The following is a 144,179-nucleotide window of genomic DNA, read 5'->3' as shown; positions in this document are numbered from 1 at the left end:
TTGATGGGACATAGGAAATTTAAAAGTCGTGGGTAAAATGAACACTGGTATGGCTCCTTGCTTATCTTTTTTAGCGTTCACTTACCTGTTTTGGCTGTGCTGGGTCTTGGTTGTGCACGCAGGCTTTCTCTAGGCGCTGCTCTCTCGCTGTGGCGCACGGCCTTACGTGGCTTCTCCTGTTGTGGCGCTCAGGCTGTAGGGAGCGAGGGCGTCAGTAGTTCCAGCGTGCAGGCTCAGTAGTTGTGGCTCACTGGCTTAGTCTGGTGTGCAGCACGTGGGAACTTCCCAGCACAGGGATGGAACTTGTGTCCCCTGTATTGGCAGGCCAATTTTCTTTACCACTGAGCCATCAGGGAAGTCCTGATGTAGCTGCTCTCTATCTGCCAGATACTGTTCAAGCAACTTGCAGATATTAACCTGTTTCAGTGAGTAGACTCTGTGGAATATGGGGTGAGATAGTCTCTGCCAAAAAAAATGAAAAGAGTTATTAATGGTTTTAAAAGAGAATTCTGGAATACAGTGACTTACATAACTTTTCTACCAGTTTGAAATGTAACAACACTATAATTTTGGGAGAATACAGAAGAATTAAAAATGAAACAAACTCACTGCCTCTGAGAAATAGCCAGCTTTAACATTTTATTTTTGACCTTTAAAAAAAGTTGTACACCTGTTAGCATGCTTGAGATAATGTAGGTGTGATTTTTTGATTTAAAAAAGTTTATATCATTTTCTCCTGTTCTCAAATTTTTTTCACTAACATCATTTTAATGAAATGATAATCCATCCCACGGCTAGTCCCTTGTTACTGGATGTTTGGGTTTAAAATTTTTTCTCTTATGTTAGTTAAATAGTCCTCCAATGAACATCTAGGATTTTTTTTTTTTTTGTAGCTTTTATCTTCATTTATGATTGTTTATTTTGTAACTATTAGGTTTAAGAGATTTCAGTAGTTTGTTATCATTTGATTAACATTTTCTGCTAGCCTCATTTCTGAGAGGCTGATTAAGTATTTGGGGTTCTATGTCATTTTCTACTGTGTGTATAGTTTGTGCCATTCAGCTTCTAGGTCTTTCATTTATTTTCTCAAATTCACATAGCCCTCTTACAGTATCATAAATTTGTTGTTGTTCTACATGCTTGACACCTCCATGAAATGTTCACTTTGAGGGCAGGGACTTAATCTTTCTCTCTCTTACCTCTGGCACAGTGCCTTTTACCTGCGATGTTCTTAATGACTCTGGAACGAGCATCTTGTGACATCGAACTTCTGGGAAATGCTTGTTTTGTCTTTCTTTAGAAACTGTTACACTTGCAGTGAGAATTTATCACAAGGCACTCATTGTAAGCTGAATAATATGACAGCTGAATCATACTATTGAAGATGAGAAATAGCTTGTCGTAACTGCTGTATAGGTTTAATTCTTTCTGAAATCGTTCACCCTCCCTACTTTTTTTTAGAGTAACATAGACTTTACTAAGAGGAGTAGAATATTAAGAAGCCCACAGAAATGGATGTTACCTTTATTATTTATTTCATAATGCTGATAAAGTTTTCCTAGAATACTTCTTACAGATTAATATATCTTTTTTTTAAAACAGAGGAGGAAATCCTACAAAAGTTTGGCATTAAGCTTTCAAGTGCAAGTATATGCTGAGTTAATCCAAAAAAGTGGAGGGTCTACATTTGCATGTGAAATAAAACTTTAATAAAGGTTTAGAAAGGTGTCTTGGCAGGTTCTTCCTGTGACATCATGGCTGATTTCTTTTTTTTTTTTTTTAATGCTCAGTCTTTGAGTGGAAAACTTAAGATTTTGCATAAATAATTTCCTTCAAAAAAGAGATACCTGATCACTGTGCTAAAGAGTAACAGCTGTGACCTGCCAAGAAAGAGAGGCAGTTGGGCACAGCTTGTGGTCCGTCGCACTTGGTGTGTCCAGTGTCCTTCTCGGTTTCTTTTTTGGTGCGGTGATTCATCAGGTGCCGTATGCGTCCACGGAAACCAGCGTTAAGTGTATGCACACGTCCCTTTCCTAGTCTGATCTCTTCCTATAATGAATAGGAATATATTGTTCCCAGCTATTCTAGAAGAGAGACATTTTGAAGTCAGCTGTCCAACCGTCATCTCAGTAGTTTTGCTACCATCGTTTCCTGTTCTTGGAACTCTTGATGGTGATCTCTCTCCTGTCACTACTACTCTTAAAGGATTTTTTTTTTTTTTTAAGTTGCAGTGAGCTCTGCTTGTATTCTGCCCACAACCACGGTAGAGAGCCAGCCTGTCAGTTCGGAGTTGCATCGTAATCTTGGACTTGCCCCTGTAGTCAGTCTCCTTTTTTGATGTGTACCATAGATTCAAACTGAATGTTTCTCCAAGCCCAGGCTGTGTTGGTGAAGGTCTTTGTGCCAAAAAAAGGGAAAACTCCTTTAAGGAGCTTCTTTGGCTCCGTCCCTCCAGTGTATTCAGTGCCTAGTAGCCCCAAAAGGCTGGTCTGCAGGGAGTTAAAAGTAACAAATTTTGAGTGGTTTTGGGGATCTAGAGAGATTATAGTTTAACTTAAAGCAGAGAGATTAGAGTCATCAGAAGTGACTACATTATAGCATTGTTGAGGACTTTAGACAGCTACAGAAGTGAGATATGACCAGAGGAAAAATAGGACAGATTATGTAGTTAACTGAATGTAACTAAAAAAGTGAGCACATTTAGTTAGTAGACAGACATCATATATATTTGAATATTCAAAGCAGGCTTTTTTCCTCTTAAGTCCTGCCTCTTAATTACTTAGAAAAGTTAAAGGTGTAAAGGAATTAAACTGTAATGACATAGCTCTGATGTTGATGTCCATAAATAATGGTGGTCTTGTGGAGCGCTATTTAGTAGACTGATTGCCATCTGAAATACCTCTGAAAGGGAGAGGATGAAAGAGGAAAGAGACTAGAAGAATAGAGGTGTGGGATAGTTTCTCTGCTAGCCTGAAGGCTGTTGTTTATCTAACTTCCTGAACCATGTAAAACATGTAGAAAACCAGGACATTGACAGATAGGTCCTCTTAGAAGCCAGAAGTCCAGGCATCAAATCTCTCAGTACCTCATTCCACTTTAGGTATTTACTTGGTGTTTTTACTAGTACTTTAAATACATTTCCGTAGCATTTTGCTCACTGGTTTTCCACCACACTACAAATGAGAGCAGATTTAGAGAAACTGGAAAGGTTGTCCAGAAGAAGGCAGAAATATTACCGCCCAGGTTGAAAATGGACATCTTGATAATTTGTGTTTTAATTTTGTCTTTAACGTGACTCTGAGTGTTAATGCATAAAAAGGAACTGCTGCCCTCTCTTAGTTTGATAATTTTGTGTTTTTTTCTGAGAGGTGGCAAATTTTGTTTCCTTTCATTACTTTGCATAAAAACAAAGAATCTGTATAAACTAGCTTTGGGTTTCAGTGTTGCTTCTTAATTATAAACTTCTAAAAGACATTTTAAGTGAAAATTTGGATTCAAATTCTCATCAACTCGGCAAGGGTGGAATTTCCTATTTTATGGGCTTAAAATGCTGGGAAGTGGAGAGAATGACTTCTGAAATATATTTAAGCTGGAGAAATATGGCATTTCTAAAATATCTTTTATTATCTTCTGTTTATCTGTCAAGTTCATACTCCTAGATAAGCAGAGTTCTTCAAGGGCAAGGTTTAAGTTGGTGATTGTCTTTGTCTCCAGGACCTAGAATAATACCTAGCACATTGTAGGTTTGTTTTTTTTTTTTTTTTTTTCCCCGAAGTAATGATCTTCAGTGATTACTTGCTGGTTTAATTATGTTTGAATTTTTCAAATTGTCCAAGATAATTTTGTGGTATGTTGTTGAAAGATTTTTGTGTAAAAATATTTGAGATAAACTTTTCTTTCTAAGGATAAGCTTCAGTTTATGGCAAATAATCTCACAACCCGATTCTGCTGCATTTTAAGTGCTTTTATCATAAAGAATTTGAATATTATACTGGAAACAATCACAGACTTCAGACCATTGCTTTAGTTAAAGAAAATAGATTTGACTTACTGGCTTTAGTACTCGAGGTCACGAGGATAAAGAATCTGATTTTCTTTGATAGAAGAGGATTGATCGTGTCGGAAGCTTGTTGCAACGGTATCATTTATTCTGCATGGCAGCCCTCCAGATACGAAGATGGAATGATGGTTCCCTTCTCTGGAGATAGAGAAACGAGTCTGTTCACCTGTCTAGATCCTCGGTGGCAGAGAAGATCTGTGGACCCAGCCCTCTAATTCCCTACCCTGTTCCTCTTTCTGCTCTGCACTCTTGAGCCTCTGACATGTCACCAGAAGTTTAAAGTAATGCCAAGGGTTGGATTTTTTTCCTTTTTCTTTTCTTCGAATTAAAACTTTTTTTTTTGATGATTTTTGGCATGCTTTCCTGTTTCCCTAAGGTTTGACAAAAAATGTACAGGAGGCTAGAGATTTGCAGTATTCTGATTAACTCTAAATATCATCTGTGAAAAACTAAATTTAAATCTAGTTCTGCTTAGGTTGTAGGAAGTTTTTTCAAAACTTTTTTAAAAAGTTTAAAGTGACAACAAAGATTTGATAGTATCTTGATCTTAAGAGGAGACTTTATGTTACCAGAGATATTAGGAAGTAGTAGTTGTTAATGAAATGTGGTATGTCTGACAATAAGACCTATAATAGAAAAACATACCACTGGAGATTCAAGAAACCATTCATGTCAAAATTAATAAGTGATAAGTAGTAAATGGTAAAACAGATGTTTGTTAATTTTAAAAACCATAATTCTGTTGAATTCATTCCACAAGGTTGAAAAAGTCATTTGGGTTTAGGATGTTGACATTCTGAATTGATTGAAGTGATTCTGTGTTATGAAACTCTGCCTTTCATAGACATTTAGCTCTGATAAACAACAGTTTCTGTGATATAATTTTTTTAAACCATGTCCCTATAACTTACAGTGTGTGAGCAATTCACTTGTTAATGAAACTAATCTATAAAATTATTTCTAATGATATATCCTTCAAAAATAATGAAGATTGCCTGTTACTGAGAGTATTTTCTTTTAAAAGTGCCCCAGATTGTAAAAGAAATTTTAAAATAGGAGTGCTCGAAATGTTTTTAGCAATGACAGCCTTACTAGGATGAACTAAGGTATTAATAATTCTTAATGTAAAAATAGATATTTCTGGCTATATATTTTGATATATGAGCTATTTTTTTATAGTCATGCTAACCAGTCATAATAAGCATCTAGGACAGAATCTAGATTTATTAGATACTTAGTAAATGCTTACGGGCTTCCCTTGCGGCTCAGCTAGTTGGTAAAGAATCTGCCTGCAATGCGGGGGACCTGGGTTCGTTCCCTGGGTTGGGAAGATCCCCTGGAGAAGGGAAAGGCTACCCACTCCAGTATTCTGGCATAGAGAATTCCATGGGCTATACAGTCCTTGGGGTCTCAAAGAGGCAGACACGACTGAGCAACTTTCACAGTTCACACAAATGCTTATTGGAAAGAATCCAGCTCTCCAGAAAGTTCATAATTGGAATTTCTGTACATTTTATTTTTAAACTACTGAGTCAAGCAGTCCATGTAAATTTAATTCAAAAAGTGAGTTCCAGGTTTGTCGTGGTATCAATACACAGTCAGTACTGACAGTTGCAGTTTTTGTGTCTATACTATTCAACCATGTTTCAATATATAGAAAAGACTTGCTAAACTTCATGTATGTAATGTTGTGTGTACTGTGTGTATGGTGTAGGATAAGAGATGAAGGTTTGGATTCAACAGAAGTGTCTCCCTAATTGGTTTATGATATATTGGGTTTATAGATGAGTATAAGTATTTATAATTGCAAATTAGAGAATAAATGAGGATTAAGAAGCCATATTGATGATTTATATAAAATGTAGCATGCATTTATACACAATGGAATGTTATCCAGCTATAAAAAAGGATATCTTACCTTTTATGATAGCATGGATAAACTTCAAGGTCATTATGCTGAATAAGTCAGACGAGGAAGACAGATACTATATGGTCTCACTTATGTTATGGAATCTAAAAAAATAAAACTTGTTGAATTGTGGGCAAGAGAAGACTCCTGAGAATGCTTTGGATTGCAAAGAAATCAAACCAGTCAATCCTAAAGGAAATCAACTCAGAATATTCATTGGAAGGACTGATGCTGAAGCTCCAATACTTTGGTCACCTGATGCAAAGCGCTGACTCGTTGGAAAAGACCCTGGTGCTGGGAAAGATTGAGGGCAGGAGGAGAAGGCGACAGCAGAGGATGAGATGGGGCTGGCTAGTGAGAGTTCAGGGCTTCCCTGGTGGCTCAGTGGTAAAGAATCCGCCTGCCAATAAAGGAGACTCAGGTTCGATTCCTGGATCAGGAAGACCCCTTGGAATAGGAAATGGCAAGCCACTCCAGTATTCTTATCTGGAGAATCCCATGGACAGAGGAGCCTGGCAGACAACTGTGTGTGGGGTCGCAAAGAGTCGGAGACTGACCACACGCAATACTGTCAGTATTATTTAAGTGGGGAGGGGACCAGAGGGCTAGATTGGCCACTTTTTTGACCTTACTGTCTGGTAAGTTGGCCGTGGCTAATCATTTATGGGTGGTAGGGTCAGGATCATATTTATATCTGGCTTAATACCCAGTTTTCAAGCAAGTTCCGGGAGTTGGTGATGAACAGGCAAACCTGGCGTGCTGCAGTCCATGGGGTCGCAAGGTTGGACACAACCTAGCGACTGAACTGAACCCAGTTTTCTCTTAGTGTCTATGCATGCACACACACACCACTTGAAATATGAAACTGTTCCCAGTCATGTAGTTTCATGGTGAGATTGAGCAGGAGTATGTTGTGCCCTGAAGTACACATGGTGGAAGTGCCTGTGCCTGGAGAGCACTCTTAGGCTGGTTAGGCTGTTGATGAATCTGGTTGGTTGGCTGATGTTCATTTGTATAACATGTATAAGAAATGCATGTTTATATTTCTTAATGAAGCGTGCACTCAGTGTAGTATTATTTTTGCTAAAATTTCCTGTTAGGATTTATGGAAGGTTTCATGGTGTGCTCCACATCACATTTTATTCAAGGTAAACTGGATAAAATGGGAAATGCAGTTGTGAGTTTTAAAATCCTTAACTGCAAACTGAAATAAAAGTGGGTGTGCTCAAAAGCATATTCCTTATCTGATATTCTTGTAGTGAGGGGAAGATAGGGGGTGAGAATTCAAGAAAGGGCTCTAGTCTTTGCTTAGACAAGTAAAGAGTAGACCAAAGTCAAATTAGTATGGATTGCAGATAATTGGAGCAGCACCATTTTGTATTTGGAAACAGATTTCCAGCAGATTAAACTGCCTATGCTTCTGATCTTCCCAGGAAAGTGGGGTATAAGGTAACCCTTCCTTTATCATCTAAAGAGGGTGAAAGAGTGACTGGAAGAATGAGTTTTACAGATGCCTAAGGAGACTTCAGACAGTTTCCTTTTAACAATGGCCAGTGTTTTCAGTTCATATCTAAAGAAAAAGAGCATCAAATATTGCGTGAGGTAAAATGGAATGTAAGAGTCTGCTTGAGCTACCATGACAAAATAACCACAGACTGTGTGGATTAAACAACAGAAATTAATGTTTCTCACAGTTGTAGATACTGGAAGTCTCACAGGAGGATGTGTCGGCAAGTTGCATTTCCTCCTGAGGCCTCTCCGCGAGGCTTGTAAGTGGCTGTCTTGCTGTGCCCTTATCTGGCCTTTTCTCCCTGTGTACTTCTCTGACTTCTCTTCGAATAAGAGCAGCCAATCTGTTGGATTGGGCCCCACCTTCATGACGGCAGGGCTTCCCTCGTGGCTCAGACAGTAAAGAATCCACCTGCAGTGCAGGAGACCAGGGTTTGATCCCTGGATTGGAAAGATTGTGGAGAAAGAAATGGCTATGCCGGGAGAAATATCAATAACCTCAGATACACAGATGACACCACCCTTATGGCAGAAAGCAAAGAACTAAAGAGTCTCTTGATGAAAGTGAAAGAGGAGAATGAAAAAGTCGGCTTAAAGCTCAACTTTCAGAAAACTAAGATCATGGCATCTGGTCCCATCACTTCCTGGCAAATAGATGGGGAAACAGTGGAAACAGTGGTAAACTTATTTTGGCGGGGCTCCAAAATCACTGCAGATGGTAACTGCAACCATGAAATTAAAAGACATTTGCTCCTTGGAAGAAAAGTTATGCCCAACCTAGATAGCATATTAAAAAGCAAGACATTACTTTGCCCACAAAGGTCCGACTAGTCAAAGCTCTGGTTTTTCCAGTACTCATGTATAGATGTGAGAGTTGGACTATAAAGAAATGTGAATGCCGAAAAATTGATGCTTTTGAACTGTGGTGTTGGAGAAGACGCTTGAGAGTCCCTTGGATGGCAAGGAGACCCAACCAGTCCAACTAAAGGAAATCAGTCTTGAATATTCATTGGAAGGACTGATGTTGAAGCTGAAACTCCCCGTACTTTGGCCACCTGATGCAAAGAACTGACTCATTTGAAAAGACCCTGATGCTGGGAAAGATTGAGGGCAGGAAGAGAAGGGGACGACACAGGGTGAGAAGGTTGGATGGCATCACCGACTCAACGGACCTGAGTTTGAGTAAACTCCGGGAGTTGGTGATGGACAGGGAGGCCTAGCGTGCTGCGGTCCATGGGGTCACAGAGTCAGACAACTGAGCAATTGAACTGAGCTGATGCACTCCAGTACTCTTGCCTGGAGAATTCCATGGACAGAGGAGCCTGGAGCGCTACAGTCCATGGGGTCACCAAAAGTGGGACATGACTAATCGACTTTCACTTACTTTATGACCGCATTTAACACTAATTACCTCTTTAAAAAGCCCTGTCTCCAAAGACAGTCCCCTTTTGGGTTAGGGCTTACACGTAAGAATTTTGAGGAGATGCAGTCCAGTGGTAACAGGAAAAACAAAGAAGCTCACTCTTTGAAGTATGATTTTAGTCAGTTAGAAAATGGTTCTCAAATTGTAGCGTGCATCAAAATCACTCAGATGCTTGTCAGAACTCATTCTTGGGTCCCACCCATTGACTTAATGGTTCTGGAGTGGGTCTGAGAATTTGCATTTACAGTGAGCTCCAGGGTATGCTGATGCTACTGGTCTGCACACCTTGCTTTGAGATCTCTGAGGTGGTTATATCTCTCATTTGAATTGGGAGAAGTTGGAGAAGAATACCTCTGAGAGTTCCTGGAGTGAGAGTGAGAGATGGACTGCAGTGTAAAATAGAAGGCTTGGTGGGAATGTGGAAGAAATACTGCTCACTGGCCATCAGGCTTACTCTCAGTAAGTTAAAGAGACATTTGATTGGGTGTTGAAAGCAAGCACTTACTTATGTTGTCTGTTCCAGGAGGAGAGTGGACTCTAGACTTGGTTGGCTATTATGGAGTTTAATTCCTAGAATATTTATCACATCCTTGAAATCTTTCCTGAAATGTCCCCGCTCTTGGGTCAGGGATTCCCTGACCATCCTATTAAATTGTATCTGTGAAGATACAGACTTTATCCCAAGAAAAGAGGGCAGAGGTAGGTGCTAAAGTAAAGAATACAAATTAGAAAGAGTGGTCTCTGATGCTTTAGCATTTAATATTTGCTAGTTTAAACAGACTTTTGGGTTGAAATACAGGCAGTGACTAAAATTGGGTTGTGCTTCAGAAGTTCAATTTTGTTGATTGAGATCTTGAAACAAAATTTTCTCATAGAAACAGAACTGTAACAGTATGTCAGGAAGATCCCAAAACGAAGCTAAGTCCCTAGTGCTGTACTGGCCCGAGATCTGGGAGTCCCCATTTCGTTAACTGAGTGGCAGGTAAGAGGGAGAAAGGCCGTGTCCCCTTTTCTCACCCAGCCTCAGATGGACCGAGAGGACAGTGAGTTTTACAGTGTGACCGCAAAGCTCTGTATTAGATACTCCAAAATAACCTAGCTTTTCTTTTAAAACATGACTCTTGGTGCGGCTGATTTTGGCTGGGTATTGAAATAGCCTTAAATCACTTTTTTCCTCGTCCTTAGAAGTTCTTATGTTTTAAGACATGTATATGTGTGTATGTATGTTTCATATTCATATACATGTATACATATATATACACACACATATGTATACATACATATATATATATATATATGAAATAGCGAATTCATACTGATAGCTTCCATACCAGTCCAGCCCACAGGGCTCTTCTTTGCCTTCCCGTTCCATCTTTTTTTCTCTCTCTACTTCTAGAGTGAGAAATATAGCTCCTCACATGAACACTTCTTTTAGGAACATCTGCATCCATGCTGCTATGCCAGACAGAGGTACTAAGATATTTAAGACTTGTTTATAGTTCCCTTTCTTTTAGACAAGAGCTATGAAGTAAAAATACTGTGTCTAAAAGTTAACTTGCATTGTGTCCTCAAACACACTTTCAGAGTTGTTTTATTCATTTGAAATACAGTTGGGCTCATTTATTTATGTTGTATCCTCTTTCAACTCCTCCAACCATTTTCATTTCAATTTTATATTCTGAGTATGTAGAACACTAATGTGCTTCCAAAACTACACATGAAAAATGTGTACTCAAGATGAAAGTCACTCAATTCTGTCCGACTCTTTACAACCCCATGGACTATATAGTCCATGGAATTCTCCAGGCCAGAATACTGGAATGTGTAGCCTTTCCCTTCTCCAGGGGATCTTCCCAACCCAAAGTCTCTAGCATTGCAGGCAGATTTTTTACCAGCTGAGCCACAGGGAAGCCCCAGAATACTGGAGGGATTGCTATCCCTTCTCCAGGGGATCTTCCAGACTCAGGATTCAAACTGGGGTCTCCTGCATTGCAGGCGGATTCTTTACCAACTGAGCTGTCAGGAAAGCGTACTCAGAGTAAGTAGTTGGTTCTTTTCCTTTTCCCTTGTATTCCTGCTCTTTTTGCAGGTAACCAGTTTTTTTGTTTTCTGCTTTATTCTTTCTGTTTCTTCTCTGAAAAATAAACAGACTTATATATCATTTGTTATTTCTGTTTCCTTACACAAAAAGTGCTGTACAGAGTCTGCTTTTTTCCCCTACGCTACATTCTCTGCACATCCCTTCATATAAGCTTGTAGAAGGCTTGTTTGGTTTTTTGTTTTTTTATAGCTTCCTAGTATTTTGCCGTATATCTTCTGCAACCACTCTCCTGTGTTTGGACATTTTAGGTAGTTTCTAGCATTTTGAAGTTATAAATAATGCTGTAATGAGTGTGCATGCGTGTTTTTATATTGTTAAGATATACTTCAAAGTAAAATTTCTGTGCTGATGTGAAGCATCAATAATAGTAATTCTATTAGCTATTGTCTAGTTAAGGACATGCCATGCTCTGGTTATCTCTCTGCTTAAGATACTACCCCAAACTTAATTGTGTAACATTCCTTTGTTAAGCTTCTAGATTCTAGGTCAGAAATACGGGTAGGAGACTTTATAGTGGCTCATCTCTGCTCCACAGTGTCTGGAGCTTCCACCAGGAAGTCTCAGCTGATGGGAGGTGACTAGAACTGTTAGGGACCATAGTTCTTTACCCACATCTGGTGCCTGGACTGAAATTGGGCTCAGTTCAGATGGTCAACCAGAATATCCACCCATGCTCTCAAAGTGACCCTGGACTTCTTCACAGAGTTGGCAGCCTGGACTCTGAGAAGGCATGGATATGAGGAGACGGAGCATTCCAAGACAGCCAGACAGAAGCAGCGCAGTGGCCGTTTATGGCCAAGCCTCAGGCCTCCTAATCTGCTCCTCAGTACTCTGTTGAGCGGACTGTCCAGATGCAAGGGTGGGGCCTCGAACTTCACCTCTCCGTGGGAGTCGTGTCCAAAAATTTGCACCTCTGTTTTACAGCTGCTGCCTGATGCATTGCATACATTGCTGGTACATAGTTTGTTTCCTCAAAGCCTTACTAAACAGTGCAGTTTCCAGCTTTTGAAGTTTTATCAGCACACATGGTGAGAGATGGTGTTTCACTGTAGATTTAATTTACATTTCTCTTATAAATGACATTGAGCATCTTTGCCTGTTTTTAAGGTCTGCTTTTATATTTTAGTGAATTGTCTGACTTTTTTATAGGATATTTGGTCTTTTTCCCAGCAACCTAAAAAATACCTTGAGTGTTGAAGGAAAATTAGCACTGGGACTCTGGCCTGCAACGTGTTGGTAGAATTTCTCTGTGAACCCTTCGAACCTGCTGCTCTTCTGTAGAGGTTTTTCTTTGGTAGTGTTTTCTCTTTATCTTTGCTGTGGTCAGTTTTGATAAGCTGTATTTTCTTAAGAAGTTACCCATTTCATCTAGGTTTTAAGATTTATTTTTATAGAGGTCTTTAACCTGTGTTTTGAAATTTCCTATGCATAGTTTTTTCCTGTTGTCACTTTATTTTAGTATATTTGTGCATTCTTTCTAGTTTGTCAGCCTGTATAACCTGTTCACTCTCTTCTCTTAACCACGTTCTCGTCTTTATCTTGGATCTGTTGTTAAGCGTGTTAAAATGCTCACCCTTGAACTTCTCACTGAAAATTCCCCAAGGATCCTTTGATTTGATGAAGTTCATCATCTAGTAAATTCTTCAGGAAGGGCACGTGTGTATTAGTATTTCTGAGTTTTTGTGAATCCACAACTGTTCTCTTTGGTAGACTGAATATTTGAAGGGAGGCTTGGCTCCCACATTCTTACATGTCTCAAAAATGCTTCTCCGCTCCACTATTGTTTCTTAGTGTTTGGGGTTTTTGTTGGTAGTGTTTGTTTTTGCCATTTTGCTAAGAAATATTTTGAAGTAGGTTGTTCTAGATCACCTCTCTCAGGTATACAGTGGACCCTTTCAAGGTTCAAGTTTAGATTTTCTCTTATTTCTGGAAAGATTTCTTGAACAATAGTTTTAAATATTCTGTTCCCTTTTTCTTTTCGTAAAGGACTCCAGTTATACAGTGTTGGATCGCTGGCATGTCTTATATTTCATACATTCTTTTCTGACCCTTTTTATTCCTTTTTTATTCTCATTCTCTTATTTTCCTGCCTTTTCTTCAAACGTCTCTTCTTGGATTTTCACTCAAATCCATTCTCTCCGGAGCACTTTATAATTTATTCTTAATTTCAGAAACGGTTTTTTCTTTTCTTCTTTAAGACCGATCAATTCCGGTTGCATTTCTTCCTAGAATTTTGTTCATTTCTGCTTTTAGTTTTTGAATGTTTTATTCTAGGTGATTTTTAATGTTGTTTTCAGTGTCTTCAGGTACTTGCTTGAGGGTCTTTAATTCAATTTGGAACATCACTTTATAATTTCCTAATGTTTTGTGGGTTTGTTGTATGTTGTCATGTTTTGTGGGGAGCATGTTCATTGGCTAGAATGTAATTTGCATTTTCTGCTTCTTTCAGTAGCTCTTGATGGAATCGATGTGATTTCCCCCATCTAGTCATAGACATTTTTTTGGACAAGATTCTTGGTTTATAAGTGCCTACCATCAAAATAGTAAAGGACTTTGTTTTTAATGAATCATGGCAATGGTAAAGAGGATTCGGCAGGAATTTGTTTTTTTTTCTCTTTGGTATCCCCAGGCTCCTCACAGTTCCTTTCTTCACTGTTTGCTCTCTAAGGGGCGCCTCTCTCCTCTTTTCATCTGCTCCTTCCTCAGAAGTGCTGCTTGTTTGAGCTTGCATGTTTTGTTGCTGTTGTCTTTATGTGTCACCAGCGATGCAGACTACAAAATCGCAGTGTTACTTCAGCATTTGATGTGGCCTCCTTCTCCAGTGGGTGATGTGGTCTGTGCTTCATCTGTGTCCTTAGGTCCCGTCTGTTTTTGCAGAATCTCAGGTGCCTGTGCCCATAGGTTTGCCAGGGCAGTGGGAGCTCTCTCGGATTTTGAGGTAATTTGAAGTTTGTGGTGTTCTGTCTCCTTGTTAATACTAGAGGTCATGTGTGGTCTTATTTGCGCTCTTCATGTTTTTATGTATTTTGGGAAGAGAGAGATTGGGATTCAGGCTGTTACCATTATCCTCCTGACGCGGCAGTCCCAGAGGTGGTGGTGCTTGTTGAGTCGCTCAGTGGTGGCTGACTCTTTGTGACCCATGGGCTGCAACACGCCAGGCTTTCCTGTCCTTCACTGTCTCCTGGGGCTTGCTCAAACTCATGTCCATCAAGTCGGTGATGTCATCCAACCTTCCCATCCTCTGTCATCCCCTTCCCCTCAGGCCTTCAGTCTTTCCCAGCATCAGGGTCTTTTCCAGTGAGTCAGCTCTTCACATCAGGTAGCCAAAGTATTGGGGCTTCATCATCAGTCCTTCTAATGAATATTCAGGATTGATTTCCTTTAGGATTGACTGATTTGATCTCCTTGCAGTCCAAGGGACTTTCGAGAGTCTTCTCCAACACTACAGTAAGCTTTTTAAAATGAAGATTCTCAGATCCTCGTCCTGGGGACTTGGATTCTGTTGGTGCAGGGTGAAGCGAAAGCTGTCTAGATTAGATACAAAGCTAGTTTGGGGAACTGCTTGCCTGAGACCAAAGATTAGCAAGTTCTGTAAGGGACAGATATTAATATCTTAGGTGTTCAAGAGCCTCTTCAGTCTTTGCTGCATAATCTGTTTTTTTTTTTTTTTTTTTTTTAACCTTTTCAAAGTCATTCTTATTTTTAGGCCTTAGAAAAACAGGGTAAAAGCAGGTTTGGCTGATAACCTGCCACAGAACATCTTCAGCTGCCTTTTTATGAGTTTGGCCTGAGAGCTAGCGTTTACTGACTGATGTTTACTGTTTTCTGAGAGCCTGCAACAGTGAATGTTTTCAGGGCCCTTCAGTGCCTTAAGCAGCTTTGGATCTCCTCGGGTGTGTAAGCCAAGAGATGGGCTGAGCGACAAGCCAGAAAGCACGGAAGGAACGATGTGAAACGGAAAAGGGAAATGTAGGTGTTGCTGGCTAACTGCTTCAAGAACGAAAGCACTGTATGTGACTCCCGTAAACCACCTCGTTTCACAGAATACTGCGCTTGGATGGGTGCCTAGCACGTCGACCGGCACAGTGTGTATTACTGTGGGATCAGGAGCCTCAGAGTCACAGTTATCCCTCAAGAGTTATTTGTTTAAATTTTAAGGATTTATACCAAATTTACTTTGACTTTTTGCACAGCTGACAATGAACTTTTCTGACCACGTACAGATTCAGTTGCTTCTTAAGGCAATTTTTGATTTCTGTTAGTAAGGCAGGCACAAAATAGCTTTCTATTTCCCAGGACCAGAGGGCACGTTTTTAGTCTTAAAGCTGTTATTCTATCGTCTGTAAATGTATTGGAGAAAGTGCGTGAACTAGTACCGTGTCGACAACCACCCTTACCACTTCTGATTCTCCAGCACTAGTTTTAAACAGGCTTTTACAGCACAATTTTAACGCGAGGAGCAGAGATCATTCTGGAAGGTGAAGTAACATGAATAACAGTATTGTGGAGATACAGAGGTAAGAAAGAATAAGGCTTAATTAGCAGGCTCGTTATTATTAGTCTTTAGCCATCTCTGAAAGCCATTTACTGACAGGTTCTCTTACCCCTACTGTAAGAAAACATGAAAGAAAAGTGAAAGTGTTAGGCGCTCAGTTGTGTCTGACTCTTTGCGACCCCGTGGACTGCAGCCCGCCAGGCTCCTGTGTCCCTGGGATTCTCCAGGCAAGGATACTGGAGTGGGTTGCTTCCGTTCTCCAGGGGATCTTCCCAACCCAGGGTTTGAACCCAGGTCTCCTGCATCGCAGGTGATCCTTTACTGACTGAGCCACCAGGGAAGCCCAAGAAATCATGAAATGGGGGTCAGAGTGGCCCCAAAAAAGGAAGGTCATTTTAAACTTCAGGAGTCATGTAGCTTTCTGGAATCCATGAGGAGATGGATTTCTATTGTGAAATCTCTGTGATTTGAAGCATGGGCTTAAAAAAAAAGGCACTATGTTAGTCACCTGTATTTTTGGTGACAAGTCATCCTGTTTCTCTTCATTATTCACTGCTGCAGTTAGTGTGTAAAAGTCTTTCACACAGATTCTTCCTTTGTGTAGGAGGAAGGGACAGTTGGTAGGTTAGTGATTTTGCTTGATGCATTGTCCTTGACTCCTCCACTTTTGGGGAGAGATTATGATTTTCATTTCCTTGCCAAACAAGAAAAATGGACAAAAGCAGTTGGATACCCTGATGCTGTGGTCCATTTTTCATGGGAGCCAGCATAATCGTAAAGCACAAATCAGATCACATCACCTTGTAGTTAATGTTCAAACGCCTTGCCATGGCCCACCAGGCCCTCCATATCTGGCCCGCTCCATCTCTCCCGGTTACTCCCAGCCAGCCTCTGCCTCCTCACACACTGTGCGCTGGCCCGTTGGGCTTCCTCCTGTCTCTTTGGGATGACATTTCAGCTTTGTTTCTACCTTAGGACCTTCCTGTTTCCTCCACAGGAGTGCTTCTTCCCTCACATGCTCTTGAGGCTTCTTCCTTGTTACTGTTGAAAGTGAAAGTCACTCTTTGTGAAAGAGTTGCGAAAGTCCAACTCTTTGCGACCCCATGGACTGTAGCCTGCCAGGCTCCTCCGTTCATGGAATTCTCCAGGGCAGAATACTGGAGTGTGAGTAGCCTTTCCCTCCTCCAGGGAATCTTCCCAGCTGAGGGATCGAACCCAGGTCTCCCGCATTGCAGGTGGATTCTTTACCAGCTGAGCCACCAGGGAAGTCCAAGAATACTGGAGTGGGTAGCCTATCCCTTCTCCAGGGAATCTTCCAGACCCAGGGATTGGTACCGTCAAGTCTTACACTCAGCACCACCCTTACCCCATTCCCCATGATATGTAATCAAGTGCTTTTAAAACTAACTGGCCAAGTGTCCTCAGTATCTAAGACTTATTCAGGGAAATGCTCAGGAGACTTTGAAGATTACTGCTGCCCTCCCTGCTTATGTGAAAGTGGTAGTCACTCAGTCGTGTCAGTCGCTTTGAAATCCCATGGACTGTAATCTGCCAGGCTTCTCTGTCCATGGAATTCTCCAGGCAAGCATACTGGAACGGGTTGCTGTTTCCTTCTCTGGGAATCTTCCTGACCCGGGGACTGAACCTGGGTCTCCCACATTGCAGGCAGATTCTTTATCAACTGAGCCATCAGCAAAGCCCCCAAGAGCGTTAGTCAGTGTGTTAAGTCACTCAGTCATGTCTGACTCTTGATGACCTCATGGACTGCAACCCACCAGGCTCCTCTGTCCATGGGATTTCCTAGGCAACAATACTGAAGTAGGTAGCCATTCCCTTCTCCAGGGGATTTTCCCAACCAGAGATCAAACACTGGTCTCCCGTGTTGCATTATACCCTTCTTTTGTAGTGTGATGTTAATGCAGGCAGGCTTTGGGTGTAGCAAACTAAAACTCCTAATAGTTTTTGAAGATTTCTCCATTCTGTACTTAAGGCTCCCCCCCACCTTAGAAAATCTAAATGCAGGGTTTAGTATTTATAATATTTCGTGTTTTTCCTTTTCTGTCCCTTTTATTGAACATGTAGCCTGCCATCTGGTATACGAGATCTCCCCTGGTTGTAACATTTGAAAATCGTGCATCTTTTATGTCTGCCTTTAGGTTTTTGATTAAAAGCATTGGACAGAATGAACATATAATTTAATTGATGTGATAGACTACTACTGGTAAGCTTAGGAACAGCCACACCTGATTTTCTGGTACTATAGAGAAGGAGAAATGAACACTGGTGGTGTCTAATACCAGGAGAAATCAGCAAGAGCAGAAAGTGGTGAAGGAACCTGGTGATGTATTTTCAAGGAAGTGTAAGTGGTATTTGTCCCAGTTCACTTTTCTTTTGAAGATAGTAGGGGAGGACACACAAGAGAGTATACTTGTTCTGTGTCATGTTAAGTCTTCAAATGAAGAAAGCATCAGTTTCATTAGAAACTTGGTCCTGTGTTCTTCCATTTAAAGGATGGTGAATCAGATAGTGCCATTAGTGAGTTAGGAGGAGAGTATTTGAAGGACAAATTAATCTCAGTTGGAAACTATTCCTTAAAATGTTCATTAGTGTGCCAGAAAGGTTTGGGGAAGGTATAATCACTGCCTCCCACTTACTAGCACACAATTGAAATTAAACTCCTGTGGATAAATCACTCAAAACAGCTGGGCTTTGCATAGGAGTATCACAGAAGCTGGGCCCTGTATCCCTGAGAAATAAAAGGTGTTTAATATCCTGCAGGGTGTGTATTCAGTATCATTTGGCAGTGATAGAGAAGGGATCTGTCTGCTGGTCCTTGTGTTGCTTTTCGGGCACTACTGCTTATATGCAGTATTGTTGATAGTCAGAATTGTGAAGTCCTTTTCGGACTAGGACTGTGATTGTTTTTTTGGAGCAATAGTGGTTATTTTTTGTTTTTGAGAGAGACTTACGGAAAAATTTTTGATCCATAATGGATACTGTTTCTTACAGAGTTTTCTTCTAAGGAGAGAAGATGGTTTGAAACTGTAAAAAAAAAGGGATACCTTTTTCTTTTGTTTGTGTTCTGTAGTAATAGTAGTAATAATAAAAATGACTGCTTTGTGAATCTGGGAATTATAATTGTTTTTAAAATGTGAATTTAGAATGATACTTATCTTGTAAGACTGTGGGAGCCAGAAAATTTTATTTTGTGTTATGAGAAGTGGCCACAGCTGTAAAAGCTGCATCTATTGGCAAGTTTTATACCCTTGTATAAGTATCAGTGGTGTCTTCATATAGTAGAGTAGTCCCCAATCTTTGCATACAAACTTTGTTGTCCTTTTAATGTAAATAATACCTACAAAAAGAGCAGCAGTAGAAACACTCCTTTCACTTAAAAACTGAAGTCTAGGAAATGCTTATTTTTCAGATCTTTTCTAGGAGAACGTTACAGTTTTTAAATGCAGTTCTAGCTGGCGCTGCCACACAAAGTCTTAACAGAATCTGTTGTCAGTAATTCTGCCGGCCATCAGCTGGAGAAACCGTGTGGGTAACTCTGGTGCAGCGCCTTACGTGGCTCTGTGCATTCAAGGGGAAATACTGTTGAAGATAAATCGAAGACCTTTGGGTTTTTCCCTTGAATTTGTCCTTTAGAACCTGCGGTGGAGGGGGAGCTTGGAAGGTTTCTCTCCATGCCTGCACGTCTGTCTTCTCACAGTGCCCAGCCCCAGCTTGGAGTTCGTGTTTTACATTCTGGTCACCCACAGACAACAGGTTTTCAACTGCTTTCAAAGCAGACTCCTCTTTTCTCCTTGCCCTCTCTCTCCACTGAGGAAACATTTTGATAACAACAAGTCTCTGAGGTTGTAAAAACGGATCTCTGGCCTAAGTAGATCTGTTAGGTATTCCTTAAGCAGTACTGTTTTCTGAGAGCCTTTTATCATTGTGAAGGGAAATAATTATACATAAAAATAAGTTCTAGGTAGTTAGGGTGTTAAGGTAAAAAAGCAGTAGTGGAACCCAATCAGATTCTGGGGCAGCCTAGGAAGGCCTTTTTTCTTACCTGTTTTATTATAGTGGTAACTAATGGTTGAATCAGGGGCTTCCCTGGTGGCTCAGCTAGTAAAGAATCCGCCTGCAGTGCAGGAGACTTGGATTCAATCCCTGGGTTGGGAAGATCCCCTGGAGAAGGGAAAGGCTACCCACTCCAGTATTCTGGCCTGGAGAATTCCATGGACTGTATAGACCATACAGTTGCAAAGAGTCGGACACAACTGAGCGACTTTCACTCACTCAGGTTGAATCAGGTGAAATATTTTCATAGTTATGATCTTGAGTTGTGAGGGCCACCTTTTTGGAATGTAGTACACACTTCATTGCTTCAGTTTTAAGTTACATAAAAGTAATATTGGGACGGGTACACATTTTATATTTGCATGGCTTTTCTACCATTATAATTAAATAGTGCCGTTTGTTCATTTAGCAAACATTCACATGCCTACCTTGTCCCAGACCACATACTCCTCTCTGCGGGTAAAAGATGTACCCCTTAGGCTCATTGTTAATAAAGGAAGAACACAAATATTCTCAGAGTTCAGAATAATATATGTAAAAGGATGAATATTAATGCTGCCTTCAGATACAAGTTTGCCATGGTTCATAATGGATGAGTATTTGGGCTCTGAAAGAGATTTGTTGACGTTTATGTAATATGATTCCCTGTATACAGTTACATGTACTTCAGTATTCCTGCCTGGAGAATCCCATGGACAGGGGAGCCTGGTGGGCCACAGTCCACGGGGTCGCAAAGAGTCGGACACGACTGAGCGACTTCACTCATACTGTTACACGCATGTCTTAACTGTAAAAAGCATTGAGCATAAGCTTATCTGTAGAATAAGTTGAGGTTTTCCTGTCTGTTTTTAATGAAGAATTCTCTTCTTGGTTTGTATAGATAACACCTTTTCCTTTTTTTTTTTTTAGCTTCTTTGTTTTTTCATAATGTAGTGTAATTCTTTTCACATAATGAGCTTCAGGAAATATTGATGATAATGAAAATTCCTGGAGAATTTTAGTGATGTGCTGAACTTCCAAACAGATGAACATCTCAGGTCTCTACCATGCCTCAGTATATTTGTGAGTGCATATGCAAAAGAGGGCAGAGTGGGGAGGAGCAAACCACACTGCTGGGGTGGGAATCCCAGCTCTCCATAACAGCTCTGTGACCTTGGACAAATTATTTAACCTGTTTTGCTTCAGTTTCCTCAGCTGTGAAATGGAAAGTAATGCTGCCAATCCCATAGGGCCATAGTGTCCGTACAGCACTATGGAAATGTTAAGTATTGTTGTTACCATCATCATCATCATCATTCAATTTCATGTAAAACTGTAGCAGTGCTCTCTGTGTAGTAAACACTCAAGATTGGGTGGTTTTTCTCTTACTGCTTTTGCTGTCACAGGGAACCTGCTTTTCATTTTACCTCGTGGCCAAAGCTTTCCCCCTTAGCCACCCCTGTGTTCCCTGGAATATCCCAGGTTCCTTTTTTGTTTTCTGGCAGGTTTTAAAAGGTTCTAACGAGGCATACTATTCTGAACCCCGTTAGAGCTTAATTCCCACTTTTTTCTCCTTCCCGAACTATTAATAACTAGAGGTTAAAAACAAATCAACTGAGGCGTCCGTATCACAGTTGTCGTTAAATAGCTGCATGTAGGTTAATACATACAGCTAGTCATTGTAGTAGTTTCATATGTGTGTCCTCTCCGAAGAATGTGAGATCTGTGGATGGAGATGATTCTGTTTTGTTTCCCCCTGTGGCCTCAGCACCTAGCACTCAAATGCACCTTGGATGAGGGGACACATTTGCCAGCCTGTTCTCTTCATGCTGATGTCACTGAGGGACAAGTCAGTGTAGGTGAGTGAAGGCCTTCACCTCCCCTGAAACCTGAGAGGGTAGTGGAGGAGGCACGCGGTCTAGAGAGTTAGAAAAGCCCAGCTGCAAACGCTTGAATGAATGAGAGAACTAGCTGTAAGCTGTCACCTCTCTGTGCCTCCTGACGACAGTGTTGGGTGTGACATTCACTCCGCCGCTGGTGTTACTCAGGCCGTATTCATACTATGCACATTTCTCATTTACCCGTTGAAAAGTTTCTAGTCCTGGCTGGTAGGTATAAGGCCAGTGCGGCCTTTTTTATGGAGATGGTATCCTTGAGCTTCGAGTTAAAATTTGTCGTCATAAAGCACAAATTCTGCCTGAGTCTCAGGGAGAAATGATGAGTGCTTATGAAAGACACATTATTCAAGATGTCACTTTCATTCTCTTTTTAATCCTCATGACAGCCTTGAGGGGTTGAGAGCCACATATCTAATATTTATTTTGTAGACATGATCTATCACTTTTATGACAGGGTCTGGAATTCAGTGTTTAGGAGGGAATAGAAAGGATGGAAATGATTAGGTTGAGAAGGCAAAGGAATTTAGCTACTGACTGGATATTGGGGAGAAAGTGCGAGATCGGAGGCACTTCTGAACCTAAGTGGTGGATACTCCGACTGAACTAGGAAAGGACAGAACACCGTTTCCTAAAATATTCTGTGAAACACTGGTTCCGGGAGATATTAATAGGTGCTCCATGGAGAGGGAGGGGGGAATAGTAGTTAAAAATAAGTTCAGGAAATGCTACATACATTATTCCCCTCTTGTAGATCCACAAAATCGCAAGGTTGTTCGAAGTCTGACTAAAGAAGCCTGTTTGCTGTGCTGACCTTTTCATGTCATAGCTGTTAACGTATTGTGAATTGGCCTTCTCTAGGACACCAGTTCGGAAGTCTGGTCTAGAGGAATTTGGGGACTGGTAATAGGAATGGGTTGTGAGGTTTGAGCTTGAGGTTAGGACTAAACCTTCAGTTACTATGAGGATTTTGGAGATGAGTGAGAAATGAGGTCTGAAATAGAGTCTTGTAGGTAAATGAAGTGAAACCAAGAGACAATACTTGGAAAAGCAAATACTAATATCCAGTTGAAATCCTGAACCTAGGACTGTTGAATTGCATGTGGGTCTTTCAGATAAAGGCACAGCTTTTCAGTACCACAAGTATATACAGATACCATGCTAGGCCCGGTATAATGGGGAGCATAGGTAGTGTTGATGAGTACCGATCTAGAGTCGTGACTGAGTGTTGCTGGGGTGGGAATAGAGGACCCAGACTTTGCTGGGATAGGTGGAGGGACAGAAAGTGGATGGGGGAGCCAGTCAGAGAAACAGGGCAATGCTAAGAGGAAGAAATGTAAAACTGGAAAGCGCTTGGGGAGGGTGAGGGAGGCGTGCTGAACAGGATAGACAGCCAGTGGTGTAGATGAGAAAGGGATATCAGATCACTGAGCCCAGCTCCTCCGTTTTATCCATGAAGAACTGGGAATGAGGAAGGAGAGTGGCTCCAGTTATGTTAGCACAGCACAGGCAGGATTAGAATCCGGTCACTTCTGTTATCTCTTAGTCCCCTAGAGATGTCAAAAGGGAAGGAAATGCTAATGATGATGTTGATGTATCTCGTCTTTTGGGAGAATGAGGACTGGCTGTCCCCCCCCTCACTGGATAGGGTTTATTATATCCCTTAGTAGGTTTGCCATGATAAAGAGGCTGAAACTTGCAGGTTCTGCAACCCAGTTGATTGGTACTCTTAATAATCTATTTTTGGGGATCAGGCTCATGTTATCAAAGCCTCATAAGATTCATATAAAATATTAGAATGTCAATTTATTAATTTACAGTAGGGGAAAAAAAAATAACTGCCTTGGGAAACAGATTCTCAAGTTCTGGCTAGCACATTCTCTTTCCCATAGATGCTGCCACATGGGAATCCACATTATAATTAGAAGGTTGCTCAGTGAGTATGTAGGCAGAACAAGTGGTACAATCTTTGGAATGTGTAATGGAGTCAGGCTTCTCTTACGCTCTCAAAGACCAGTTACCTCATCTGGCAGTTGGGGTAATAATAATAGTACCTTGTTCGTAGGGTGTTGAAAGGATTAGGCCGGATATACGGTCATTGCTTAGCATAGTTCCTGCCACGTGCATACCATCAATGTTACAGTTCTTCCCAGGTGGTGGTGTTCAGTCACTAAGTTGTGTCCGACTCTTTGGGACCTCAGGGACTGCAGCACGCCAGGCTTCCCTGTCTCACCATCTCCCAACTAGGGTACAGCTACTACTGGAACCTCATTGTGGCTTAGTATACTCCCCTACGTGCGTGCCAAGTTGCTTCAGTTGTGCCCAACTCTTTGCAACCCTGTGGACCATAGTCCTTCAGGCTTCTCTGTCCTGAGGGGTTCTCCAGGTAAGAGTACTGGAGTGGGTTGCCATGCCCTCCTCCAGAGAATACTCGCCTAAACCCTGCCTAAATGATAAAGACCAAGTTTTCTTTTGATGTTTTGACAGCTATTCTTCCCTTGTTCTCTTCCGGCTGACCAACCCATTTCTGACTCTTGCTCTCTGCCCCTCCCACCCATTAAATTAACTCATTCAATTTAGGTGATGTCTGATCTTCAGTCCTGGGATCCATTTTAACCTTTTTAGTATGCTTGATACGGATACTCTGTTCAATCGATCATATTAGGTTGAACCATATGAAATTGCAGATTTTTTGTTGCTTTTCATATACAAAAATGTCAGTGTCGTATGGCTTAATAGAATACCTTGATTTTTAAAGTTAATTCCTTCCAAGTGGTCCCAGTAGTTTCTTTCATGAGAAGCTAAGTCTGTTGATGAATTCAGAAGTCTTTCCTTTAAATACAGAGAGGTGTGTGTATACCGGCATACTTCTCTTCCTGTCACTAGGTTCTGAGGTTCTTCTGTTGTGTGTCTGCTTGTATCCTTTGTGTTGTAATAGAATTTTTCCTCTTCTTTTTCATTTACTCTTTTACCTCCTCAGGCCAGCATCAAACATGTGAATGATTATTTGTAATCCCTTGACTGATCATGGTGCATTTTCTGTTTATTAAGCCACTGTTTGCTGCCCATTGTACATTCCATATGTTGTTGTTCAGTTGCTCTGACTCGTCAACTCTTTGTGACCCCATGGACTGCAGCACTCCAGGCTTCCCTGTCCTTCGCCATCTCCTGGAGCTTGCCCAAACTCATGTCCATTGAGTCGGTGATGCCATCCAACCATCTCATCCTCTGGAGTCCCCTTCTCCTCCTGCCTTCAGTCTTTCCCAGCATCAGAGTCTTTTCCAGTGAGTTGGCTCTTCACATCAGGTGGCCAAAGTATTGGAGCTTCAGCTTCAGCGTCAGTCCTTCCAATGAATATTCAGGACTGATTTCCTTTAGGATGGACTGGTTGGATCTCCTTGCAGTCCAAGGGACTCTCAAGAGTCGTCTTCAATTCTTCAGCAGGCAGCTTTTTTTATGGTCCAGCTCTCACATCTGTACATGACTACTGGTTTTATATCCTAGATTGTGGCCATTAAGTTTAAAATGTTGACAGTTCCAGTGAGGATACTGTGGATCAGTACCAAAGTTGGCAGATACCTTCACTGCACTAGAATTTCAGCATAATGCTGACTAGATCAAGTCAGAAGGCCTGATCATTGAAGGCAAATACATCACTTTTATAATGCTCAACTAACATCCACTGGCTTTTAGGTAAAGAAAATGATCTAAAGGCTGCTCTGACAAATTGGCTCTTTCTTCCTTGTGGTTTCTGGTTCTTACCCATTTACAATATGTGAATTCTAAATGGTGGTAATCATCGTACAGAGAGATCTGTGTTTATTCCCTGAATATTGTGTCACAGAGAGTTTTCCAAGTTGGTATTTAGATTTCCTAATCATTATTTTTAAGTGTTGAAGAATCTCAGTGGTTAATTGTCTAATTTTAATTGTGGCAAGAAAACCTTTTTCTCCCTCTAGGTGTAACTACTGTTTTTCTAAAGTAGATCAACTATTAGAAAATTCTGAATGTGATCCAGGCCTCTCACTTTTTAATTTTTAAATGCTATTATATGTCATTATATATGAGGACATCACATTCAGATATTGAATTTAATGTCTTCATTTATTTAACAAGTATATATTATGTGCCTTCTATATTGGTAGACTGACTTAAGTATTATACAGTGAATGCTGCATGTGACAGTTTATTGGAAACTAAAAATGTGTTATAGTGTCAGTGTCACTGCTAATTATTAATTTAACAATTAAGTAGGTATGGCTTCCCAGGTGGCGCTAGTGGCAGAGAACCCACCTGCCAGTGCAGGAGACTTAAGGGATGAGGGTTCCATCCCTGAGTGGGGAGGATCCCCTGGAAGAGGGCAATCAGATACTGGCAATCCACTCCAGTATTCTCGCCTGGAGAATCCATGGACAGAGGAGCCTGGTGGGCTACAGTCCGTGGGGTCGAAAAAGTCGGGCATGTTAACTTTACCTTGAAGGAGAGGTTACGAGAAAGGTGAAGGAAATAGGCCAGTTTTCATTAGGAAAGATGATGCTCGGAGACTTATTTGAAACATGTGCAAAGACAAAGGAGCTAGGGAGTCTGAGAGCAGTACCAAAACAAATGGATGAGAGAAGGGATGTTGGTTGGATACATGATCCTACGCTGAGGCCCTCAGCATCTGCGTTTCTCCTTTTGAAGACCTCTGCACAGGGGAGATGCCCATAGGCTGAATGCTGCCCAGTGTCTTACCACCATCTTAAAAGACCCGCTTCCTTCTGATCGCCTTCTTGGTTCCTTCATTTTACTTTTTGCTAGTGCTAAGAAAGGAAGTTTCCCACATGGCTCAGTGATAAAGAATCTGCCTGCCAATGCAGGAGACACAGGAGATGTGGCTTCCGTCCCTGTGTCTGGGATCCCCCAGAGGAAGAAATGGCAACCCGCTCCAGTATTCTTGCCTGGAAAATACCATGGACAGAGGAGCCTGGTGGGCTGCAGTCCACGAGATGACAAAGAGTCCGGAGACGACTTAGCAACTGAATACACAAAGGAAATTAAACATGTTCCGACCTTCTCAAAAGCGATTAAAAGTCTCTCATTATTTTATAAGATGATTTAAAATCATTTGTATTAAGAAATTATCATAAAGAAACAAAAAGCCAAGAGCTTTTGAAATCTGTATGTTTTTTCCCCCTGAGTACTATAATAATCTGAAGTTTTGGTTATTATGTGTATTCTTGTTTGTTTAAACACTCTGTTAGGGGAGTTTGAAGATTCTAATTGCATTGATCGTCCACAATTCAGATTGACTCTTAACCATTTTTATTCTAGTGAATAGTTAAGCAATTTATTAGCCTCTGTAAGAACCGTAAAAAGAACAGTAGTTGGGGTTCCCTCAGAAAGCTTTAGTTGTATTTAAGAAGAAGAGGTTTCTTTCAAGAAACCTTCCAAAGATACAAGTAGATATTATTGTTGTTGTTGTTGTTTTTATCATGCTAACAACTCTTTACTGAGCTACCTCCTTATTCTCCTTTGCTCAGATGTATCCACCCCTCTGTGTTTAACCGCTTCATCCACTTTGCCCCGTCCCACCTCAGTCCAGGGTGTTCCTGACAGTGAAGCCTTTCTCTGATCCACATCCCCGGTAACACTCAACGCTTTGTGTGCTCACCAAACCATTCCTGATGCTCTCTACAGCAATTCATCGTGTTTGCTTGTTGTTGTTTAGTCACTGAGTCATATCTGACTGCAACTCCATACACTGCAGCACACCAGGCTTCCCGTCCTTCACCACCTCCCAGGGTTTGCTCAAAGCCTTACCCATTGAATCAGTGGTGCCATCCAACCAGCTCATCCGCCGCTGCCCCTTCTTCTCTTGCCCTCAGTTTTCCCCAGCATCAGGCTCTTTTCTAGTGAGTCAGCTCTTCTCATCAAGTGGCCAGAGTATTGGAGCTTCAGTTTCAGTATCGGTCCTTCCAGTGAATATTCAGGGTTGATATCCTTTAGCATTGACTGGCTTGTTCTCCTTGCAGTGCAAGGAACTCTGAAGTGTCTTCTTCTGCACCACAGTTCAAAAGCATCAATTCTTCGGCTCTCAGCCTTCTTCATGGTCCCACTCTCACATCCATACATGACTGCTGGAAAAACCCATACCTTTGCCTAGACGGACCTTTGTCAGCAAAGTGATATCTTTGTCTCTCAAACACTGTCTAGGTTTGTCATAGCTTTTCTTCTAAGGAGCAAGCATCTTTCAACTTCATGGTTGCAGTCACTCTCTGCAGTGGTTTTGGAGCCCAAGAAAGTAAAATCTGTCACTGTTTCCACTCTTTCCCCATATATTTGCCGTGAAGTGATGGGACTGGATACCAAGATCTTAATTTTTTGAATGTTGAATTTTAAGCCAGCTTTCTGACTCTCCTCTTTCACCTTCATCAAGAGGCTCTTTAGTTCCTCTTCACTTTCTGCCATTGAAGTGGTATCATCTGCATGTCTGAGATTGTTGATATTTCTCCTGGCAGTCTTGAGTCCAGCTTGTTTACTTGTCTTTCTCCCTCATTTAGGTTGTAAACTTGAAGAAATTGCCGTGGATGTAGGGCTTTACTCAGGTATCAGTTCACTTCAGTTGCTCAGTTGTCCAGCTCTTTGAGACCCCATGTACTACAGCACACCAGGCCTCCCTGTCCATCACCAACTCCCAGAGTTTACTCAAACTCATGTCCATTGAGTCGGTGATGCCATCCAACCACCTCATCCTCTGTCATCCCCTTCTCCCGCCTTCAATCTTTCCCAGCATCAGGGTCTTTTCAAATGAGTCAGCTCTTTGCAGCAGGTGGCCAGAGTATTGAAGTTTCATCTTCAGCATCAGGCCTTCCAGTGAATATTCAGGACTGATTTCCTTCAGGATGGACTGGTTGGATCTCCTTGCAGTCCAAGGGACTCTCAAGAGCCTTCTCTAGCACCACAGTTCAAAAGCATCAATTCTTCACCACTCAGCTTTCTTTATAGTCCAACTCTCACATCCATACATGACCACTGGAAAAACCATAACTTTGACTAGACAGACCTTTGTTGGCAGAGTAATGTCTCTGCTTTTTAATATGCTGTCAAGGTTGGTCATGACTTTTCTTCCAAGGAGTAAGCGTCTTTTAATTTCATGGCTGCAATCACCATCTGCAGTGATTTTGGAGCCCACAAAAATAAAATCTGTCACTGTTTCCCCATCTACTTGCCATGAAGTGATGGGACCAGATGCCATGATCTTAGTTTTCTGAATGTTGAGCTTTAAGGCAACTTTTTCACTCTCCTCTTTCACTTTCATCAAGAGGCTTTTTAGTTCCTCTTCATTTTCTGCCATAAGGGTGATGTCGTCTGCATATCTGAGGTTATTGATATTTCTCCCGGCAATCTTGATTCCAGCCTGTGCTTCATCCAGCCCACTTTTCTCATGATGTACTCTGCATATAAATTAAAGAAGCAGGGTGACAGTATTCAGCCTTGACGTACTCCTTTCCTGATTTGGAACCAGTCTGTTGTTCCATGTCCAGTTCTAACTGTTGCTTCCTGACCTGTATACAGATTTCTCAAGAGGCAGGTCAGATGGTCTGGTATTCCCAGCTCTTTAAGAATTTTCCACAGTGTGTTGTGATCCACACAGTCAAAGGCTTTGGCATAGTCAATTAAGCAAAAATAGATGTTTTTCTGGAACTGTCTTGCTTTTTCTATGATCCAACTGATGTTGGCAAATTGATCTCTTGTTTCTCTGCCTTTCTAAAATCCAGCTTGAATGTCTGGAAGTTCATGGTTCACATACTATTGAAGCCTGGCTTGGAGAATTTTGAGCATTACTTTACTAGCATGTGCTGCTGCTGCTGCTAAGTCGCTTCAGTCATGTCTGACTCTGCAACCCCATGGATGGCAGCCCACCAGGCTCCTCCATCTCTGGGATTCTCCAGGCAAGAACACTGGAGTGGGTTGCCATTTCCTTTTCCAATGTATGAAAGTGAAAATGGAAAGTGAAGTCACTCAGTCATGTCTGACTCTTCGTGACCCCATGGACTGCAGCCTACCAGGCTTTTCCTCCCTTGGGATTTTCCAGGCAAGAGTACTGGAGTGCGTTGCCACTGCCTTCTCCAACTAGCGTGTGAGATGAGTCCAATTGTGCAATAGTTTGAGGATTCTTTGGCATTGCTTTTCTTTGGGATCGACCCCGGGTTTGATCCTCCAATCTGCATTGGAGACAGATTCTTTACCATCTGAGCCACCAGGGAAGCCCCTACTCAGGAACTTTAGGAACTTGTTTGGGACTAATAGGAACTTCAGAGAAAACAGATTCAGGAAGATAAGGATAATATTGGTGATTGAGTTTGATTTGCTGCAAGACATTCAGATGTTGAAACAGTTGAAAACATTGGCCTGGGGCTTGATCAAATGCTGTGATATAGGTTATGATGTGGTATTTGCTGTTCTGAGAGGCCTATGGAGATATCCTTGGGTGAGAACCTCATTTAAGATATGGTAAAAATGTAAAAAGCCAGGAAATATGTGGGCTGAGAATTGCCTAGAGACCTGGGAGTGCTAAGCAAGATAATGGAGAGGGGGGAAGAATACTGTCAAACGACACAAAAATAAATAGGAGGATGAGGACTGAGAAGAAGCCCGAGATTGTTAATCAACACAAGCAGCCAACTCAGGAGTGAGGATGGATCCAGGTTGCTCATCACAGTGAGTGGTGATCCAGGAAGAGCTGAAGAGCGACCTCATTCAGAGCTAAAGGATGGACTTACCAGCTGGCACTTCCGGTAAAGAAAGTGAAGGTCGCTCAGTCACGTCCAGCTCTGTGTGACCCCATGGACTGTAGCCTGCCAGGGTCCTCTTCCTCTGTCCATGGAATGCTCCAGGCCAGAATACTAGACTGGGTAGCTGTTTCCTTCTCCAGGGCATCTTCGGCGGATTGAATTCAGGTCGCCCACATTGCAGGTGGATTCTTTACCAGCTGAGCCACCAGGGTAAAGAACCCACCTGCCAGTGCAGGAGATGCAAGAGGCACGGGTTCAATCCAGGGTCTGGAAGATTCCCGGGGGTAGGAAATGGCAACCCGCTCTATCCAGTATTCTTGCCTGTAGACTCCCATGGACAGGGGAGCCTGGCAGGCTGCAGTCTATGGGGCCACAGAGAGTCAGATATAACTGAGCAGAGCGGAGATCTAGTTTGGCTAGTGAATTCCAGGAGGGGCTTGTTTTGGGAAGAGGAGGAGAGAACAGTCTTACGGGGTAGCGTGTATCTGGATATGGAAGTTGAAGGAACCAGTATAAAGTGGTGGTTGGGGCTTGCAGTGGCAGTTCAGGAAATAAGGTCTGGGAGTAGACTTGAGAAGCCCGGAGAGGCAGGAGCAGGAGGAAATTTAGGAGAATCTGAATAGAAAAATGAACAAGCTCGGATGCTGGAGATGTGTCAGGGGATCGTATGTGACGGAGAAAAACAAGTTTCTACTGGAACTAAGAACTCAATTTTTAAAATTTCTCCCACCGTTGCTCAGCCAGTTGATATGTCTTTTCAGGGGTAGCTAAGTAACCAGATGGGTGTAGGATGAGAATGAAAGAGCACAGAGGACAGACGAGCAAAACTGCAGTCACTGGCCGTTGGGAAGCTAGCCTTTTTTAGGAAGGCAGGTATGATCAGAAAGGGTCTTGATTGCCTTTGAGCCTGAAGGTCAGAATGTCTACATAAGATTCCATTCTGTATAAGAGAAATAAAGAGAAGTTGTACCAGAGAGGAAGTCTTGAATATAGAACAGTTCCCAGTGAGCGTGACTTGTAATATGCAGCTCTCCCCTTGAATAGCAGTCACAGAGTACAAATCAGAGTCTTGGAAGGAAGGTCAGGAATTGTGTGAAGCCAGAGTTTAAAGGATCATCAGTGTGATGTGTTGGGGTGGTTATGATTCAACACGTCCACTAATGTCCTTATTCTTTGCATTTTGGCAAGTGAACTATAAGTCAGCTTCTTGCCTCACATCGTCTTAAAATCAACTTAGCTTATATTTTAGCCAGATGCTTTGAATGCGTTGCAGAAGTGAGTATTGATATACTGGACCATTCTTTACTATCTATGGCTGGAAAATGCAAAAGACTGTCAAGGTACTATCACACGGTTTAAAGGAAAAAAGGAGAGCAAGGAATGTGTTCCGTTGTTTAAATATTGGAATAAATAGTCCTTGAAATCTAGAAGTTTTAATTAAGAAAACAGACAGCTCATGTTAAATTTACAGATGAGAGTTATGCTTCCTTAAATATTGCCAACTTTATTTTTGTGAGTTTGTTCTGTGACATAATGAGCATCCTGCCTCCTTAAGCAGTTAAGTGTAGGTTCTTGTGAACTGACAGGAGAGAAGCTCTTAAGAACTGAGTAGGCTGGTAGAGCAGCTGGTGTGACATTCAAGTGTTCATGTTGCCTTCGAGCTCCTGAACAGAAGGGGAAAAACACTGTTTTAATTTAGAAATCGCTTTCTTGACTATAGCTGAAATGCTCCAAGCCAGGGAGGCTAGAAAAATGATAGAACATTTCGTTCTCATATTTAACTGTAGATATAATATGTTCTTATATTTGTTAGTAAGCAGCGCTGGATTATGTAAATTACTTACTTCTGAGCTTTTCAGAGGCTCAGAGGGGTGGGGGCAGGTAGGAGAAGGTAGATCTCTGAATTGTAGTTACCTGTTAAATTCGTTAAAGTTTGATATATTTAGTTTAAAATCATTTTATGTAAATTCAGAATAAAGCAGTACGTCTTCATGTTTCTTTGAAGGAAATTATTTGCAGCATTTGTGTAATACATCAGTATATTTGGTTAGTTTAAAATCACTTTATGTAAATTCAGAATAAAGCAGTACGTCTTCATGTTTCTTTGAAGGAAATTATTTGCAGCATTTGTGTAATACATCAGTATATTTGGTATTAAAAATCAAAGTAACGGCTATTTTTAGAGTATGGTCTACTTTCAAATATTCATGCAGATTAAGAATAGGATAATAAAGAACTGTGAGTAATTTGTTTCTATTGTTGTTGGGAAATTTGGGGTTAAGGTGGTAATCCAACAGTTTGTTCCTTAATCCAGTTTCAGGGATTACTTAGTATCTCTAATAGTGGTTGTCCAGACCAGTAGCGTCTCCATTGCCAGAGAAGTTTTTTGAAACGCAAATTCTTCTTACGTCCTATCCTAGATCTACTGAACTGGAGTCAGAGATCGCCAGCAGTCTGTGGATTAAGGAGCCCCTCAGGTGATTCTGATGCAGGCTGAGGTTTGGGAAGCACTCATCGGTGCTCAGGACAATCTTTCCAGAGACACAGGCATCATCGGTGTTTGGGGCAAGATGGTTCCTTGACCCTAAAGCAAAAATATCTATAGTGAACTTGAAGATCTCTGTGTTGGGGATCATTCACATTACAATTTTATCATATATTCTGCTTAATTAAGGACTTTGATGTCATAAATAAATCATCCATGCTGGAAATGACAGATATCAAAAGAGTGATTGTCTTGCAGCCCCAGGGACGACAGTGAAGCCCCAGTTTAACAGGAACTGTTCTGCTTTGGGCTGAGAAAGTTATTTCTTCATAAAGTAAAGACTAAGAGGAATGGGAGCTGTAGTGGGAACTATGATAAGGAAACTGGGTGTTTTTTTTCACACTTTCACTAAGCCAGAGTGCTATAGTGTGGGTTCATCATTTTAATTGAACAGTGAGATTCTGAGCCGTGCAAGGAAAAAAATGAGTCTTGTAAATGCACATACAGATAAATTTTTGTTGTTACCTACAAACTGATCTCACGCTTGCTAACTGCAAATAGATGGAAACAATCATGGTCAGGATTGCAGTGCCAGCCAGTCTCTCTCCACTGATTCCCTTGACAGTTAATTCAAGAAGGGGAACAAGCAGTGAAAAAAAGAACTGGCCACCAGAGATGGCACCATGGTGGGAACGGGAGTCAAACATCAGAGAAATGAAGGCAATAGAACATTTCAGGAGCGAAGTGGTTGGTAATAACAGAGGTTGCCACCAGGTCAGATAAAAGGGACTAAATGTGTCCATTAGATTCAGGAACAAGAGAGGTCAGTGATCACCTTGAAGAGTTGTTTCAGTGTGGCATAGGAGCAGCATCTAGATAGAAATGGGGTGATCTGTGAGTTGGAGATGAAACAGAAATGGCAGATTTAAGAGGACGGTAGCTGGATGTGGGATTGAGGATCATTTTTCCAATGGACTTTTATGGGTGAGATTATTTCTTTATTATTTAGATCTAATCACTAACTTTCTTACATATTGATTTGGCATCATTTTAGCATGAGTAATCCTAACAAATTATTTCTCAAATAAATGCATCCTTTTTGCTAGGCTTTGTGAAGTTTTGAAACTCAGCATTATTACTTGGCATAGAGTCTAGCACCTGGTTAAGAACCACTGCCTTGTAGCAGTCATTGTATAATTTACTTGGAAATCTTAACTTACATTGTCTGAAAGAATTTAAAGGAAAGTTTGTGTATTTGCATACCAAACTGGTTTGAAAACTCTTTGAATCTTATGACTTTCTCTTAACAAACTAAACACCTAGCGTATTATTTTAAACAGAAGTTTAGAAGATTTTGTTTTGCTCTGCTGTTTTAATTGGCATTGATTACTTTTCAAATAGATTTTTGGCTAAGGTTCAAAAAAGAATGTCTCTATTCAGTAGACATTGAGCAGCTACTATATTCCTGAGAGTGCTGGGGGTTAAAATTAAATGTAATGAATCCTGCCTTGAGTTCACAGATCATTGGGGAAGACAGAGTGGTAAACAAATCATTGCAGCCGTGTGTTAAAAGCTGTGCTAGAAGAACAAATTAGCGCCTCCACTATTCTAATCGACTTGCTTCCCACACTGAGAGATTTGCTAAAGCGGTCATGCTGAATTTATCACTGGCAGCATCTGTAACTTGCCCTTCCAAGTATTGTATTTAGTCTGTCTCTCAAAGACTCTGGTGGATAAGTAACTTGCTGGGAGGAGTAGGGCTAGTTTTTTTGTCAGCACAGACACAGCCATGATATTCATGAATCTGGGACTTATAAATCAGGCCTTGTAGATAGTGCTTATTTTCTGCTTGTCAGTTCTTATGAAGCAAATCCTGTTCGGTGGATTTTATGCTGTATATGCGTATCGTTCTTTACACACCTGAGGTAAATTACTTTTCTAAACAAGCTTAATATTTTATGCAAGTGTGTATGTTTTCTTTAAGCCCCTTAAAATGCGATTAAAGTCAGTTCAGAGTAATATTAAAAGCAAACAGTCCCTTGGTTCTTCACAGTGTTTTAATGAAATAATTTGAATATAACAAAATCCTGTGAAAGAAACTTCCCGCCACTAATGGTCTTGTGATGTCTGTTCCTTCGTATGTATGATATTGTATCGTCTGCTCTTTCCTCCATTCATTTCCTCCATATAGTCATATGTTACAATAGGTACTTAACCTGTTCAACAATTTATGTAAATTTTTATCATTTCTTATTAAAATTGTTTTAAGTTTTTAAAAACTTCATTTTAGGATATGAGTCAGGCAGGTGTAATGTTTTTTTCTGCAGAAGGTGACTATATAAGGAACTTGAAGGAGGGTAGTACCTCTTGTTTAAGATATGAAGATCAAAGGTAAATAAATGTTCAGTGTGTAGAAAGGATGCTTAGTCACCCGGCCGTGTCTGACACTTTGCCACCCCGTGGTCTGAAGCCTGCCTGGCTCCTCTGTCTATGGGTTTTTTCACGCAAGACTTCTGGAATGGATTACCATTTCCTCTTAAGTTTAATCATAGGTATACAGTCTGCCTCCCTTAGGGAACATTTAAGGTGGGGAGTTTCAGGTTGCTCACCCTGGCTGAGAGTTACTGCTAGTATCTGATGGGGTGGGGCAGGGAGGGGTTGGGTGAGGCTGGATTTCTGAATTTATGAAATAGTGCTCACAGTCAATAAAATGCCAATAGGAGCCACAGTGAGAAACAGCTATAAAGATACTGGCCCTCTTCTCATAGCTACCTGTCTACAAAGGAATTTGAATCAATTTTTATGTTTTAAAAAAAAAACTATGACAAGCAATAAATGCTGGGGAGGGTGTGGAGAAAAGGGGACCCTCTTACACTGTTGGTGGGAATGCAAACTAGTACAGCCACTATGGAGAACAGTGTGGAGATTCCTTAAAAAACTGGAAATAGAACTGCCTTATGACCCAGCAATCCCACTGCTGGGCATACACACCAAGGAAATCAGAATTGAAAGAGACACGTGTACCCCAGTGTTCATCGCAGCACTGTTTACAATAGCCAGGACATGGAAGCAACCTAGATGTCCATCAGCAGATGAATGGATAAGAAAGCTGTGGTACATATACACAATGGAGTATTACTCAGCCATTAAAAAGAATACATTTGAATCAGTTCTAATGAGGTGGATGAAACTGGAGCCGATTATACAGAGTGAAGTAAGCCAGAAAGAAAAACACCAATACAGTATACTAATGCATATATATGGAATTTAGAAAGATGGTAACGATAACCCTGTATGCGAGATAGCAAAAGAAACACAGATGTATAGGACAGTCTTTTGGACTCAGAGGGAGAGGGAGAGGGTGGGATGATTTGGGAGAATGGCATTGAAACATGTATAATATCATATAGGAAACGAATTGCCAGTCTAGGTTTGATACAGGATACAGGATGCTTGGGGCTGGTGCACTGGGATGACCCAGAGGGATGGTACAGGGAGGGAGGAGGGAGCGGGGTTCAGGATGGGGAGCACGTGTCCACCCGTGGCGGATTCATGTTGATGTATGGCAAAACCAATACAATATTGTAAAGTAATTAGCCTCCAATTAAAATAAATAAATTTAAAATTTAAAAAATATATATGAAAATGGAGATAGCTTGAGTCTTCTTTTTTGAAAGGCTGCAATCAAAAACTTTTGTCAGTCAGGTGGTGTGTAACAGCTTAGGTAGTAGTACCCATTTGAGGTACACTGCCAAGCTATTTTCTTGATAGTAGCTTCTGTAGAACTTATATGTTATGATTTATCCCATGTTTTAAATTTTGATCTTTCTACCCTTCTTTTAATGGTTTTGTGAGCATTTAATGCTTGCTTTCTTTCGTTCTTTTTGGCAGTAGATGATGATGAGTATTTGGTTTCATTGCTATAAAATGAACCAATGGATTTGACCCTTCAACATGCCTTTCAGATGTTACATTCTGATTCTTTGTTATGTAATAATTTTTTTAGCAGAATACTGGCTTTTTAAATTTTGTTCATTGTTGGTGTATTGATTTAGAAACTTACAACTTTTATCATTAAGTAAATGAAAATAAGCTGTCTTTATCTTTAGAGGGTCCCCTGCCAAACCCCAGATCCGTAATTTGTGTTCCTATAGAGGGAGTTGTGGCTTTCCCTGGTGGCTCAGAGGGTAAAGCGTCTGCCTGCAATGCAGGAGACCTGGGTTCAATCCCTGGGTCAGGAAGGTCCCCTGGAGAAGGAAATGGCAACCCACTCCAGTAAAATCGCATGGACAGAGAAGCCTGGTAGACTACAGTCCATGGGATCGCAAAGAGTCAGACACGACTGAGTGACTTCACTTCATTTCTTCAGAAGGAGTCATGGACTAAGAATCTTTGTAAATACTTTTTTTTTTTTTAACTTTCATGTTTACTGAGATATATGATAGATCTAGTAAATAGAAATTTGACCTAACACTGAAGTTACTTTGGTATATGAATGAAAATTTGAAGACTTTGAGTTATTTCAGTGTAGATACCTTAAGAGAAATGTTGGAATTTCCTTGGGAAAGAATATATGAAATCAGAAGTAACTTAATGTACTGAATTAATTACAGAATCTGTAAGCATTAAAAAATTAAAGATTAAGATTTAGGACTGTAGCTTTTTCTGTTAGTTCTGGAATTTTATCCTGAGTTGGGAGTGATTTGGAAAAATCAGAATTACTTGGGAATCTTTAGTTGACTTGAAGGACACATTAAGAGATCAATGAAAGTTTAAATGAAAAGATTAGTTTCTAACAAATTTTGATTTATAACCAGTTTGCATAAATCTAAAGTTGAAATTAATGAAATGCCTTTCCTAAGCTGATGACCACAATTAGCAGGTCTTCAAATTAGATGTTATGTTTCATACACTGTATACAAAAAAGAGTAAGTTTTCCCATCTGGGTTATGTTGTCTTTGACTTAATCTTGTCTAAAAGGAATCTTGATTTTTAAAAGCTAAGCAGTTTAGGATCATAGGAATGGAGTGCTGAATAGAAGTTGTATACATGTATAAAGCGTACTTACTGCATCAGGACTGATGGTGTTATTTTTTAAAACAGGGATGGACTTTCATGACGTGTGTGTGTGTGCTTAGTCACTCAGCTATGTCCAACTCTTTGCAACTGCATGGACTGTATAGCCCACCAGGCTCCTCTATCCATGGGGATTCTCCAGGCAAGAATACTGGAGTGGGTTGCCATGCCCTCGTCCAGGGGATCTTCCCAACCCAGAGATAAACCCAGGTCTCCCGCGTTGCAGGCGGATTCTTTACCGAGTGAGCCACCAGGGAAAGCCCGTCAGGACTTGAGTCATCACCAGAACAGTTGGGCTGTCTTCAAGTTTTGAACCGTCCTCCATACATTCTTTCAGTATAGCTTCATCAACTCCAAGGGTAGAGAGTCTAACTGACCAAGGGACCATTTATTGGTCAGAGTTCTCCCTCTCCAGAGAAAAGAAAGAACCAATGGGAAATCTATCTGTATAGTGATTTATCATCTACCCATATAGTGATTTATCAGGAGGAATTTGCTCAGGCAGTTACGGGGACTGAGAAGTCCCACAATCTGCCGTCTACAAAGTAAAGACTCGGGGAAGCTTGTGGTTTCATTCAGATTGAAGGCCTGAGAGCCAAGGAAATCGATGGGTAATTCCCAGTCTGAGGGCCAAAGACTGGACAGTCAGGCGGGAAGTGGGGTACGATTTACCATTTTTTGTTTTGTTTGGGTGGATTGGATGATGCCCACCTACATCACAAAGAGCGGTCTGTTTACTTAGTCTGTTCATTCACGTGCTAATCTCATCCAGAAACACCGTTGTAGGCATACCCATAAATAATGTTTGGCCAAATATCTGAGCTCCATGGGATCTAGTCAAATTGACATAAAATTAATAACTGTTACAGATCCATTCCAGTATGGCATGACTTGTTACTAATAAGTGCTGCCTCAGCCAAAAATCTACCTCTCTGTAACTTTCTTTTCATACTAGTTGTGCCCTCCGCTACAGAATATATCTAGTCACTATTCTACACTACAAATTTTCAAATGTTTTATGCTGTCACTTATATGAGAAATCTACAGTTCAACACAAATGAACACATCTATGAAACCGATAGACCCACAGACAAAGCAAACAGACTTGTGGTTGCCTGCATACAAGTAGAAGAGTGGAGAGGGAGGGAGAAGGGGTCGGAGTCTGGGATTAGCCAATGTAAACTGTTATACACAGGATGGATAAGCAGCAAGGTCCTACTGTGTAGGACAGGGAACTTTATTCAGTATCCTGTGATAAAACAGAATGGAAATGAATATGAAAAAGAATGTATATATGTATATGCATAACTGATTCCCTTTGCTATATAGCAGAAATTAACACAACACTGTAAATCAGCAATACTTCAGTGAAAATTTTTTAAAAATTTCAAATGTTTGAAAATAGACATCTTGAGATATTCGTCTCCTAAATTCTTTCCGCATCTGTAATGGGCTGGTTTTCTGACGTCTCCAGCATTCTCTTTATTATTTTTCACACTGTGCATCTCATGGTAATTCAATGACCAGTGCAAAGTCTAGTTGGCCTGTTTCTGTAATACACATAAAAGTTGGCGCCCCTCTTTTGTTCGTTAGTCTTTTTGATGTATTCCGTCATCATATGCTTTATCTGTATAGCAGAGCCTCACCTATATTAGACTTAGCAGAATTCTGTTTATTTAGGTTTAGACATCTTAACAATAGAAATTTGTTTGTTGTTGTTTAGTTGCTAAGTCATGGCCAGCTCTTTTGTGGCTGTATGGACAGTAGCCCACCAGGCTCCTCTGTCCGTGGGATTTCTCAGGCAGGAATACTGGAGTGGGCTACCATTTCCTTCTCCAGGGGATCTTTCTGACTCAGGGGTTGGACTGCATCTCATACATTGGTAGGCAGATTCTTTACCACTCAGGCACCAGGAAGCCCAACAATAAAACTAGCTCACATGCATTTACAGTTTACTGTGTGCCGGGCTAAGTTCACATTGTCTTATGTACAGTCACACATTGAGGGAGGCGTGTTATGTTGTGTCTGTGTTGCGTGATCCTGTAACATTATAAGTGTGTTTGTGCAAGGCAAAGTAGGAAGGGTTTGTTAACTCCCTTTGTTAGTTTTTACTACTCCTGTCATTGCTGCCTAAGACAGCTTGGGAATGGGAGGGGAAAGCACTTACATCATGTTAATGAACATCAAGCCAGTGCTTTGAGTAAACTGAACCTTTGTCTTTGAATGTACACTGTTGGGTTTCTTGTATGTCATATTTGTACAGTTGTGTTTTTGAAATTAAATGTAAGAGATCATACCTTTGTACTAATTATAGTTAACTTCCCATTCCCACCTGTCTTTCCAGATTCTAATTCTGTCATCTGGTACACTTGCTGAGTTAGCTAGCTTCAAGTCATCTATAGATTGGAGAAATATAACTTCTGTGTTTTCACATCACTAATAGAAGTTTAGAACAGTCGGGAATTTGGAACCCAATAATGCATTAAATAACACCTTTCAGGTTGTTCCTCTCATGCTAGTACACTTAGTTACAGTAGCATATGTTTTCTTGCCTGCAGGAATCATCATGTTACTGCATAATATAATAATCACTTTAGAGTTCAGTGTTTCATCCAACTCCATATTTCATCGCCAAATTTATTTAGCTGTCCAGCTATTTCTTTCAGTTTTTCTAATGTGTGGTATTTTTGTTGTCCTCATCATTGTTGAGTCTAAATAATATCATACAGCCATTCTGTGATCCAGAGTCAGGTGACCTTGTGAAAGAAAGCATTGATTTGTAACATTAACAAAACTGTCTTTTTATGAGCTTCACTCAGTGCTAAGACTTCATAGGCATCCTTTTGTTTTCTCTTGGGGTCCTGGCTGCCCATTCACAGTAAAGCTTATGTGTCATTTGGAATCCATCTCATTCTTTTTGAAGACTCTAGCTATTTTTGCCCAACTCTAGTCTTAAACCATCTGTCTTTTTATGTAATAACTCAAAGATTACCAACAGTTCTTGGATCAGAGACGTTATCTAGGGATTCTGGGATAAATTATGTACGGAGATAGGTGTTTTCTTTAAAACCCCCCTCTTGTGGAGCCTCAGCTTCCAAGATTTCTTCTTAAACTTTTCAAATGGAAGATCAGAATCTCTTCATGAACAATGAGAAGCAAAGGAAATGTTCTACTTTCTGTTGTATCTCAGTTCTAAATAGTGTCTCTCTCTCCTGATTGTCATGGTGTAGTTAACAATAAAGAGCAAAGCTCTTTTGTTGTCCTTGGCATTTTGGCAGTTTACTGGTTAGGTGATTAGAAGCGTGAATAATAGTAGGGAAGAGAGGAAAACAGAAGAGGTGTTAGACAGTCTAGAAATAGACAGCAGTTCGATTTATCATTTGTGGGTTAATTAGTGGTTCAGATAGTCCACTTTGGGAAGGTGGTTCATTTGCGTTGGGTAGTTTTCTCTGGACTTCTCTTTCTTTACACAGTAGGGGGAACTGAACGTGATGATCGTGTACTTACCAAAGCCCTGCGAGTTGCAAAGTGATAGAAAAACCTCCAAAAGGAGTTTATTGACAAAGAACAAAACAATCACGGTTAGGACAGACTTTAGGTGTTGGTTGACACAGGAGCCCAAATGATCCAGCACCGACAACTGTATTTTCTCCCTCCCTTCCTTTTAGACGCGTTCTCAGAGGCTTTCTACATCTCAGTTTTAAGTTCAGTAAGAAGAAACAAGTCTGTATTCCAGAGTCACAGCAGAAGCCCCGTTGCCCCCTGTTGGCCTTCGTTGAGTCACATGCACGTGACCGAACCCATCATCCTTATGGACAGGGCAGTATCCGGATATGGGGATGGACCACTGAGAGTTGGGGAAGGGCAGAGGTAGCAGATAACAAATACCACTCTAATACCTAGTGAATTCTTGTCTTATCATATAAATTGGTACATTTTGTATTGTTTGACTGTTTAACCTACCAAAATTTCCATTTCAGCCTGATAAACGTGAAGACTTCAAGCAGAGACAGATAGTATAAGAAACATGACTTTAGATTTGCAAATAGAGGTTTCAGATTCTAGCTCTATTATGTATCCTTATTGTTGAGAAATTTAAGGGCCACCCAGTAAATAACACCCTTCTCTCTGGCGTGAATTTTGTCAAGAGAAAAGGCAAATATTGGCACGTAGGAATAAAAATACTACTTTTATTACTGACAAAAGCTGAAATGAATGACTTAGGTTTTGTGTGATAGCTGAGATTCTAGTATTGAACCCAGAACTAAACAGTTACTTACCTCCACCCCAGGCATTTTGAAGGATGCTAGGATATTTTACTTGGGGGTCTGCCCCTACTAATTCAGACCAGATTGTGTGAGTCTTACGGACATGCTGTTTACAAGGAAGGCAAGGAGGTGAGGAAGCTCCTTGTTCTCGGAAAATCAGTCAAGCAGTTCATTTCGGCTCGATGATGATGGGTAGGAGGCCAGAACTTGTTGAGGAAAATTTCTCTTTCTGGAAACCGGAGGAATGGTGACATACATGCTTCCAACATGTAGACTGATGAATCTTAATTGTTTTATTTCTTAAATAAATAATAATGATTTACTCTAGGATTGGTGTGATGCTCAGATACCAAGAAATTTTAGGTAGGAAAACACAGAGATCGTAAAAATAACCACCCTCTCCAGCTTTTGAAGTTGAGTTATTATAATAATTGTTGTGTGAGTATGAACCCACTTTGCCAAGGGGATGAGTAACATTAGTAATAATTGGGCAAGCATAAGGATTTGTGAAGTGGGTGGAAGCAGGCAACAAAAGAAAATGTTTTACAGAATTCACAACTACCACATCCCTGTAAACTTAAGCCAAGGCCAGCGAGCTTTTCCTTCCCCGGCCGTCTTTAAGCAGCGGGCAGAGAATCAGCACTTTGTCTGTTCTCCTGTCCAGGGGTCCTCACGTTGCACTCCCTGAACTACTAGCGTGTCACCTGATAGTTTGTTAGAAGCAGAGATTGTGGAGCCCGCCCTAGCCGTGCTGAAACTCTGCAACTGGCATCTGTAGTCTTAACAAGTCCTCTAGCCACTTCTGATGGATATTGAACTGGGAGAAACACACACCACGATTTTGCGAACATCCCTGTAACAATTCCATAGCTGAAGACCAATTGCACTTGCAAGTAATCTTTTCTAGCTCCTCATCATTCATGAAAGTGAAAGTCGCTCAGTTGTGTCCGACTCTTTGCGACCCCATGGACTATACAGTCTGTGGAATTCTCCAGGCCAGAACACTGGAGTGGGTAGCCACTCTTTGTGACCCCATGGACAGCAGCCCACCAGGCTCCTCTGTCCATGAGATTTTCCAGGCAAGGATACTGGAGTGGGTAGTCATTTCCTTCTCCAGGGGATCTTCCCAACCCAGGGATCGAACCCTGGTTTCCTGCATTGCAGGTGGATTCTTTACCAGCTGAGCCACAAGGGAAGCCCAGTCATTAAGCATTTATTAAATATGGGCTTCTCTTGTAGCTTAGTTGGTAAAGAATCTGCCTGCACTGCAGGAAACCCAGGTTTGATCCCTGGGTCAGGAAGATCCCCTGGAGAAGGAAATGACTACCCACTCCAGTATCCTTGCCTGGAAAATCTCATGGACAGAGGAGCCTGGTGGGCTGCTGTCCATGGGGTCGCAAAGAGTTGGACATGACTGAGCGACTAACGCTTACTTACTTAAATATGGGGCATTCCTACTCAAAGAAATTGAGTAGGTAAAATTGAGCCTAGTCTTGAATGCCCAACAGATATTAACATTAAGACTGTATTTTCATCGTATAGGTTTAGATAGAGTAGCACGGTGGTTATTTAAAAGACTAAATAGAGCCTCAAAATGTAGAAGGGATTGGTTAAAGGAGATAATGGAATGAGAAAGAAACTAGAGGGTATTGATTGTAATCTGTGTAGGGCACTTGAAGATAGGGGAGAAAAGGGGATGTGCAGAAGAGGCTTTTCAAAGGAACGATTACCTGAGCTCAGTTAACTCACTGAAGCTGAGGTGGACAGAATCAAAGATGATTGAAGAGCTGAAGCCCACATGATTAGGATAATGATAGTTGGGAAGGAGCTTTCCAATTAGGGAATAAAATGAATCCATTGTCAGGCGTGTTAAGTTTGTGGTCCTAGTTGAAAAGGACATATATTGAAAGGGAAAAGTTGAGAGCTCATTTTTAGTTGGTTTAGAGTAAGAGGAGAACTTGAAAGCACACTTGTCCCTTGGTATTGGCAGGAGATTGGTTCTAGGCCAAAACAGCCCCCCAACCCCCCAGTACTAAAATCTGCAGATACTCATGTGGGCCGTCTATCTATGGGTTCCACATTTGCCCATTCAGCCAACCGGTTGTTGTGAAGAAAATCACAGTAATGCATTCACTCATTCTTGAAATGCTTACTGAATATCTACCACGGGTCCGGCACAGTTCTAGGTTCTCAGAATATAAACATGGACCAACCCGTGCCCAGACTTTGGAACTAATGTTGTGGGTGGAGGGAGACAACAAATAAGTAAATAAGTGAGCAAGATAATTTCAGGTAATACTAAGGGCCAGCAAAGAAAATAGAGTAACAGTGAAGAGTGGCTAAGGGTAGAGGATTTCTTCAGATAGCTAGTCGGTGAAGACCCGAGCTGGCAGCATGTGACAGAAACCAGCTGAAAAATGTGAAACAGGTGAAGGATAGTTTTAGGAAGCCAAGAGGTGCTGGCATCACAGAGTGGCCCAGGAGAACTGCAAGAAAGCAGGTGAGAAGGGTCCTGGTGCGTTTCGCCTTTTCAGGCACTCTTCTATATGAAAGGTTTGGAGAGAGGGGATAGTGTGTATTTGAAGGAACATGAGCTTAGAGGCATTCTAGGTCATTCATGTCAGGCATTTGTTGGCTGTGTAGAAACTCCTCAATTTATCTGAGGCCTATTCTTCTCAGTAGAGTAAGGAGTAATAACACCTCATGGGATTAAATTGTGATGATTAAGTGAGAATGAATTTAAAGCAGCTAACGTATTTCTTGTAACATGTGCTTAATGATAATTATCTCGATCGGTCATGTGAAATACAGTTTTATTTAATAATGGTGAAATAATCATGTCTCTTGATACCCAGTTTTATTTAGAAGTTATACTTTGAACTTTTATCATGCAAAACATTTTAAGGGGTGCTAGACTGTTATTTTTGCAGTTAAATGGTATATTTTGATAAGGTATCTGATGACAAAGTATGCTTATATGCATAACACTCTAAGATGGATTTTACTCACTTTAAATATTTTCTTCTTACAGATATGTACCTCTCATGACTGATAGGAAGAAACTAGTCATGGGCCAAAGGTCAAGATACTTCCCTGGGAAATGCTGCTGATGCTTCTTTACAAAGTCATATGATGAATGTTTGGTTTAAGAAAGATTTTCCTATTTAAGAGATTTTCATCTTGGAAATACATCAAGTGAAAATTATAGAGTCTTTTGGGAAACATTTTCCTCCTAATAAATTATACCTGTAATGGGCGACATGGCAAACAACTCAGTTGCATATGGTGGAGTAAAAAACTCTTTGAAGGAAGCTAATCACGATGGAGACTTTGGAATTACACTCGCAGAGCTGCGGGCCCTCATGGAGCTCAGGTCCACAGACGCATTACGGAAAATACAGGAAAGCTATGGAGACGTCTCTGGAATCTGCGCCAGGTTAAAAACATCTCCCAATGAAGGTGAGCTGTGTTACATCCCTCTTTGTTCAGTAAGTCCTGTGATTGGCTCATAAAGAAGCATGCTTAAATTGTCTTAGCTGTTGTCTGATGATGCCATACTTTTTTAACATTTAAGGTGGTTTAGCTATCAGATTCGGAGAAGGCAATGGCACCCCACTCTACTCTTTCCTGGAAAATCCCATGGACAGAGGAACCTGGTGGGCTGCAGTCCATGGGGTCTCAAAGAGTCGGACACGACTGAGCGACTTCACTTTCACTTTTCACTTTCACGCATTGGAGAAGGAAATGGCAACCCACTCCAGTGTTCTTGCCTGGAGAATCCCAGAACAGGGGAGCCTGGTGGGCTGCTGTCTATGGGGTCGCACAGAGTCGTACACGACTGAAGCTACTTAGCAGCAGCAGCAGCAGCTATCAGATTGGTGTAAAGTAACTTTAGATCAAAAAATAGTATTGCACAGTAATTTATTTTAAGTTGGTGGGAGGAAGGATTTTGTACTGTCACACATGTTGCTGCTTGTTTATTAAAGAGCATGGTTGTCTTTCCACTTGAGCTTTGGAGGGTGGAACCAGGCTTGGTAGTTCCCAGGAGATTCTGTAGAAATAAACCCTGCTCACTATCCTTCATTTTGCCAGGCAGCTTAAAATAGTTTTCACTGCCTGTAGCTGACTGAGTTGTTTTTTGTTTTTTTAAAAAAAAAAACCTAAAACTTTAGCAATTTGTTCAGAAGGTACCAGAGCAAATGGAGTAGATTAGATGGCAATTTTTTATTTAGCAGACATTTCCTTTGATTAAAAATAGTTTCCAATCTTAGAATTATATTCAATTTCCGTGTTCAAAGAAGTCTTCGGTTTTATAATCCTTGATTTGTAGTAAATTTCTTTTTGAGAAGCAGCAGAATTCATTATAACTTCATTACATTATAGTCTTTGAAGGGTTTTCAAAGGATGACCTTTTTTTTATACACTGATCATGTTAAACGTGAAATTAAGGTTAGGGATTTTCAGGGAGGCATTTCTACACACTGCAAAGGAAGCGACAGGCAAATACATGAAGGTGAGTGTTTGGTGGTTACAGTTTATTTTAGTAAGAATAGGTGGTTAGTAGTGTTAAAAGTTTAAAGGATATTAGTATATATCCTTTATATCTTTATGTAGAAAGGAGTATCTGTCTAAAGCCAGTTCTAGAGAAATCATTTTTCCGGAAGCATCTTATGCCGTGCCACTACTTGTGATAAATTTTGGGGTAATAGCAAAAAGTCATTTCCAAAATTGTCAAAGAATTTTAAATCATACCAAAAGATTCTTTGAAACCCTTATATAAGTCTGTGTGAATTGCTCATTGTTTTAATGATGGGTAGTTACTTTAATTTTTCTGAGGAAGCTGATGTCAATATTCCCATTTCCTTAAAGGGCTTCCTCAGGTCACTTGGAGTATGTTCTTTTTTCTGTAAAGTCTTCCAGATGGTCTGGATCTTTTCCTCAAGTCAGAACCACTGGAGACATGGACTTCTCAGTTACACCTTAAATATGCTGCACCATTTTAAGAGCTGCTTCAAGGAATCGGGAACAGACACATGGGCTTGAAGCAATGTAATATGACAAAATTGTAGCTTGTTCATTATGCAAGTCTTACTTTAAAGTTTCAGCTAACTTCATATGACTTTAGAGATTTGTACATTACTTACACTATTCTCAGTTGGTTGATTCGGTAATTTAACCATCTGTGCTTAACTACATTTAATCTAAAACCTAATCATTGGATGTTTTGGTATCACCAAATTGATCAAAAGCATTAACATTTTTTAAAAACCCTCAATATAACTGAAAGTGATACTGAACTTTACTTTGAAACCTGCCCTTAACTGTGCTTTCCCCAACCATAGCTCTGTGTTTCCCTACTATTAGTTACTCAGAACTTTTGTCTTCTCATAACTAAAAATCCCTCCATGGTGTGTTATTTTTAATAGACTTAGTTTCTGTTTAGTTTGCACTGCAATTTCTTTTCTTCTCTTATTTCAGACAGTGCTCCTTCCGTTGATTTTGGTTTAATTAGTGAAGTTTCTTAAATTAACTGAAAAGTTACACCTAATACGTTAGTTTCTAAATTTAGGGGAAGGGAATGATTATGTACCTCTGTTATGACGTCGTGAAAGTCGTGGATAGTCTGTAGAAATATTCAACACTCAGAATTGTGTATGTTTTATTGCTGTTTTGTGCTATTAAACGAGTGAATGCCGTTTCCCCCTCATTTACTAGAACACTCTTGCTCACCTTTCTCCTAGTATAGTGAATGTCATTTTTGTCAAAATTTGTATAGACTTTTGTCTCCTACTCTTTATATATAGCTTGTCATTGTAAAGTATTCTTTTAAAGAATTTTATAAGCATTATATTTGTACTTACACTCCTTATAAGAATAAATATAAACAACAACAGCTTTCACAAGAATGTCATTTCCAAAGGAATAGTTCTAGTTTAATTTAGAAATAGTTCACTCAGAAAGCTAATGAATATTTTGTCACTGATCAACTAGGCAAATGATAACAAGTGACTCATCATTGGGGAGGTTTTATGCCCGAGTAAAATGATCTAGACAATAAGTAGCCTTTTGTTAGTATGATCATGGAAAGTGAGATAGAAATACGATTCTTCAGCATACAGGAATTTTGTTTAGGTAAAACTGATGTTTATGTGTCCCCTTAGTTGTTTGATTCATTAATTTCTTCATTGATACATACAGTCTTTCATCAGATCTAGGTCATTGTTGTATATTTTATATAATCCCTAAAAAAAGAATTAGTGTTGGGAGTTGCAAATGTATAATTAAATTACATCCCAGTTTCAGAGATGTTAATACAAGGTAAGAATATGTGATCAGGCTTCCCTGGTGGCTCAGAGGGTAAAGCGTCTGCCTACAATGCGGGAGACCGGGGTTCGATTGTGTTTATTGGGTATCTTCTATCTGATTGTCACTTTTCTAGGCTCTGGGCATATGCATGCATGCTAAGTCGCTTCAGTCTTGTCAAACTCTTTGTGACACTGTGGACTGTAGCTGGCCAGCCTCCTCTGTCCATGGGATTCTCCAGGCAAGAATACTGGAGTGGGTTGCTGTTTCCTTCTCCAGGAGATCTTCCCAACTCAGGGATCAAACCTGTATGGTTCTTTACCACTGGCACTACCTGGGAAGCCCTCTGGGCATACATCAATGAATAAAACAAAACTGGGTGCCTTATTTTTCCACCCGGGAGACAAGTTCACAGGACAAATAAATGAGATGTGGGAAGAAAAAAAGATGAGATGTGTGTTATGTTAGTGACAATATGCCTAAGAGAAAACTGGAGAAGAAAAATCAAAAATATTAGGGGTGTAGATCTCAGATTGCTCTAAAGTCTGGAGGAACAGTTGAAGATGTTGAGAACAACACAGTGATTTTTGTGCCAGCTTGGTAGTTAGCACTAAGAAATATTAACTTATCCTCACAATGACTCTATCCAATCTACAGCCCAAGAACCCACAGCACAGAAAGGTTAAGCAGCTTTGCTGAAATCTTACAGCCTATAAGCCCAGAGGAAGGACTCAAACCTAGACATTCTAGCTGCAGAGAACATGGTTTTAACTGCTATAGTGTACTGCTTGTTGTAAAAGCTCACCTCATTCAGTGTGCAAGAGTTGAGATACTGAGAATGGAGTATCTGTGTTCTCTCTTCACAGTAGTTTTTTTTTTTTTTTTTAATGACAAGAATTACATAATGGAAAAAAAAGTGGGGGTTTATCAGTCAGTGTTTAAAATATGCCCTACTAAGGAAGTTGTGTTTCTGTGCCTTCTCATTTGGCCTGCTAACTCACTGCTTGTTTTCTAGCAGACTAGTACTTGACTGAGTTTGAACCTTACTGTTCATGTACTGATCAATAGGAAGTGTTTGAAGCCAGATGTGATTTTCGTATTAAAAACTTCCTCAGTTCAGTTCTGTCGCTCAGTTGTGTCCGACTCTGTGCAACCCCATGGACTAGTGGTTCTGATTGATCATCTTCACTCTTAAAAGAATTAGAACTATAAATTTCAGGGTAAACTGGAAATGTGAGTTATTCATATTTTTAGTTTTATCTGTTATCAAGCACCTGGCTTACAGTCTCCCCAGACTCCAAGAAAGAACTTTTATGCCAAAACAACCTTGTAACAAAATAACCTCACTGTATAAAGTTGTCATTGCAGTTTTGTTCTTCTGTATCATTACTGTTTCCTTACATTAAGTTTCTCATTTCCTGTTCTAAACCTTCTCTCGCGATCTTTTTATTTTTACCCTAGCTTTTGCTATCTCTTCCATTTTAATGTGTTCCTTGTGTTATCTATAGTATATTATTTATTGGATGGTAGAATAGACTCTAGTAGTAAGATTTACAGAGTGCAGATCTCAGCGCTTGGTATCATTTTGTATTTGTAGCACTATATTAAGCAAAGGATAAAAATCAGACAGTTACTGAATGGTCTTCTGTAAGAGGCATGGCTCTGTGGATTTATAAAGGATAGGAAAGCAAAAAGAGACACCAGGCTTTCTAAGGTGGGAGTTGCTAAAATTAGAAGAGAACAGAGGGGGGGAAAAAAAGGAAATGAGGAAACAGTGGTAGAGAGAAACAAAAGTAGGTAAGGTAGGAAGCAGGATAGCCAACAGCAGTTGTCCCTGGCTGACTGATGTCTCCGTCATGTTTCAGATGGCAGCTTCTGTTTGCACTTGCTGGCGATGAGGCTGTTGGTCACGTGCTTTGACCATGTCTTCATGATGTGATATAACAAAACGGGCATTCACACCTGGAAATGTATTTTAGCTCCCTAAAGAAGCCAGCCTTTGCCCAGGATAAATCCTTATTGACTTAGAGGCTGCTGCAGGAGCGCAGTGATTCCCTGATGTACGTGTTTGGTCATGCCAGTCGGCACAGCCATTGTAGGCACTCGACAAGGATTTGCATGGTGGTGGTATGCCAGCCACGTATGTTCTAACACTTGTGTACAGTTACCAATGAGGGTGTTCTGTTGATGATGCTGTGTGACCTAGTCCTAGAAATTTACTCCTGCTATGATAATTAGCGTACCCCAGTTTTAAAATATAGAGAATTATACATTTAATACTTGCTCTGGTTACCAGTTTTCATTGCTTATGAGTCTGTTGAAGATAATTGCAATGCTGACTCCTCCTCAAATCTTGTAGCATATATATTATTTTGTAAGGCTGTACTCGATAGAGTCTGAAGCGGCATCGCGTTGTTCGTTTTTCCAGGTTCAGTTTTTTGAATATAATATTTCCTTCTCAGAGCCTTCTCTTCTGCTTTCATAACACTGTCCTCTCAAGGTTTGCTTTTTCCTGTCTGACCGGTTTCATCCGCCTCCTGTGCTTTCCTTTCCATGTCGGCAGGCCTTGGGTTTCTGATCACGGGGCGCTCGCCTCTTCATCTCTGCCTTCTCCCTGGGTGATGCTCTCCGCTTCTAAGACTTCCCATCTGACTCCGACATCCGTGGCACCAGTCCAGGCTTTTCTCGCAGGCTTTGGGGCCAAAAGCTCAGTTGCTAGTAGACATCTTCATTTCCCCAGCCTCTCCAAACTTTCCCTTCGGAAGGGATACTTCCCCATTCCCCCCCTCTCTGATGAAACTGTCACCCACCTTGCTAGGTAGACTCAACTTTGATAGGAGTCTTTCACCTGTTCTTACTCACTGGGTCGACAAGACATGGAAATTCCGTGACTCCTGCCTCTTAACTCAAGGCGTCTGCTTCTCTAGCTCCCCACCACCCTGGTTGAGGCTGCTGTCTTTCTCTTGCATAATTCAGGTAACAACATACTAACGGGTGTTTTTTCCTGTCTCCCTTCGCACTGCCTGTCACTTTCCTGCTGAAAGCTGGTAGAGGTGTTGCACTTGCTCTTAGAATGAAGTTCAGACTTCTCACTTAGATTAACAGATGTCTTTGGGGTCTGGCTCCTGCTTACTTCATCTCATCTCTTGTCTCCTCAGTGTTTGAGGCATAGCAAACTTTTCAGTTTTCTGAAATACTGTTGTGCCAAGCTCATTCTTATTCCCAGTCTTGTGATCTCTTCACTTTAAACATGCTACCTCACCCTTCCTGTGACTGTCTCTTAATCATTCCTGAGATCTCAGGTTTGGTATCTTATATTTCCCTTACCCACCCCAACTCCCTAAATTTGGATTCCAGTTCCTTTTGCTGGCTTCCGGTAACATCCTCACCACCCCCATCATTACTGCTTTTAACACTCTGGGTTGTGATTAACTGATTGCTTGTCGGTCTGCCCCACCAAACTACGAGTTCCTTGAAGGCAAGTGCCGGAGAAAGGCATCCCATCTGACTCATTTCCCTTTGTATGTTTTTGCCTCTCCTTATCTGGCCTGCGGTTGGCGTTCAGAAACAAAGCCTGAGTTTGACTTCAGATAGTGATTCACTTAAATTTGAGGGGAGTCTCCTTTTTTGAAATTGAGAATATGATGAGAGTATTGATCTGTTTTTCAAAAAGAATCGGCACAGTTCTGCACATACTTTCTTGGTCTGCATCTTTTCCTGTGTTGCTGCTGTTGAGTCACTAAGTTGTGCCCAACTCTTTGCAACGCTGTGAACTGTAGCCCACCAGGCTTCTATGTCCATGGGATTTCCCAGGCAAGAATACCAGAGTGGGTTGCCGTTTCCTCCTCTAGGGGATCTTCCCAACTCAGGGCTCAAACCCGTGTCTCTTGCATTGGCAGGCGGATTCTTGACCTCTGTGCCACTTGGGAAGCTATGTTTTCCTGTGACCCTAACTCAAAAAAGGCATCGCTGTTCCACATACAGAACATACTCAGAAATGCTGACATAATCTCAAGCAGAAAATTTGAGATTAGGATGTGCTGTGTATTAGCCATGATTCTCGGTTAAATCCATCTGCTTTCTCCATTTCAGTGCTTTTTCCTCTTCATTTTCTAAATTGAGACATGGTTATATTAGCCTCAGCAGTTGGAATGCTACATTTTCTGGTAAAACATCAGTATCTTGATAGCGTTTGCATTTTTTCCCATAATATGTCTCTTTCAGATATACAGGCAGTATTCTTGAGCCATTATCTATTCATAGATTGGTGGATCCAGACCCCGAAAGCATAAATTCTGAGGCTACTTTTGATGGGTTTTTAATCTGTTTTCAAATCTGTTTCCTCTTTGTGAAGCTAACTAGGCCATTGAAAGATCAATGCCTTGGCCTCATCGCTGCTCCACTACAATCTGTGGAGCCAATAGGTCTAGTCAGAAGAGTTCTCATTCTATCTATCTGTTATTTTTTCTAAATGATTTGATACCATACCATCTATTTTTAAAGCTAGGACCGTATAGTCTCATTACCAATTTCAACAGGGCTTACCTTTCTCTTCCCGACACAGTTTGCTTTTCTCCCTCCTCACAGTGGAAACGTCTTCCTATACGTGTAGCAGCCTGACACCCATGCCCTGGGTTCCATTCCCAACCCTGGCTTCTTCAGAGGTTTGCTCTAGATTAACTAGTCTGTGTCACCAGTGTGGTCAGTCATTTCCATTGCTAAATAACTTGCCTTAATATCTGTCAGTTCAGTTCAGTTGCTCATACGTGTCCGACACTGAGACCCCATGAATCGCAGCACGCCAGGCCTCCCTGTCCCATCACCAACTCCCGGAGTTCACTCAGACTCACGTCCATCGAGTCGGTGATGCCATCCAGCCATCTCATCCTCTGTCGTCCCCTTCTCCTCCTGCCCCCAATCCCTCCCAGCATCCGAGTCTTTTCCAATGAGTCAACTTTTCTCATGAGGTGGCCAAAGTACTGGAGTTTCAGCTTTAACATCAGTCCTTCCAAAGAACACCTGGGACCGATCTCCTTTAGAATGGACTGGTTGGATCTCCTTGCAGTCCAAGGGACTCTCAAGAGTCTTCTCCAACACCACAGTTCAAAAGCATCAATTCTTCGGCGCACAGGTTATATCTGTCACTCATCTTTTAAAAAGCAGAATGGTTTTATTTATCCATTTGGTAGTAAAGAGCAAAATAAAGCAGTAAAGCATTAAGGTAAAATGTGGCACTGAGGGCAGCAGCGCTGTGGTTCACCTCTGTGTGCATGTGTGTTCAGTCGTGTCCAGCTCTCCGCGACGCCATGAACTGCAGCCCGCCAGGCTCCTCTGCCGGTGGGATTTTCCAGGCAAGACTGCAGAGGTGGGTTGCCTTTTTTTTTCCCCTTTACTCTGTTTCCTTGACTGCTCTATTTCTTGTCATTGTATCACATGCCTGGCAGTTACCTGTGCTCATTGTTTCCACTTAACTCATTCCCAGACTAGCTCCCATGCCGCCTCTTGGAGGTTCCTTATCCCTCATCAGCCCCCATCTAGTGAAGGCCAGTTGTCCAGTCTGTCTTCATTTTATTCCACCTTTGCAACACCATTTGATATGATGAGCCACATCATCCTTTTTAAAAACTGGCTTTCTGTGGTACTCCATGAACGTGTGTCTCTGTGTGTGTGTCCCCATTTCTTCACGGTTGCCTTTGGTGTTTTGAGACCCCTCTCTGACCATCAAATGTTGGAGTGCTCCAAGGCTCCCACCTCAGTCTGGCTTCCTTCTTGTCAGCGGACTCTAGCTTTCCAGGGGCTGCCATGAGGCTCATGGCTCCAGAATCATCTGTATAGTGAGACTGTCTGGCTCAGATCTCTCCCTGAGTTCTGAATATGGATAACCAGCCAGCTACTAGACATTTCCACCTGTTTGTCTAATAGGCATATCCTGTTTAACCCTGTAAAGCAGAATCATGAACTCCTGCCTCCCTTTTTCCACCCAGTTCTGCTGTTCCCAAAGCCTGCCGTATCTTGATAAATGTCTCTATCTTCCATCCATTTAGGTGCATGGGCAAAAAAGAATCTAGGTATTGTGCTTTATCCTTCTGTTTTGTTTTGTTTTGTTTTTTCCTTTCATCCTCATCCAGTCCTTCAGCAAGTTCTATCTGATTTCCATACAAGATGCCTGGAAGATTCAGGGGGCTCTGCCTCCGGTTTGGAAACCCGGAGCCACCCACCACCACCTCTCATTTTGTACCGTGGAGACCAGTGCTCTCCCGGCTGGTCTTCTCCACTCCAGTTTGTCCTTCAGCCAATTTAAATGAGATTAGTTACCACTACCCTCCTGTGATGCCTCCTAGTGGTGTCCATTGCACTTAGACTAAATGCCAGTCCTCTCTCTATTATTTTAACTCTCCCTCTCTCCCTCCAGTGCAGTATAAGCATGCTGAATGTAAGAGCTTTTTGTTCACCCTGACTTCTCAGCAAAGCACAACAGACAGTACCTGGGCGTAGTAAATATTCAGTAAATATCAGAGAGGGGGACAGACTGTTGCTGCAAAACTCTTAACTGGGTTCCGTAAGTTTGTTATTTTAACTTAATAGGAATCCGTTGTCCCCAAAATGGAGTTAGAACCTATAGTGTTCAGTTTGTAACTTGTCTTCCTCCTTACTTAATTAACTATTGCCCTGTAGTTTATGATTTATATACTTGGTACCTTCTTTGGTCCTCCCAAACAGTCTAAGTTTTACCAATAAATATTAGTTCTGCCCATCCCCCCAGCCCCAGCCCCAAAGGAGTAAGTAACTTGCCCAAGATTTCAGTAGGTTCACTGGAACCTAGGTCTTCTAATTCCTAAACCAGATAGCTTTGGCGGTGCAGTGTTCTAGGTGTGTGCTTGTATATGTGGGGGGAGCATAGAAGAATTATGCTAATCTTTGGATCAGTTGCTTTTTTACTTCCTGTATTCCCTCCAAGATAACATTTTAAAGCCATCTTTAGCTCTGTGGCTGTTCTTTTCAGCATTAACATAAACTATTGGCCCCTGTTACAACCAACATCATAAGTTAGGACTTAATCAATTATTTTTATAGTTACAGTGATGATATTTAAAACTGAGGTGTTGTATGTAACTGATGGTTGACTGTTAAGGGTAGGTTAAACTGATGGAACTAATATCTTCAAACATATTTCTTAGAAAAAAAGTGGAGACTAACACAGGGAAGGAACAAGAATCTTTTATTTTTGCTGTAATGGCATTAAAATATAAGACAGAACAAACCTACCCACTATATAATAATCATTGCTTCATAAAAGAAAGACTGCTTAATTTGAAAAGCATTAGGCACATAATTTCAGGACATCTCAAAGTATAGTTCTTTAAAACAAATACATTTCGTTTTGTAGAAAACCTCACTACATTGATTCCCTTCAGTTCAGTTCAGTCGCTCAGTCATGTCCGACTCTTAGCGACCCCGTGAATCGAAGCACGCCAGGCCTCCCTGTCCATCACCAGCTCCCGGAGTTTAAACCCCCAATTAAACCGTGGATGGCTGTTAACTCTCCGCAGCCAGGATTGCTGAAAGGATTGCTCTCACCTGAAGAAATAGCTTGTGAAATCTGAGTCATACTTTGCAGGTTTCCTCTCTCCCGCTACCTTTCCCCCAGACACTGTCAGTGCAGTCTTTCACTGTCTGTCTTTCCATTGACTCTGACTCAGAGCCTCGAGCCCCGTGGAAGGTTTCAGTTGATGACTTTTGTCATCAGAAATCTAAGGTGCTTTCCACACCGCCCAGTGTGGACCTGACTTTGTTATAGTTGCTAGTGACAACCTTCTTTGGAAGCTTTTTGGTATCTTTAACAAGTAAATAAATAATAATAAACCAAAGTAAATCTTTAAAGCTCTGTATATACATTTCTCATTGTTGATTCTGACAGTGAGCTTGCTTTGTTCTCTCTTTACTCTCTGCCTGCCTCACATCCGGAATCGTAGCTAAAGCGAGCCGAGAGCTTTCCAGCGATCTGCTGCTCTCCTGAATTCTTCCCTGGCTGTTCTCCTAGAATGAGTTCTTGCCAAAAAACAAAGAGTTGAGGCTACTTCATTCTAGATTTAAATATATAATGATAAAAGTCCTGTCATCCCGGTATCTCTGTCCCCTTCTTCATTGTTCTTAAACTTGGGGAAAATGTCCTTTGTCAGTGCTGCTTCTGTTTCCCTACCTCCATAATAATGTAAGTGTGGACATCCTTTGCAGTAGCTAATTGGGATGTATCTAGGCTTGACAGGATCATCAGGATTAAATTAGAGGAGGACTAACTTGGTAGGTGAAGAAAAGGCAAATTTGATCATGCAGCTCTCTCTTAACTTTCATAGCTTTCTAATTTCATGCTCTAGGGAGTAAATAGTATTTCCCACAAAATGTATCTTTTCCTTAACAGTGACAGTCAGTCAGTAGCACCGCCTATTTCTCCAATTGAAAATAAATCCTAAAAGTCAAGCTTGAAGGAAAGGTCATCCTAAGTCTCCCAGTTTTTGTGATTTAAAAATCTTTTATCACTTGAATTAGAACTTTTAGAAGTTTTAAGGCTTATGATAGGTGAACTTTTCATTGTTCAGCAAATAAGAAAGTAAAAAAAAACTTGCACTTGTTAACTAAGATGCCGTAAGTAAATCGAATAAACATGTTTATATACTTCCCTACTTTTGGAAGAAAAATACAAGGAAAGATCAGGGAACTGTGTAATTCCAATCTAAAACTATCAAACATATCATTTCAGGTTCTCTAACAGTCTGTATAGATGGTATAGGTAGTATGAACAAAAAGCAGCAGTTGGGAAAAGTGCAATTTCTTAATTCAGCCTTGTGTTGTCTACTTAAAATATTTTCTTCAAGCACTGCACATGTTTTTTGGTGATTTAGATTGCGTACAGTTAGTCTAACTCACAGGAATAAACCATTTTGGTAAGATCTTATGCATTGTGTCCAAATGTAATGAATCTATCAAGTGTAGAGAATGTGTTTTGAATAAAATATTTTCATTTGTAAGTAGTAAAACCGTTCACTGAAATTTCTTTCTTTTTACTAGGTTTAAGTGGAAACCCTGCAGATATAGAAAGAAGAGAAGCAGTATTTGGAAAGAATTTTATACCTCCTAAAAAGCCAAAAACCTTTCTTCAGCTAGTATGGGAAGCATTACAAGATGTCACTTTAATTATATTAGAAATTGCAGCCATAGTATCATTGGGCCTTTCTTTCTATCAACCTCCAGAAGGGGATAATGCACGTAAGTAAATTGGTAGGGGAAAAAAGACTGCTACGTGTGAAGTTCATCTCATTTCCTTACTTGCTGCTAAGTCGCTTCAGTTGTGTCCGACTCTGTGCGACCTCATAGATGGCAGCCCACCAGGCTCCCCCGTCCCTGGGATTCTCCAGGCAAGAACACTGGAGTGGGTTGCCATTGCCTTCTCCACATTTGCTTACTTAGTACGTAATAAAAATAGCAGGTCAGCATTTATTAAGTTTGCTGTATGCTAGAAATCATTCTAATAGTGCTTTTTAATAGTTCTTTAAATATATTACCTCAGATAGTTTTCCCAAGAGTCCTGTAAGATAGATAGTGTCATCTGCATTTTACAAGTGAGACGCAGAGGTTAAGTAACTTGCCCACATATGCATATTCTGTGTCTGACAAGGAGCTAAGCATGTATACAATGTGTTATGTGTCATGGTGGTTTTTAAGTTCTTTAGAACACTATTGTGAAATAATTAGTTTTTAATTTGGGGTGTTTTAAAAGAACCTTTTGGAAAATCATTATAAAAGCAAAATTTATTCTTTTCCCCAGGCTATGACTTTCCAAGTACTTTAAATATTGTATATATTTTATTGTTACGTGCATAATTTAGATAATTTCTTTACTGTCTTAGAAATGTTTACACTACAAAGTATTCTGCTTAAGGAAACTTGGCTTTAACCTGTAGCTGCAGATGACTTTGTTTTTCTCCTGTCTTTCTATGTCTTTCATTTCTTTTTTAAATTTCTTCTTTTTCTTTAGAGCAAATTATTTTAAATGGATTTTCCTGACAGTACTTTCTACATCTGATAGGAGATCTAGCTTGGTTTTGATCACTATATTTAAGGAGCTATAGGGTGAACCAGTGGTATTTTATATGTCAGGAGAATGATTCACCAAAATATTTTTGTTTGCAAAAGCTTCATTCTTCTGTCTTACAAGTTATGAAGAGTTATAATAAGTATTTGCTAACTTGGCTTAGGTAATCATTTAAATTAATTCTTCAAAGGTATGCCTAGAGTTCAAGTGAGAGAGAACTTCTTGGGGGTCGGGGGCAGAGTGAGAGGAAACAGCTGGTCACAGAATAAGGACATTTACCTGAGGCTGAAGTCTGTGTAGGTCAGGGTTTCTCAGAGTGGCACTGTTGACGTTTTGCAGCTGAACATCATTGTCACCTGTTCATTGTACCATCGCCTAGTTGAGGCAAGTCAAAACATCTCCAAAGATAGCCAGCATCCTTTAAGGGGGCAGAAGTGCCTGTGGGTGAAAATCTCTGATGTAGATAAAAGAGGATTTGGCAACATTCTGGGCAATATTGAGCCAGATTATTTTTTAAACTTTTATTTGTTGAATAAATGGTACATACTTTAATGTTGAAAAATTAGAGGGAAGATGGCATTTCAAAGGAAATGATATTTACTGAAAATCCCACTGTTTAGAGATTACTGCTCACCATTTTGAGATATATATATCCTCTGAGATGAAAAAAAATTTTTTTTAGTTGTCACTAATGGTGCTCATGTATGTGCATGTGTGCACAAGTGGGTGGGAGTGAGGATGTGTAAGTGTGTGTGTCTTTTTATCTGGAAAAGGAGGTGATACAGCTAACTTCTTCACTGCTGGGTTTACCCAGCTGTCATTGTAGAATATTTGGAATTGGTATTCTAGCCTTAAGTGAAAACTTTTTACTTGTGACATTTTTTTCCCAGGACTATAAGAAAACTGAAGAAAAATGTTTTCAGTGGGAGTGGGTTTTTTTATTCACAGAATCTGGACACATCTTGGAATTCACCCTGCTTCATTTGTACAGTGTAGTGACAGGCCCTTTTTCACATTTGCTTATGGAGATAACTGGTGTTTTATCCAACTGAGAAGATAATCTAGAGTTGTTGGTGTCTTCGGGCCATTTAAAGAGACTCAAGATCTATTAGAAGGTCTTAATAAACAATATAAAGATGTTTTTGCTCCGTGGTAAAAGTTATGTAGTGTTTGAACTTTAAAAAAATATGCTTTTATATGTATTTCATGTATCTTTTCATCGTATTTAACACTTAAGAAGTGGTGACTTGCTTAAAAGGAAATCCAGTAATTATAAATCTATAGTCAGAGAAATCCAGATTATCAAAATTTCTTACTAGTACTGTTTGGTATGAAAATAAGCACTATAACCCAGAAATCTGCAGCCCATAGAACTAGTGGTTCTCAGACTCCTTGGTCTCAGAACCCTTTTACACTCTCAAAGTACTGAGAACTCCAGAAGTTTGGATCATGTGAGTTATAGCAGTAGGTATCTACTATATTCTAAATTAAAACTGAGAAATTTAAAAATATCAGTGCATTTAAAAATAATAAATATTGTTAGCATATAATTATACTTACTATAATTAATGAATGAGTTTAAAATGTGGTATTTTTAATTTCATTGTGCCTAGTTAATGTCTGGCTTAATTGAAGATAACTGGATTCTCATCAGCGTCTGCAGTCATTGTGTTGTGTTTAGCTCATGTAGTTTTTGGAAAGTTTCACTGTACATTCATGAAATATGAGACAAATAGCATCTTAGTATTATTGTAAAAACAGTTTTGACCTTGAGGATCCCCCTCAAGTTCCTGAACAATACTTTGAGAACTGTTTTTTTGTGCTGTTCATATATACACTTCACATATGACCCAAGAATCACATAGGGGATTTGAGAATGGCGTATTTGCCCTGTGATAGCATAGGCTGAATTCAAATGGTAAGTACCTCTCAGGTGAATATATTTACAAGGAGCACTTTTAGTAAAATTGCTATTTATTACTTTATTTATACTTGGACTTTACTGAAAACATCATTACTTTTTCTTCTATTTTCCATGTATAACTGGTAAACTACAGCCCTTTCCTAACTTCGATTTTAGAGAATAATCTTTCCCTGCAGCTCCCTTAAAAGTTTGTAACGGTCATCAGTGGGAAAAGTATTCAATTTCTAGAAATACTTTACTACTGTCTACTTCTAGATCATTCTAACTTTGTGTGATATAAAGTAGAACTGTATATGAAATGAAATATGTCACTAACTGCTCTCTTTAGAAATACTCAGTAGTTTAGTTAAAAATACATGTGCATGTGAGATTTAAAACTGAAAATTAAATAATTCTCTCACAATTCCTTTCCTTTAACCTCAGTTTCACTGTCTTTAAACTTTTTTAGTTATTTACCCTATAAAGAAAAGATCTGAGTAAATGTCTCCAAATGATACATTTATGTTTTATATATATTTAAAGCTATATATAATGTAAACATTTTAAAACATACAAAAATAGATTTAAAAGGTGAAAGTTTTAAATTTTTATATTTAGTAGCCATAAGACATCTTTATTGATGGCATGATTGAATATATATTATTATATTTTATAATCTTGATTTGGCCTGATTTGGGTCTTAAGTTTGTTTTCTTTCAAAACTTGGTTTTAATGTCTCTCATAGGTGGGAAAAAACTCATAATGTTAAATAAATCCAAGTAGAAAATTTTAGTGCACTCACTAAATCGTGATATTTATGATACATCTACCAGTTACATAAAAGTTTTTGTTGAAATATGACTGGTAAATTTCATCTTGTAAAGTACTGCATTGTTATGTTTTTAACTAGTAAGAGCAAAGCCCCCTGCAGTGCTTTATTTCGAAGATTATATTTTAGCACTGCCTCCAAGTTGGTGAAAGTGGTCAATACAGTATGTCAGCCTTTCTCTGTTCTTGAGTTCAGATTTGCCAGATAAATCTGACTCAGAAAGCCAATCTCCTGTCTTCTGGGCAGGGGTGTAGGTAAGGATCAGCTGTCTTTACAGCTTCTGCTATTTAAAATACCAACCATAGATTCACTTAACTAGTTATTGTATGCAGTGATACATGGTTATTTGTTCAGCTTGAAAATAATCAAAATAGAAGTTTCAGTATCTGAATGGCTAGGCTGGCACATTCAGACCATCTTGCCATCTCTTTTGGAGAACATACTTTATACCCCTTGATCACTGAATCCTACTGATGTTCACAGGGATATTTTTTATGATTGTTCACATCATCCCTTCCTTTTCACCCCAGTTGATTTTTCTCCAGTTTCTGTTTTCTCTTTATCTGTCCTACACACCTCTCACCAATTCATCTTTATTCAGCACCCTTGCACCTCAAGTCTCTCTTCAGTTATTTTCACTATTCTGGAATATGTGTTAATGATTTCTAGTGTTGTGTTTACTTATTATTTTCTTGTGAATAATCCTTTTCCTGTTCTGCGTGTCCTAAAAGAGCTGATGACTTTCGGAGAGTTTAGCTCAACCCTCAGTAAGAATTAACTTTACATAGGAACACAGAGAACATGTTCCATCATGTGAGTTTATAAATGACCAAAGTAAGCTTTCAGAAAACAGTACTTGTCTTTACTGCATGTATATCTTCTCTGTTTTGTCTATTTTATTTCTCAAAGTTTGGTCATGAGCCGCTGAATTGATTTTAGACTCACAAATAGACATTAGCCCAGGATCCAAAAGAGCGCTGTCCTTGCTCTTTCTTCGACATTCCTGACCCTGCAGTTGTGAGCTTTCTTTTATTCCCTCCTCCTGTCTTCTTCTAAACTGTTTTATGCTGAGTTTAATCTCTCTCTGCAGTTCTCATCCCTTAAATCGACACGGCTAGCTCCCTTGTGTCATTTGGCTCCTGAATCAGATGTCACAGACACTTCAGAAGGGCCTCTGTTCACTTAACCACGATTACCCTTCTTTTTTCTTCATGGCATTTGCAATATCTGAAATTAACTATTTGTGTTTTAGTAACTGAATTCTTCATATACTGTCCACACCTGCCAGTCTGAATATAGGTTCCCTAAGGAGAGAGAGCTTATATGTCTTATTCATCATCACATCCTTAGCTTCGAAAACAGTGCCTGGCACCAAGGGTAGGTTGCCAATAGTTGAATTAATGACCAGCACTTGGCTTAAAATTTTATCTTATGAAAGTTAAGCTTTTATCATACTACAGTGGTGTTGATATGTCAAATAAGCGTGATTCATGGGTAACACATAATACTTAGTTTCTATATGTGGCTTGCCTACTGTATGTTATAATTAATAGCATTGGTTGAGGATGAACAAGTTTCAGCCACCTTCTTTATAAATGTCTTCTCATGTAATCCTTGCAACAACTCTGCAGTAAGTGGTGGTCTCCTAACTTGACAGATGAAGAAACTGAGTCTCAAAAATAAGTAACTTGCCTTAGGTTGAGATTTAATCTTTCCAGTTTCCTCCCTCTTAACTAGCACCTTGGACTGCCTCCCCATCCTGAAGATAAGATCTTTGGAGGCAGAGAACTTGAAATTAACAGAGTTAGCATCATCCTCACTGTGGAATGCTTTGAGTCAATAAGGTGTTCAGAGCTCTACATAAAATTAACGGAACATATAAGCATCATAATTACATGTCTCTTGCCATCAGTTCAGAATCTTTTTTGATAAGCATTTTCTTTCTTTCCAAATAGTTTGTGGAGATGTTTCTGTTGGAGAGGAAGAAGGTGAAGGTGAAACTGGTTGGATTGAAGGAGCGGCAATCCTCTTGTCAGTAGTGTGTGTGGTGTTAGTAACAGCTTTTAATGACTGGAGTAAGGAAAAGCAGTTTAGAGGTTTGCAGAGTCGAATTGAACAAGAACAGAAGTTCACAGTCATCAGGGGTGGTCAGGTCATTCAGATACCCGTAGCTGACATTACTGTTGGAGACATCGCTCAAGTGAAATATGGTAAGTAAAACAGGGCAGTCCATGTGACACATGATGTGATTTTATTGTAATCTTGTTCACAGGTTGGCTTACCATTATTATTTTGTTTTAGGTGATCTTCTTCCCGCCGATGGCATACTTATTCAAGGCAATGATCTTAAGATTGATGAAAGCTCATTGACCGGTGAATCTGATCATGTTAAGAAGTCTTTAGATAAAGATCCCTTACTTTTATCAGGTATGAATTTCTTTATAACTTTTAACTTTTTCCTCCTCCATGACTATACACCCCTGTCGGTAGTTTCCCCCAAGAGCCAGTAATACAAAGAGGATTCTGTAGTTTGTATTAGCTTCTAGCCTTATAATCCTTAGAGAGTGTTTTTTGTAAGCTGGCAGAGACTTTAGAGATCTTTAAATTCAGCACTGTGTTTTATAAATGAGAAACTCGAGTCCAAAAAACAGAAGAGTTGAGAGTCAGTGTTAATGTTCAGTTCAGTTCAGTTCAGTCCAGTCGCTCAGTCGTGTCTGACTCTTTGCGACCCCATGAATCATAGCACGCCAGGCCTCCCTGTCCATCACCAACTCCCGGAGTTCACTCACACTCATGTCCATCGAGTCCGTGATGCCATCCAGCCATCTCATTCTCTGTCGTCCCCTTCTCCTCCTGCCCCCAATCCATCCCAGCATCAGAGTCTTTTCCAATGAGTCAGCTCTTCGCATGAGGTGGCCAAAGTACTGGAGTTTCAGCTTTAGCATCATTCCTCCCAAAGAACACCCAGGGCTGATCTCCTTTAGAATGGACTGGTTGGATCTCCTTGCAGTCCAAGGGACTCTCAAGAGTCTTCTCCAACTCCACAGTTCAAAAGCATCAATTCTTTGGTGCTCAGCTGTTAATGTTAGTATAATGATAAAGTATAAACTTCATGATCTCTGTTGAATTGATCGGTTTCTCTGTGTCATATTTATTTTTCAGGCCTAGTAAAATATAAAATTAAAGAATGATTATGTGTTTAAAGCAAATTAATGTGTTTTATGTGATGATCTACATAGGACAAGTTTTCTGTTTTTAAAAAGCTCGTAAATTCCTTAAAGCTAGCCTAATCTCACTTCCTCATTTTAACTGCTGAAGAGTGAGTCTGAGACAGTAACTATTTACCTAAGGTGATATGATTAATAGTAAATAGCTCCAGGAGTAGCACCACATCTACCAGACAGAGATGAATTTGCACAAGGTTAAGACATGTTCTGAAAATGGAAGGGTGTGTATAGGTGCTGTCTGAAAAGGGTAAGTGTGTGTCTACTTAGAAGGCTCTTGTAACAACTTAACTGTTGATCACTAGACCTGAGGTTAATTGAAAATGAAATGGAAGGGTTGATGAAAAAAATTACAAGCTGCCTTCTAAAATGAAAAGAAACCAAAGTACCACAACTTGTCTCCAAAAGTATGCCAGTTCCTTAACTTTTGTTTTCCAGTTTCCTATCTTAATTTTCTTGTATTCTTTATAGAATTTGCAAAATTGCTTGTAAAACATTTGTTTTAGGTATATTTTTAGATTGAGTCACACTAGCGTTTAGAGTAAGAACACGCTGCCTAGTTGTCTTTAATTATCATTTTCAGATGTTAATAGAATGCTAACATTTCCTACATTCTAAGGAGACTCTGCTTATTTAACTGTTTAATAACTTGGCAGCTATGCTTTTTCACATCTTCTGTGTGAACTTTATATTCTGATTGGTCGGACATGGTTTTACTCAACCCAAAGTCAAACCTGTGACAGGGGTCAGTTACGTTAGAATCACGACTAAGTTTAACTGTTACCCTTTTCAAGATTTGTAACTATGTTCCAAAAGGCTGATTGCAAAACATGTCGCCATTAAAAAATCACAGTAATTTCATGTATGTACATTTATAAACACCATTATATATAGGGGGAAGGTTTCAGTTGTAATATAGACTTTCATTTCTATGAAAAAACTTGAGGTTTGTATACCGTCAGTGTCCTGCACTGCTAAGACCATTTATACTCCTTTAAGTTTTTCTTTATCTTGGTGTGCTTGAAATTCATTCCAGATAGAAATATCTTGGCTATATAATACCCTCTGTCCATGGAATTCTCCAGGCAAGAATACTGGAGTGGATTACCATTCCCTTCTCCAGGGGATCTTCCTGACCCAGGGATCGAACCTGGGTCTCCTGCATTGCAGGCAGATTCTTTACCATCTGAGTCACCAGGGAAGCCCGTATATTAAGCTTAACGTTACTTGTTTTACTTATTCCTTGCCATACTTCTAAGAAACTGCATTTCATGTTAACCAAGTAAAATCTGTGATCTTTCCAAAGGAAAGAGAAGCTTGCTGGTCAGACCTAAACCATAGACTGACCAGGCCATAGTGTTTGGTGAACTGAGGCCGTCTCCTCTTGTGTTTTTGCCACATGGACTTCATGGACTTTGCTGGCTGTACTTGTAGCTTATTCACGCCATGCTTAGCTCTTAGCATCTTAGGTTGACATCCTGTTACAGAACCTTGGTCCTTTTCTGTTTTAACAGAGATGGCTGCTGAGTTTTTGGAGACTCAGGTTCTCAACACACCAAGTATATACCAAGAGGGACTCGATAAATTTTCCATGTTTAAGAAAAGACTGAAATAACTTTCTGGAGTCCCTTATCATTGTACGGGTGGGAAAGTTTTTCTACATTTATTTCCCTCTTCCAAAAATGTACTGAAAACATGAAATGCATTTATTTTTAAATTTATTCTCATGATGCCATCTCTCACTGCTGTTCTTGGCTTTTTAAATTTAGATGGTTAAGAGCAGTTATTCAGTTAGCAGTGGGGGTATGACCAGAACAAACACTGTTTACTTTGCCTGAGCCTATTAGCGGCCAACATTTGATTATCTGTGGTAAAGATGAACATAACATAAATTGAAATTTGCTAAAAGCTAGAATTGTTAAAAGAAACTGTCTTCTACATTTAGTCCTTGTGCAGTATATTAAAAAGCAGAGACATTGTTTTGTCAACAAGGTCCATCTAGTCAAGGCTATGGTTTTTCCATTGGTCATGTATGGATGTGACAGTTGGACTATAAAGAAAGCTGAGCGCCAAAGAATTGATGCTTTTGAACTGTGGTATTGGAGAAGACTCTTGAGAGTCCCTTGGACTGAAAGGAGATCCAACCAGTCCGTCCTAAAGGGGATCAGTCCTGAGTGTTCATTGGAAGCCCTGATGTTGAAGCTGAAACTCCAATACTTTGGCCACCTGACCACCCGATTTGAAGAGCTGACTCATTTGAAAAGACCCTGATGCTGGGAAAGATTGGGGGCAGGAGTAGAAGGGGACGACAGAGGATGAGATAGTTGGATGGCATCACTGACTCAGTGGACATGAGTTTGAGTAAACTCCAGAAGTTGGTGATGGACAGGGAGGCCTGGGGTGCTGCAGTTCATGGGGTCACAGAGTCAGACATGACTGAGCGACTGAACTGAGCTGAACTTGCTCAGTAAATATTGTTTCACTGTCCTTCATTTCTTATTTCTCTTGCATTTTTGCTGGCATAGAAGCTAATAATTAGGGAAATAGTCAGAATATAGATTTTTTTAAAGCAAGAAATTCAAAGATTTAAAAATTCATATGGGACAAATTAGTAATTAATAGCCACATACAAATCCTTAAGTACTAGAGTAAGTACACATGCTTTACTATCTTAGTTTGCAAACAACAACTGAAGATTGATTTGTTACACAGGATGTTAGTAGGTGCTTCAGACCTGTCCTCCTGATGGTTGTGAAGTAGGAGATCAAATAAATAAGTGATAACTATAAAGAAGATTTTCAATATTTAAAGAAGAGTTTCAGTTTAGAAAGCTACTTAAAATTCACAAAAATATTAGAACATAGAGGTGGGAAGCCTTGTAGTGAGTAAAGCAAAGATGCAGAGGTGTGGCTGTACAGGTTGGAGAGCTGTGAGCAAGCTTAGCAGCGTTACAAGGAGAATATGCCTCCTGTCCTCTGACAGAGCTGGATTGAATCTGCCTTGTCAGCTTGCAAGATTACTGTGAGGGACAGAGTCAGAATTCAGTCCGCGTTCCCATCTCTGCCCGCTAGCTTTTTGTAAGGGAGTTTTATGTGAGAGTAATGGATGAAAAAATTTGGAAGGTGAATTGGTCTCCGTGTGGAGATTTTGGATTTTATGGAGTAGGCCATGTAGAGTCAGAAGTTTTGGAGCCATGAGAGGCTTGGATAAAATCACCTTTGAGGAAGGTTAAACCTTTTTCAGGATGGACTGGAAAGGCAGAAACTCGCTAGGAAGCTGTTGAGTGATCAAGGTGGCTGGCATGACAGCCTGGGTTAGGGAGAGGTTGTGGGGTTGTCTTAGGGATACGGCGGTTGTTGCTGTGTAATCCTTTTGGTTCTAAGCATATTTCTCTCTAAGTGATGGCTTTCTCAGAGAAATGTCCCTAATGATAAAAACACAGATGTGATTTAAATACTGACCATTCACTGAACCCCTAGATTATACTTGATTCTCATTTTTAGAAAGTGTACGTGTACTGTTATCCCCATCTGTGGACTGGTTATTGAGATGTTACACTTTGCCCCGTATCACAGGATAAATGAGTGGTAGAGTGGGTTTTGAACTCAGATGACATATTATGAACGTAAAACCTTAAGCACAAGAACTTAGGCTTTATTTAATGTCTTACTGGATTTTAAAACCAAATTTTTTATTGTTATAGGTACTCATGTAATGGAAGGCTCTGGAAGAATGGTAGTTACTGCTGTAGGTATAAATTCTCAAACTGGAATTATCTTTACCTTACTTGGAGCCGGAGGTGAAGAGGAAGAGAAGAAAGATGAGAAGAAAAAGGAAAAGAAAAGTAAGAATAGCAATATGCTATACGAATTGGTAATTGGAAATACAGCAGCTGGATTGTAATAACTCACCCAGTAAATACACTCTTTCATCAGGTTTTGATATAAAGAGTTCTACAAAGAGTTCGTTACCCAATGTAGTACTTTCAGGTGTTAGAATTGATAGAAGGGATTTTTTGTTTTAAGACTTAAGAGTTCATAAAAGGCTTTATGAAGACATCATCCCCTTTACCATAGTCAGACAAACTCAACACCTCCTTGAACACTTAAAAATCTCCCTGTCATTTTCATTTGACTAGCAAAGTGAATTAAATTCCCAGTTCCTATTTACTTTTTTTTTTAACTACTTTCATATCAACTGTGATATGTCAGACATATGACATGTTGGCCTTATTGAACTTTTTCATCTTTTTCAAGTTTCCTACTGCTTAGGTAGCATCTTAGGTTGTTGGCTTTTAGACACAAGATCAAGACTTCACTTTGACACCTAGTATATTTGTCTTGTTCTATTCAGCCCGTTATTAGCTTAGCAAGGTGTTAAAAATTTTAATCTTGATCCATTGTGTCTACTGTCCCTACATGAGATCTGTTATTAGTAAGCTTGATAACCATAGTTTATCTACAAGGATCTTATAAGAAGCTCTGTTATATAGGGAAATACTTATCAGAATCACTTCATTGGGCAGTATGTCACTTTTTTAAAAAAGCCTTCCCTACTCTTTTAAATATTTACTGTACCACCGTTTACTCCAGAGTTTTTCCTTTTAGGGCAACAGCAGTTTATTGAGGTTTAACCACTTAGATTTATTTCATCTTACTTAGGCTAGTAAGCCCATATTTTACTCACGCACGTAAGTATTCTGAAATCTTCTAAAATAAATGCTTGGCTGGCTATATCTACACCATTGCTTTTAATCTTTAGGTTAAATCTTTAGGTTTTATTCTTTGGGCTTTATCTTTAGCTGTGAAATCTTTCTTTCAAACAGAAACATGTTTGAAAAGCTCTGGCTGCGGGCAAGGGTGGCAGGCTCCACATTCTGGGTGTTTTCCTGTCCCACTCACAACAGTCCTCCGTATGCCACCTTAAGGTTTCGTAAGGCAGAATAGAAAGCAGTTTAGAAAACAGTAGTGGTGATACCCACCCCACTCCAGTACTCTTGCCTGGAAAATCCCATGGATGGAGGAGCCTGGAATGCTGCAGTCCATGGGGTCGCTGAGGGTCGGACACGACTGAGCGACTTCCCTTTCACTTTTCACTTTCATGCATTGGAGAAGGAAATGGCAGCCCACTCCAGTGTTCTTGCCTGGAGAATCCCAGGGATGGCGGAGCCTGGTGGGCTGCCATCTGTGGGATCACACAGAGTTGGACTCGACTGAAGCGACTTAGCAGCAGCAGTAGCAGCAGTGGTGATACCATTTATTGAGCACTTTATATGCATTATCTCAATAATCTAAGACTATCTTTTTTTTAATGATGAGTAGATTGAGGCTTATACGGGTTATATAAATTGCTCCAGATTAAAGATTTTAGTTAGTGGCAGACCAGTCCCACTTGTCAAACTCAAGAGTCTGTATTCTTAACAGTATATTATATTGCATCCTAATTTTCAGGAGACTAAAGTCAACAGACCTTATTAAAAAAAGAAAGGGAAGTTCATATCATGACCTTGTTCTTATTGACTCCAGTTTCTTTTCCAGTAAGCACCATTTTTTCCTAAGATCTATTATACACCTATTTTTATTAATGCAGTCAAGAGTATTCCCAGGAATTGGCATCTGACTGTCTACCATTTTTGATTCTTACCGGGTTTGCATGTGTGTAAATTGCAGAGACCATTTTTTCATCTGTGGACTTTCAGCTCTTCTCCCATTCCCTTGAGTAAATTAATATTATATATTAGTATAATCCAGGGTAATCTGTTTCTGTTCCCTTCATAATCCGAAATGTGAATGTTTGGGCTCACTCCAGACTTGGCCTCATCAAAGTAGCTAGGTATTCTGTTTTCCTTGCCTGTCTTGAGTATCTGTTCCTCTTTGACCATATTTGCTCCAGGTTTTCAAGTTTGAAGGAAGCACTCATTGATGGATAAGTTCACCTTCCTCTTTGTCATTTTTATTATTAATATTATACGGCCTGCTCCAGACAGTAGACCCCTTCCTTCCTTGATTACTTTGTACTTCAGATGGTCTCATCTTTCTGCGTTCTTCTAATCTAAGCTAATTTAGGAATTACCCTTCCTGGTAGTCTCACTGACTGACTTTGTATTTTCATGCTCCAGTTTTACTTGCTTGCCTCTCCTCTCTCTTACACATACCAATTTGCTTCTCTTTCCCATCAAAGCTGTCCTGTGTGCCTGTGGTCTTCCTAGGGCACTCCTTCCCTCTCCACCTGTCTCTTTCCTACATTCTTAGGCTTACATCTATATTTAGTTTGAAAACCTTTGGAGATACTGCAGCATAAAAGAGTAAAATTTTATGGAGAAGTCAACCCAAATGTAATGCCCCAAATTATTTTGGAATGTTCCCCCATGGTTAAGACCTAGGGAGAGATTGAGCCAGCAGGTCATGACAAGCCAAATGCTTTCTAATCTGTACACACACACCCTGTTGTGTAACATTTCTGTTATAGAAATGTGAACTACCTTTGCATAATTTAGCATGGGTGTATTCATTTCTTTTGGAAAGCTTTAATTCCCGTTTTGTTCCTACAGATAAGAAACAAGATGGAGCTATTGAGAATCGCAACAAAGGTAAATTCAGGAGGTTAAAAGTACACTTAGCTTATTCTTATTATAGCCAAAACTATTTCTCTTGTGTACTGTATTCATCCTAAAGTAGGATACTTGTAGCAGAGAAAATTAACAACCTGTATTACTTGGGTGTATGTCTCTCTGGTCAGTGCCTGACTCATGTTGCCTTAACATTTTTGATATAAGATTTTAATTATGGCATGTGGTAGTAAACTTAGAAAGCTCCAGATGTAGGTAACTTTAAACTTAGACATTTCAAGCATTTTATCATTGGTTACTATGTGATTGCTGGCAGAAATGCATAAGTAACAAAATATGTAATGTAGATTTTTTGGCATCTGTTTAAGTCTGTAAGCATATGTACATTTCTCGTTTGTATGGTCTCACATGATGTTCTACGTTATGGTTATAACTTATTGGGAGGAATTTATGATGTTTGGAATGACACAACACACAGGAGGAGAAATGATTGGGTATTTAGCTCTTTCAGGACCCTGTATTTCTTCTTATGCCTCATCTCTATTTCCTACCACAGCATTCTCAAATCTGGTACAAAGTTTCAAAACCTAGTGTCACTATTGCCTTATTTTCTCTGGGTAGGCACAGACATACACACTAAGGTAAATGTTTAAATCTTTGTGTTTCTATAAGAAATTGATTTCCCCCCCCACACACACACCAAATTGCTTGAAAATGTTAACATTATGTGTGCACTTCAACATAGCAAAAGCCCAGGATGGCGCAGCCATGGAAATGCAGCCTTTGAAGAGTGAAGAAGGTGGAGATGGTGATGAGAAAGACAAAAAGAAAGCAAATTTGCCAAAAAAGGAAAAATCCGTTTTACAGGGGAAACTAACGAAACTAGCTGTTCAGATTGGCAAAGCAGGTATGATATTGTAAGAAAATAAGATGTTTTGTTTTAAAATGTGCTGACTTGCTATTTAAAAATATCTTTTGACGTACTTAAGACTGCAAATCATTGCTTTGTGAGTGGAAGGGGAGTTAATAATATTTTCAGTTTTATCTACAGTGTACCTTTTGAGTTATTAGAGAGTCTCATAATATTTTGAAACTTGGGAACTGTTATAATCACTTTATGTAGAGGGAGTGTCTTCTGTCAACTTGCTAATAAATAAATGGTCAGGTTAGGATTAGTGCTTAAGTCTACCCAATTCACAAGCCCATGAGCTCGTATCTGAATTTCTGGGCACAATAGAGAGAGGGCTTACTCCATACAAATTACCGAGCTATATTTTAATAAAAAGAAATTTCACCACACATCTTCTCATCTTTTTATTGACTATGAAAAAAAAAATTAGGTAACGTGTTTTTCCAAAAATTGCAGTTTACTTAAATTGAGTGGAATACTTACAGCATCGCCCTGGTGAGACTGAAGTTATAAATTAGAATCATCACTAGAAAACACCTGTTAAATAGAACTACTCTTCAGCGGAAAATAAAACATAATGAAGAATTCGCCTGCAGTGCAGGAGACTCGGGTTCGATCCCTTGGTCGTGAAGATCCCCTGGAGAAGGAAATGGCAACCTACTCCAGTATTCTTGCCTGGGAAATCTCATGGACAGAGAAGCCTGTTGGGCTATAGTCTGTGGAGTCACAAAAGAGACATAACTTAGCGACTGAACAACAATTCAAGCCACTTCCATTGCATCATTCTATTACTTCCTGGGATTATCTCAGAAAAAGTTAAGATTTTACCTGTGTCCTCAGAAAGCTTATTATCTAGGAGATATTTGCTTTCTGTAATATTTAGCCAAATGGTAATACTGAATCACGCAGAAATGGATGGATTTAAGGTGGTGATGGTGTTTTAATAAACATCAGATTGGATTATTAGTTCCAGATATGTGGACATGCCTTATTTTGTAATATTCATTTATAAGGAGATTAAACACCCCACAAAATGGAAAGGTAAATGATTTGTAATATGTGATTAACTCTTGGTTTTCTTAGTTAATAAATCAGTAAGGATAGATGAAAAAATTAATTTCAGTAATTTGTGTTTTTTCATTAAAAAACATAGAGTTGAATATTTAATTCTAGGTCTCCCCATTGATCAGATTCTTACCAATTTCTCTTTTGTCATTAAGCAGCTTATGCTACACTTTTGGTATTTCCTTGTCATTGCTTGTTATTTTGTCTCAGCTTTAGTAAAAGACCAAAGATGCAGTTAAGTCTAGAAAAGAATCATAAACACTTTTTTCCAGTTCTCGTAGTCAGAAGCAGAACTTAAATCTAACAATGTCAAGGGATGAGTTAGGTGCAAAAGAGTAGGTAACAGTTTCTCAGAGAAATTAAATATCACCAAAGTAGTTACGATTCTTCCAGTGGCTAATATGTAACTGACAATGAGTCGTGTCTGGAATATTTAATGATTGCATTTTCCTTCTTTTTGTGTGCTGAAAGGTTTGTTGATGTCTGCCATCACAGTTATCATTCTTGTCTTATATTTTGTAATTGATACCTTCTGGGTTCAGAAGAGACCATGGCTTGCTGAGTGCACACCGATTTATATACAGTATTTTGTGAAGTTCTTCATTATTGGAGTTACGGTTTTGGTGGTGGCAGTACCAGAAGGTCTGCCCCTTGCAGTCACTATCTCACTAGCTTATTCAGTCAAGGTAAGCGGAAAAGACTTACGCACGACTGCCCTTTTCCTTTTGGGTTCTGAAAGTTGGAGACTTCCATAAATTTACACTGCTTCCTTTAGAAATTCTGTTGTTGGTCCCCTCCTCCTCTCCCCAGTTGAAGATCTCTGCACCAAGGCCTATATGTGCCTGAAAGGGCAGCCTTGACACAGAGCTAAGCAGAACTCCACTGGGAAAGTTCTAGCTTACGTTTCCACATACGATAGTTAAGATGTCCAGTCCCCTTCTGTTTCCCATCTGTAAAATTGAAGTAAGCGTGTTTGTCATTTGCCTGTGGGACAAGAGCAGAGCGGTTGACCTGCCTCCAACAATCTCAGGCCTCCTTGTTGGACACTCATGACCCCACGGTCCTGCCTTCACATGGGAGGCAGATTCATGTTTCTAAAAAATAATTCAGATCGTTTTTGTTTCTTGTGTAAAAACCCTCCAGTGGCTTCTCATCAGAATGAGATCCAGGGTCCCTCACCGTGGCCTGCATGGCCTGCCTGGTCTGCCCAGTCTCTCTCTCTTCTCCTGTTCATCTCCCACATCTTTCTCCCACTCTGGTCCAGCCTCACCAGCCTTCCTGCTGTTTCTCAAAAACTCCAGCCCTCTTCTCCCTTTTGGACCTGTGTGCTCCTTTCTTTGAATCATCAGCTCTCTAACTTTACTCAGCTCTCTTCACATGTTACTGTCTCTGACCACTCCGTGTACAGTAATACAGTCCTTCTGTTCTCAAAGTAGAATGCTGAAAAAATGAGCTTGGATGTTTTTGCTGACTGCTGTTTTACTTAAAGGAATATTCTGTTTGAAGATTATTAATTTTCTTTTTTATCAGTTTTATATCCTAAATGGTAAAAGCAAATTGGATTTTAAAAGAGTTAGCCTGGACAGTTTTTTTTTGTTTTTTTTTTAATTTTCACAGTAACATTGTGTTCATTTCTGCCATACAGCAGCACGAATCAGCCATATTTATATATATATCTCTTCCTTCTTGAGCCTCCCTCCCTTCCCCCCACCCTACCCCTCTAGGTCATCACAGAGCACCAGACTGGGCTCCCTGTGTTATATAGCAGTTTCTTCCCAACTATCCGCTTTATGCACAGTAGTGTATGTTTGTTGATACTACTTTTTCCACTTGCCCCACTTGCTCTTTCCCCCGCTGTGTCTATAGGTTCATTCCCTACATCTGCCTCTCCGTTCTTTCCCTGCAAATAGGTTCATCAATACCATTTTTCTAAATTCAATATATATGCATTAATATACTGTATTTGTTTTTCTCTTTCGGACTGACTTACCCTGTATAACAAGCTCTAGGCTCATCTGCTTCCCTGGAACTAACTCAAATTCATTCTTTTTTATGGCTGCATAATATTCCATTGTATGTGTGTACCACATCTTCTTTATCCATTCATCTGTTGATGGACATCTAGCTTGCTTACAAGTCTTCAGCCTGGACAGTTTCGATCTTTCTTTCAAAATGGCTTCACATATAAAATTCTACCTAACGAAAGAATGCCGCTTTTGTCAATTTTCTAATGTTAATTAGTATTCTTCCTAAGTAGCATTGATGGCAGAAAGCAAGACAAAGTAATTAATCATAGTTTCTGCTCTAGCGCTCTCATCTTCTGTGTTCCCAAGAATTTTCAGCAGACCTGTCTTGATAAGAATATTTTGGGGCTTCCTGTTTAAGTTTATATTCAAGCATTTCACATCTTTTGTTTCAAAAATGAAGTGGTAAATGTATCAAAGGAATAGTGAGATACAATCTGTTCATCTACTTGATATCTTAAAATAATTAGAAACAATTGAGGGTAAATGTAAGTTTTAGACACATAGGTAAAATCATTTTATTGGTACTGAAATTAGCTCATTTTGAGTAGTCATTAATGATACTGATTTTTCAGTTGATCAAAAAGATATAGGCAGAATTGATTTGCATTCCTGTGACAGAAAATAAGTAGGAGCATTTTGACTGTTGCTCTTTAAGCTCTCATTAAATGTTTCTTTAGCCCAAATGTTACCTCTTTCCTTTTCACTGAGCCATCGTCCTTATGGCTCCTCTGTTAGTGTTTTGCAAAACTGAACACCTTTTTTTTTTTTTTTTTAAATTGCAGAACTTTCTTTTAATCGTTAGTATTAACGCAGATCGCAGTAATCTTCCTTCCCCAAACTTACTTCAAGGACCCAGTTTCTTGCAATATCTTGCACATCAGTGGACACAGAACATACTTCGTAAAATAACTCTTTGCATTTTTTTAACCCGTTCCAGTTAACGTTTCAGGAATCAGTTATTAAGCATTTTAGCCTAAATGCCTTTTGGAACTACAGTAAAACTCATTTTCTTTAGAAACTTATCTTTTTCTTGTAAATAAGAGGAAGGGATGATCCTTAGGATGAGAATACCAGTGTATCACCATTTGGAGAAGATAAAAGTGACCCTTGCTGGTTTTGATATGTTACTTCAATCTATCAGAGTCAAAAAGAAAAAAAAAAAAATTCAGGCAACTACATGCCCACAAATTCTATATTTTAACTGATAAAAGCTACTTTTTTCTTATTGACTGATTCAAGAATCTTTTGTTTTCCACTTAACAAGGAGACTTAAACCTTACATATATATACACTGTTACATGGCTGTGAGTACAAATTGTCACTGCTCTTAGAATTTGAGGATGCTTCCTAGAAGCTGTTAGAGGCATGTCAACATGATTTGCATGTGGATATCTGCCTTCATTTACTAGACTATATTATGTAGTGGGAAACTTATTGAAGCCACAGAAAGCTAGTACTTTGTTTAGCTTATTTGAATAGGCCATTTATATTAAATTCTTCCAATATTAAATCGGTGCTTTATACTATGTATCCAAGTAAAGTTGGGAGTTATAGTTCTGATTTTAAAGCAGTTTACAATCATTTTGATATAATGAGATCATTGGTTTTATGTGTAGCTTAACTACCTCTTTTTTTTGTCACTGTAGAAAATGATGAAAGATAATAATTTAGTAAGACATCTGGATGCTTGTGAAACCATGGGAAATGCTACAGCTATTTGTTCAGATAAGACAGGAACATTGACAATGAACCGAATGACAGTTGTTCAAGCTTACATAAATGAAAAACATTATAAAAAGATTCCTGACCCAGAAGCTATTCCACCAAATATTTTGTCCTATCTTGTAACAGGAATTTCTGTGAATTGTGCTTATACATCAAAAATATTGGTAAGGTTTCTTTAATAATTTATTTATGAAAACTAATTTTTCCATTTGTGATGATTTGCCTATATGTCGTTCTTAAGCCCTATCACTATTATTTATAAATTGAAGAAATGTGTTAAGTTTTTAAATAAGATCTGTTGATCAGTGTATATATTATGTTTACTCACATTTTTCTTCTATATTTTGAATTTTCTGTGTTTAGAAACTTTTGAGCCACATAATCAGAACAAGTCCTCAATTTAAAATTTCTACTTCATTCATTTTGTGAAAGATTAGGCTATCTTACTGTAGAAAGTCAACTTTCAGTTTCCTGAAGCAAATTTTGAAACCAGATTTTAACTTACTATGTGTCATATATGCTTGCTGTAGGCTCTGTTTGGTTTCTCAGTAGATCGTACCTATAAGGTGATTCTTAAACCTTTGGCACTAACTGAATCAAGTAACTCTAGACTTGTGGTGCCTTAGAATAAACTATTTTTAACTTTGCACATTTAAAAAGTTTTATTTATAACATAAAGCATGAGATTGTTATGTGTTCTAGACTTATGGATGAAGACCATAAGCGCAGTTAATATTGCATGAATCAGATTATTGGACTGGAAAGCTATGAGATCTTGGTTCTGCATCTAGCTTTGTCTTTTCCTAGCTGAAAGCCTAAGCTTTACTTTCTTCAGTTGTTAAGTGAAGATGGTTTTATCTGCCCTTCATACTGTTGTGATTACAGAAGGAGGTATTTGTGAAGATACTCTGAAGGAAATAAAGGTTTTATATGTGTTTAAGGCAACTATATTTTAATGACTGTAATTTTAAGCCATAAAAAATGGTAAAGTAGATTTCATTTTGAACTATTTAATACAGACTTTTATGAAAACAAGAGAAAAGGAAGGGAATTAAAATTTTTTAAGTCCTATATGTGTCAGGCTGCATGAATCACAAGCTGGAATCAAGATTTCTGGGAGAAATATTAGCAGACTCGAATATGCAGATGATAGCACTGTAATGGCAGAAAGTGAAGAGGGACCAAAGAACCTCCTGATGAAGGTGAAAGAGGAGAGTGAAAAAGCTGACTTAAAACTCAGTGTGCAAAACTAAGATACAGTATATGGTCCCATCACTTCATGGCAAATAGAAAGGGAGAAAGTAGAAGCAGTAACAGATTTTATCTTCTTGAACTCCAAAATCACTGCAGATGGTGACTGCAGCCCTGAAATTAAAACACACTGGCTACTTGGAAGGGAAGTTACGACAATCCCAGACAGTGTATTAAAAAGCAGAGGCATCACTTTGCTGATAAAGGTCCATATAGTCAAAGCTATAGTTTTTCCAGTAGTCATGTATGGATGTGAAAGTTGGACTATAAATAAAGCTGAGCGCCAAAGAGTTGATGCTTTTGAACTGTGGTGTTGGAGAGGACTCTTAAGAGTCCCTTGGAATGCAAGCAGATCAAACCAGTCATTCAATCCTAAAGGAAATCAACTCTGAATATTCATTGGAAGGACTGATGCTGAAGCTAAATCTCCAATATTTTGGCCACCTGATGTGAAGCGCCAGCTCACTGGAAAAGACCCTGATGCTGGGAAAGATTGAAGGCAAAAGGAGAAGAGGATGAAAGAGGATGAGATGGTTAGATAGCATCACCAACTCAATAGACATGCATTTGAGCGAAGTCTGGGAGAAAGTGTAAAAGACAGGGAAGCCTGGCATGCTGTAGTGCATGGGATTGCAGAGTCAAACATGACTTAGTGACTGAACAACAGCAGCATGTGTCAGGAACCAACTTTAAACTTTACATGTCTTACCTCATTTAATTCTTGGATGCTCCTGTTGTCCTGATGTTGAAGCCAAAAACCGTGGCAGTTGAGTTAACTTGCCAGAAATTCACATAGCTAGTAATTGGCAGGGCTGAGAGTGGAATCCACGTCATTTTTGCCCCAGACCTTCCTTCAGCCTTTCTTTTTCTATGTTCCTCTTTGAAATGCTGATACTAATAGAAGTTTCCTATATGATTTTGCTTAGAATGTCTCGTTCTGCTTTGCATTCTAAATTAAACTGTATGGTACTAGCTTCTAAACCTTTTTCTCTTATAGCCACCAGAGAAAGAGGGTGGATTACCTCGTCATGTTGGTAATAAAACTGAATGTGCCTTGTTGGGACTTCTTTTGGATTTAAAGCGGGATTATCAGGATGTTAGAAATGAAATACCAGAAGAAGCACTATACAAAGTCTACACCTTCAATTCTGTCAGAAAGTCCATGAGCACTGTCCTGAAAAACTCAGATGGAAGTTACCGAATATTCAGCAAGGGTGCATCTGAGATCATTCTGAAAAAGTAAGAGTAAAATGCTTAGATGAATAAATTGCTCACTGTGGTCACCTTATGGAATACCTACCCTGTTGTTATTGTTGATGCTTTCTTTTTGTGAACATCAGGCATTTGCTAGGACCTTAAGAGTTTATTAGTGTAATTTAATGGTATTGATCTTTTGTCCAGGGTATTCTGCCATTCTCATACTCCAGTTTCTTTTATTTCTTAGTATTCTTCTACAGGGAAAATAAGCCCATTATATTCCATCTGTATGGTTTAACAAAATGAACATTGATATTTGTTCTTAGGCATGTTGAGTCCATTGCTGTATAGGATCACAAAAAATAAAAGCCTCCTGGGAAGAAAAATTCATGGTCATGTCTTCTATACTGCATTGTAGATAGTGATGAATGAATTATACATTAGTTTTTAGAATAATAAAGCATTAAAACTTGATCTTGAGGCTCCTCCTTTTATATCAGAGTGAGGTTTTATCATACTTAATGCTACTGTATTGTTGTATTTAAACACCTGCTCTCATTTTGGATGGTAATCTTTTTTTTTTTTCGTACTGTCCATATACAGACCAGTGGTCCCAGTTTTGACATCACATGTTTAAATATAATCTTCCTAATGCTTATCTGTTATTACAAGCATTGAAATTATTTTGACTTTTTTTTTTTAATTCCAGTAGAAAACTTCTTTAAAAAATGGAGGGCACTTCTGGAAAGTTAGAACTCACTTGAAATTGCAATATTTAAAATATTTCCATTTTAGTTTGCTTATAAATGGATTATAATCCAATGTTATAATGTGTTCAGCAGATTATAATCTCACGGATTAAGAGAAAAATACATAAATGTTAATGCAAAATATGACAGATGCACACAAAATTTTAAGCTGAGAGATGACACTGTGAAGGGTGTAGCATTTAAGACAGGTTTTGGTGTGAAGTTGGAACGTGAAGGTGAAGGAGGCCGCGTTGGAGGGAAGGAGGTGAGAATGTGCAAGACCATCTTGGGGGAATAGCTAATAGTCGCACAGTTCAGCTGAGTGGTGATGGGCTTTTGTGACACATAGGACTTCTTTCTTCCCTTTACATGTGCTTGGTTATCTGACTTCCCTGAAGTGTGAGTTATCTTGTTTCCGAGGCTTGTTGGGAAGCAGGTAGATGGATGGAGGAGATTTTTGAGTCAAAACTAGTCAGGTAGTGGCTCTGTTGCAACTCATTAGCTTTGAGATCTTCCTTTAGCTTCCATTTTTACTTCACTAAAAAAAGAGGATAATGACCCCGAATGCCAAGACAGTGAGATAAAACAATGCATGTGAAACGTCTCACATGGAGCATGCTAAGTAGACAGTATTCTTCTCACAGTGAAATTTACATTTTGTTGTGGAGGCTCTTAAATTCTAGACTCAGCAGTTAAAACAGTTAAGGAGGCCAGATAATGCAGCTAAAGAACTTTTTCCATCAGGTAGCAGAGTGAGCAAAAAAACTGTGGAATTGAGGATAATTCTTGCATCAGGGAATAAGGTGGGTTGGGAGGAGGGGAAAGGATGGGCTGGAGACTGATATCAATTAAAAGGCTATTACAGTAGCTTTAGCTCCAAGTAAGAGCAAGAAGAAGCAGGGGCAATAGGAAGAAGAGGAAATATTCAGAAGACTGTTCAGAGGACAAGTACATAGGACTTAGGAGCTAATACTATATAGATGACGAGGGGAAAGGAAGTATTCAAGTGAGAGTTTAGACTTCCCATTGAAATTATTGGCAGTAATGTTGATATATATTCAATGGTCAGTGAGGAGATGGCCTGTAGTCTCGCCTGCAGTCAATTTAAGGTACTGGTACAACATCTGAGTGGACTCTTAGGATGGAAAAACAATCAGAACAGAAGATGGGGATTTGGGAATCACTTTCCTAGAAGCAGGAAGCAGTGGCATCACCAAGCAGGAAGAACAAGAGAGGCAATGTGAAAACCTTTAGGTAGGGAAGTATATACAGTTTTATGTATGCAAGTTTTATTTACTTCATCGTTAAAAGGTGGTAGTTCATTTCACTGAAACTAAAGCTATTTTGGCATTATCTTTCATTCTAATAGAAGGCTTATTTTAACAGTAAGTTACTTTTTTCTTTCATGGTTAAAACAATATAGGTGATGAAACAACATCTCAGGTAAGGGGTTGATTGAACGTGGCTTTTTACTCTAAAAGAAGGACATATTTGGCAATTTTGTGTTACTTAAGACTAATATCTAAATCTATACCAAAATGTTCAGGTACGTAGTTTATTCTTCTCTGCCACTAGGGGTTTTTGGTGAAAATTTTAAAGCCCTGCATTTCCTAAAGAGAAGTTTTAAGAATATCTTTAGTAACTGATTCAATGAAGAATGATCAAAGGAGAACTGTAAAAAGAGAACTGTTTTGTAAAGGGGAGAGTGAAAAGTAAACACGGTTGAAGCCTGTAAAAACGCAACATGCGTAGTTCTCTGAATTCCCGATAATCAGATCACATGATTTCTAGCCCGTCCAAGTCACTTAAATGGCATTGACTATTGTCTTTGTTAATTATTGATGTTTGGATTCAACATTTCCTTATAGGTGTTTCAAAATCTTGAGTGCTAATGGTGAGGCAAAAGTATTCAGACCAAGGGACCGTGATGATATTGTAAAAACTGTGATTGAACCGATGGCATCAGAAGGCTTGAGAACCATATGTCTTGCATTCAGAGATTTCCCAGCAGGAGAACCAGAACCAGAGTGGGATAATGAAAATGATATTGTCACCGGCCTTACATGCATTGCTGTTGTGGGGATTGAAGATCCTGTGAGACCTGAGGTGGTGAAACGTTCTGTGTTCTGCATGTGCAGAAGGCACTAACTGTAACCGGTTTTCTAGTAAAATTCTTAGCCTTTGTGATTTTCTTTCCAGTGTGAATCCAAGATGAGTGAAATAATAGTACTTGGGATGCATGTGCTGCCTATTTATGGTTTTTAATTCAGTAACTCCTCTTTGGGACCCTCCATGTTTATATAGCACCATAACCAGTGCCTTGAACTCAGTAGGTTTTTTCCCATTGATACTTATATTAAATTATATAGTACACACCTTAAAGTTATCTGTGTTCATGCTTTGTGGTCCAGCACTGTCCAATAGGACTTTATGCAACCATGGAATTGTCCTGTGTTGTTCCATATCACAGCCACCAGCCACATGTGACTACTGAGCTGTTGAACTGTGGGTAGTTCAACTGAAAATCGGAATGAAAAAAAAATTTTTTTTTCAGTTTAAGCATCTTGCTACCATATTGGACAGTCCGCAGCTCTAGACTTGGCTTTTTTTCTTAGTTTCTTTTTTTTTTAAAGTTTATTGAGCAGTAACTTTTTTAAAGTTATTGAGACTATATGAGGATACTGGAGACATAAAGATTTTTGAGATGTCGTTCCTAGCCTCAAAGAAGTCACTGTCCTGGATGGGAGTGGACAAATGCATAGTTATAACCAGCATATTAGTACATAGATACATATGGAAAGCATGTTATATGAGCACAGAACTTGAGCCCCCAGCCTTTTAAAGCAATAACATGTTTAATGCCTTCTTACTGGGTGCCAGCTATTGTGCTTAGTGCTTTATGTGTATTATTTTACTTAATATTCACCTCTGAGCTATAAGTATTATAACCTACAGAAAGATGAAGAAAAAAATTGAGATTTATAGAGGTTAGCTGTAAACCATAGAGCTAGTATGTTCAAACCTAGCTCTCCTTAAGCTATGTGTGCTTAAAAATCCACTGTGCTATATTAACCCTGAGAGGTGTCAAGTAACTGACTTCCCAGAGATTACCTGATGTGAGTCTTACAGGATGAAGAGGTATTAGCTAGACCGAGAGAGAGAGAGGAAAGCACATTTGAGCAAAAAAGCAACATGAATAAAAAGCACAAAGGCAAAAATAGCTTTTGTTCAGTAACTATCATCAATTGTTTCAACACCCAATATGTAATACCAGGCAGTCATCTAGGAACTGGAAATACTTTAGTAAACACAATAATTATGAAACCTATACTCTAGAGAGGTAACACAACAGATAAAATGAGAGGTACTCAGTGTGCCAAGTGAAAACACTTCTGTAAGGAATAAGACTTGGTCCCTGCCATCATAGGCCTTCTAATCTAGTTGGCATGGGGTATGAGGGGGCATCAGCTCTACTAGTACAAGTGAAATAAGGGCCATAAAGAATATGCACAGAGTGATAAAGATAACAGAGACCCCACGTTAAAGACTTCTGAGGATTTAACATTTAAGTTGAGTTCTGATGGCTAGAAGTGAGCCAACCATGTTAAGTAGTTGCAAGAACAGTATTCCAGAAAAAGGGGACAAAAAATACAGGAGCCTTAAGGCAAGAAAAAAGATAGCGCTAAGTCATGTCCGACTCTTGCGATACCGTGAACTGGAGCCTGCCAGGTTCCTATGTCCATGGGATTCTCCAAGCAAGAATACTGGAGTGGGTTGCCATTTCTTTCTCCAGAGGAACTTCCTGACCCAGATATTGAACCCAGGTCTCCCACACTGCAGGCAGATGTTTTGCTGACTGAGCTATGCAGGAGGTATTTAGTTTTTTGAATATAGAAAGGAGGGCAGTGTGGCTGTAAGCCTGAACAAGAAAGGGCAGATGAGATTATCTTTGGCCTTACCAGGCAGTAAGGGCTCTGAATTGTATTCTGAAATGCAGTGGGAAGTCATTGAAGAAATTCAGGCTGGGAAGTGACATGATTCATGTTAAAATTGTACACGGAGTACTCTGTAAGAAATAGAAAAGTGGACACAGAGAACCCAATGAGCTGATTGCAGTGATCTCAGACAGAGATGATCATGGCTTAGTACTTCAGCTGTGCCAGGGAAGTTGGAAGGAAAAGTTTGATTTCAAAGGAAATGGAGGTAGAACTGCTAGATATTCATATGTTGGATTTGGATATATCTGTCTGACATTGTGGAGGTGTCCGAAAGAGCCAGTTATATGTCAAGTAGGCATTTGGAACTAGAAGCCTGAAGGTGAAGTAGGCAAGAGAATCTCTGGAGGAAAATGTATAGCTAGAGACTTAGGACAGAGCTATCTCCTAGTAACTCTTCTGGAGGAGTAGGAATCCCTCTTCAGCTTGCATACCCAAGTGGCTGGTAGATGGTATAAGAGACTGTAATAAGAGACAAAGCTGCCTATTTAGAGATCAAGGTAAATTCAGTTCGGAGTTGAGTTTCAGATGCTTGTGAGACATCCAGATAAATCATGTTTGCCAACCTTTGGTTAAAGGAAAACCATTCAAAGTTTTATACATTGATTTATGGCTTAAATCTTATCTAAATACAATGTTAAATCAGGATTCCTTCAACTTTTGTCCTTTGGAAGATGTATTGCTCGTTTTGTGTTCTTGCCACTGAGGTTGATAGGTTTTTTTTTTTTTTTTTTTTAACATGAAAGTGGCAATTCGTTGCTTCAGTATCACGAAACGAGATGAGTGCTTTCAGAGGAATGAGACAGTGTAACAGGAGGTCGCTTTCTAGAGTGCGTCTCCTGGACGGTACAGTCCTCATGTAGAGAATCCTGATTAATTAGATACCTGGACTAAATCCAGCTTTATTGCATATGCATAGATGCTTTAAAAAGATTTGGCTTCTCTTCAGTTTCTCTGTAAAATTGGAGGTAACTTGTGAGTTTTAAGTGGATGTGTTTGGTGATTAGTGGACTATTAATAATTTAGTTTGCTCTCTTAAATACCGTTTGCCGCATAGCTTTAACCGAGACCAATTGTCACTTTCTTAGCCTGCTTTCCTCATTTCTGTTACCTGCATGGCCCTCTGGGTATTTGCATTTGCAGCCTCTGTTCTGAAAGGATTGTCATGGATTTTCTGGTTAGAGAAGAACAGGAAAGGATTTTCTAGGCAAAGGGAACTGCAGAAGCAGAGGCCCCAAAATTATACTTAGATTAAGTGTATAATAGAAAAAAATTTAGATCTTGGAAGCTTTTTTTTTTCTAATTCTTTTCTGAAACACAATCATGATACTTAAGACTTTTAACAATAATTCCTAAGTATTCGTTATTTTTAAAATTTCCTAAATTATACCACAAATGTGTATTCAAATCAGAATCACCCAGTGCACACATTAAATCTGTTGCCATGCCCCTCAAAGTCTTCATCTAGAGCATCTATAGGTTTCCTCTCTTTTCCATTCTTTCAGATTATCTGTCAAAGAACAAATAGTTTTATTTTCTCCTAATCAGCAAATACACTGTCACATTTTTGCAGATTATTTGTAGAAGGACGTGTGTCCTGGGGAGTTTTCTACATTCCAGATTTTGCTGAGTGCTTTCCTTCTGTTCCCTGTAAACTGGTAGTTAGATCTAGAGTAGGGTTTCCAGATAAAATACTGTACACCCAACTAAATTTTCAATTTTATCTAAACAGGTTTTTGTTTTTTTTTTTTAATGTAAGAGTGTCCAGTAGTATAGTATTTGGTCATCTTGTATTTTTTTTAATTGAAATGTATTCAGTTTACAATACTGTGTTAGTTTCAGGTATACAGCCAAGTGATTCAGCTATACAATTTTTTCTTTTTTTATTCTTTTCCATTATAGGTTGTTACAAGATATTGAATATAGTTCCCTGTGCTATACAATAAATCCTTGTTTATCAACTAGGAAACTATTCTGAAGCTCAAGTGTGATACTGTTATACTGAGAACTTTGTGGTTTATAGTATAACAGTTAAGTAATCATGTATTTTTAAGAAAGTGTATTAGAAAAAGAACTCTATTGTCAGATATACCAGATGTTTTAAAGGGGAAACAAACATAAACACAGGGATGCCAATTAAAAAAAAAAAGCTTTTGCAATAGCTTGGGCAACAAGCATGGTGACAGGAATTGCAGGGAAGGTTTGCGATCCAATTTGCAGGATTCTTTCGCCCTTAAGGATGTAGGAGGTAAGGGAGATGGAGGAGGTCAGATCATCGTTAGGTTTCTTTTAGATAGAAAGCATAGTTTTCCTTTTGGACACCCACATTCTGATGTCTGCTTTTCTGGTATAACTAAGAATCCAACTCTCACAGTGAGCTGGGAAAAACATGTAGTAATTAGCACGTAGATGGTGGTTGGAGGTTCTAGAACAGGAGAGATGACCCTTAAAAAATAAAGAGTTGGGTGGAAAGTGAGTCTCTCTTTACCCCAAGAACACCAACAGTATATGCTAATGTCTGAGCAGTAGAACCCTAAAGGTAGAAAGCCAACCAGGAAAGAATTGCCTGTTGGTTACCAGGGGAAAGGCTCTGGGGAAGGCCTTTGGCAAATGAATAATGCAGGCAAGTTAAGTCAAATGATAACTGAAAGTGAAACCTAAACTAGGACTGTGGCAGTGGAAAAAGAAAGAAGAGGTTATTGGGAATACTGCAAGAAATATTTAATATCTTGAGATGAAATGAAGGTTGTCATTTGTGGGACTGTGAGGCAAACTATATTTGTTCAGTGGGATTTTTTTTCCCCATCCTGGAAATACTCTAATTTTCTTTCATGATATGAATTTTTTCCACATTAACCAGGTGCCAGATGCAATAAAGAAATGTCAGAGGGCTGGAATTACTGTGCGGATGGTCACTGGTGATAATATTAATACTGCTCGGGCTATTGCCACCAAATGTGGTATTTTACATCCTGGGGAAGATTTTCTTTGCCTAGAAGGTAAAGATTTCAACAGGAGAATACGAAATGAAAAAGGAGAGGTAAGGGTGTTTTGCTTTTTAAGCTGCTATATTTTTAGTATATTAGGAATTTCATTCAACAGATACACTTTGAATATGCACTGTGTGTTAGGCATCACACCTGGAAAGGTGCAGCCCTCACCTCAAGAAGCAAAACATTTTAGGAAATAGAGGGAACAAGTGATAAAGAAGTTTGCCTTGAAGGGAGTGAGCGGTTCTTTTTTTCAGTCCAGGCCCAAGAAACACAGTATGTGTAAGCCAGTAAGGGGAGATGATTTTGGACAGGTTGCTATGGAACATATTTTAGGAAGCCCCAGACTTTGCACTACTTATGCTAAGGAGTTCTTATGTTCATAGGCAGTGGGGAGATGGTTAAAATCTGATCTTGTAATAATATGTATAACATTGTTCTCAAACTTGAGTCTGATCAGAGTGACCTGGAGAGCTTTGTGTAGTACATGGATTACTAGGCCCCACTTCACAGTATCTTTATCAGCTAGGCCTTGGATCTTGCTCAGCAATTTCCATTTCTAACAAGTTCCCAGGAGTTGCTGATACTGCTGGTCTGGTAACCATCTTTTGAGAACCACTGATACAAATGCTAGATAGCTAATTTGGAATTAGAAAACTAGGCTTGGGCATGTTTTAACTTTGACGAAAATTTATAGATTGAGCAAGAGCGGATAGACAAGATTTGGCCAAAGCTTCGAGTGCTTGCAAGATCATCTCCTACTGACAAACATACACTGGTTAAAGGTGAGTAGGTTTTGCAATTTTCCCACAACTTTTTGATACAGAAATGCATTGTTTCCTAAAATAGTAACAGATACTGAATATTAAATTGACTCATGGATGTCATCTTTGCCAATAAAATCTAAATACATTTCCTGTTGATACCTTAGGTGGATTGTGTTTATTCTCAGTGAGTAAAACAGGATATAATAGCTAATACCACAGTTTCTGGAGTTGTTCCTTGCCCAGCATCTCAGCAGTTTCCATTTCTCTATGCTTAATTATTTATTTTGAACTTTGAGTCTATATAACTGGCCAGCCAAGGTATATCCTACAGAATCACTATTAAATTAAACAAATCGTTTTTACAGCACAAAAACTTTTATTCCAGGTATAATTGACAGCACTGTTTCTGAACAACGCCAGGTGGTAGCTGTCACTGGTGATGGTACAAATGATGGCCCAGCGTTAAAGAAAGCTGATGTTGGATTTGCAATGGTAGGCACTCACCTAATTCAAATATTCAGTTAGACATAATTTACTGGCTGAATTTTCTGTTTGTTTGGTTTCTTTGTTACTAAATTGCTGTTGATTTTAAACACCGTCCCTCTACTCTTGAGGGACAACATGTAAGCTGAAATTGGTTTATAAGTCTAATTAGTTTATATAATAACTTTTTTTGATGCTGGAAGAAGACTTCTTTTGAACAGTTACAATACGATCATACATTTACATTGTACTCTGTAAAGTACATAAGTGTCTGTATCTCATCTAAACCTTATAGTGGTCCTGTTAAATTATTTATGCATATAAATAGTTATGCGTTAAATTAGTTATGCGTATTTAAGAATAAAATTAGAAATCTTGCACTCAACTGAAAATGTCTTAAGTAACTTTTCAGAATAATCATTTAATATATAATCTAATCTTGTTTGATTGAAAACAATCTGCTTCACGCCACCCAAGTTCTCAATTTATATTTGATTATTTAAAAAGGGCAAGGAAATTTTAGCCTTTCATTATTTTCTTTATACTGTAGCCATAGTACTGATGAAGTGTTTACTATAAAATAGATATCATGAAATACGCATGCTACATAAATGTTAAATGATTAAAATTAGACTGTTGAATCTTTGAATCCAATCCTAATGTTTCAGTGTTGGGATGAATCTTTGTACCTACCATGACATAGAAAATTTAAATATTTAATTTAATTTTAATTTGATTTATTTAACTTTTAGAATATACAAGTCCAAAATCACAATTCTCAAATACAAAAATACAAAACTGAATTTTTTCCCCTAAATTTGCAGCACACTCATTTATTGCAAAAAAATATTCTGGATGATGTGAGGGTGTTATTTATCATACTTAATATGAACATTCATAGTCATTGTGGAAATAGAAATATTAATGTGTGTTATGGGATGCTAACCCTGTCTGGGAGAATTTGTGATAGAAGGTGTGTGCTTTTAGAGTATGATCAGGCTTTGAATTCTGAAATACAGTCAGGCCCAGGTGTTTCAGAAAAGAGAATATTTATGTGTACCCGTGTTTGTTTGCATAATTTGTCTCTCTGATGTTTCACTGCTAAAATAGAGGTTCAGCAGAACCATCACGATGGTGGCTGCCTTTCAGCAGAAGTTAGGGAGATGGAAGAAGGAAATGATATGGGTAAAGTACCCTCAACTAGTAGCTGTGAACCCAGAGTTTCCCACTCTGCCTTGTCCCAGACTCATTATGGTAAGCAGGACATTGGTGGGAACCTCTGAAGAGTGGAGAAAAGTAGCTGAGAGGATAAGGAATATTTCAGGGCCGTTGCTTTGGCTGTAAGCAAAACAGGTTAACTTTGGAAACACAGAATCATTGCTCTTGAGCATTTAGCAGGATCCTTACTTCTGCTCTCATCTGGACAGCTGACCAGGAATGTATTTATGTACAGTGCATTTTAAAATTCAAAAACAAAAAACTCTCTTCCTGAGACTTCAGTGCTTAAGGCAGATGCTAAGGGCTTTAAATAAAGGCAGGTAAATATAGTATTTCAAACAAAAGCACAATACAGCTGCTAGTCTTATTTGATTTTTAAGACATGAAAGTTTTAAGCCCATTTTACCACCTGTTTTTTTAAAGGTAGCATGTCAAAAAAAAGTCTAAATTTATTTTAGATTTTTTTTTTTTTGTATGGAGAAAGAGAAAGTACTTAGTGGCTTGGAAGCCACTTGAAAAGCACTTTCAAGTGACTTGAAAGCATTCTTGCTCAAGCTTGAATTTAATTTGTGTATTTGTTCACTTCTTCAATTTCATATTTTAAAACTGAAAGACAAAATTATTTATCTCAGGATTTTATTAGAGACCCACAAAAAATTGCTATTGATTAGATCTTTCTAAACCTTTCTTATGTTTCAGACAAATAGTATTTTAAAACAGTCTCTTCTCTTCTCCTTTTTTCCTCTCTTTCTCCCTTTTTCTCTCTCTCTTTCTCTGTGTCTGTATCTATGTGTATTTGGCAAATTCAACATTAAAATTTACAACAATAAAATAAAGGGGCTCTAATGTGAGTACATTATTAGCTTGCAAAGAGACCTGGCATTTTCCCCTACTTAGCCACTCCTTTTAGAATTCCTTTAGATGGCAAGTCTCCATGCTGTGTTTAAAATATGATTACATTATTTTAAAAATTATATTGCATTATTCTTACCGAGGGCCTTCCCAGGTGGCACTAGTGGTAAAGAACCCACCTGCCAATGCAGGAGACAGTGGGTTCAATCCCTGGGTTGAGACCATCCCCTGGAGGAGGGCATGGCAGCCCACTCCAGTATTCTTGCCTGGAAAAATCCCTTGGACAGAGGAGCCTGATGGGCTACAGTCCATGGGGTCACAAAGAGTCGGACACAACTGAAGCAACTTAGCATCCACACGTTCTTACCAAAATTCAGTTAACCACACATCTACAGATATTTCTGTCGTCAAAGCCTGAATGCCATTGTCAGGCGACTGTATGCTCCTCGGTTCTGTCTCATCACAACAAAGATTTGGGGTGACGGACATTAAAGCCCCCTCAGCGTGTCGCAGCTCTTGGGTCTTAGACAGACTGTTATAGCTCTCAGGTCTTCAACGGACCGTGTTATAGCTCTAGACAAATCAGTGTTATAGCTCTTAGACAGCTCAGTGTGACAGCTCTATTTCATTTAGATAAGAGCAGGAAAATCCATCTTCGAGGCGTGAGGGCATGTCAAGCCAAAGATGTGAAGAGAAGAGCGCCCCAGCGCGTGGGGAAGAGAGAGAGTGCGCGCCCTTTGGCTCCTGTTTTTATGTGTTTTCTTCCCCCACCCCGGGCCTGCCCTGTGCAAATTGGGCTCAGCCAGGAGCGCTGTCTGTTCCACCTGAAGTCCTCACTGCGGGCCTCGGACCTTCCTTTGACCTCCCTTTGTTCTATTTTCGCGGGCCTTTCCCTTCCTTGTCTTTGAGCCACCACCGTTTTGGACTCCTGTTTTCTATTCTAACTACCTAACATTCACCCCTCAAGAGACAAGAGCCCCATTTCTTTGGGAATAGGGGCGTCAAGGTCTCTCTGGCGGCTTCCTGCTGAACGGGGACGGCAAGGGGCGTTGGGCCTCTCCCACTTGCTAGTCTCAAGCCTCAGAGTCCTTATAGCGGGGTCCATCTAAGGGTGAGTGACATTTTCCATGGTTGGCCGTAGTTTTATATCTTTGTTGAACTGGCACTGCACGCTGTTGCTTGTTGACCTGGTGGCAGAGGCTTAGCCTCGATGGTCTCAAAACTGGAGACTACTGCATACCCGGCTCTTCTTATTCCATCCAAGACAAAGCTGCTTCCATCAGTGTACCAGATAACCTCAGGATTGGTCACAGGATCTTCTGACAATCCTTCTCGGGGTTTTGTCCAGTGGTCCAGGGTTTCTAGACAAGAGTGAAAGGGGAGAGAGCCCTCAGGGGTAGGCAGGAGAGTGGCTGGGTTAAGACCCTCACATGGGGATATAGTGAGGTCTGGATTTTCCATCAGCATTACTTGATATCTGAGGATTATTTGATCAGACATCCATAAATGGCTTTTCCCATTTAGGAGTTGTTTTACTTGGTGGCTGGTAAAAATTGTTTGCCCCCAAAGAAGAGTTTTAAAGCATCTTCTATCATGATTGCAATAGCTGCAAGATTTCAAAGGCGGGGGGCCAGCCTCGGGCAGTTGGATCAAGCCTCTTGGATAAGTAAACTACAGCCTGGGGCTCAGATCCCAGCCTTCAAGTTAACACTCCCAAGGCTATTCCCTCTCTTTCATGGACATAAATTTGGAATGCTTTTTCTGGGTCTGGCAACCTCAAGGCAGGTGCCTGAGTTAAGGCCTGTTTTAGTGTAGCCTCTGCCTTCTTTTGAGGAGTTCCCCACATCAGTGGGATTGAGTCATCTTGTCCCTTTAAGCTTTCGTATAAGGGCTGGGCAATTAGACCATAGTTGGGTATCCAGATTCTACAATACCCAGTTAGCCCCAGAAAAGCTCACAGTTTTTTCAAGTTGTGGGCAACTGAAAGGCAACTGGAGGATTCCTTGTACCCGATCAGAGGACAGCCTCCTGGACCCATGTGTAATCTGAACTCCCAGGTAAGTGACTTTTGTCTCTACCATCTGTGCCTTAGCACAGAAGACTTTATATCTCCTTTCTGCCAAAATTAGAACCTGAATTGCATGTTGTTGGGCACTTTTCTCATCTGGAGAGCAGACTAGTAGGTCATCTACATATTGTAATATTTTCCTGTTAGGTCCTAGGTCCAGATCTAGGAGATCCCAGCTGAGGGCCTGTCCAAACAGGTGGGGGCTATCTCTGAACCCCTGAGGTAATACTGTCCAAGTCGTCTATTGGTGGTTTCCTCCTGGGGCCTCCCACTCAAAGGCAGAAAGATATTGGGATTCTTTAGCCAGTGGTATGCAAGAAAAGGCATCTTTGAGATCCAAGACTGTAAACCACTTGGCACTGGGTGGGATTTCTCCCAAGATTACGTAGGGATTGGGTACTGAGGGATGGAGGGGGACCACAGCTTCATTTATGATCCGGAGATCTTGAACCGTTCGCCAGGTTCCGTCCTTTTTCTTTGGTGAGAGGATTGGGGTGTTACATGGCAAATTGATGGGGACCAATAGCCCACAAGTAAGGAATTTGTTTATTAAAGTCTGTAGTCCCTCCCGAGCCTCTCTTCTGAGAGGGAATATTGTTTCCGGCTAGGAAACCAAGTGGGGTCCCAGAGGACAATGACCGGTTCAGCTTAGTGGGCTCATCCAGGAATCCCCCTGGTCCCACACCTGGGAGTTAATTTTGTCTTCCCCTAGTTTTTGGTCCCTCTCTATGGGTTCTTCAGTAGTAACCAGAAGCTGTAGAGCTCTAGGAGCTGAAAAGCTTCCCATCACAAGGATGGTCCCCAGTTTAATGAGTATATCTCTTCCCAATAAGGGAGTAGGACACTCAGGGACCACCAGAAACTGGTGGGAAAATATTTGCCCATCTCAGCAACAAAGAAGTGCTCCGGTGAATCTTTTAGTAATTGCTTTTCCTGTAGCACCCAGAATGGTACAGGTTTGGGAGGAGAAGGCTCCGGAGTAGGAGATCAAGACAGAGTAGGTAGCCCCTGTGTCAACCAAGAAATTCTCGGACCTACCTGCCACATCCAGTTGCACCCTTGGCTCCAGCCCCATGATGGTTGTCTGTGACAGGCGGGCTGGCTGGAGCGGGCCACTTCAGTCCTCTTGAACCATCGTGAGGGAAGGCTTGGCGCTTGACCTTGAGGCTCTTGGGTCCTGAGGGCAGAGTGCTGCCCAATGTCCTAGTTGATGGCATTTGTGGCAAGCCGTTCTAGGAGACTTGTCACGGTTCGGACACTCTGGCCCAATGCCCCGCCTGTCTACAGAATAGGCATTTCCCTCGTGCCTTGTCCTTGAAGGACTCGGGGTGTGCCATAGGGCTTCTCTGGAGGGTGGCCAGCATCTGGGCATTCCTTGTCTCTTTCCTTTTCTCCCTTTCCTGGGCTTGGCCTCCCTCTCCTGTTCTCTGTTGTAAAGGGTATTGGTGTCTGTCTGGACCATCTCATCTAAAGAGGCAGCAGGGTCCTGCTGCTGCTGCAGCTGTTGTAACTTAATTCTGATGTCTGATGCACACTGGGACGGGAATTTGTCCTTTAAAATCACCTGCCCCTCGTAAGAGTCTGAGTCCAGATTGGTAAACTTTTGGAGGGCCTCTTTTAGCCTCTCCAGAAAGGCAATGAGGTTCTCGTTGGGCTCCTGAGTTATTGCTGAGACGTGGGCATAACTGATCCTGCCTTCACACAGATTAGAAAATGATCCCTTTCCCAGATGTGCTCAGGGTCATTATAATTCCAATTAGGTCGGTAGAGGGGACTGCAGTTTCCTCTACTGGGTATTTATCGCTTGACTTGTGAAGCCCTGTTGCATGCCTTCAGGCTTCCTTTAAGACCCTAGGATGCTCAGGGTCAGATAAAGTTTAACTAAATATGACCATGATGTCCTTCCACGTCAAGTCAAAGGCCAAGGTAATATGTTGGAATGTATCTAGATATTTGCCTGGGTCATCTGTATAGCTTCCCAGGTCTTATTTGATCTGTCTTAGTTCTAAGAGGGAGAAGGGCTTATGGACCCGGGTTGGTCCGAATTCTCCAGTTTCAACTAAGGGACATACTTGAGGTGGCTTTTGTGGAGGGGGTGCTCCTGGATATGGGGGCACATTTGGATACAAGGAAGGAGCACCAGACAACTTGTGAGCTGTGGGAGGTGAGCCTTTATGGGGGCGGGGGTGGGGGGGGATTCCTCCTCTTGGTTGCCTGTGCCTAACACCATTTGCCTAGTAGGCTCACTTTTACGGCGTACAACAATCCCATACTTAAGACAGAGTTCCTTCATATCTCTTAATTGGAAGAAAATTTGGACATAGAGGATCTCTGTGCATTTCCCTTGTTTTTTGCAGAATAATTCTAATTGCAGGATGGTATTGTAATTTAAAAGTCCCATCCTCAGGCCAGTGTTCCTCATCCCCCAGTGGATACTGTGGTCACACAGTGGCACAAAAAATTTTAAGCAACTCCTCCTCAGAGTTAGAAGATCGAACAGCTTCTAGTTATCAAGGATGCATCTCAAGGGTGTCTGCTGGGAAGTGGATTGGTTATTTCCCATCTGAAAAACAGTCATGACAGGGAGGGAAAGGAAGAGAAAAAACTAATAGGCCTCCTTCAACTTCCATGGGTGGACTTCCTTAGGGGTGAGTCTTTCTGAAGCTTATCCTACCCAGTACTGTTGCAACCTGAGAGCCAGGCGTTCCCAGGTCAAGGTGTGATCCCCAGGCAGGCTGAGGCATGACAGCCTCCTGGAGATCTAATCCCCGGGCAGGTTGAGGCTTGACGGCCTCCCAAGAATTGGGTCCCTGAGCAGATCGAGGTGTGACGACCTCCTGGGTTCCCTGGGACTGGCGGATCCCTGAGCAGGTTGAGGCGTGACAACCTTTCGAGGACCAAATCCCTAGGCAGGTCAAGGCAGGTTGACCTCCTGGGACCCCCGGACTGGAGTTGGGTGTCCCCAAGACCTCCAGCGTGACCAGTGCTGAGTAGGATTAAGAGGTTGGATATTATATAGTATTTCCCTCCCAAGGCCAGCTATTTTCTGGTTGTCCCTCCGGAAGATTGTAGAGGCAACATTGTGGGCCTGGATGGGGCTGAGGAAAGGAGCGTGAAACAGGAGGGAATGGGGCAGAGCACAATCTTTGAAAGAATAACATAGCACAAGGGCATAATGTAAACCAATTAAAATCAGTTGGGTCCAACATGACAAGTTAAATTCAGTTCAGTTCAGTTGCTCAGTCGTGTCTGACTCTTTGCCACCTTATGAATTCCAGCACACCAGGCCTCCTTGTCCATCACCAACTCCCGGAGTTCACTCAAACTCAGGTCCATCGAGTTGGTGATGCCATCCAGCCATCTCATCCTCTGTTGTCCCCTTCTCCTCCTGCCCCCAATCCCTCCCAGCATCAGAGTCTTTTCCAATGAGTCAACTCTTCTCATGAGGTGGCCAAAGTCCTGGAGTTTAACTGAGCTTTAGCATCAGTCCTTCCAAAGAACACCCAGGACCAATCTCCTTTAGGATGGACTAGTTGGATCTCCTTGCAGTCCAAGGGACTCTCAAGAGTCTTCTCCAACACCACAGTTCAAAAGCATCAATTCTTCGGCACTCAGCTTTCTTCACAGTCCCAACTCTCACATCCATACATGACCACTGGAAAAACCATAGCCTTGACTAGATGGACCTTTGTTGGCAAAGTAATGTCTGCTTTTGAATGTGCTGTCTAGGTTGGTCATAACTTTCCTTCCAAGGAGTAAGCGTCTTTTAATTTCATGGCTGCGGTCACCATCTGCAGTGATTTTGGAGCCCAGAAAAATAAAGTCTGACACTATTTCCACTGTTTCCCCATCTATTTCCCATGAAGTTAAATTCAAGTAAACCTTAATCCTCAATCTGTAAACCAAAAGACACACCCAGAGATGGCAGGACAGCTCTAAGGCAGTGTCAAAAGAGGGAGGGGTGGGTGGCTCCCCAATGATTGGGATGATCCTCCCACTCGTTAGCATATGAGTTCACCCCGCCCCAAAACCTAGCCAGGCTGCATTCCATGGCCCCAGCCCTTGTCGTTGGCAATGGCCCACACCCTGAAGAATGGCTTCTCTGAATCCTAACAAATCTACCTCTTACTTACCACTTTGTCTCTATGAATTTTTGCAATGAGACCGAGCCTGAGCTTCATGGGTTTTGGCCGGGCTTGAGTCCTGGGAGAGAGAGAGCTGAAGGACAGGAGGAAAAAGCAGTGGGAAAAACATGCCAAGGGATCCCCTTCGTAGCCTGCCAGAAAGCCTGCTAAATTCCTGACCTGTGCTCACAGCTTTCATTGGCCTGATCCTTGGTACAGAGAAGAGAAAGGACAGAAGAACCCGCACCGGCTTGGGTAACAGCTACTGGGGCCCAGCAGATAGCACCTTTGGGACGTGCCTAGGAGTAGCCTCTCCAGAGTCCCTCAGTTGTACCTACTGCCTCCCGCCTGTTCACGGGGGTTCAAGGAAACAAGAAATGAGAGATTGTAAAGGAATTAAGATTTTGGTAGGCATGTCCCTCCAGCCATAGGCGCAAGGACCTCCTACCTTAACTGGAGGTCTTCTGGAATCTGAGACTGAGACGCGTGACCTTTCTGCTGGGTTCGTTTTTCGCTGTCCTGGTTTCCAGCACGATGGGCCTCTTTTTGTCAGTTCCCTTGCTCTGGGTTTTCTTCGTGTTCTGCTTCTGCGGGAGCTTTCACTGAGTTGGGCTCCTGCTGTGCTTGGCTTATCCTTGCAGCCAGCGCCCCGGTTGTTTCAGCCAGGTTAAATCTGAGTCACGGCACCATCGATGTCAGGCGAGTGTATGCTCCTCAGTTCTGTCTCATCACAACAAAGATTTGGAGTGACGAACATTAAAGCCCCCTCGGCATGTCACAGCTCCTGGGTCTTAGACCGTGTTATAGCTCTCAGGTCTCGAACGGACCATGTTATAGCTCTTAGACAAGTCATGGTTACAGCTCTATTTTATTTAGATAATAGCAGGAAAATCCGTCTTCGAGGTGTGAGGGCATGTTGAGCCAAAGACGTGAAGAGAAGAGCGCCCCGGTGCGCGGGGCTGGGGGGCAGCGAAAGCGCGCCCTTTGGCTCCTCTTTTTGTGTGTTTTCTTCCCCCCGGGCCTGCCCTGTGCAAATTGGGCTCAGCCAGGAGGGCTGTTTGTTCCACCTGAAGTCCTCACTCTGGTCCTCGGACCTTCCTTTGACTTTCCTCTGTTCTGTTTTCACTTTTCCCTTCCTTGTCTTTTAGTCACTGCCATTTTGGACTCCTGTTTTCTATTCTAACTGCCTAACGCCATGATGTATTAATATTTCTGAAAGCAGGTATGCATCTGTGGTAATAAAATCTTCCCTAAGGTAGTTAAAATATCTTAATTTAAAATGCTTTCAAACTTTGGGTTAATAAACATTTGTTTCTTCTCCAAACATTAAGAAGCTGTTCCCAGTATCTGGTCCAGAGGTGAGTAGTTGCTGCCTCCTAAAGGTTCAGCACATAAGGGAGTACGTCAGTGACGCACAGTGGCAACAGTGAAGGGCTAAACACAGCACTGAGAGTGCCTCCAGGAAGAAGTCCTAGACTCTGCCTCTAGAGGCTAAGAAAGGTTTTCTGAAAGAGGTGCCATTTGAGCCGAGGGAGGGAGAAAAGTACTGCCAAGAGACTGCCAAGAATTACAAGTAGCCTGACTTCACTAGAAGAGGGTGTGGTGTTGGTGGGTACTAGATGTGAGGATCAGAAGGGCCTTGACTATGAAGCTGAGCAATTTGTCTTTTATCCTGTAGATCAGCAGTTCCCAAGCAAACTTCTGAGGTCTGACTCTTCGCAGCCCTTTGGACTGTAGCCTGCCAGGCTCCTCTGTCCATGGGACTCTCCAGGCAAGAATACTGGAGTGGGTTGCCAGTATTCTTGATATTGGCAACCCTGTCCAGGGAATCTTCCCAACCTAGGGATTGAACCCAGGTCTCCTACATTGGCAGGCGGGTTCTTTAACACTGAGCCACCTGGAAAGCCCCAGCATACAGCTTTAAGAAGCTCATAAAAAAGCTATTTTAAACTCTTTTTGATATAAAGTTTCCCAGGCTTGTTTCACAATGGAACTAGTTTTTATTTGGACACCAATTAACATCTTAAAGTTGCTTTTCAAATTTCAAAAGATTTTGAGCTGGGGACTGTGAGATTTGCATTTGCTAAAGATGGAGAACCATTAGAGGCAGGGAAATGTGTTGGGTTTGGATGTGTTAAGCATGTCGCACATTAAAAGTAAAATATTCAAATTAGGGGCTAGAAACCAAAATTTTAAATTAAGATTGCTCCTTCATGAACTATTTTAAGAAAAGCTTGATTTGGACTTTGTTTTTGTGTTTATCAAAACAATATTACATAGCTTTTAAAAAGTCAGACAGTTGTATAAGACTTGATAAACTATATCCCCTACCACATATCATTTCTTAACAGCTCATTTTCTGACTAAAGAAAACCAACTATTTTCGCTGTTTCTTTTCCTTAGTTGTTTGCCTCCATGTATCTAAATGGCACAATAACAAGGATTTTTTTAATTTGTTTAATAAAAAGCATCTGTTGATGACTTTTCATTTAGGGAGGTAAGGATTTAGCACTTTGATAGGCGCACACAGAGACATCTATAAGCTTTCATGCACACTTTCTATCCTGCCTTCTTCCATCAGAGTTAGAGATCTGTCAGTATACCATCCTTAGTGTGACTGGTTATAGTGAATGGAAAGCTGAGCCATGTGGTCGCTGATAATTCCTGTTACTTCCTTGTGTGACTTTTTGCACTCACTATACATTTTCTTTTTCAATTCACCTTTTAATCTTTATCTGTTTAGTTTCTTAGTTTTTTTTTTTTTAATGTTCTTAACACTAATTCATCAGCATCTTCTCCTTTCATTATGTCAGAGATGTCAGGCAGTTTTACCGTTCTGCCTTCTTACTCCTACCTCTCGCAGATCTTTTGACATGGCTTTCATCTGAACTGTTTGCTCAGCCTGCTGCACAGCTGTCTCCTTACCCCTCTATTATGTTGCATTTGAACTTCTTAGATTTGATGTAATTTTCTTGTTGATTTATGAAGTTGTGTGATGTCATCATCTTTTTTGGTTTACCCTCTCATGTAGTAATGCCATCTCCAATAGATTGCTGAGAAAAAGGATTCGTGAAAGTTAAATTTTTCATAACTTTTATGAGTGAAGTCTCTCTTTCTTCAAAGACTTCTCCTTGATACTTAGTCCTGCTTGGTATAAAAATCTAGATCGAAAATTACTTTTGCTCAGAATTTTGGGCTTGTACCTTCATTGTTACTGCGTATCATTTTGAATTTTGAACCTCCTTTTGCTTTTCTTTCCATTTTGGTGGTATGTAAGTCTTTCCTTTGTTCTCAGTCCTCTGAAACGTCATGATGTTTTGTCTCAGGGCAACTTTTTTCTATGAAAACTCATTGTCTTCAATTTTGCGACATTTTCTTATACTCGTCTTATTTCTTCTCCACTGTTTATTCTTTGTGGATTTGTCCCCCTGGTTTTTTAACCTTGTGGGCTTGCCTTATTTTGTCTTTTTTTTTTTCCTCCTCTCTGCCATACTTTTATCATCTTGCAGGAGTACAGGAGTATTTCCTCAGCTTCTGTTGTATTTTCATATCTGTTATCATATATTTAATTTCCAAGAGTTGTTTTTGGATCTCTGAGTTCTTGTTTCATTGCTGTGCCTTTTGTCATTCTAAGGATTTGATTTTTTTTTTAAATTTTAATGTCTCCTACGTGAGTTCTTTACCACTAACACCACCTGGGATACCCCGATTTTTTTTTGTTTTAATCAGCTTGTGTCCCTCTGTAGAGTCTGTGTCTCTGTCTCCCTTTAATTTAATCTGTGTCTTTCAGGTTAGTGCTTTCATCACATGTCAAAGTGATGGTTGGTTGTTTCTGCATATTTTTACCAGTAGGAAGCTGAAAAGCTGGAAAGCTTGAGGCCTGTATGTACGACGTATCAACCAGAAGCTTCCCAGTAAAGTGATCTGGCTTGGCCATTTCACTTTCTTAGGGTGCCGTGAATTTTTGGTATCTGTCGGTCTTATCTCCTAGGATGGTCAGATTTTCAGGAAAGAGTTTTCAAATCTGCTGCCTACAGGGCAATCTTGATTTCTGGGAAACAAGTAGAAGAAGAAGAGTACTGTACTTGGCAGCACATGGCACCCTTGAGTCTGAAGTTCGCTGTTGGGCCCTCTTTGGTCAGTTAGCAGGCGGTCTCCTGCCAGGCCAGAGAGTAGCAAAGTGCCCAGTTGTGTGGGCTTGGGGAGGGCTTCTGGGGCTCCAGTTGCCTTTTCTTTTAATTTTGTTATTAAAATGTAACACATACAGAGAAGTTTCTCTGTCATAAGTACGCACTGAATGGATTACCCCAAATCAACAGACCTGTTCCGTGCAAGGCAAGAAATACATGTTCTGTATTCCCATATTCCTCACCCACACTCTCTTCTAATTACTGCTGTGTCTCTCCACAGAGATAACCAGTATTCTGAAGATTCCCTTTGTCTGTTTTTATACTTTGTAATTATGATTATCTGTTACATGTTATTTTTGAGTCCATCTTCCTTTATGCATCATTGTGGTGAGATTCATCTGTGTAGTTGCATAGAGCTGTAGTTCACTCATTTTTATTAATCCACAACTTACTCATCTATCCCATTCCCCTGTTGAGAGACTCTGTTATTTTAGTTTAGACCTTCTAAGTACTTCCTCAGTGTCTTCAGTAAACGTAAGAATTTCTCCTGTTTTTATTCACGCCTTCACCTCTTCATCCAATGCTGTAAGTCCTGAGCCTTACTTAGAAGAGTCCTGGGGTGCAAAAAAAGCGGCTACTCTGCTCTCCCTACTGTTGGTTTAGGGCTCAACTTTCTGGGTCTGTTGAGTTTCTTAACTATTTAGTTATCTGCTTTCCAACCTCTTATGATGTATCTCTTTTCCCACTAACTTTTAGCCATTGAGAGTTTTTATTTTTTAATTTAAAAAAATCTTTTATGTGACTTTTGGAAGGAACTTGGGGTAGTACTTGTGTCCATTTCTCTCTTTTTTTTAAACCGAAGTTGAACTTTATTGTAAATGTCTCATTTATTATTTTCAATTTCTACTGAGATGAATGTCTTTCTGGGAGATAGTGTCTTAGACTTTTACAGTAAATGTAAGTCAATAATTATTAAGTATAATAGTAAATTTTTGTTTGTAAAATACATATTATCCTTTCAAATATTTAAAAGTTGTATTTTAAACATTCAGTCTAATTCTCAGAAATTTTCTTTAATAGGGTATCGCTGGAACTGATGTAGCTAAAGAAGCATCTGATATTATTCTCACGGATGACAATTTTACAAGCATTGTTAAAGCAGTTATGTGGGGACGAAATGTCTATGACAGCATCTCAAAATTCCTTCAGTTCCAGCTTACCGTTAATGTAGTAGCAGTGATTGTTGCTTTCACGGGCGCCTGTATTACTCAAGTAGGTTGACAATTTGTTTATTAAAACTTGCTTATTTTAGAGCACAAATGTATATAACCTGCCTTTTTCAAATATTTAAGTATTTAAATAAGTTCAAGCTTAGCATTTTAGGTTAATTAATACAGAAATGTAATTTTTAACTCCTGTACTTTAAGTTTTTAAATAGAAATGGCTTCCTGAGAATTGCTGAATCCCTGGAAAGCTGTGAGTGTCTGTTAAGAAACCTGTCTTTTCTAGGACTCGCCACTTAAAGCTGTGCAGATGCTATGGGTAAACCTCATCATGGATACACTTGCTTCCCTGGCTCTGGCGACCGAACCCCCCACTGAATCTCTCTTGCTTCGGAAACCTTATGGTAGAAATAAGCCTCTCATCTCACGCACAATGATGAAGAATATTTTGGGTCATGCATTCTATCAGCTTGTCGTAGTCTTTACACTCTTGTTTGCCGGTAAGAATTCAGTGCCCAGTAAAGCTTCAGTTGTTTTGGTCCTGAGCTCATATTGCAGATTTTTCAAGAATGTATGTTATTTTTCTTTCTGGCTCCCCATTTATCTTTAATTTCTTCTGTCAGTGGATGCTTAGTACATTTTGAGAGGCAGTGTGATAGTAGTGGGAAGTAAAGGGTCCTGATTTCTTATCCTTGGCCCTGCCACTAACTTAGATGTGATCTTGAACATGTCACCATAGTTCAGGGGGGCTTCAGTCCCCTTCCATCTAAGATAAGAGAGTGGTACTGGAGGATCCCAGGTCCCTCACAACTCTTTCTGTGCTGCTGTTAGAGATCAAAGAAAGATCTGGCTAGGTTTTATTGCATGCTTCCTTAAAATGTTCAGTTATTTTGTATGATAATTACAAAGCAATAATTTTCCATTCTTTCAGGAGAAAAGTTTTTTGATATTGATAGTGGAAGAAATGCTCCTTTGCATGCTCCTCCATCGGAACATTATACTATTGTTTTTAACACCTTTGTACTGATGCAACTTTTCAACGAAATAAATGCACGGAAAATTCACGGTGAAAGAAATGTGTTTGAAGGAATCTTTAATAATGCCATCTTCTGCACAATTGTTTTAGGCACTTTTGTGGTACAGGTGGGTAATTGTAAAAGAGCGTTTCAAATATGATTACTGTGTGAAGATCTTAGGTAAGCAGGTGGCTTATTCCAGAAAATACTTGACCTCAATGTGTGGGCCTTCTGTGAATTGCCTTGATGACATCAAAGAAGAATTTTAAATATCACCACTCAAGTGAAAATCTGCCCCATCCTGAAGTTCTGCCTATGAATGAGCATATTAAACTAGGACCCCTTCAGTGGCACTACTGGTTCTGCGGCTGCGACACTGCTCACGGCAGTGTTTGCTCACGCTCACTCTGTTTCTGATTATCTATTCTACATTGCTTTTATGAAAACTGTTATACTGTTGATCTTATTTAAGGCCAGTCTTAACAGCTAACCACTTCTTAGTCTACCTAGAGTGATCCCTTAATTGCTTCTAGCAATTAATAGCAGTTGTATTTCTACAGTTGAGTTCATTATTAAGTAAAAATAGGTTTTGAAACAAGTATTTTAAAATCCACATGATTCTAAATGACTGCATCCTGAGTTGGTTATATGCCAGTTTTATGTTTTGTAATATTGTCAAAACAAGGCAGAAGAGAAGTGGAGGATGGGGTATGAACAGTGAGGTTGAGAAGGAATAGAAAGGACCGAATTTTGCCATTTTTATAAAGACCATAATAAGAGCAAACTAAGCATCACTTTACGTGTGGTAAATTTTACGTAATTATGTATTATACCTATGTTTTATACCACCTTGAATTCTGTGGTACTCTTCTATGCAAACGACTGTTAATAGCAGAATCTGGAATCAAAGCAGGTGGGTGAATGGTGCATGATCACATCAGGAGGTCAGTAAACAGTAAGATTTAAAAAGTGAGCTTTTCAATAGAATCAGACAGTGACGGTGCTAGTTTCAAAATGAAGGTCTAAGAATTTTGAAGCGTTTATTCATTCTATGCCTTGGGCACTGGATTCTGAAACCCAAACTCTCAATTATTTCTCTGCAAACCATTTCTGTTTTAGCTTTCAGTTTTTCTGTCAACTTGAGAGGAACTGTTGCTTGCTTAGTTGTTGTATAGTTTCTGAAAGTATTTTATTTAAAAGAAATCATTATTCTTGATACACTAAAATGTTAGTTCCTCTTTACTGTCAAAGTTAGGTTTATTTTATGTTTTTAATATATGGGGATAGCAAAAACATAACTTCTTGTCTCTCTACCAAGCAAGTCTGATAACACTTAGTTGCTGGCCTAGATTGATATGCCCAGGACAACTGATGGAAGTAAGGTCATTCTTCAGTGCCTTTGTGCTACTCAAAGCATGTCTGGATCAGCTATTTTGTTTGTTCATTACAAGTCCATAGTGAGATATAAGGAGCATGGGTCAGAGTGTAAGTCAGCAACTTCACTAAATAAATTTATTCTTGATTATTCCTCCAGATAATAATTGTGCAGTTTGGTGGAAAACCTTTCAGTTGTTCAGAACTTTCAATAGAACAGTGGCTATGGTCAATATTCCTAGGAATGGGAACGTTACTCTGGGGCCAGGTAAAAAAATCTCATCACTTTTTGTTCAAACCTAAAGTGATTTTTTTTTTTTAATTTCTAGTGTGTATATTCTTTAATCAATTCTATAACTTGATTCTAAGTAGTTTTCATTCTGGGTCAAGAAAGGACATTCAGAGATTCTTTTTAATATTTATTCTAGTATGTCACTTGGTATTAATTATGATTATGCCTATGCAATAAAACACTAATTTCTTACATAGTCTTTTAACTTGTATTTTAGAACAAGTTTTACAACTGTTACTAAAATGATACATTTATAACTGGTCAGAATGCTAATATCTGTATCTTTTGCTCTATGACCTACCTTGCATTTTCAGAATTAATATTTTAATAAAAATATGCTTTAGCCATTTTATCATTCTGTTATATAATTTCATTGAAATGTAGCATTAAAAAAATCTTGGGTTTCAGTTGATATGACAAGTGTTTCCGTAAAACTCCTGGTGTCTGGAAAAATAGGCCACAAAATGACATTTTAAATGATTTGGATTGAATGACTTTAACAGTGTACATATAAAATACACTGCCTCAAAAATGAGATGTCCTTCATCTTCACTATGGGTAGCTGACTTGCAGATGTATGTCACTGTTTCTTCAGAGATAAGTGATAACAGTGTGTATGTTCATTTTAAGTCTATTACCATGACTAGAAAACTGATAGAGAATCTACTAACATTTTCATAAATTCAAGTTAGCACATGTTACAGTGTGTAATTGATGTGAACTAATTTATGGTTATTTTGCAAGTCAGACTAAACATTCAGAATGTGCTTAACCTTAACTCAATCTTTATGTGCTTTTTATCTTTTTCTTTTGCTTCTAGGCTCTGAGCTTTCTCTTCTTACTCATTGTAAAGACCTTTTCTAACAGAGATCTTCTTTTAAGTAGGATCTGTACTAGGTCCACATTTTTCTTTTAACTGTTCTAATTACTTTATAATGTTCCCTCACAGGCAAAGCCAACCCCCCCAATCTCTCCCCTCACCTGGCTATTTTCAAGAAGAGGAAATTCAATATCGTGTACATGCCTAATAGGCATTAGCAACTGTCTTTGGTTGACATTGTCCATTGATTTTTAGGTGCCATGGTAGAAAGCACTGATTTGTTAAGTCAGGAAACCTAGGGTCTTAGTCCCTCCATGAACAAGTCACTTTCTGTGTCTCTGAACCTGTTTCGTCTCTAAAATGAGGTGGTTGAACTAGAAGTTCTCGGAGCAGTTCTGATACTCACTGCATGCCTGTTTCTCCTAACTTCCTTAAGAAATGGCTGTTAACACTTACAAGTTAATGCATATTGGTATTGTTCTCTCTTTTATGTCTTCTGGGGCATTTGTTCCTGTTTGGTATCATTCTCAATCAGTGTTAATCCAATTTTAAATAGTTTTACTTTATGAAAATAAATACATTGAATAAAATCTATTTTCAGTGCAGCCTCGAAGGTTTTCTGAACTTTAGTGTGTTTTTTCCTCATTGAATTCTTAAAGCGCTAATGAAATGTAAACTTCTTTTGCATCCTATAAGATCGATTTTCATTTTATTTGAAATAAATATGAGTTTAAGTATATATATATATATCAAAGCATGGTTGAATGATTCATGGTCTCGAATGTCTTAAATAAAATTTGCAAATGTAATCAGATTATTTTCATTCAGGGAAACTTTTTGCCCTTCAAACTTAAATCTTTTGTGTAGCTAACAGAAGAATTTTTTGTTCTGAGAACGAAGGCCTATGATGGACAAGGTTTCATTGCTTCATTGGTAAAGATAGTTGGCTCTTGAGTGCAGCTTTTCATTCCTTTTCTGTATTGAAGTTGATCAGTTTCATTGTATCTTGATATGGTTTGTCTCTAAGTTCTCTCCCCTGTGTTGTAGCTTATTTCAACAATTCCAACTAGCCGTTTAAAATTCCTCAAAGAAGCTGGTCATGGCACACAAAAGGAGGAAATACCCGAGGAGGAGTTAGCGGAGGATGTGGAAGAGATTGATCACGCTGAGCGGGAGTTGCGGCGTGGCCAGATCTTGTGGTTTAGAGGTCTGAACAGAATCCAGACGCAGGTATGGGCCTGGTGGAGAGGTAGGAGAGACGATGGGAGCGGGAGCCAGGGGCCTCTGGAGCTGGGGAGGAGGTTTGAATGTGCTCCTTCGCTTCCTTTCTAGCCTCCCCAACCCACAGAACTTACTCTTTGAAAAATAGTACTGGTGCCTGGAATGAGTGCAAGTTTTAACTGACCACGAAAGAATGTGTCCGTATGCCCCTGAGCTCCTTTTCTCCTAGCTTTTTTTCCACCCCCTTCATCTCCAAATGCTCCTCTTGCCTATTTATCTGCTCTGTAAAAAGTGCCTTTTTCTTTACTTTTTATATGTTGATAGATGGAATGGTCCTTTCTCTTGTTCTCTCTCTCTCTTGCTGAGCAAGCTGTCACAATCTCTGATTCCTTGCAGATGGATGTAGTGAATGCTTTCCAGAGTGGAAGTTCCATTCAGGGGGCACTAAGGCGGCAACCCTCCATCGCCAGCCAGCATCATGATGTAACAAATATTTCTACCCCTACACATGTAGTGTTTTCCTCTTCTACTGCTTCTACTACTGTGGGGTGTGAGTGTGTGTTCCTAAGTGCATGAAATTAACATTTCCTACTTCACACACCTAACGTTTCTCATTTTCTCCTTAATGTTTAAATTCATTGTTCAGGCTTTTCATAAAGCTTTCTTTTCGTAAAGTGGATTGAGACCTCAAAGTGTTGTCGTTGTTGTCGTTTTATTTCTTAGAGGGCTAGATAACAGGTGGAACAATTGAAACCAAAGATCAGACATGAAATCTTTGTCTCTACGCTAACTCTGATAGTTAATATGGGGAATAAAACTGTAGCTTAGAATTTGTGAAACTACTATAAATTTTTGAGTATATGCCTTTAAACATATTCCATTCTGCATGATTCCCAAAAGCATGTGATTTGAAACTGATCTAACAGAACCAAGAAATTGTGTTTTTAAAGCTGAAAATGAACTTAGTGCCTTGACTTGTATCTTGATCAGTTTAGAAAGTAAGTTGGTACCCTGAAGAAATGTTCTGAGCATATAACCAGGTATTTGCCGCCTTAGACTTCCCTGGTGGCTCAGACAGTAAAGCGTCTGCCTCCAATGCAGGAGACCCGGATTTGATCCCTGGGTCGGGAAGATCCTCTGGAGAAGGAAATGGCAACCCACTCCAGTACTCTTGCCTGGAAAATCCCGTAGACAGAGGAGCGTGGTAGGCTACAATCCATGGGGTCGCAAGGAGTCGGACATGACTGAGTGATTTCACTTCACTCACTTGCCTCCTTAGCCTGGACTTTGTGTGCTTGCTGTGAATTTTGTATTTATCTTGTTTTGTTTTGAGGTGGAAACCCTATAGAAGCTTCTAAGTTCTTTGGTATTTATGTGAGGTTTTTTTTTAATTTATACAATCAATTTAAAATTGCTTCCTAGATAAGATATTCTATTGAGTTTTCCAAAGAAGTAGGGAAAATGCATGAAGATTTTTTTTTATTCAATTTTTTTTTTTTAAAGTTTACTCAGCTTTCCCACTGCTGCCTACCTCCCACCTCTTACAGCAACCATTTGCTTTTTTAATATCTGTGAGCTTGGTTTGGGGGGGGCGGTTTATATGTCACATATACATGCAAGAGAAATCATATGGTATGTGTCTTTCTCTGTCTGTTTTATTTCATTAAGGATAATAATACTCTCAGGGTTCACCTGTGTTTTTGTAAATGTCCAGAATTCCTTCTTTTTTATGGTTAAATACTGTTCATGTGTGTGTCCACCATACTTTGTTTATCCACTCATTCATCAGTGAATGCTTAACCTTGTTTCCATTTCATCCTAATAGATGTGAAGTAATACGTCGTTGTGATTTTGACTTGCATTTCTGTGATTAGCAATATTGAGCATCTTTTCATGTACCACTTGGCCATTTGTATATATTTTCTGGGAAAATGGCTGTTCAGATCTTTTGACCATATTTTACTTGGACTATTTGGGGGTTTTGTTATTGATTTGTATAGATTTGTAAATATATATATTTTTTTTTTGAATATTTACCCCATATTATATACATAGATTTGCAAATTTTTTCTCACATTTTATGAGAACAAAATATTGCCTTTTCATTTTGGTCATGGTTTTCATGATATGTAGAAACTTTTCAGTTTGATGTAATCCCACTTGTTTATTTTTCCTTTTATGCTTTTGGTGTCAGATTCAAAAAATCGTCATCAAAACCTATGTCAAGCTTAGCATCTGTGTTTTTTCTAGGAGCTTTATGGTATCATATCTCATGTTAAAGTCGTTATAATTCTGAGTTCATTTTTGTGTGTGATGTAAGATAGTGGTCCAGTTTCATTCTTTTGCATGTGGTTGTCCCACTTTCCTAACACCATCTATTGAAGTGATTGACTTTCCCCATTGTATATTCTTGATTCCTTTGTTGTGAATTAATTGATCGCCTGTGCATAGGTTTATTTCTGGGGTCTCTGTTCTTGTCCATTGATCTGTATGTCCATTTTTATACAAACTCATGCCAATATCATACTGTTTTAATTACTACATCTTTGTAATGCAGTTGAAATCAGGGAGTGTGATGCCTCTGGCTTTGTTTTTATTTCTCAAGATTGCTTGGCTATTCAGGGTCTTTTGTGATTCCATACAAATTTTAGGCTTGTTTGTTCTATTTCTGTGAAAAATGCCATTGGAATTTTGCTAGGGATTACATTGAATCTGTATTGCTTTGGGTAGCATGCACATTTTAACACTATTAATCCTTCCAGCCTATGAATATGGAATATCTTTGCATTTATTTGTGTCATCTTCAGTTTCTTTTATTACTGTCTTGTAGTTTTCAGTATACAGGTCTTTCACTTCCTTGGTTAAATTTATTCCTAGATACTTTATTATTTTTAATGCAATTGTAAATGAGATTTGTTTTCTTAATTTCCCTTTCACGTAGTTATTAGTATAAAGAAATATAACAGATTGTTGCATTTTAGTAAACTCTCCAGAAGTCTTACAACCTTTATCATCCTTACTCTGAATTAGCTTATTGATTCCATGGTGGATTCTCAGTATATTGGAAGCATTAAAGATATAAACGCACCCACCCCTCATCCGTACCCTCCAACTCAGTTGTGATACCTGATTTGGGCAGTGACTTATCTTTTCCATTTGATCTTTAGCCAGTGAGAGACTAAAGAGAAATCTTGGGAAACATTGTTGTTCAGTCGCTCACTTGTGTCCAACTCTTTGCAACCCTACAGACTGCAGCACACCAGGCTTCCTTGTCCTTCACCATCTTCCAGAGTTGGCTCAAGCTCACATCCATTGGGAAACTGGGGAGAGGATAAATTCAAGGAGAAAACAATGCTGTTTAAAGAAAAAGAAAGACTGTTCACTTAAGAGTCTACCTGTTCACTGTTTGTTTAAGTAATTTTCATTTGCTATTTTTGACAGTGTTGCACAGCAGGCAGAATAGGAACTATCCCCATTTTACAGGTCTGAGTGCTGACTTAGAGTTTAAATGACGTGTCCATAGCTAATAAGCAGAGGCAGCATGAACAAAGAGCACCCAGGTGCTGAAAAGACAAACTGACCCTGTAACTTTAGATATGTTATATCTTTAGGATGTTCCATTTGTATCCATGGACAGATAGCAATCTTCCTCGTACAAGTTACCGTGGTGCCACCTGCCTGTATGACATGGAATGGGCAGCCTTATGCCCGGCCTTGGGCCTGGGATGGCTGACGTCACTTGCATCCCTCCCTCATCTGGAGTCCACGTGATTCCTGGCTTTCGAGGGCATGTCACCACTCCTGCCTTCACCTCCTGCCCTTAGTGTTCACTCTGTTGTATTTCATAAACACTGCAAGGCCTGCCACATGCCCTGGAACCTCCCGACTTTGTCGTCTAGGGACAGAAGCAGATGAGAAGATAGGAATTTCGACATGGTGATGAAACAGTGTTATAACAGAGTCTTCACCCCTCCCTGAGAAGTCAGGGAAAATTACCTAAGGAAATTACTCTCAAGCTGACCCCTTGATAAAATTTGTTGGTTGAGGAAAGCAGATCCCAGCTGATGTAGTTTAAAACTAAAAGAGTAATGAAATGAAGGAGTTGATGAGGCTGGAATGGAAAGTAAGCTTCTATTTATATCCACAGAAGGAGCCAAACTGAGACTTAATCCTGATATATTCCCTCCCCTCAAAACTGAAAAATTGCAAACTGATAGACAAGTTGAAAGGTTAATCCATATAAAATCCCTTTGCCTGGATTTACCACTTATTAATGTTTTATGATATCTTCCCTGGTGGCTCAGAGGTTAAAGCGTCTGCCTCCAATGCGGGAGACCCGGGTTTGATCCCTGGGTTGGGAAGATCCCCTGGAGAAGGAAATGGTAACCCACTCCAGTATTTTTAGAAGCCTGGTAGGCTACAGTCCATGCAAAGAGTCGGACACGACTGAGCGGCTTCACTTACTTACTTAATGTTTTATGATGTCTGCTTTATCTTTATAGTATTAATATAAACCATTTTATCTAATACACAGTCCATATTTAGATTTCTTCAGTTGCCCCCAGAATGTCATATGTTACAGCTTTTTTGATCCTGGGTCCAAGAAAGGACATTCAGTAGTGTATGTTATGACTCTTCTCTCCTTTAACCTGGATCCATTTTCTCTACCTTTATTTTTCATAACATTGATTTTCTTTTTTAAAAATCCAGGCAGATTGTTTCATAAAGTGTCCTACATTCTGAATTTGACTGTTTCCTCTTGATTAGCTTTAAGTTAAACTTCTTTTGACAAGTTTTATCTACTAGGTGGTATAAATTCTGTTGATTTTTATTTTCAGCAAAATTTTTAACAGTTGACTTTTTTCACTAGGTGTGGTATCATATTAACTGTATTTCTCTGTATAATTGTGTCCCAGGCTTTATATTAAATATCAAATCAATCACAAGCTCTGTTTTAAGTCTTACACACCCACACCTGCTGCAGACTTCTTTTCTGATGCACAACTCTGTATGAAACCTCTGAGTTGCTGGGCACAGGTAGCCAGGGTAATGGTGTTAATTCATTTAATGGAAGGTTTAATTTTATCACTGGGTTCCTGCCCTAGTAGAGAATAATCTTAGGAATATCTATGTCAAACTTCTTTGACTCTTTTTTTAATCCTCTTTTTTAAGTTGGAGCATAGTTAATTTACAATGTTGTATTAGTTTCAAGGGTACAGCAGAGTGATTGTTATACATATATATCCACTCTTTTTCAAATTCTTTTCCATTATAGATTATTACGAGATACTGAATATAGTCCTCTGTGCTATGCAGTAGGTACTATCTGGCACTTGACAGAAAATATTTCCCAATCCCTATTCCAGATAATTAAGACATTAGGTATTACACAGGTCTCACTTTGAGAAAATTTGATGTACAAAGACACAACTTGGAAAAGCAACCTAGAATTTTCTTTCCTGTTGCAAAGTATCTTTTACTTTACCATTGAAATTCTTTAATTTATAGTGCACGTAGTAAAAGTATGATGACAAAGTTTGGGAAAAGTCTGTTGTAGAAGGTAAAATAGAACTGTCTCCTGTGTACCATGTTTTGGGCAGTGATATTCTTTTCTCCTATCGAAAGTTAGGATTATATTTAAGAAAATGGATGGTTTAGCATGGTATATGGTCTTACTTTGCTAGATTTAATGTAGTGCTTACCTTAGTCATCACTTCCAGTTTCCTAAAATTACTTTATTATTATAATAATCATTTCAATGTATTGTTTGCCATATGTGCCTCATGCCTTGGATTTTTTCCTCTCAATAATTTATTCTTAAAAATTTTTTCTTGACATAGGAATTGTTGAATTTTCCTTAAATAGTGTTGTACATAGTAGGTCTTAATTGCTATTAAAAGAATAGCATTTAAAGACTGGATTATATAAACAGTAGGGGTTGAATTGTCAAAAATAGGTAATCAGTTTCTGCTTAAACTGATTTCTTGGTGGTATTAAAATAATTTTGTATCTACCTACAGTATAATGCATGCAATTGTGCTTTTTCATTACTCAGAATTACTATTGTACTGTGAAAATTTTACCTATAAAAGTTACAGAGATGAGAGCAAATATAACTAGCTCAGTGGCATGCCTTAGATCCGGTGCTTTCTTATTTAATGAGTAGGAAGTAAAACAAATTTGTTTCAGGGACCCCCAGTTAATCTAGATGTTATTTTGTGTGCCTAATATGAGAACTGTTTTTTTGAAAAGTATATTGCTTTGGAGCATTTCTAAGCTTCCCTTGTACTGTGCTGACCTTAATCCTAGGAAGTACCTTATTCTAGTAAAGTTAGTTATAAAGTTAATGTCCATATATTCTCTTCTCTTATTGACTTGAAAGAACCTGGAGTTGGGAGTCCAGAAACCTTAGCTCTTAAAACTTTCTGGTGCTAATTTGGAGTGACCTGGCAAGGCAGCCACCTGTCTTCAGTTGCTCAGTTGTATTATTTGTAAAGTGGTTGAAAAACTATCTCAAATATCCTTTCAAGCTTCGATGTTCTAGGATAACATAATAAATTTTGTCAGATGGGGGGAAAAATTGAAAAACTTCAGTGGAAAGGAATCCGATTTCAGCTGTCACAGGTGTGTGTAATTGTATGTATAAATACACTTGCTGCCCTCACCTGCTTATTACTTTTTACGCTCTACCCGTCCTGCAGCTTTGCTAAACTCCCAGATCTCTAACTTACACCCATAACTTTCTTCTGAACTCTGAATATTTTCACTTTGGTTGTTTAACAAATTTAACATGTTTCAAAAATTGATTCATTTTCCCCGTGATTCTTCACTGCTCTCCTCCACCCAGACTGGTCAGAACAAAAGAAAGACCTCGACTGCTTCTCTAGCTCCATTAGCAATACCAGAAACAAGTCCAATAAGCAGCAACTTTAGAGTCACGTTAAGCAGCTCATCACCCGCCAGATAGGCTGGCTGGTCCTCCAGTTCAGATTCTCTGTGCATACTGGCCACTGGCAGCGGCGAACACGGGGGTGCAGGAATCACTCCAAAATCTTGATTTCAGTTCCTTTGGTTAAAGTCTCAGAAGTGGGGATCTGGAAGAGTCAAATGCATATGAGTAGAGTAGAATGGGGATTACCAGGGGGAGGGGCAATTGCAAGATGCTGTTCAAGGGGTACAGTGTTTCAGTTATGCAAGATGAATGAGTTCCGGAAGTCTGATGTATAGCATGGTGACTGTAGGTAACAATACTACCGTCTACTTGAAATTTGCTAGCAGAGTCCAACCTCAGGTGTTCTCAACACACACAGACAATAACTATGTGGGGTAGTGAATATGTTCATTAACTGGATTGTAGTGACTGTTTCATGCTGTAGATGTGTATCAAATAGTCTTGTATGCCTTAAATATATGCAGTAAAAAAGTGGGCATAAATTGTTACATTTTTACAAAATAAATTGAAATATCCCTGTGAAGAAATTTATTTTTTGAATACCGTTGTTTTATGAGGTGATTTTGGTGACTTAGGACTTTAGTCATCTTTTTTCCTGAAATGTCAATGTCAGTTATATCTGGATAACTGACATAATAAATAATAATAATCCAGTTATTTGGGGTTAAGTCTTTATGATACTGGATTAATGAGACCCCTAGTCTGTATGTTTAGTAATATATTTGAGTTGATTACTCATTGACCTCTTTTCTTCCATATAGCAGAATTCTGAGAAGGAAGATGAATTGTTGGTCTGTGTGTTTAAGGGTGAAAATATTTGAACACTTTTTCTTCTCCTTGGGAAATTTTTCACAGAAGAATATCCGAAAGTTTTTTATTTTAAATCTGTTCTTTCCAGTGGAATGTAGTACATAAAGTTATTTAAGTTTTATTATTATAGAGAAAAATACTAACACTTTATAGACAAATGGCATATACTCAAATATTTATAGCTGTTTAATGGCACTTCATAGATATTTATTTGGGTTTTGTCTTTATTTTCATTTTTTTAATTAAGGGTGTAGTGGGGTAGATGTGAGTTCATTGTGGCATTCAGCTTATATTTGCTTGGCTTTTTCATAGTCGGTGACTCCCTAATTCCTAGCATGATGAGTAGTAACCCTCTGTGCTTGACTTCGTTTAACTTACTTGAATTGTTTTTAAAAATTATATTTCTTTTATTTAAAAAATCAGCTAACGCTTGTGTATGGTTAATTTTATGTTTGTTTTCTCTTTGATTTTGTTTTCTTAGGGAAAAATATCCTATAAAATGGCTATTAAATTCTTAGCCAGTGACAATGAGATATTCTTAGTATTACTTTGAATTCTATACCCCTTAATTCTTAGAGTATGTGGTTTCGTTGTTCTGTAGTGTCCTACTAAAATATTCATTTTTTTTACAGTGTATTGCAAGTTCCACTGCATTACATGCAAATATGATTCACTCATCCCTAGCTGTTTGTGGATTCAGACTCATAAATGAACCATTTTTAAATTAAGGTAACAGCGTACTGATATGTCTCTGTGTTTTCTGATATTTGCAGATTCGAGTGGTGAATGCATTTCGTAGTTCTTTATATGAAGGGTTAGAAAAACCGGAATCAAGAAGTTCAATTCACAACTTTATGACACATCCTGAGTTTAGGATAGAAGATTCAGAGCCTCATATTCCCCTTATTGATGACACTGATGCTGAAGATGATGCTCCTACAAAACGTAACTCCAGTCCTCCACCCTCTCCCAACAAAAATAACAATGCTGTTGACAGCGGGATCTACCTTACAATAGAAACGAACAAGTCTGCTACCTCTTCATCCCCAGGAAGCCCACTACATAGCTTGGAGACATCACTCTGATTGTAAGCTGAATGTTAACACACTAGCTGCATTGTAAAGAGACAAATTGAAACGGGGTCTTTTCACATATTGTGACGGACAAGATAGTATTCTTGTCTCTGGACTTCAACAGAAGACATACTTGTACGAATGTAGATTTATTTTTTTAAAAAAAAAAAAGCAAAGCTTTCTGCCAGACTGAGGGTGCTTTTTGGGGGGTGGGAGTAATGAACTGACAGATAAACAGTAATTCAGCCTAAGTCGACCTGTGGATCATCAGTAGAACCTAAGAATGGTCCTGAACAGTATATTAGCAAAGTTTTAGTTGATCTCAATCCTTGATGGGAGAGAGGGAGGAGTAAAGCTGGGCAAGCAAGCAAAGAGCCCTGGATCATTGAATTGATGCTTTAATTTCTGCTGTTGGCTGTTAATAATTTGGATTATTTATGTTTATAAATGATGCAGATCTGTTTACAAGGTTTGTAGATACTTTTTTTGTTCCTGTTCATAGATGGGACGCTTCCTTATAACTGATGCAGAGATAAAATTAGTCCTTCAAATACTGCTGTATTTTCAGGAAAAAAAAAAAAAAGGAGGGGGGTGTTTCTATTGAAACTGTACTAAATTTTTGCCTACAATTTACCTTGTTAAATACTGTAGATAAATTGCTAATACTAATAGCCAAATAGATAACACTAATGCTTTGTTTTAAAAAAAACAACAATGAAAAAAACAAAACAAAAAAAAAAAAACATGAGCAGTGGTGTTCTAATGAAGTTATGGCATCTGTCTTAATTAGTTTCTTAAATACATTTACTACTTAATGGTTTTGAAACAACTGTTTAATTTTTAAAATTTTTGAAAACTTGCTAATAACCTTTGTTCAGAATTTAGTAGATTGTTTAATGCAGGACATCGACGACATAATGAAAGATGCTTGAAATGCTTTTGTTATTTCAGGCAAATCAAATTAAATCAAACTATCAAACGACAAGAGAATTTTAGTCCTTTTTGTTTTTGTCTAAACATGTTAGTTCAGTGATGTCTTGGTGAACTGTGAGTGAACTGTATTGATTTTATTTTTTTCTAATAAATCCTTAGAAACCTTCATACAGCATGAGGGCTGTTGGCATTTTGAAAAAGGTTAATAAGTAGAAGCATACATGTTTTCCTTTTGTTTTTGAAACTTGTTTGTAAACATAAATAAATATGCCCTTTTATTAAATAAATACACAGCAATTTTTTTAAAAAAGAACTTTGAGCTTCTTTACTCAATTCTGCCTATGTGGTACATCGGTCTGTTCTCTTTAACTGCAATTGGAATAAATTTCAAGATGGTAACAGCCCCATGAGGTACCCTCTTTAATTCCTTGGTGGCAGTCTACTAGAACCAGATTAAGAAAATCACTGCAGTTTGACATGTTCTTCATAGAGTTTATTTAGTTTGCTTAAAATAATCTCAGAGTTTAAAAAAATAATAATAACAACCGCATTGTCTCTGATACATTTGTTTTCATTCTTAAGTGGCCAAATAACAAATCAGTTAAAATGAAAATGTGAAAAGATGGGAAAGGCCCTAAAGATATATATTTAGATATCTTACTTAACCATATGCTGGAATGCCTGTCTCTAACCCAGTTGGATTTTTTTTAAGTCATTATTTCTTTTGTCTGCCTTCTCCCCTTTGGCCTCTGTCTTTACCATTTAGGAACTGGCACTGTGTTAGGGCCCAGATTTCACCAGATATACAATCCTCAGGCTGACATAAAGTTTACAAGGACTACTACAACATCTGAAAATGCTGACCCAGCAAAGAGACATTTAGTTGATGGTGCTTGATATTTTTGGTGGGTGGGGGAGAATCTTTTTCTCTCCATCAATCCTTTGCAGTTATCCTCTGCAAGACTTAGAAACACACTGGCTCTGTCAGCATTTGTAATTGTACATTACTCATCAGGTATTTAGAGTGAATCATACTGTAAAAAGAGGTAGCATGATATGCTGGAAAGCATACTAGGCTGGAAATCAAGTCCTGGTTTCTAGTCTGGGTTTTGCTATTAATGTGCTGCATGACCTTGGGAAAATCATCTCCCCTACACGAGGGTGGTGGACTCGACTATCTGGAAGAACCCTTTTTAACTCTAAAAATTTATCCTATCAACTGGAGAGCCTACAAGGCATAGGGAATAGAGAAAAGGGAAGTGTTTTCAGTTTTCTTTTTTCTTTTGATTATGCTTAAATATGAATGTAATTACCAAAAGATATAGAAGTGCATGTGCTTTGGAGGGTTTGTACTGAGCTTTTACAGTATTCGTTTTTCAACTCAAGGCAATGGCTTTTTACACCAACTCTAATCCATAAACGGGTCTTATGACATCCATGAAGTATAGCAAGACATGCTTAGTGTGTATTTCTCTCTTTGAGACACTGTAATTTCTACCAGAAATTTCCAGAGCATTATGTAAGTAGGAAAAAAATGCAAGCAAGCTGTTAAAGATCTTGGATCCCATTATATAGTATGTATTGCCGAAATCAGCATCTGTAATTCAATCACTTTTTCTCTTTTATCCTCTAACCAAAAAATTGTTTAATTTTGCATCCCAAATGTTTTTAATCTTTGTATATTTTTTAAAAATCTTTTTCTCCTCATCATTGCCTTTTTTGTGGTTGTAAATAGACTTACTTGCACTTTGAAGATGAGTTACTCCTTGTCATCTTATAAATATGTGATATGGTAATTTTCATAACAGATGTCAGTTTTGAACCAAGAAATGGCAATTTGTTTATAAGAAAAAAAAAACTGGCTTCATTTCTGTGAAACTGCTCTTTGAAAATTTCTTTTTACACGTGTAAGCCAACTGAGATACCGTGATGGTGTTGATTTCTTTCAATGATGCTTACCATCTATTTTAGCCACTGAGCCTTTTATTATTTGTCTATTTGTAAAGTTTATTTGTCTTAACTCATTTAATAAATATACTGTTTATCTGTTTCTGAATGGGGACTGACTGAACTTTTTGAATATTTAAGTTAATCTGAACATCATATTTTAAAATTACTTTTTTCTACTTGAAATTTTAAAAATCTAATTAATGAGAATTCTGTAATGTACTTGAAATGTTATGGTTCTGTTACAGTGAATCACTGTCCTAATATGCATGATCTTGCCCCTAGAATGAATGTGGGTATGTTGTCCATTCTCTCATGCCCACCATCTTCAATCTTTGTAGCTCAAGAGTTAATTTCTGCAGTCCAGGGGAAAGTAAAGTTTTGGTTTTAGAAAAGATTATATTTTCACATTAACTGTAAGACCTGATTTTTTCATTAACTAATCCAAACTTGTCAATAGCAATTATCTAAAGTTTATGGTAACAAAATTAATCAATTTGCCCTCTGCTGGTATTTTTATAACAAATTTTTAACATAAATTAGCAACTTTGAACTACTGAGAAAACTGAATTTTTTTGGTTACGAATACTATTCTTTTCCATTAGTAAATATTATTCAATTGATGAGTATGAGTACCATATTTATGAGGAGAGATTTCTTCCACTTTATCAAGTTCAATTCTGTAAGTGTACTAAATATTAGGATTGAATTTTGAATGAAATCCCTTTGTAAAATTCACGGAATAAGGAAAGTTTCTATAAGTTTTTGTGTATTGACATTTTTTTTCTTGCCTGTGTCTTTAGAGAGCTCCTGTTACACTACAGCTGCTTTCTTTCCTTTAACCTCTGCCACTCTAGGACCCTAATGTCCAGATCCCACATTGCCTTTTACCTTTTCCAGTTGGTGTTACATTCACTTGTAGACCAAAAAATTTTATTAGTGTAGTGATACTACCTACCTAAAAGCAATCTTAGAAAGATCCTCGAAATTTTTTTTTCTGTTCAGTTCACTCGCTCAGTCGTGTCCGACTCTTTGCGACCCCATGAATCACATCACGCCAGGCCTCCCTGTCCATCACCAACTCCCGGAGTTCACTCAGACTCACGTCCATCAAGTCAGTGATGCCATCCAGCCATCTCATCCTCTGTCATCCCTTCTCCTCCTGCCCCCAATTTTTTCTGTTAGAGTAGGCATTATAAAAATACCATAAAGAATGTTCCATGCTGGAAGAGGAGTCTTGGTTCTGTTCCTGTACTTCTCAGCAGTACCTCAGTGCAAAAGGAAATATCCTTCTGTAATTTGTAAGGGTGGTTTTGTCTCAGATTCTCGAGAATTTACTTCTCCACTTTTTGTCTTAAGAATGACTTCTTTAACATTGTCCCTATTCTGCTTATAGATGATAATACTAAACATATTATAATACTAAACATATTATAGCATGTTTAAGCTATATTCTCTGAATTCAGTGTCATTATTAAACTGGTTAACATTAATGGTTCCAAAGTAGAAAATTAAAGGAAGAAGTAGGCCTATGTGCTTATATATTATCAGTCTTTGGCCCAACTTTCTTAACCCACACTGTATCCTAGGAAAACAAGTTTCCAAGTCAGTATTATGTGAATCTGGGTGTGGGGGTTCAATGTGGTAAGTTTCTAAGATTGTCTTAAATGAAAGTGAAGTCGCTCAGTCGCTCTTTGCAACCCCAAGGACTATAGCCTACCAGGCTCCTCTGTCCATGGGATTTTCCAGGCAATAGTACTGGAGTGGATTGCCATTTCCTTTTCCAGGGGATCTTCCCAACCCAGGGATCGAACCCGGCTCTCCTGCATTGTAGACAGATGCTTTACTGTCTGAGCCACCAGGGAAGTCCTAATTAAATCCAAATTACAAGGGCCACATAGCTTCCTAATTACTTTTTAGGTAATTAAATATAGACACTGATACTTTCCTTACTATTCAAAGGAATCTTGTCACATCACCGGTGAATATGTATAGAGTACCTGATCTGTCAATATGCTAAGCTGTTTATGTGGACTACGTAAGTAATAACCCTGTGTTACTTCTGCCATTTTACATAAGGAGAGACTGAGGCTTAGCAAGTTTAAGTAACTTGTTCTGGGTCACATGATGAGCTGGAATTGACACTAAACAGATCTTTGCAAGAGCCCAGGCTGGTAGCTATTGGCTTTACTGCAGTGCTAACATCTTGTTATCTGGAATCCAGGCCCAGTGCCTAAAAACCTTAACTTTTAAATGTTTCTTTGTTGTTGTTCTTTTCTGACATCAAATGCATCAGAGTTGGTCTTGAAGATTCTTCACAACCTTGCTAGGTTATGAAGAGACAGGGAAAGAATCACTGATTAAGATGTATAACCCAAGCTTTCCTTATAATCAGACCTCGTGTAAGGTAAACTCAGTAGCAATTGCTTCTTTTCCTAAGTGATGTATAATGAAAATTGATCACTCTGATGAGATAATAGCATTTGTCTTGAAATTTATGAAACCAAAACGATAGGGTATATTTCTTGAAGAATTATTCTGTCTTCCAGTTGTATTTTCCTTGGTGAAAATTTTTAATGTTTTAGTGTTTAGCCTAAGGGAGTAACCCTATTGCACATTAGACTTCAATAATTTTTAAAATAAGCAGATTGCACCCATTATTTCACAGCTGTTTAATACCATTTTATGTTAACATTGTTTATAGTTTGTGAATAGCCATCCTCCCAGTCTGTCAAAATGAGATACTTGCTGATTTTTATAATCTTTAAGGTAACATTACCTTACTGATGATAAACTATTTTAAGATTCTTTCTTTTTTTTCCTGTAAGGCTGTTCTTGGAATCATAAAAATTTAGCGTAAGGCATACCTTAATGAGTAGTTTGAGACGAATGCAAAATTTTTTTAATGTGAACTCAGGGAGAGTTGTGTTATCTGAGGTTAGAATTTCAAATGTAGAATGTTTCTGATGGATCTAGGATTCTGTTCTTTCAACCATAAGCCTACTCTCAGTTGGCTTCAAATCCTCCAAGAAGGGTAGTCTGTAAGTATCTAAAATATTTCACTGTCTCACTTACAGACTTAGAATGGCACTTAGGTCTTAATCTGAAGTGTGGAGGAGAGTATGACAGTGAAACCACGCCGTGTTTCCCGAGTCTGGGATTTAACTTCTTAAGAACATTACTCTAGTGTCTGTCTCCTGGTTCCTCCCTCCCAGCAACTACTTTCCTGCTCTTTGTCTGCGTCTCCTCTCCAGTCATTTGGTCAAGGGGAAATTCATACCATGCTAGACAGGAGAACAAATCAAGGTCCTTCCTCTTGGAGACTGTATTGTAATGGGTGGGAGACCTATGTCAGGTGATAGGAGACGGTGCTATGTTACATAGTGTGGTCAAGGAAGCCTCTCGAACGAGGTGACATTTGAGCAGAGACATGAAGGAAGTGAAGGAGCCAACTTCGTGGTTGCCTGGAAGACCCTTCCAAAGAAAGGTTCCAGTAGATGGTGCTTGGTAGCTGGGGAAAAACAAGTGTGGCTGGAGTGGAGTGAACCAGTGTGACTGTGGTAGAATATAGCCTGAGAGGTGTAATGCGAGGACTTGCATGACCTTATAAGCCTTGGCAAGAGTGTTGGCTCTTAGGCTGAGTGAGATGGGAAGCCAGTGGAGGTTTCTGAGCCGGGCAGCAGCAGGTCCAACCTTTGAGAGGCTCATTGGCTGTTCAACAGAGCGAGAGGTTGGAAGTTAGAAAACCAGTTAGGAAGCCGTTGCCTTTTTTGGATGCTTTCCATGCCAGCTTAGCTTATTCTGTTTTTGTAGCCCCAAAGCTGTATTGTAGAAGCTTCAGGCTACTAAAAAAGTCTTGTGGACCCCTTATTTTGTTATATGTTTTACCTTTATGCTTGATACAGATGACATAAGGCTGGCATTTTTCGTCAACTCACAGAACCTAGGTATTTTCCTCATTTGCTTCAGTGTCTATGCATTTTCCCACATGAATTATAGTACTACGTTTTTACTGTGTTATTCAGAAACATGGTCACAAGTAGAATATAGTCATTTTTCAGCTGTTCAGTCTCTAAGACTATAATTGCACCTCCTCCAAACTAGCCTTTTTTTCTTTCTTTTTTTTTTTTCTTTGTGAAAGCTCTTTACACCTGCTAACTTTATTTTTTATACCAAGCGTGACTGCTAGTCTTGATTCCTTCATCTCCTAGTCTTTTTTAGCTAGTTTCCTGGCCCCATCCTATTGAAGGCACTCCAGTAGGCTGCCTCATACCTGCTCTGTCATCGACCAAGATGGCTTTGCTCCCTTGACATTTCACACCTTGGTGCGCAATCCTGAACCACCCCTAGCTTCATATCTGTGCTCAGCTTCAGAGTATGCTCACAGTCTTGCTGGTGAACACAGTTCACATCCATTTCCTGGTTTTTCTCACTGATGCTCAAACCAGACTTTAATCCCTTATTCTCTTAAGGGTCATTCTTCTTTGTATATATTCCAAACCTTTTACGTTTTTCTCAGGGCAAGGATTCAAGATGTGTTTTGTCTCAGTTTAGAACATACCTTTCCGCTTTACTGCTCACTGTCAACCAATCCTGTATTTATTCACACGTTTTTAGCAGACATCTGCCTCACCTTGGACTTCTACTACTGGTTTGGGGTCCCAAAGAACAAGATTTTACATCTATTGATAGTAAACTGTTGTGTTAGTCCTTTCATATCACTGTGACTCCTATTTTGATCATCTAGTTTCATCCCTGACCCTTCTCAATTTAATGCTGCCCAAGACAGTGATTAGCTTTCTTTCTACTCCTTTACGGAAACCAGTTTCTCACCAAAATGGAAAGACGTAAGACAGATCTGCCAACAACCTTTCACCTTACTTTTCAAAACCACTACCAGGTTGGTATTCAGTTCAGTTCAGTCGCTCAGTCGTGTCCGACTCTGCGACCCCATGAATTGCAGCACACCAGGCCTCCCTGTCCATCACCAACTCCCAGAGTTCACTCAGACTCACGTCCATCGAGTCAGTGATGCCATCCAGCTATCTCATCCTCTGTCGTCCCCTTCTCCTCCTGCCCCCAGTCCCTCCCAGCATCAGAGTCTATTAATGCCCTTTTAATCCAGTCATTCAACCAATTAGGGGTCACCTCATTAAGTATTCTGTCATCCTACACACAGCCATCAGATCCGAAAGTAAATATCTTACTGAAATCGTCAGCTGCATTTCCTGTTTTGCTACAGATACTTCATCCTTGCTTTCCAGCATTTTGTCAGTTTCTTGATTTTCACTCTTACTGCCCTAATCTATTCCCTCTTTACCTCAAACCCATATACTTAGGTTTCTTAACCATATGATCCACATCCCTGTCCCCTCCTCTCCCATCATCAGTCCATTATAACACGTAACCCCTGCTGCTGCTGCTAAGTCGCTTCAGTCGTGTCCGACTCTCTGCGGCCCCGTAGACGGCAGCCCACCAGGCTCCCCCGTCCCTGGGATTCTCCAGGCAAGAACACTGGAGTGGGTTGCCATTTTCTTCTCTAATGCATGAAAGTGAAAAGTGAAAGTGAAGTCGCTCAGTCGAGTCCAACTCTTCGCGACCCCATGGACTGTAGCCTACCAGGCTCCTCCATGCATGGGATTTTCCAGGCGAGAGTGATGGAGTGGGGTGCCATTGCCTTCTCCAAACACTTTAAATGCCCCTTAATTGCTCCTTGATAATTCTGGCCTTACATGGTTGTCGCGTGCCCGCTCTCCATCCCCTGAGCACGTTCTCTGTCCGTCTTCTCTCCCCTCTCTTATGGATTCCTCCTTGAAGCTCCATGTTCCTGGCCCCTTTTGTACTTCACACCTCTTTGTAGTGCTTGAAGCACCGGACCTCAACGTCTCAGATGTATTAGGGAGAAATAGGGAAGAGTGTTTTCCTAGAGGAAAAATCAGCTCTCCAGGAGAGGACGTTGAGGCTTAAAGATTGCTGAGGTTTAGGTAGAGGTGATGTGTTATCAGAAGAGCATTTCCATGGAAGTCACCCCTGGGGTCTGGTTCCAACTGTGCTTTGTGCCAGCTTATAATACCTTGAGCCCTTATTTTCCTCCACAGAAGTGCAACCATTATGATTCTTCCACAGCTCTGGGTGTTCAGATGGGCTTGGAGTCATGAAAGCACTTTGACAATTATAAAGGGCAATGCAAGATGGTACTGTTGACTCAATAGCGACAGAAACAATCCTGTGAAGAGCTATTCCTGTCTCTCCCAATAAATTTGGTTTAAATAGAAAATTTCAGAGTTGAAAAGTGCCCTTAAATCTCAATTGGTTTATAAACACCCAAGGCTTTGTGAAGAGTACCCTGGAGATTCATCTTGCTAGAAGTAGTAGTGTTTGCTTCCATTTCCTTTTTTCTGTGCTTTTAGTCACTATAAACATTCTACATTTTAAAAAGAAGCAGTTTGCTTGCCTCTTGCACATCTGGAGGTGGAGATCAGATGAGTGTGCTAGAAACCCACTCAATTTTTTTTTTTAACTATGGTATTTAGCTAAACACCACTGATGGTTTTGGAACCCAGTTTTAATGGCTTTTTAAATCCCAGTCATAACTATTTCTATAATGGGCCAGGGGATAAGACCATATTTCCCAAACTTGGTTGTACAGTGGAGTCACCCAGGGAACATTAAAACATACTGGCTTCCACTCCCCAGGTGTTGTGGTAGAGGCTGTGGCCTGGGTTTCAGGAGTTTTAAAAACTTCCCAGGTGATCCTACTATGCAGCCAAAGTTTGGAAACTACTGGGGTAAACAATGAGGCATTGAGAACTACAATGCTGAAGGAAAGGAAGGTATAATGAAGAGGATAAACAGTAATCTTTTTATAAACTTGCCCTTCAAGATGTTCAGTACCAGAAGTTCTGTTTACTTGGACAAAATGCATTTAAAAAATCAGGCTCTTTAGTACTTTCAAAAAAATCAATGTTAGCAAGAGAAAATAAACTGTAGAGGACTATATTTAGATTTTTTTTTAATTTACTGTCATTAAAAACTAACAAAATACATTTTAGAAGTAAAAACCTCTTTGTCTTATTATTTGAAAAATAGATTATGACTAATTTTAAAATCAATTGTCTTTAATGAAGGGATTTCAAATAAAATGGAAGTTAGTTTCTTAAATTCTAATCTCTTTACAGATGCAGTCTCAAAATCAAGCTATATGCCATTTAAAAATTTTTTCTAACATGCTTTTTTTGCATTGTTAAAAGTAAATAGCATATATAGCTTGACAGGAAAATGTCATTTTATGATGAATATTAAATATTATATTAAAATATTTATCATTCATTATTTGAGTATCTTAAAGATTTGCATAAAATCACTTTATCTTGTACCTGAAAAAAATTACTAATTGATTTCTTCTATTTATAAGAATAAAAGTTAAATTACTCAGGAAAATGAAAGGTTGGCTCTGATCATCCATTTAGCTAATCCCTAAGACAGCATTGCACCACTATCCCTGTGCTCGACTATTTCCAGCAATATTTATTGAACCCCTATTCTGGGTCACTTGCTCTGCTGTTTTACAGTATGTCATTACAACTCTGTTCCCCTTTTATACTAAGAGACTTACCTATGCTCACACAGCTAGTTAGCCTCATCTGGGGCTGAATCCAGAACTGTTCAACAGCCAAGATTGTGACCATTACATCAGATGGTAAAGCCTCTTGAGCTTGGTTCAGTCACTCCAAGGGCTAGAATAAGGATCATATCAAACCAGTTCTTTGTGGGGTTTTCAGATACCTGAGGAGAAGGCAATGGTACCCCACTCCAGTACTCTTGCCTGGAGAATCCCATGGATGGAGGAGCCTGGTGGGCTGCAGTCCATGGGGTCACACAGAGTCGAACATGACTGAGCGACTTCACTTTCACTTTTCACTTTCATGCACTGGAGAAGGAAATGGCAACCCACTCCAGTGTTCTTGCCTGGAGCCTGATGGGCTGCCATCTATGGGGTTGCACAGAGTCGGACATGACTGAAGCAACTTAGCAGCAGCAGCAGCAGCAGCAGATACGTGAGGCAGCTTGCAGGTCCCTCCACGTCTTCACCTTCTCTCCTCCATTCTCACCATTGCCAGTTTCTACAACTGTTCTTCATAGTAGGTTGACCATACGTCTCAGGTTCCCAGGGATAGTCTTTGTATACAAACCTGCCATCCCTATGTGATTATTAAGATCTCCTGTCTTTTACTTTCAAAAGTGTTCTAGATGGAATGATAAAAATTATATTTTAAGTTGTAACATCATCTTGGTCCCTTTTGTCTAATGTGTCTATATCCTGTGTCTATAGTCAGACAGCTATTATTTTGAAATTGTGGAGTTTGAAATTCTACTGCTTTGACAAGTGGAAAATTGAGAAAAGATGTGGAGCCTTTTTTTTTTTTTTTTTTTGTCATTGGCATGGATGACAAAGAGACTCCAAAGTACATCCTGTTGGTAGGGGTATCTTGCAAAAGTTCAGCACATAAATCTCAATAAATCTCCTAAAGTTTCTAGCTGAGAAGTCCAGCTACTAATCTACTGTGTAATTCTCCACACTGAGCTATCTGGAGGACAGCTGCTTTCCACCCAAGAGACCAAGTATAGATATAATTTGGGACCTGACCTCTGATTCAGAGGCGAATGCTTAAATGTCTTAAATTTTTTTGAAGCTGATCGGAGGACTTCCTTAAAATTCATAGAAGCCCTGTACCATGTGTGGGGGGGGGGGTAGGGTAGGGATAGGGCAGGTGGTGTGTATCTATGCTCACCAAAGATACAATTACAAATCAGACATTTCTTCGAGAACAGCATATAATCAAATGACTGATGTATAGGCCATCAATTAATAATTTCAAGTGAATGAAGTCAGGATTTTGCAAAAAGACTTCCCTACTTGATTTTACTAGCAACTCAAGTTTTCAGTAGCAAAGGTTTTTAATGTATATTATACCACATCTTCATGATAGAATAATAAGGAATCATTAAAAGTCTGAAAAAGGAAGTTTATGTCATGTATACTTTTATAGCTGTTTTCATTACGCATTATATTATAAATAATTACATGTCAATACTTTAGATTCAGCTCCTTAAAAAATAAGTTACATGACTTAGGACATGTTATTTGGTCTCTGTGAGCCTTATTTCATCCCGAGATGTTAGGATAACAGTATATCTACCCACCTCTCAGGATTATTGTAATCATGAAAGGAGATTAAATGTCAGAGAGTCCTAGCACAGAGCGTAGCATGTAAAAAAACCTCAGTAAATACTCTGTGGGTCATGACAGTATGAGCTTTCATAAAAGGAGTATTAGCAAATTATTTACCGTGTGCTGATCCCAGCACCATGAGGGAGACAAATAGATCTGATATTGTAAGCTTAGTAGTCTGGGAGCCATATTTGATCCATTAGTGTGTTTCATTTGGCCAGAACGGTAATGGTCCAAAAAAGGTTGTTTTTGTTTTTCCAATGTTCTTAATTGATTGCCTGCATTGACAATTAGATTTCACTAAAAACATTCAAATGATTAGTATCTGGCAGAACTAGACCCTGATTCCCATATGGTAACGCCGTCTTGTTGCTTTACCTGCCCTCGCTGGTTTGCCACAGCCTCTATGTCTCCCTATAGGGCCACACCACCGTCATTTATCAGTATTGGTGGCCCTTTATTACTGTTTCTTTCAGAGTAAAACTAAGAGCAAAGTGAAATATGTTTATTGCTATCAAGTGTAGAAAAAGGTAAGATTGATAAGGATTCACACTCAAGAAAAATTCGTCTCACTCAGGTCTTTTTCACTCAATGTGTTACCTACCTGACCCCATAGGTGTTTGTATGTAACCTGTAGCCTCTCATAAAATTCTAGAGCTGTAACAAACCAGCACTTTAGACCAGGTAATCATCTTTTCTTCATTGTATGTGTGAGTTAAGACCCCTCAGAGACAGTGACATGCCCAAGATTTTAGTGAGAAACAAATTTGAGGCTGAATCACATGTAGAGAGTTTTGTCTATTTTTCAGACTCCTAAAAATGTTATCATTTTTGTCTTAATTTTTAAATAATGGAAATTAGTGTCAATTCTCTTCAGAGTAAACAAACTCTCTAATACCTCTTCCCTCTACAAAATACATATGTAATTCATGGCTTTTTAAATGCATATTTTTAGCGTTTTTCCAATAATGTCAAGAAGCTTTTTAGTTCAAGAAGCTATAGTTTTGTTGCAGTGCTCATAGTGAATTTTAAAAGACCATTTGAAAAGTGCTGTACTTTGCATTGATGGTTTTCGTTTTTTTCAAGAATGGAGAACCTGGACAGAATTTGTCCCTGAAGGCCATGCAGCCTTGAAACCTGTATGTGGAGGTATTTTTGGTGTTGTCTGGTGAGGACGTGGCTCTTGACTACCTGTGAAACCAGAAGCCCCGTGAATAATAGATTCATGCATGTGTCTGTAATTACTCTTAACTATTGATTTCAAGCTTCTCCAAAACAGTACTGAATACAAATAACAAACAGCTGAATTAAACCATTTTTCAGTACTTTTATGTTCTTTTTCTTCCCCTCTCCCGTTTCTGGAAAGGGAAACAGCCCAAAGGAGTTGGAAAGCAGGTGACATGGATAATTCACAAATGACTCTCCTAAGTGAGATATAATTCAGTTCAGTCTCTCAGTCGTGTCCGACTGTTTGCGACCCCATGAATTGCAGCACTCCAGGCCTCCCTGTCCATCACCAACTCCCGGCATTCACTCAAACTCTTGTCCATTGAGTCGGTGATGCCGAGAGATATAATTAGGATGTATAAAAACAAAAAGTTCTTTTGAGATTTATGGTGTGATTAATTGAGTCAATTTAAAGATAGAACAAAGCAACATGGCTAGTAATTCCATTAAGAAAACAGCATTTTATATTTTCCCTTGGGAATATTACCTTTTATCATTGGATTTAAAACAGTTTTATGTAGGAGATTTTGGATTATATTCATTATGAAACAATCCTAAGCATAAATAGTTTTGTTTTTTATTTCAAAGATTATTAGTATTATTTAGATTATAAGAATAATCTATACTCATTATTAAATAAGGAAAGTATCTGATGACAAGAAAAACTACCCTTAACCCCATCACACAGACTTAAAATATGAATGTATATTTAGAAGCTTTTGTTCGGTGAGTTAATACCACAGCTCATGTCTTCAGAACTGTCCACAACTGGAGTTTTAGATATTAAAAAAAAAATTAGATGGATTTTAGGACTAGTCTAATGCAATCCCATGATAATTGGTGGAAGGAACAAGGGACAACCTGAGAAAAAAGTCCACATCTGTGAAGGTTGAAGTCATGGCCTGCCGATCCTTAGTGAGCAGACCAGCAGAGGGGATGAAGGCCGAGGACCTTGGCTCACAGTAAGTGCTGTTCCTGAGAAAGAAGACATGAAACAGAAGAGCTGTGTGGTCAGAGGCCTGGCAACTACGCAGTAAAGGCCACCTTCCAAGAGGACTGTGGGATGAAACAGCCTTGTTACCATGAACCCAGCCACTCTCCTATGGAACCATCAAAAACTGAGGCAAGGACATACACAGAGAAGCCGTTTCTCCGTCAGTCAGAGAAGGAGATGGAGGTAGATTTTCAAGAAGGTCAAATGGCATAGTCCCAAGGGCCAAGTTGGGAGGACCCAATGGGAGGGCAGACCAGAGCAGAAATAAGCAGTTTGGTTATGCTAATCACTCAAGTAAGTAAGTAAGTAAAATCACTCAGTCGTGTCCTACTCTTTGAGACCCCATGGACTGCAGCCCACCAGGCTCCTCAGTCCATGGGATTCTCCAGGCAAGAATACTGGAGTGGGTTGCCATTTCCTTCTCCAGGGGATCTTCCCAACCCAGGGATCGAACCTGGGTCTCCCACATTGGAGGCAGAAGCTTTAACCTCTGAGCCACCAGGGAAGCCAAAACTGATGCTTTAAATTCTGGTTCAGAAACCTCATTGGGTATCCATCTTATGAAGGGACTGTCCTTGGCAGAAAATGTACCAGATGAAAAAGACAAAATCCTCAGTATCTGAGACTGATTCAGGAACAATTATGATAATGTGATAAATGCAATAATGATGTCAAACAATATATGTTGGGGTTAGCTCCAACAAAGATGGAAATCCAGGGGTAAAGAATGCTTATCAGAGAAGTCCTCAGGGCAAGAAATCGAGAGAGAGGGAGCTCTGCCGGCCCAGAGAGACAGACAGAGGCAGTCCAGAGAGAAAGCAGCTGATGCAGCACGCAGAGAAGATGGAGATGTTTTTGCCGTGATCATCTGCAAGTTTGTCAGGTAAGCAATTGTTCTGAATCCACTACCCTTTAAGGTTAATTGAATGATGAATGTTTAAAATACAGTAAAAATCTCTGTAGAACAGGCTAATGGGAAAGGCTATCTTGATCAGCTAGATTCTTGAAGATGTGGGCTTGTATTAAACATACCAAGGCGTTCAGACAAGAATGACTGTTGGATAATAAGAATTTTAGAAACTGACAATGAATAGCTTAGAAATGTGTGCTTTTAACATGCGCTGTTCCTTTTCCCTTACAATCTTGATTATACTAAGAATTTGCTAAACTCACCTTCTTTCACTTGCATCTAAAGCAGAATAAATCCTGAATCAGAATAATAAATATTTACTGTACTATTTTGTGTTTTTTTAAAAACCTTTTTTTTTTTTTGGTTGCTAAAAGAACAGTCTACCCTTTAATGAATGGTTTACCTAGTAAATATTTTCTCATGGTTTAATTTGGTGACAGAAAGAACAAGAAGGCCTAAAGACAAATATCTTTAAAATTATACCTTCATTGCCAACTATATAACTTCATGTCAAGATCTAACATAATTAGAAAAAATAAATTCTCTGTGTTATGCCAACATAACCAAGTCCATGACATTTGAATCATCACAAAGCTAAAACTGTTTCTTGATTTCTTTTATAGAAGACTTTTTAAAGTATATGTTTCTGGGTACTCAGTTTTATGGAATGTGGAGGCAGCCTCTGATTTAATATTTTCTATTTGGGCTGTTTACTTTGTAGTCAAACATTCTTCAAAAACATTTGCATCTCCCCCCACATTTTCCATCCAAGGCTGTCAGTTCCTGTTTAGAAAGGTTAATGGAGATCTGGAGTCTCCAGGCCTCTGATACAGAAGCAGCTCTTGCTGGCCTTTGAATCTGCTGCCAGGTCTGATTCTACATGTAAATATTTGCCTGAGTGGGTTACATTCTCTTTTTTCCACACAAATAGGGGGAGCGAAGTTACCATAATGAAACTTATGAAAAAACCTAACTTTGATTTCTGCATAACTTCTTCTGGCTAAATTCTTAGCTGTTGCCAAATTTGCAGACGCCTTCATTACTGCTCCTCATTAAACTTTCAGCCTCCTTGGGAACTGCTGAGTGGACCAGCAGATAATGCAACTTATTTGCGGGAGGCCAGCCTGTTTTAATTAACTTGCCTGAATGTCACAGAGAAGGTTGGGTTGAGTGGGCCCCTCACCATGACCCTTAACTCTTGAAAAGTGATCATCATAGGAGAGCCAGCTTGGAGCAACTTACTTTGGGGTGCTGATGTGTTTCTTTTTTTTTTTTTAACCTCTTCAGAAAGCAGAGCCTGCTTTGGAATGTGGTGGAAATAACCCACCACAGAAGAAATCATCAGTGGGCCAAAGAACTTGCTGCTAATGTTGGCTTTTTGCCATGGCCTCCTGACTGTGGAAGGAAGAAACTAGGTCTTTTTCCAGCACTTCACTTGCTCTTTCCAGCTGGAGTTCACCCACCCAATTCAGACCCAAGGAAGGGAGCTGACCAAGCCAGCCCCTAGACTCACTAGAATATAAAGTAAGCCACAAGGGTGGTTTTAAATTTTCTTGTAGCCACACTATTTTATTTTATTTAAAAAATAAAAATAAACAGATGAAATTAATAACTTTAACTGTATATTTTTTGGACTTCCCTGGTGGTAACACTGGATGAGAATCTGCCTGCCAGTGCAGGGGACAAGGATTCTATCCCTGGTCCAGGAAGATCCCACATGCTATGGAGCAACTAAGTCTGTGTGTTACAACTACTGAATCCATCCTTTAGAGCCATGAGCCGCAAATACCAAAGCCCCCACACCTAGAGCTGTGCTCCGCAATAAGAGAAGCCGCTGCAATGAGACCCCCTAGTGCTGCAATGAAGTGTAGCCCCTGCTCGCCGCAACTAGAGAAAGCCCATGCAAAACAACAAAGACCCAGGGCTGCCAAAAATAAAAATAAATGCATTTTTCAAAAATAGTATATTTTAACCTAAATAGCTAAGATATCATTTCAATGTGCAATCATTAGAAAATTTATTAAAAAGATATTTTCCTTTTTTTAACTAAGTCTTCAAAATCTGTTGTTTAGTTTATGCTCAGAGCTTATTTCAATTCAGACGTTAAGTTTCCACTGGAAAAAGATGTTCAGCTATTTAGATTTCATTCAATTGATAACTGAAAAGATAGATTCACAAGTTGTTCTGAACATACTAAAAAATGTTTTCAGATAACTGAACCAAGCGTCAGTTTTTAAAAAATTAATTGAAATTAAAGTATTCCATTTCTTTGGTGCACTAACCCACATTTCAAGGGCCCAATAGCACATGTAACTGATGACTTCCATACTGACAGCACAGAACTATAGCCTTGCTACTGAAAGTGTGGCCCACACACTAGCATCATCTGGGATTTTCTTGGAAATGCAGAATCTTGGGCCTCACCCCAGACTTACTGAATCAGAATCTACAGTTAGCAAGATTTCCCAGTGATTCATATGTAGAATATAGTTCAGGAAGCACTGATCTATTTAAGACACCAGGAAAACTGATATTATTGCATCTATTTTATAGAGGTATATTAAGGCTCTTTTTATACCCTTTATACTGTTCATGGGGTTCTCGCAGCAAGAATACTGGAGTGGGTTGTTGTTCCCTCCTCTAGTGGACCACGTTTGGCCAGAACTCTTCATTACAACCCATCTGTCTTGGGCGGCCCTGCACAGCCTGGCTCATAGCTTCATTGAGTTACGCAAGCCCCTTGGCCACAGCAAGGCAGTGATTCATGAAGAGCCAGGGAGGCCTGACGTGCTGCAGTCCATGGGGTCGCGAAGAGTCAATGACTGAGCGACTGAACAACAACAACGTATTGAGACTCCGAGAGGTTGCATCATGTGTCTAAAGTCACAGAGCTCATAAGTGTAGGGGCTAAAATTCAGACTCCAAACTTGCCCATGTTTAAGCCCACACTCCTGACGTTTATCACTCAATGCATGAAACATGTTACTAATGGCATGAAAGGTAATTTTAAATGGTGCCCAGGAAGCATTCTGAAAAGTATTGAATACAAAGTTTGATGGTTTGATCCTTTTCTGTCCTCTTTTAAGTTTTCTAATATGGTCAAAGATAAAATCTCTTGATTGATGACAGTTTGTTTTCAGTACCTAACATTTGCTGTAAGTGGGCCACAGCCTCAGAACTTTCAGTAAAGGAGGTAGCTAGGTCTTCCTAGCTTTGTTTCCTTCCATTGTATTTATTCTTACTTCTACCATCTATTTATGATGAATGATGCTGTCTTTCCATTTACAGCAGTGATACATCGACACTTAAATACATTTATTTAAGTAAGAGAGTGTGAATGTAGTGTGAATGTAGACGGGGCACGGCTCTGGCCACCTGGGGAAGGAGACGTGAGAATAACGAGGTATGGTTAACCCTGGATGAAGATGCTTCCCCAGGAGGCATGCCAGCAGCGGTTGCAGCCCTAGAGAAGACTGGGAAGCACAAGAATGTGTGTTTTTGTTGTGGGTGCCCCGTCAAAGCACTCAACAAGAGTAAACTCTTCTTTGCGCCTGTGATGGATGTAATTATATTCAGTTGATTGGTTGAAAACCCAGCATTTCTTACCTCCCAGCTGGAGGTCCTCCTCATGACCTCCTCAACAAAACCTCCTCCTCTTGACCTCTTCAACCCAACAGCAAAGCTGTGGGCTCCTCTAGTTGAATGCCTTTGTTCCTGGATTTGCATAGAGTGGGTGCCATGAGGAAGCGAAGGCAGAGGCTGCACTGATGGTCCATGGTGGCAGTGATTTCCATGCAGGACCCAGCAGAGGCAGCAGGGATGTCTGGACTGGGCTCTGACCTGATGCAGGGGCTCAGACTCCCTTAGCAACATCCCCGTTTTCTATGCAGATTGCTCTCGTGGTTTCCTACAGTATCTACGGGCTATGCAGCATCATTCCAAAACAGCCTCTTCCCTTTATGGTAACCAGACTTGGTTTCTGTCTTTTACAAATAAAAACCCTATTAGAATGATATTATTTGATTGTCCATCAAACCCACTAGACAACCAAATCCCTTAAGAGTATAGTCTTTATTTGGTTGTTCACATGGCATAATTCCCTGGTTTCAAACAAAGTTGGTGCTTTTCCCCTGGTGGATCAGATGGTAAAGAATCTGCCTACAATGCAGGAGACCCAGGTTTGATACCTAGGTTGGGAAGATTCCCTCGAGTAAGGGAATGCCTGGAGAATCCCATGGACTGAGGACCCTGGCGGGCTCCAGTCCATGGGGTTGCAAAGAGTCAGACATGACTGAGCAACTAAGCACGCAATAGTTATTTGATGAACGAATGAGTGTTAAACATATAGGAGATGCCAATAACCAATGTTGAAAAGTCATGCTTTTACTATCTCAAAACACATCAAGTGCATCCTATGACTTAAGAAAATCTATGAAAATTAAACTTCAAAGATAAATTAATATCTAAATTGAAAGAACTCTTTACTTACAAAATGATTTACCCAAGATTCCATCTCTGGTTTTTTAAGTGTTGTTTTGTTTTCTAACTCTAAACTATTAGAGGAGCTTAGAGAATAAAGGAAGAGTTTAAATTTTGTGCAGTGAATATGCAATGATTTCAAAATTAAAGAAAATCAACTATTTTGAAAAATAACATTTTTAGAACGGATGGCAACCTGACATGGCTCTACCATGAAGATCACATGTGTCTGAAATAGAAACCTCAATCACAGAATTTTCAGAGAAGAGTATGTGGCATGCTAAATTGCAAAGCTGTGCATACAGTTTACCAACATCATTAAGCTTCACCACAACCAAGGAGTTACCTAATTTGTGGCCTTGTTCCAGATGAAGAAACTGAGATGCAGCAAAGAAACTAATTTGCCTAACAAGCTCAAAGAGCTAATGAAAATCACACAGCTAAGGAGCTAGGATTGAAACTTCAGCCTCACTCCAGGCTTAAAGTTTTAAGCACCATGCTATTCTTGTCACCTAAGAGATTTGTGGCACGTATTTGTAATAAGTATTTGTAATAAGGACCCTTGACTCCATTGTTAATGCATGACAGCTGGTAGCTTTTCGATCCCCCTTCTTTTTCTGCTGCACAGCTGGGAAAGCCGTTATGGAAGCTGGGACTTTCTCCCTCTTGGTGCCAGCGAAGAAGCTCACTTAACTTCAACCTTACCTCCTAACCACATGCACACACACACACAAGCCATTCACCCCTTCCTTCTCTCCAAGCATCTTCAGCCCTGTACCCTGCATCCTCATCTTCTATGACCCTGCTCATCATCCCCTTCCCTAACCAGGTGTGGTCTCATTGTAAGGCCTCTGCACTCATTGTTTCCTCTGTCTGGACACTTCCCACAGATCGCCACATAGCTGACTTCCTCACCTCCTGTGAGTCTTTGATGCCATTACCCCCTGTGACAGCTTGAATCTTCCAAATATGGCCAAGAAAATATCTCATCCTGAGACTCTTCTAACATTATCCCCTTTTCACTCTCTCGCTAACATACGGCATTGATGCCCCTTTCCCTTTGAACCTGGATGAAACTTTGTGCCTCACTCAGTCGGCAGACAGAGAATCTGTGACTTGAGGCTAAGTCACAAAAAGCAATGCAATACCATTCTCCAGGGAAAGGAACCAAGGTTTCTTTTAGAAATTAGAGCATAGGATAGGGAAAATCCAAGTGATACTGCAAATGTCTTATAGTACCAGGAAGTGCTTTAAAAAATTAAAGAATGAAGGCATGTCAAAGGAACGCAAGGGTGAACTAAAGGACCCCCAATGCCCAAAGCTGGAATAATTTGAGCAATAAAGGAATGTATTATTGTAGTAATTTTGAAAAATATATTCATTTATTTATTTGGCTGCACTGGATCTTAGTGGCTGCACACGGGATCTCCAACCTTTGTTGAGGCATGTGGGATCTTTAGTTGTGGCGTATGCACTCTTCACTGTGGCTTGTGGGGTCTTATTCCCTGACCAGGGATCAAACTTGGGCACCCAGCATTGGGAGCATGGGATGTTAGTCACTGGACCTGCAGGGAAGTCTTGTAGTAGTATAATCCAAAGTATAAAATAAATATATGTGAGTCCACACTGATATAAGTAAGTGAGGAAGGAAAGAGATATTTCAAAGAAAAGAATTCCAAATGATCCTTGCAGACACTACCTCACCAGGATGTGGAGTTTAGCCTCACCCTCCCTTTTGAGAGCGGGATAGACTTAGTGACTTGCTTCCTAAGAATAGCATGTGGGGGGAGGGGGAAATAAAAACTTTGCTCTAGTAAAACATGGCGAATATCACCAGTGATATCACATGGATATTGTATACCTACACGTGGGAAAGGCCCTTCCCCTTTGTGGTATTTTTTCTAAAAATCCATCCCCTCAGTCTAGTCATGAGAAAAACGTCAGATGAATCCAGTTTGAGGGGTGTTCTACAAAGGAACTGACTAGTACCCCTCAAAACTATCATAGACCCAAGCAGATTAAGCAGACATGAAAACAAATGCAAAGTGGGATCCCAGATTGGATCCTGGAACAGAAAAAAAAAAAAAAAAACTAAGGACATTATTGAAAAAAATTAGTGAAATCCTGATGAAGTCTAGAGTTTAATGAATAGTTATGAGCCAATGTTAGTTTCTTAATTTTAACATGGTAACGTTAGGGGGAAGTGAACCTGGGTGAGGCATGTATAGAAACTCTTTACTTTGTTTGCAACTTTTCTGTAAATCTAAAGTTATTCCAAGATAAAGTGTGTTTGAAAATGAGGAGGTGATATAGGTTCATCTAGGCTTCCCTGGTGGCTCAGATGGTAAAAAATCTGCCTGCAATTGCAGGGAACCCAGGTTCAGTGCCTGGGTAGGGAAGATCCCCTGGAGGAGGGAATGGCTACCCACTCCAGTATTCTGGCCTGGGAAATCCCATGGACAGAGGAGCCTGGCAGGGCTGCAGTCCATGGGGTCGCGAAGAGTCAGACATGACTGAGCAACTAACACTTTAACACTATAGCTTCAACCAGACCTCCCCTCCTTTCCCCACCTCTCCCCTCACACACCCCACTTATTCTTGATTCCAGATGTCAAGGGGTGAGAACGTCCAGTGTCCCTGGCGGCACCTGATACATACATTCCAGCTGACAGTCCCAGGGATAGTTTCGAATGACAGCCAACATCAAGCACCAGACACACATGTGAGGAGGCCTCTAAGATGATCCCAGCCCCGGCTGCCACTGGACTGCACCCATGGGAGAGGCTGTGCGTGAGGACGCTTCACTTCGCCGCCTCAACTCTCAGAGCCATGAGAAACAATGGTCATGAGAACCTGTTACTGTTTGTGCCACCAAGTTTGGGGTGGTTTATCACACAGATGACAACATTCTCTTTCCCAGGTTAATTATGTCCTGCTCTTTCTCGCACTCCATCTAGTAGGGGAGGCAGACTCCGAAAATTGACCTACATGTGCGTTTCCAGGGGGAGGGGGACAGCTGACTTCTGCTGCTGCTGCAAGCCTTCAGATCATGCCAAAGGTGGTTAGCCCAGACCACCTTGGCTTGGGAAAATAATGAGTGGCTGAGCATCTATTAAGCAGCTAGTAATCTGATTCCCGTTCTTCTATTTTTGTGTATACAGGGTCTTGAAGAATGAGCTCCGGGACAATGTGTGTGGAGCAGGTAGGGTGGTCGTATAAAACACTAAAACTTCTCACCCTGCAGAAGCATAGAGGGGAAAATATCTCCCTGAAGCCTCAGTATCAAGAATTGCTCTGTGTTTCAGAAGAACTGATGAGCTTTTGCCTTTTGGACACCAAGAACCACGTGGAGTGATCTTTCATTGACTGGGACAAGTTTCTGAGCTGAGTTGGCAGGCCACTGCTAGCAGGAGCACTGGGACTGCTGTGCCATCTATACCCCTGACTTCTGGATTCATTGCTATTTCCTATTGTATAGCGTTCCCACTTATCCTATGTGTTGTCTTATAACTTAAAATATGTTTTATATTCCTTCTGGAAAGAAGGCATAAATAAAATAAATACACAAATACTTAATAATGTTAAGTGCCTATTCCAGAATAAATGCCCAAGATATGGATTTTCTTGGTCTTTTCTTAGTCCTGAGCTTCATTGAGAAGGTTAGATGTCTACAGCCCTGTCTGTGCTTCACACTAATGGGTTCTGATACATAGACCTGTAAGCAGAACCCCCGTTGAACCCCTTTTTCCCTTTGTTGTCCACTTTATATAAGAACCAGGTTCCAGCACAGTTTGAAGGTGGAGTGGGCCACTTTGACCTGGGCCACAAGTTTGGGTACACTATGACTGTGAGGACAAAGTGTGAAATGTGACTCAGCAGATGCTGGGAGCAGACCCAGTTCAGTTCATAGGAGTAATCACCTGGAGGCTTAAAAGAAAAATGTTTTGTTCACTGAATTGCTAGAGTGAGATCTGTACATTTTTGTAACTCTTGAGACTTTGGTCTCTCCTAAAACAAATATATCATCAGCTTTACCAATCCCATAATGTAAAAACTCTACATAGTGGAAAATTCTTGTAATTGTGTCAAGTCTTTTTATGAGAAAAAAGAAGAAATCTTGCTTGGGCTGTCAGAATAATATAAGACAGCTTGTGGTTTTTTTGCCTCGAGTTTGCGTGGGCAGGAAATTTATTCTTTGCTCGGTACATCTTTGAGCTGCACGCAGCTGTGTGAGATCCCAGCTCTTTACAAATTGCTAATAAAGAAGATAATGCCAACATTTGCACTCCACTCAGAAGGCAACCACTGAAGATTTAAATCTAGATTTCTGGATAGAAAATCTTAATCTTTTGAGTCATGTCACTATGCTTTTAAATTCATTTCTGAACACTGAAGTGAACTAAAATTAGAATTTGGAATAAGCTAGAAGCAATGAAACAATTTTCTCATTCATCTAACATGTACTTATTAAATATCTAATCTATGTGTGTGCATTTAGAAATTTTTTTAAAGTGACGACATGGGCTTGTTCTCCAAGTACAAGGATTCTATTAAGTTTTGGCCAAAGAAGAAGAAGCTAATTAATATTTGTTGAGCCCTCACTGTGTGTCGGGGATTTGGCCTGGGCTTGTATAACTGTTATGACATAAATATTATGGATCCCATTTTACATGTGAGGATACTGAAGCTATATAACCAGTAAGTCACAAAGTGGGATTTTTAACCTCAGCATAATGGATTCCACAGCCTGCTATATCACAGTGCCTCCTACAATATAAATTTTCATTGTGATTAGAAAATTTTCTTTTTTTTACTTTTTTTAAAATGTTCTCATATTTTTAAATTCACCTAAAGTGAATTTAAGGCCTTCCCTGGTGGTCTGCCTTCCAATGCAAGGGACAAGTTTTCCATCCCTGGTCCAGGAAGATTCCACATGCCTCGGGGCAACTAGGCCTGTGTGCTGCCACTACCGAGGCTTCATGCCGCAACTGTGGAAGCCCACATTCTCTAGAGCACATGTTCTGCAACAAGAGAAGTCGCTGCCACGAGAAGCGCATGCACCACAACTAGAGAGTAGCCCCACTCACTGCAGTTAGAGAAAGCCCACACACAGCAATGAAGACCCAGCACAGCCACAAATAAATATGTGGTAATTACAATTTTAAAAATATGTAGCTTTAAATCTGTTGAAAGCACAAAGGAAAGATATATGTGTATACATTTCTATGACATTAGCATTCATTTTTAAGTTAATGTGATATTGAATGTACATATGGGAAGCAAAGTGAAGTGAACTGAAGCAGTCTCAAGGAGGTGTCTGGTCACCTTGAGTTCATCCCTGCTACCATCCTCCCATCCTTCCCTCTTTCCATCCATCCCATTAATTGAGCTCCTACTACAGTCTATCCTGGGGTAGGCATTGGAATGAAGACATAAAAGGAAATGGACTTCACTCTCAAATAATTTTCAGGTGAGTGAGTGAGTGAAAAGGATACATGAAGTAAGTAACAATGTATTTCATTAAAAAAAAAATACAAGGGGCAATGGGGTCTGGGTAGCAGCTTTGCACTTGGAAGAGTCAGAAAGTGATTTGAGACTTTCCTTGTAGGAAAGATAAGAGATGAACAGAAGACATTCTGCTTGAATAACAAAGGGACAAGGCTGGATTAAACTGAATGGCTACCCTCATACTCCCGTGCCAAAAATCCACACTGGAAGATGACCCTAGTACTTCCCTTTCATGATCCCAGTCCATATCCACAAGTCAGCTGGGAATAGCATCAGTTTATGTCTCTTCCAAGTTCAAGGAAATCTTTACACTCTATTCTTGGCGCCATTGTTGTTCAGTAGCTAAGTTGTGTCTGACTCTCTGTGACCACGTGAACTGCAGCAGGCCAGACTCCCCTGTCCTCCACTATCTCCCAGAGTTTGCTCAGATTCCCGTCCATTTAGTCGGTGATGCCATCCAGCCATCTCATCCTCTGTCGTCCCCTTCTCCTCCCGCCCTCAATCTGTCCCATCATCAGGGTCTTTTCCAATGAGTCAGCTCTTCACATCAGGTGGCCAAAGTATTGGAGCTTTAGCTTCAGCATTGGTCCTTCCAATGAATTCTCAGGGTTGATTTCCTTTGGGATTGACTGGTTTGATCTTTCAGTCCTTGGGGCCCTATTCATTTCTAAATGCAGGCGGGAATTTATTTAGAAGTTAGAAAAACCCTCATTCTAGACTATGCCAAGGTTCCCCCCAAGTTCTCAGGGATGCATGTGCCACTGAATATGGTAGCGGTGGGAGAAGAGGAGAATTTTGGAGCCGTGCAATCAGTCTCAAAATCCGTGCTCCTCAGGTATGGTCTGAGGACCTCTGGCTCAGAATCCGCTGGGGATTCTCACTGAAAATGAGGTGTCCTAGCCCTTCCCTATGGCTCTGAGTCAGAATCTTTGAGCGTGGGACACAAGAATCCCCATTTAAACAAAATCTAAAGTTGAATCTGATGCTCTAAAGCCATCCTTGGGAATATCCTGGTATTTCAGTGGTTAGGATTTGGTGCTTTCACTGCCAGGGGCAGGAGTTTGACCCCTGGTCAGGGAACTAAGATCCTGAAAGTTGTGCGCCACGGCCAAAAAGGTGGCGGGGGGGATCTTTGACCTGTGTTACTATGGGTCCAGAGCTTCCCCAGAACTGGTATAAAAAGATATTGAAACTGCTCATTACCACCATGCAAAACTGCTTGTTAACCTCTCCCTAAACCCCACCATAAAAAAGAATAATTTATGTTTGCACTCATTATGTGCAAAACGTTGTATGTACTAGGTGCTGGTGGAGGATAAATAGAATTATATGGGAGGGCCCGCCTCTCCAGGAACTTGTGTTAGGAAGGAACACCAAGACAGAGCCAGGAGGGCAGGAGATCTACAGGGGGTAATGCTGATGAATGGTAAAGGGGTAAAGCAAAAGGCACCATGAGCCTTGGACCGTGATGCAGCTCTGAGACCATCCTGGCTAGCCCAAGGGAGAGCTCCAGCTCACTGACTTGCTGAAGAGGAGTCCCAACTTAAGCAGAAGTGGCCAGGCCCTGGTACCCCCACCATGCTCAGTCGCTGGCCACAGCTATGCCGAGACAGTGTGTCCTTGCCTCAAACGTCGCACCAAACCCCGAAGTTGTTGCATCTGGAAGCTGTCACCTGACTCCACTCCTTATGAAGTTCCCTCTTGGGGGGTAGTGCTGAGAGGCGTGCCTCCATAGCTGCCCCAGAACTTGGTCTCTAAACGGACAGTTAAAGTTCTCATCCTAATCAATGCAGCATCAAGAAGAAGGATGTGGCGATCATGAAGACTCAGGCACATGTCTCTGGAGCCAAATGGGCCTAGATTGGAATCTCAGCTGTCATTTAACATGGGACCTCAGGTAGGTGACCTGGCTGGCCAAGACAGTCCACAGTGGTCAGGGTGGGGTTGTTCTAAGAGGGTCTCTGGGGCTGGCTAATGAGAGTTCCGGAGAAGGAAATGGCAACCCACTCCAGTATTCTTGCCTGGAGAATCCCAGGGACGGGGGAGCCTGATGGGCTGCCGTCTATGGGGTCGCACAGAGTCGGACACGACTGAAGCGACTTAGCAGCAGCAGCAGCAATGAGAGTTCAGGGCTTCCCCGGTGGCTCAGTGGTAAAGAATCTGCCTGTCTATTCAGGAGACATGGATTTGATCCCTGAGCTAGGGAAGATTCCTTGGAGGAGGAAATGACAACTCACTGCAAAATTCTTGCCTGGGAAATCCTTTGAACAGAGGAGCCTGGCAGGCTACAGTCCATGGTGTCACAAAAGAGTTGGACATGACTGAACAACAACAAAGAGAGTTCAAGCAGTCCCTAACTTATGATTTGACTCATGAGTTTTCAACTTTTATGATGGTGTGAAAGCAATACACATCCAGTAGAAACTGTAGCTTGAATTTCAAATTTTGATCTTTCCCCGGGCTGTTAATATGATACTCTTTTATGATGCTGTGCAGTGGCAGTGAGCTCAGCTTCCAGGGAACCCCGCAATCATAAGTGACCAATACACTGGCAACCATTCTTCCCTTTCAATACAGTATTCAATAAATTCCATAAGGTATTTGACACTTTACTATAAAATAGGCTTTGTGTTAGATGATCTTGCCCAACTGTAACCCTACAGTTTCTTTTTTAAGCTGCTGCTGCTGCTGCTGCTGCTGCTAAGTCGCTTCAGTCGTGTCCAATTCTATGTGACCCCATAGACGGCAGCCCACCAGGCTCCCCCATCCCTGGGATTCTCCAGGCAAGAACACTGGAGTTTTAAGCTAGGTAAGGCTAAACTCTGATGTTCGGTATGTTTAGGGTATAAAATTCATTTTTGCTTTCAGTATTTTGAACTTGTGATGGGTTTATCAGGATATAACCCCATCATAAGTCAAGGAAGATCTGTATAGACAATATTATATCTAACAATATATACATACACCCACACACACACTCATACATACACCACAATCTGCCTCTTCCTTTGCATGCAAGTTTTATTTCCTAACAAAGAAGAGAAACCAGAAAACAGGAAAGGCAAGCAGTCAAGTAATGACATAGTGTCTGTTGTTGAGCTGGTCCAGATTGGATTTTTATCCCTTTTGTGGTTGGCACAGGTTTGTGTGGTTGAATTTGTATAGATGGCTAGATTCATATCATAGTATGTACAGAAAATGATAGTATCTATAGGCCACACTGGGGGGTGATGAAAAAGACTGCTCAAGGTTAGATGGAGGTGTTTGAGCTATGTCACTCCCGTCCCACCAGGCTGCCCCAAGGACCAAGGGGACCAATATCCCCAGTAGCTTCTGTGGGTCATCAGTGCCACCAGGCACACTATTAGGAAGCCCTGCTTCTCATTAGGAGATTTGACAAGCTACTCACTGGCCATGCAAAGAACTGCTAAAGGTATGCGTTGACACAGAGGGCAAGGAAACATTCTCCCTGTCTCTTCATTAAACTCAGAGATGTCTGGGCACCCCAAGGACCAGAACATTCAGTAGCATCTGTAGCTGAGATCTTGAATGTAGATGCTGTTTCACAGTGACATCTGCGTGTGAAGAAAGAGAACAGAACAGTCTGTGTGGTGACTGAGCTGGTTTATAAGAAACTATGAGTGAGATACTG

At 39.8% G+C, this 144,179-nt stretch overlaps 1 protein-coding gene across 16 annotated transcripts; it reads left to right on the top strand.

Annotated features, from left to right (window-relative positions):
* The first annotated feature begins 45,299 nt into the window (after window positions 1–45,299).
* ATP2B1 (ATPase plasma membrane Ca2+ transporting 1) lies at window positions 45,300–118,195 on the top strand. 16 transcript variants are annotated; one of them, XM_068970005.1, is made up of 21 exons: window positions 45,300–45,507; window positions 57,418–57,615; window positions 63,129–63,383; window positions 63,475–63,600; window positions 68,101–68,241; window positions 70,948–70,986; window positions 71,711–71,872; window positions 73,412–73,626; window positions 76,614–76,856; window positions 78,941–79,182; window positions 81,758–81,995; window positions 86,745–86,924; window positions 87,572–87,659; window positions 88,027–88,133; window positions 101,597–101,788; window positions 102,026–102,239; window positions 102,671–102,882; window positions 104,290–104,397; window positions 106,289–106,471; window positions 106,859–106,945; window positions 114,998–118,195. In XM_068970005.1, the coding sequence occupies exons 1-21, from the start codon at window positions 45,300–45,302 to the stop codon at window positions 115,307–115,309; spliced, it is 3,750 nt and encodes a 1,249-aa protein (XP_068826106.1). In that variant the 3' UTR covers window positions 115,310–118,195. The 16 variants fall into 16 exon arrangements, with proteins under 16 accessions (XP_068826106.1, XP_068826105.1, XP_068826112.1 ...); XM_068970004.1 differs by having other exon boundaries at window positions 106,859–106,972; XM_068970011.1 differs by having other exon boundaries at window positions 106,859–107,012; window positions 114,998–115,159.
* The last annotated feature ends 25,984 nt before the right edge of the window (window positions 118,196–144,179 follow it).

Source organism: Capricornis sumatraensis, chromosome 4, assembly GCF_032405125.1.
Source record: "Capricornis sumatraensis isolate serow.1 chromosome 4, serow.2, whole genome shotgun sequence".
NCBI classification, from domain to species: Eukaryota; Metazoa; Chordata; class Mammalia; order Artiodactyla; family Bovidae; genus Capricornis; species Capricornis sumatraensis.
Note: the sequence above shows the minus strand (reverse complement) of the source record. Positions and strands in the feature narration are given on the sequence as shown.

What these genes read in the sequence shown, in the direction of transcription:
- ATP2B1 (XM_068970004.1), top strand. Translation starts at nt 45,300, where the DNA reads ATGGGCGACATGGCAAACAACTCAGTTGCATATGGTGGAGTAAAAAAC. An exon ending in TATTGAGAATCGCAACAAAG is followed by an intron (nt 70,987 to 71,710) that starts GTAAATTCAGGA and finishes ACTTCAACATAG; the next exon opens with CAAAAGCCCAGGATGGCGCA. An exon ending in TAGGCACTTTTGTGGTACAG is followed by an intron (nt 102,883 to 104,289) that starts GTGGGTAATTGT and finishes TTATTCCTCCAG; the next exon opens with ATAATAATTGTGCAGTTTGG.